This window comes from Notamacropus eugenii, chromosome 3 (assembly GCF_028372415.1).
Source record: "Notamacropus eugenii isolate mMacEug1 chromosome 3, mMacEug1.pri_v2, whole genome shotgun sequence".
Classification (NCBI taxonomy): domain Eukaryota; kingdom Metazoa; phylum Chordata; class Mammalia; order Diprotodontia; family Macropodidae; genus Notamacropus; species Notamacropus eugenii.
In genome coordinates this window covers 69,729,220-69,873,398 of record NC_092874.1, presented here as the reverse complement: position 1 = coordinate 69,873,398, position 144,179 = coordinate 69,729,220, and the positions used below count along the sequence as shown (strand labels likewise).

The 144,179-nt window shown below is 40.1% G+C and overlaps 1 long non-coding RNA gene across 1 annotated transcript; it reads right to left on the bottom strand.

Moving 5' to 3' along the window:
• Window positions 1-23,798: 23,798 nt before the first annotated feature.
• On the bottom strand, window positions 23,799-139,044 carry LOC140531155 (uncharacterized). The gene is made up of 3 exons (XR_011976289.1): window positions 138,819-139,044; window positions 47,518-47,594; window positions 23,799-25,564 (listed from the first exon to the last, which is right to left on the bottom strand). It is a non-coding gene; the product is annotated as an uncharacterized lncRNA (long non-coding RNA).
• Between the last annotated feature and the right edge of the window lie 5,135 nt (window positions 139,045-144,179).

The following is a 144,179-nucleotide window of genomic DNA, read 5'->3' as shown; positions in this document are numbered from 1 at the left end:
ATGGTTTGCCATTTCCTTCTCCTTTTTTTACAGATGAGGAAACTGAGACTAACAGTATTAAGTGACTTGCCCAAGGTCATACAACTAGGAAGTGTCCGAGGCCAAATTTGAACTTGGGAAAATGAATCTTCCTGTCTTTGAGCTTGGCACTCTATCCATTATACTACCTAGCTGTCCTAGCAACTCAATAAACAGCTTCCTTAATTCTGTATGCTCTGCATAGGAGCATATAGAGAACATTCTGTTGGGGAAAGTCACTGTGATGACTCTAAGAGGAAAGTAAAATAAATCTATGAGAAAAGATCAAAAGAACTTTTAGGAGAAAAGGTTGGAATGAGACTGGATTCAAGGTTTTGGGGGTACTCTTGCAACATGAGAATATTGCTCTGAACTCAGTGGAAGGTCAAGCTGAGGGTCAGGATAAATGACAACCCAAGGTCTATCCTTTAGACTCTGTCTCTTAGGCAAGTTTCTAGGCAACTTATCTGATTTCTCTAAGGGAAGACCAGTCTTCAGTTTCCTCACCTATAAAATATAATTTGAACCTAGGTCTTTGATCTGTTCACTATGTGAACATGGACTAGACCTTGGACTAGAGGAATTCTAAGCTCCTTCCCAGTTCCTACATTTTATGTTCTATGATTTTCCAATGTCAGTTATGGTTATTTTACAATTCAGAGCCATAACTAGCAATATTTGCACTAGGGGCAAGGATGATATAGGGTAGGGCTCATTTCAATGAGGCCCAGAGAGAAAGGGATGTTCTCTAGGGTTCAGTATCCTACACTGGAAAGACTGCTAACTCAGGTGTCAGACTTAGATCAAATCCCTCCTTTGATTTTTAATATTTGTGTGACCTTGGGCAAGTTGAGACCTTCCAGACCCTCAGTTTCCTCAACTGTAAAATAAGAGTTGGACTCTCTAATATCCCTTTCCTCTCTAGGTCTAGGGTCTATCAGTGGGCTATGGGAAGCTTTTGATGTTGCAAAGGGCATATATTGCACAATCAGGAGGAGTCCTATGCCTTAGAGGATAGGATCAGGCAGGACAGAGAAAATGTACCCCAAGGAGATATTTTAGGCATCCTTTACATTTCTCTCCCTGTGGCAAAGCCCATATGCCCCCTGCTTGGTTCTGGCACTGCCACAGTCCTAGGGATGGGTTTACTTCACCCATTCAAAATCCCAGTCCTACTTGACTAGCTCATCCACTTACCCAGAAACTACTGAGCTAGAGGGAAAAGAAGGTAGAAATATGGGGGTAAAAGTAAGAATTTGGAAGAGAGAAGAGGTGGAAATTGAAGCTTCCTTCTTCAAGAAAAAATATACAGAGATTTTGTGAAAGTTCTTCAAGAAAAAATAGAGTCCCAGTTCAAATAAGGCAGTGACTTCCTGATCTGTGTATTTTAAGGTTAAAAATGGAGACACCTTTGACACTCTCAGCAATGGCACTAATTTCAGCACCCCTTGTGCTATGTACATTCCCCTGAAGCTGTGTGATTTCTTATTTCTCCGCTCTGGAAATGTTTGGTTTTCCAGATGCTAACTTCAGAAAGGATTCTACGTCGATTGCCTGGAGGTATAATGTAGAGCATGAAAGTGAAGGGTCTAATAGTTGATATGTGATAAAATGCTAATTGGTTTATAAAATTATCCCCTCTGACCATGATTGTTTATTTTACCTGACCTGTGATTTTCATTAGCATAAGAAACTCCCAGGGAGGGGACTCAACTTCCTCTACCAATGTAGATCTGAACTGTTTGGGAATTTATAATTCTAGAGAGTGGCCTGGGGCACTGAGAGATGAGGTAAATTGTCCAAGATCACACAACCGTACATAAAGAGGCAGGATTTGAACCACGGTCTTCTTAAGACTGATCAGCTTTCAGCTTTGCACATAGCAATTGCTTAATACATCCTTTATCCTTTATTTGTTCGTTCCTTCCTTCCTTCCTTCCTTCCTTCCTTCCTTCCTTCCTTCATTCATTCATTCATTCATTCATTCATTCATTCATTCATTCATTCTATCTACTACATCAACCTGCTGTTCTACTTTCTGCTGCCACCACCAAAGACCACAATTCCTATTTTTTCAGGGTAGCAAATGTGGAAGATACAATTTTTAAGACTCATCACTGTACTTCCTAGCAAGCTTCTTCAAGCTTGCTAGGATTCTTCAAGCTCTGACTTGGCCTTCTTCTTGAATATTATGGGATAACCAAAGGCTCTTATAAGGGAGGGAGTAGGGAGACTATAAAACTGTCTTATCTACAAATCATGCCTTGGCGGCCTGGAAGATTCTTTTCAGCTGTGGAACAATATTTATCCTGCCACGCCACTGTCTGAGTTTAGCTGCCTTTGATCTATTTCTTTACTGGAGATCATTTTAAAATGGTTTAAATCCCTCCAACTAGGAGTGCAGCCATTGGACGGGGCAGCCAGAGCAATGCAGCTTTGTGGGGAATGAGAGTAATTAGGCAGATTAACCTGGTGCAGTTAAAGGACTCACAGACTCAGAATCTGAGTCTGAGAGAACCTCAACAACCTTGGAGTCTGACGTAGATGAGGGAGTCCTCGCTTCTTTTTCTCTTTGGAAATTCCCCAGGGCCTCCCCAAAGAAGGAAAGGAGGGAGGACAGAAAGGAGGGAGGGAGAGAAGGGGAAACGAAAGGAGGGAGGAAGGGAAGAAAGGAGAGAGAGAAGAATGGAAGAATGGATGGACAGATGGAAGGATGGATTTATTAAGTGCCTACTACGTGCCAGGGACTATGTGAAGCACTTTGCAAGTATTCTCATTTGATTCTCGCGACAACTCTGTGGAACAGATGCTATTATTTTCCCCATTTTACAGGTGAGGAAACTGAGGCAGATAGAGGTTAAGTGACTTGCCCAGGGTCACACAGCTAGTAAGTGTCTGAGGCTGAATTTGAACTCAGGTCTTCCTATCTCCGGAGCTAGCATTCTATCTACTACGCCACCTTTTACTAGTTATTTTATTACTATTGGGTGTCACAGTAGATAGTGTGTCAGGCCTGGGGTAAAGAAGACTCATCTTCCTGAGTTCAATTCTGGCCTCAGAAACTTATTAGCTGTGACCCTAGGCAAATGACAACCCTTTGACTCAGTTTCCTTGTCTATAAAATGAGCTGGAGAGAAAAATGACAAAGCACTCTAGTATCTTTGCCGAGAAAACCCCAAATGGGGTCAGAGTTGGAACAATCTGCTAATACTTACGAAACATGCATTGGACGCAAAGCTTTTGTAGGGATGGTGTGCTAAGCAGCTGCCCGGCAAATTGGCATCTTCTTCCTTTGACAATATAAGGTGTGACCTGACCAAGTCCAGGTCATGATGAGGTCTTTTTTTGTACCCCTCCATCTGAAATATTTCCTATCTAAGGAATGAGGGGAAGAAAATTTCTCAATGTGTTTCCAGACATTTCAGACATGGAAAAGCGGTATAGATAGGACTTAAGATAAACACGATTGTTCACCCAGTAATACTATACAGCTGGAAGAGCTTGATTCACTTTTCTTAACAGCCAGCATGCCCTGAGGACTTGAAATGAGCGCAAGGAATTCCCTTTCTAAGCTCACCAGGCAGGATCTCTTTAATGACAGAGCCTTAGAAAGAGGATTGCAGATTCCTCCTAGGACTTTGGGCAAAAGAGAAAGTAGACATTCAGGTATGCCCCGAAGATCATTAACATCCTTTGTAAGCAACTAGTTAGGGTCAAGCCCGGTCAGAGACATACTTTATCTGAACTCAAACAGGCTTAACTTTCAAAACTTATTGAACTCAGTGTAAGTTCTGCAAGACTAGTCCCTCAAGAAACAATCCCCAGAGGAGTTTTCATTTTTGAATGACACCTCCAGTAGCTAACCTGACTGTTTTTCACATGGCTTGACTCAGATTTCCTAGTGTTGGGAGGATAAGCTGTTTAGCCAGAAACTCTCCGTGGATAAACTAGCCTCTACAATTGGGTACTTTTCAAGGAGTTGCATTAAGGATTCCAGGCACCAGCTAATAAGTTTTTGCTGTATAGAAAGTGATTGAATGAGTTCCCAGAACCTGATATATCAAGGAAGGCATCACTTCTCACCTTTCTCCTTTTCTACCTTATCCTCTGCCATCATTCTTGGAGCCTCAAATCTTCTCGCTAATGACCCCTCAGCTGATCTCTCAATTCCTCTTTTTTTTTTTTAAATTTATTAAAATCTTTTTTCACTCACATCGCTATTATTTTCCAGTGTTTCCTCTCTCACACAAAAAAGTATAGTTAAGGGGGAATAAAATCCCATTGGCTAAACTTGACAATGCAATCATTTCTATGTCTATATTTGCCTACCCCTCTCCCCAAAAGAGGGAGGTATGTATCATGGTGGGTCCTATGAAGTGGAGACTATTACAAGAGGTAGTTGGGTACTAGATGGGGGGGGGGGGGGGAGGGGTTTGAAACATTGGTCTGGCACCCAGAGAATCTGGGTTCAAATATTGCTTCTGCTACTATCTCTCTAGCTTTGGATAATTCACTTAACTTTTAGAGCCTTAGTTTCCAGCTGTAGAAGGGGCAGGTTGGTCTAGACGCCCCGCTACCATCCATTTCAGCTCTAAGTCTACGCTACTGAGGTTGATGTCTGTACTCCTCAGGGTGCTGATGTCTTTCTGTATCATTTTCTTCTCTATCATTTTGTAAATTGTTCTCCTATCTCTGCTTACTGAACTCTATATCAGTTCAGATTCATCTTCCCAAGTGTCTATTTCTTCATTTTCTTGACATATTATAGTGCATTATACTCCACTGTATTCCTTTTTTCACTTTTCTTAGGAAGGCTATATGATAGAGTGAAAAGAGTACTGATTAGAGTCAGAGAAGCCAAATTCAAATACCTTTAGGGATGCTTACACCCTGTGTTGTCTTGCCCAACTTACTTAACCTCTCTGGGCCTCAGTTTCTGTATCTGTAAAAAGAAGAGGTTGAACAAAATGGGCCCTGACAGCCCTAGACTTATGATCCTATCTATCACAATTTGTTCAGCCATTCTCCAATTGCCAGCTATATACCTTATTTCCAGCTTTTTGCTACCACAAAAAGTGCTGCTCTACATAGTTTTATATATATGGAAATTTCCTGTCTTTGACTTCTTTGGGACCTATGTTCAATAGCATTATTTCTGGACCAAAAGATATGGTACCATTTAGTGACTTTCTAGCATAGTTCTAAATTTTTTCAGCACGGATGAACTGATTGATGCTTCAGTCAATAGCAGAATAATGTGCCTACCTTCCTGAAATGACTTTAACAATTATCACTTCCATTTTTTGGTCTGATCTCTCAGTTCCCCAATGTCTACAATTCCATTGATGCCTTCTTCACTTAAACCAAACAGAGAAAGTCATGTTCTGGAATTATCTCCAAAAGCCAACATTTTGGTGAATGTCAAGTCTCTGACCAGAGCAGCCTACCCTTCTACTTCTTCCACTTTCACTCATAAATACTAACCCAAATCTTCATCCATATTATGGTTCTTAGATCCGTATGTCATTCCTCTTCTCTGAGTTAGGCTCCTACACTCTGGCACTGCTTGATACCACCACCATTCTTGAGTCAAGTCTGCCATTTTAATTTCTCTCTAGCTACTCTCCTAGTATCCTCTGTCCTTTTGATCTGCATCCCTTTCTCCCCTTCTTTATGTAACTTCAATAGTTCCCTCACTACCAACACCTCCCTATTTGCCTACAAAGACACTGACGTCCTTTATTCTATAAAGGTTTGCTTAAACTTGTTGTGTCCATCTAATTACTATCCCATCTCTTTCCTCTTCTTTTTTGCTAAATTTGTCTGTTACACTCAAAGCTTTCACTTCCTTGATATCTATTTTCTTTTCAACCCCTTGAGGTCACTCTTTTGTCTCCACTATTTGGCTGAAACTTCTCTTCCTAACGTCATCAATGACCTGACCAATTCATTGGTCCCCTTTGCAGTCCCTTTCCTTCTTCACCTCTCTGCACGTTTTGGCTCTGTTGACTAATCCTTCCTATTGGATAGTCTCTCTTGTCTCACCTTCAGAAGCACCACACTTTCCTGCTTCTATTTCTTTACTTGCTTGTCATTTTTTTTTCTTTCACTGGCTCTACATACCTTTCCTGACATCTTCATCTCCCTTCAAGGACCTGTCCTTGGCCCTTTCCTCTTCTTTGGCAATTTGACTGTTCCCATGACTTCAGCTCCAAACTCCTAACTCTATGCAGTTGATTCCCAAATCTACATCTCTATTTCTGAAGACTTCAAGGATGTTGGTTCAAATGCTGTCTCTGATGCTTACCCCCTGTGTGACCTTGGGCAAGCTACTTAACCTCCCTGGACCTCAGTTTCCTCACATGTAAAATTAAAGGATTAGATTAGATTGTCTCTGCAACAGCCTAGTCTCTGTGACTGAACTAGATTTATTATATACATATGTGTGTATATACATGCATTTAGAGAGAGAGACAACATGAATCTGTGTACGTGTGTTTATATCACAGTTTGTTCAACCACTCCCCAAAGGAGGACTGCATCCCGTTATCTAGTTGTTGGTTCAGTTTTTTCTATCATTCCACAAAAAGTGCTGCTATTGGTGTTTTTGTGTATATGGAATCTTTCTATCCTTGAACTCCTTGGGATATAGAACCAATAATGTTATTTCTGGGTCAAAGAGATATACAGGTTAGTGACTTTTCTCATATGGTGGGAATTGGTCCAATTCTTCTGAAAAGCAACGCTGACCTTGGGGAGAGATCGTCTAGTCTAACCTTTTCATTTTACAGTTAAGGAAATTAAAAACCCAGAGGGTTTGTAACTTGCCCAAAGTCACATGGGGAATAAGTGACAGAGAAGGATTTGAACCCAGGTTCTCTGACTCCAAGCATTCTTTATTCTATCATATGGGCTTTAAATGAAAGGAGATATACTGAGGGCTCTTATGTGTCAAAGGCATAGGGACCTAAGAAGCTAATGTAGTCCAACTCTTTGATTTGGAGTAGCTAGGTGGTGCAGTAGATAGAGCTTCAGGCCTATAGTCAGGAAGACTCATCATCCTGAGTTCAAATCTGGTCTCAGACACTTATTAGCTGTGTGACCATGGGCAAATCACTTAAGTTCTACTTGTCTCAGCTTCCTCATCTGTAAAATGAGCTGGAGAAGAACTGGCAAACCACTCTAGTGTCTTTGCCAAGAAAATCCCAAATTGGGCTGGATATAACTGAAACTGACCGAACAACTTTAGATTTTGCAAACAAAGTGATAGGTTCAGGGAGATGAAATTACTTGACCAAGGTCATATAGAGAGATAGTGTCAGAGGTCATATTCAAAACCATATCCTCTGACTTAAGAGACAACGCATTTTAAACACCACCATACTTCTTCTCAGGACCAGGGCTTGCCTATGTTACAGATTGAGTGTACAGTCTCCTAAGGAATTGGAGCTATTTTTTTTAATGAATTAGGGTATTGTACCTCTGTACTCAAACATAACATTTTCAAGAATCTGCACAAAATTACTACAATCCACACTGCATTATATGTAATGTGGTTTCCCAAGTTGCTGTATAAAAGTTGAACTGGTAGGAAAAAAAAGTCCAAAGCTGTATTTGGGGGAATTTGAACAATTAAAATGAATCACAAATGGAGAATTCATTATTTGAACAGTCATTCATTTGTTAAAAGAACAGCAGAAAGAAGTTTCTTCCTAGAACACTGGGAAAAATCCATTTTTAGAACTTGTTTGTGAAAATGGTTGCAGTTGTTTATGATGACAATGATAATGATGATGATCTCTGACATCTGGGGAAAGCTTTTAGCTTTTCAAAGCCCCTTCCCATAGGTGTCACAAATAATACCGACTGACAGGCCACTTGGGTGGCTCCGTACTTGGAGATAAGAAGAAATGCTATTTACGTGAGGAGGGAGACAAGGCTTCCTTTTAGGGATAAAGCTGCTGCTCGCCTTTGTGACTCCTTCAAAAAATTAAGTGTACGTTTGAATGGGACAAGGTATCATCTTGGCTCTCTGGGAGGCCAGATAAGGGTTTTGCCAAGCGACTGAAGGGCTTGTTATAACGTGGCTAATTATTACATGGATTCAGATACACCACTGGTTAAATCATATTCCCTGAACTATAATAACTATACAGTTAATGCTTGATAAACTAGAGTTAGCCTATAACATGGGTATTAGTTCTGTCATCCCACACCGACTGTAGATTGCAGAGATGGTGCCAATCTGCTCGATAGACAGCATTTCCTCATCTGGGAGTTCCCTAGGACAATGCCATCACAAGTCTTTCACTTTCTCTGTCTCTTTCTCTTTCCTTTTCTCCTTTTCTCTCTACTTACATTTACATACATACATTATATATAATCTACCTAGATATTTATGTGTTGTCTTCTTCATTTAAATTTAATTTCTTTTAGGACAGGGTTCATTTTTTTCCTTTCTCCTGCATCCCCAGTGCCTAGAACAGTGCTTGGTAGTAGTAGATGTTTAATACATGCATGCTGATTGATCCTATGACCCTACTACACGTATGACTTTAAGTAAAATCACTTAGCCTCTCTGGTATTAGTTTCCTCATTTGTAAAATGATGGCATTGGTCACTAGACGACCTCCAAGTTGCCTTCTGGCTCTAAATCTTCGTTATTGGTGTTGAATTCTTTCAGTTGTGTCTGATTCTTCATGACCCCATTTGGAGTTTTCTTGGCGGAGACGTTGGAGTCGTTTGACATTTTCTTCTCCAGCTCGTTTTACAGATGAGGAAACTAAGGTAAACAAGGGTTAAGTGACCTACCCAGGGTCACACAGCAAGTGAGTGTCTGAGGCCAGATATGAACTCGGGAAGATGAGTGTGCCTAACTTCAGACTCAGCACTCTATCCACTGCGCCCCTTCACTGCCCTCTAAATCTATGAGAACTAGGTGAAAACTGTATATCATCTTATGGTGCCAGTGCCCTAGACTCTTCCCTTTCTGTTTTTGCAATTATGAACTTGAGAATCATACACAAATGTGAATGTTTTCATATACATAGAGCAAAAGAAAAAAATTTAAACAAATGCATGAACTTCTTTTGTAAATAAAGGACTACATAGTGTGTTTTTGAAATGCATATTAAATTTTAACGCTACAGTAATAAAATTGCCCCTTTCATTCATGTTACCTTCTGAACTTTTTTCTTACGTGTTTAAAAAATTTAATCCATGCTTTCCTTTTTTTTCCCCTCTCTCCCTACTCATAAATTCACTTGCTCTCTCTTCATACTTTCACACTTACACCTCTTGCTTCATCCCAGTCGTCTCTATTTTCCCCCTCGCACTTTCACCACCTTCTGACATGGGAAATTTGGGGAGTTTACCTGCCTCAGTGGAATTTCTCTATGCTTCCCTTGACTTCACCGTGCAGTCCCCACCCCTCTTCATCCCATGGATTCTCCTCTCTCATGTTACCCCCCCTCCATTTTTCACTGTAGCAGAGGGATAGGAAAGTGTATATTTTGCTTATGTCTGATATGTTAAGTATAATTTTACATAGGATATTGGGATTAGAAATTAAATATTAAAATGCCACAGGTTTCTGAGAATCAGAGTTGTGGGTTACCCCCAATACAACACAAGATCCTTGAGGAGAGAGCCTTTTTTATCTGTAGTTTTTTAACCCCAGTGCCTAGAATAATTACCATCTCATGGTATATTAAACAAAATAATATTTGTGAAGTGTTTAGCACTGTCAGTGTCTTGAACATAGTAGGCATTAAATAAATGCCATCCTCTCTTGTCTTTCATAGGGGTACTTAATGAATTCTTGTCCATTAACTGATGAATCCCTTAGAGAAGGTAAAGGAGAGATGAACAGTGAGTATAAAGATGTACCAGCAGATTGCTGATGATAAACTACATGCTAGCATAGGTATGAAAGTTATCAGAATTATATATTACTGAAAAAAGAGAGGGTCTAGTGAAGTGTTAAGATTGAGGGTGTTTTGATAAACACCTACATGCTGCATTGATACTTATGTAATGTCAAGAGAAACAGTAAAGGTCTTGTTTCTTTCAATATTTTGATAACTTTTTTCAATATAATTGATTTTCTTTGTAATCCTATGTATTTTATTGTATGCATTTAAAAATATTTTGAGGTGTCCAAAGGTTTTACCAGATTGCCACTGGGGGAGGGGTCTATGACACACAAAAAGTTAAGAACCCCGTGCCTACAGGAAGGTCACCAAGGTCCCCCCTGAGAAAGGTATATGGATATACATGGGCAAGAGGCCTGCATAATGGAAAGGATTAATTCTGTACCACTGGAAGGAAAGAGGACCAATGTTGATTAGAACACTGATTCATTGAAGTATCTGACTGGAAGGGAAGGTTGAAAGGAATGTTTTGAAAGCCTTCCTTCCATTCCTTTACTTTTATACAGGGTTGGGCCTAACTCTCCCAGGAAAGTAGTTGCCTTACTCAGTTTGTAAAAAATCTGCAAGAAAAAAGGCAGAGTGGGGAGGAGAGGGATTCCACAACCTCTAGTGGTAACGCATTCCAATGTCTCATATTCCTTAGAGAATTTTCATCATTATGTCGGTCTTCACAATGCTGAAAAATTATATTATAGTAACTTCAAAAAAAAAAAAAGGAGGGGAGGGATTAATTTTTTTTTTCTTCACTGCCTCAAGAGTCCTCCCGTACTTCTAATTGGACACGCTATTCTTTCCTGCCTAAAGGCCCATCAGTAAAACACTGAGAAGTTTTGATGTGCCCAGTTAAATAACTATTGTGTTTCTCCCTAGACCAAGATGTTTTAGAGGCAAGTGTTTTCATCCTTCATAATGCAGAGAAAAGTATAAGTATATGTAAAAAGACACAGAAATGGGTTTTGGGTGTGTGTCAATTTGAGAAAGACCACTTGGCCAAGCTTAGAAAGTTCTTCAGAACCTTCTAACAATAGAAAGCATTTTTTTATACCATTTTCCATTATCGTAGCAGTATCTCTGTGAAAAGCTTGTCAGGAACACTGGGGTCATTTCTAGTGGCCACCCTTCTGTCATTCTGGGATTTCTTCCCTGAGTTTTCAGTTTAAATATTAAAAAAATGCCGACATTAGCTGAGTGTTTCAGCACTGCTTTAAACATTTTGCCACCATATTATCCCATCCAAGGCCAGCTGCTATATTCAGACTTGGTATAAAAAAATACCATTAGCTAAGGAATTAGGAAAGACAGTCTGCTGCTACCAGTAAAAGAAAGAGCCCTGGCTCCTTTTCTGTTTTTCCATACTGTCTAAAAACCGTCTATCTTCTTGGAAACCTGTGATTCAAAGTTCAGACACACATCTGCAACCTCGATCTCTTATCTCTATGATAACAAGCAGAATGCCCTTCACTTTTGGCAAACATGCCTGACTGGAGAATGTTCCTTTTCTATCAAACAAATTTAAACACATTACTCAAGAAGTCTTTCTCTTAAACGCACCCGTAACCCAGGGCGATGGGAAAAATCAACTAAGTTAAAACATAGGCCCTTGGTGGAGTTATGAAGCTGTTTAGAGCTTGCAAAGTGAAAATTTTACAGTCATTATATTGGGTCTAACCTGTTGGGACTACATGTCTACCTTTGGAAGAACAACTTAGCTAGTCACTATGTTAACTAAAGGAGAATACACCTTTCTTTTACAACAGGCCTTAAAGATATCTCCCGGAGGGGTTGTGATGTGCTTGGTAGGGAGGGAGGGATTGCCCACACCAGATAAGTCACAGATCTTTGAAAAATTTGAATAAGCAGCTCTAGCATCATAGTACTCTGCACTTGGCTCTCGAGACTTTTTTTTTTTTTTTGGTTCAGGGAATCAGTCTTTCTGATTCCACTTCTAACTTGGCAAAGCTTAGTATGATAGCACTGGGATTCTACATGGCCAAATCTACCTAAAGCCAAACACTGATGTAAAATTGTCACTGAATGGGGGGATACACAAAGTTTCATGCTGGCAGACTACTCCAGTGACATTTCTTTCCAAGAGATTCAATTATTCATGTGCCAGACATTTCAAGCAGCATAGTATTTCAATATGACATGGATTATTACCTTGATTCAACATGAATTAAATCCCTCTACCAAACCAGGTGGGATCTGATCAGCTTGCAATTCTGTCTCCTGGGGGTAATTGCTTGTACTTTTCAGCTTTACATCTTCAGGACTTGTGATCCCAATGGGTCTGTCTTAAAAGTTTCACCAAGTTTTCTAATGAGAGTTTTCTTTTGTCTTTACTTTTGTGGCTTCTTAGCAGGGAAACACATTTCTAGTGGTCCTTTTGGGTGGTCACTTTTACTGTTTTCCCCTTATCTTTTGGCCTAGTTACTATTCCACTAATCTGTGTGGGAATAGAAAAGTTTCTGATGGGAATTTAGTGATTTAATCTTAGATGCAGACTAGCAAGGCTATGCATCTGATGATTAAAGTTTGGATTGGGGACCAGATTGTTAATTTTGAAGACATGAAATTAGAACCAAAATGACTCATTATTAGATTAAACTGAACCTAATTAGATCAACCATCAGTTGACACAAAGGAGAAAAATTCATTTTCTTTCAAATGTGGCAATTTCTAGGAAACTGGCCTCATAATCCTAAATTAAAAGCAGGTTTCCACAAGTTGGATCCTTGCCTGCCTTCAGCCTCCAGTATTGTGTTTGGTCTGTTTAGTTAGTTAAATAATGGTAACAAAAGAAGACAGGATGGATGATGTTAAATAAAGAGAAATTTAAGAGAGTAATTATGGTATTAGTCTGGGCCAGAAGGTGAGGGGTTGTAAGTAACCAGATACCTACTTTTTAAACAAAATGCAATGTCACCATTAAGTATGACCCTTCCTGGATAAACTGTATATTTTATCCCATCCACATTAGCAAGAGAAAGTGAACAATGTGGATAGATATTGGGGGAGACATTTATAGTTTCTGAAAAGTCTTGTAAGAAATTGTTCAAGTCCTTGCTTTAAATAAAGGTGTTAAAAATTCCAGTGAAATAGAATATTGTAATAAGTGGCCTAGATGGCGAAGGGGGCGGGGGGAACTGTTAATAGCTAGAGGTCCAATTTCAATAAGACAAGTACATGGAAGCTTACCTGACTCTCTGCCAGACACTTTGGATAGAAGTACCCTCTGAAAAAGTCCAGGGCAAAATGAGCAACCGAAGCTATTTATTTCATTTGAAAGACATTAATAAAGGAGCTCCATTGATGATGCTTGATGGGGTTGTTCCAAAGAGGAAGAATGAGCCAAATCCCCTCTTGGAGAGTGAATGGTTCCCCCCTGGGAGGTCCATTAACTCTTTTCAAGGTCCCAGGCTCATCGTTAGCAAATGACCTTTTCACAGTGTTAATAGTTTAAAGGGGGAGGTGGATAGCTTTGAGGCATCTACCCCTCAAAATATACCAGTTGGGTGTTTACTTGCAACACCATCTTCAAATGGAATGGTTCTTTGTCAGTCTCCCCAGATTCCCCCCCCCCCCCCCCCCTTCCAGCACCTCAAATATAGCAATTGGGTAGGAGAACTTGAACAATTGAATCCTGGGCTCTTCCAAGGCATTCCATACAGCTTTAATGCCTTGCATTATACCTTGACTCTAGTAACTAGTTCATTTTCCCTAAGATGCTGTATCAATCTGTTGATTTGATTAGTCTAACCTTGCAGAATTCTTTCAAGCCATCTCAATTTTTGCCATTCATAGGTTGGTGAGAAGGAACCTGAGGCACAGAGATGTTGGGTAATTTTTCAGAAATCACTTAGCCTGGTCAATGGTACTGCTGGTGTTGGAAAGCATACTTCATAAACTTCCTAAGTTTGTTCACTGGTTTATCCTTCGGAGCCATTCTTTCAAAGTTGAAACTTGAAGTCATTTTTCATACAGTTGAAAACTGTAAAAAAAAAAAATGCAGTGTAGAAAAGTGTGTTGAACTGAATCACTTACAAAGCAGGCCTCTTTTTATCTATAATATAAGATTCTGCATGTTTAAAATTCTGTGATTACCCTCATCATCTATAGCTCAATAAATATCTCATACAAGAAGTAAAATTCATTAAGTTAAAAGGAAGGTGGGTGACAATTTCTACACTACCCCCCAAATCGATCTTGTTTTAATTAATTAATTAATTAATTAATATAAATTAATCTTGTTTTACCATCAGCTCCACATACTCTGGAACTTCCCCTTCTTCCTTTACATAAAAACTGATCTATCTCTTGTCCTGTCTTGTCAGGAGCTTGCTCTCTGTTACATGATCATGGGTGATTGTGAAGAGCTAGTCAGATTAAGCCAGTCTTTGTTAATATGGTATCCAGCTATGGTATTATGACTCCACGTTACACAGTTTATATAGTTTAAAATTTACACGATTAAAATTTGTATATGTCTTTTATGGCAGAGTGGGAAGAGACTTGGACTAAGAAAGAGATTTAGACTAAGGGGTCTATTGGGACTTTGGTTATTTCCCCTCTCTCAGTTTCCTTATCTGTAAAAATGAAGATGTTGAACCAGATGCTCTTAAAATCTTTTCCAATTCTAAATCTATGATCCTATAATCTTAATATAAAAAAGGATCTCTAATGGTGACTAACTCATAGAGAAAATATTTTTGATTAACCAAGGCTTTTATCTTTCATATACTTACTACATCTCCAATCAGCTCCATTCTTATCTCTAACCTTCAGAAATATCAGCGTTTACTCAACACTATGGGCTTAAATAATATTGGAAGTATTCATTTCCTTTTCCTTCTTTAAAGGGGGCAAAGAGAAAAAATTTGAAAGTATTTAAATGAAGAATCTCCTTTTCCTACCAAAAAACATGGAATGGTTTTGGTTTTGGCCCTAAATGGCAAAATATAAACCACCCCCAGAGATCAGTACTTCCATTTCTTGCTGAAGCAGGAAATGTTCAATCCAACAGAGTTGGCTGGTCTCAGGACTGGGAAGTCAGTGCCAGCCAAAGCAATACACCTCAGATGAACCTCAAGAAACATGGCTGGCTTGAAGTGGCCACTCAGTACCACACCGGGCATAAAACTTGTCTGCCAGGGAAGGCCATGCATTCACTGTTGGCAGGAGTCTTAGGGGTTTACAAGGGAGTGATTGCTTGATAGAGATGGGATTTGAGGAAGGGAACAAGTAAAGCTAGAGGGAAAGAGACTCCTCCAAGAATTTTAGGTGAAAGCCAACATCCTAACCACCATGGTCATGCAAGGTCCAACAGCACTTTCCACAGAAGTTGGGATTTTGAACTTGGATTCTGGCTATAGTTCAGGTCTAGTGGTGACGTTCTGCTAGGCGGTATTTCCCCAGCAGGAGTAGCCGCTGCTTAGTTTCCTTCTGCACTTTTTGGTCAGTGTTCCAGTATAATACAGCCTTGCTATCTGAGGTAATCAGTTATTCCAGCAGATTTCCAGCCTAAAATATGCTGTCTTGATGTTGGTGATTTTTCTTCTCTCTGCAATAATCAGCAGTGCCCAGCCAGGAGAATCTCTACAAAGAGTTAGTAAATGACAGGAGTTTGAAAAAGAAAAGTAGAAAGATCCACAAAAAGAACTTCATCTCCAAGGAATTTTAAATGTATTCTTCCAGATTTCAATGATCTAGTCATTTAGATAAGGAAGAGAAGAAGGATGTCTTCCTTTGGCCCTACTTGTCCATTCCTGACACATCAGCCACTTAGAGCACATATATCTTTATTTTGAAGGTCAGGATACAGCTCATCAGGCTAAATGGCTTTTGCCTGATTTCTCTGATTGCATTTCTCATCATGACAATCAATTGCACATCTAACCTTGCCATCATTCTTTTTGAAATTGCTACCTTGAACTTTTTCAATGAGTATTTTGCCAGATGGCTGAGCAAGGTCAGAACCCACGCATCATGCTTTCTTGTTTTATTGGGAGTATGTTTTAGTTTTGGGTATTTTACAACTCAGAATTCTATAGCTGCTGAAGCACAGGTAGGATCCCATTTTTAAAGTTTGGCAAAACACCAGGATTGCTCTGTTGAATCTAGTCTGGTTCTAATGGCAACCAGTAGTTAGGATTCTTCAACTAAAACAAATATGTGGAGGTACGTGAGATTTGCTCACATCTGCTAAATACGAACAATATTTCCAAAACAACACTTCCTGAAAGGATAAATACCAGGCGGTGGTTGCTACATCTCTGTTTATACCTTCTATCATGTTTTGGAATTCTTGCACAATGACAAAAGTTAATGATAGAAAGCTAGAAGTCATTTGAAGGTTGGGTTTTTAATTTCTTTGTTTTTCTGCTTATTCGTTTATTGTACATGGTGTTTCCTTGGGAATCTAGAAGTCATCTAGCTGGTTGTGATCTACTCATCACTTAAAAAGACGGAGGCAAAAGGGACTGCCCTTTCCTCTTGTCCAGTCTCTCTCCCATTCTAACTGAAAATGGTATGAGTTTTTCCTTCTCTTTTGTCTGCCTCTTTTTCTGTTTTTCTGACCGTAGTCTCCAGAAACAAAGAGACCCATTATTGGTGAACTAATGATAATGAGGTTAGGAGGCAACATGATGTAATGGGGGGGGGGGGGAGAATGTGACCTACCTCCCTACCGAGGTGATGGACTAAACATGCAGAATGAGACATTTTTTGGATGTGGCCAATATGGAAATTTGTTTTGTTTGACTATGCAAATTGGTTACAAGGATTTTGATTATTTTTTTTTTCCTTTCCAGTAGGGTTTAGAGAATTGGAAGGAAGAGAAAATAAATGCTTATTAACTAAAAAAATTAGTCATAAAAGACATACACAAGAATCTTGATTAGTATCAGATGCCTTCAGGGTAGAAGAATGTGATATGTAGGAGAAGAGGAGAAAACTGGATACTTGGAACTAAGTAACAAGCAGGAGAATCTACCCAAAAAGAAGCAACTTAGACCTTAGAAAATGGCTGAAGGTCCACCATGTCCTTGTGGATCCACAAGTGCTATGAAATAAGAGACCAGCCAGTCAAAAGAGTCAAAAGAAAAAAAGAACTACTAGTGGTTGGTGATTTCCTGTGAGACCAAGAATAGGTATTTGCCAGAATGTCCCAAGGAATTGGGGGGGAGTCTAAATTTACCTAAAATTACCTAAATTTTAGCAAAACCTTTGACAAATGCAGAATCAAACCTAGTATCCTCCCCATCTTCCCTCCCCCCACCATTTACATTTATTTTGTTTATAGGTATTCCTGTATATCTGTTCCCCAATAGAATTTAATTTTCTTGAGGACAAGGGGTAGTTTGATTTCTATCTTAGTGTTATTACCCCCTCCTCCCATAGTGCATGACACATTTGTTGCTGTTTTCAGTCATGTCTGACTCTTCGTGACCCCTTTTGGGGTTTTCTTGGCAAAGATACTGGACTGATTTGTCATTTCCTTCTCCTCTTCATTTTACAGACAAATTAACCGAGGCAAATAGGGTTAAATGACTTGCCCAGGGTCATGCAGCTAATAAGTGTCTGAGGCCAGATCTGAACTCAGGAAGATGAGTCTTCTTGACTCCAGTCTGGTACTCTGTCCACTGCACCATCTAGCTACCCATTCATGACACATGGTAGATGTTCAATAAATATTGGTTGATTGGCTGCAAAAGTCTTCCATGCTATTCTGGTTGAACAGAGGAGAAAGTATGGTCTAGATATTATACATTTAAATGGATTTGGAAACGATGGAATGGTTGGAATTATTGGTTCCATTTTTGTCCCAAGGATCTGTGTTTGATTTTGTGCTATTGAACATTTTCATCAATGCTTTATATAAAGACATACATGACACACTTATCAAATTTGTAAATGTCATAAAACTAGAAGAGATAACTGCTACCGTGGATGAAAATAGCCCAAAATGATTTTGACAAACTTCAACACTGCGGGTGGAGTGGAAGTCTAATGAGATAAAATGTAATAGGGATAAATCTTTTACTCAGGTTCACAAATGTAAGATAGGATGTCATCAATAGACTCTAAGCTGTGTTGTTGTTTTTTTGATGGGAGATTTTAGTGGATTGTAAACTCAGTTTGAGTCAGCATTGTGAGATAAAAGCCCCCCAAAGCTAATGCTTGGGCTAAACTTGGGCTAAATTAAGAGAGTCATAATATTCAAGGCTGTTATACTATGCCTTATTTAAATAGCATCTGAAATCTTGTGTTTAGGCCTTGGTGACTGACACATGGAAGACACTTAATTGCTTATTGACTTATTCATACTTTTTGGAGACGTGTAAAACTGAAAAACGTCTAGGGCAAAAGTTATTAATATTGTAAACACAAACCATTAAGGAATCTGTGGATGGATTTCAGGGAGTCCTTGAACCTGGATGGGAAAAAAAATTACACCTCAGTTTTTTACTAACTTTTCATTAACATTTCTCATTTCCTTCCATTATTTAAGTTAATTCTTCTGAGAAGGGGTTGGTAAGACTCTCCAGACTGCCAAAGAGGTCCATGGTACAAAAAAGGGCAAGAACCCTTAAGTTAGACCAAGTTAATGAAGGGCCTTGAGTTAATTCAACATGAAGATCAAAGGAACTGAGAATTTTAGCCTGGAGAAGAAAAGACAGAGGGGGAACATGAGATCTGTTTTCAAATATTTGAAGACCTGTGGTGTGGAAACAGGATTAGACTTTTTTTTCTACTCAACTTTATTTTATTTCTGGTTCTAGATTCTCTTGCTCCCACCCACTGAGAAAACAAGAAATATAAAATAAGATTAGACCTAACCAAAAGTACTGGGGAGAAGTTGTAAGCAAGTATGTTTAAACTTGTTGTTAGGAGAATCTTACTTGTGTTTGGGACTATCCAAAGCTTCAGTCAAGTTATCAGCCAGCAAGCCCTGTTGGTTCTCACTGAAGGTCTCCAAAAAAAGATAGGAATGATGATTGTCTAAGTCTGTCACAGAAGGGATTTTTGTTCAGGACGGTTTGGACTGAAGGGCTGCTGGGGTTGCTTGTGACCTGAGATTCTGCAATTCTGGTACTTTATAGAATTTTCATTATATGTGTGTGTGTGTGTGTGTGTGTGTATAAATTTATATTTATCTATATAATTTATACATTTACATTTGTGTTATAGAATTTCTAGAATCTTGGGGTTTTCATGGAGATATACTAATGAACAGTTAATGTATAAACAATAGTAATATATGTTTAAATTAAGAGAGATGGTCAGGAAGAAGCCCCAAATCACAAAATTTATTTATAAAACTAAGGATCTTCATAGGGAGCCCCAGGTGGCATAAATAGTGTCAGATGTTCAATATCCAAGAATCTGGACATTTTCCAAAGTATTTCTCATAATAGAAGCTTCAAGTGGCCTGAGTTGCAAGCCCTGAACAGGTAAATGAACCTGGAATGATTGACTGTGAGGGCCTATTGACAGGTCCTTGACTGTCTATGGGCAGTTAGGTGGTACAGTGGAGGGAGCACTGGGCCTGAAATCAGGAAGACTTATCTTTAAAGATTCAAATACAAGTTTAGACACTTACTAACTATATGATCCTGGGCAAGTCTCTTAATCCTGTTTGCCTCAATTTCCTCATCTGTATAATGAGCTAGAGAAGGAAATGACAATCCACTTCAGTATCTCTGCCAAGAAAATCCCAATGGCATCATGAAGAGTTGGACACAAGTGAAAATGAGTGGACAAAGACTGTCTAAGCAGAAGTTCCCTGGGCCTGAGGCTCTCAGCATCTCCTCTTTTATTAGGAAGGGGGAAATATCATATGCAAGCTCAAGAGCTTTGTAGGCTCTGAGTCTAAAACCAGACATGGACTTGGTAAGACTGTGGTCATTCTTTTCTCAAAGGAAAGAGAAAGAAAAAGGATTTGGAGAGTGGGTTATGAAGCTTCTTGGGCAACCAGTTGCTCTTACCGAAGAGGGTGATGAGGTAAGTGTAAACAAAACAAAAACATATGGATAAAATTTCCTCGGAAATATCCAGGGAGTTAAAAAAAATGAAAGGAAAATACTCTTGGAAAAATCAGCCTTGAGGTTTTTGGGTAAAAAAAACACACATAATTTAGGAAGTTCAACATCCCTTAAAAGCGTCTGGAGTTGCTTTTCTCTACCCCAGAGAAACACATCATTAGATTATCTATTAGGAACAATGAATAAATCAAATTCAGAAGTCATTTATTGCATGTCTACTATGTGCAAATACTGCACTAGGAGCTATAAACATACCCCAAGTTAGATAACAGTCCTTGGCCTCATGGATCCTACAGTCTGATAAGGAAATACATAAACATATAATCAGGAGGTGAAACAATAATTGTGAACTAAAGAGCTACAAAATAAAAATTTATGCAGGATCAACAGAGGGAAAGTTATTACCAACCAAAAAGAATCAGGGAAGACTCCATGAAGGATGTAATATCTCATTTAAGTTGTAAAGGATGGAATTTGGATTTGAAGGATAATGTGATAGAATCATAAAATTTCCCAGTGGGAAAAACTCCAGACACATTTTTTGCTATTAAACATTATTGCATCTCAAGAGATCCTGTATGGAGGATTCATGGAAGGACGTGGGCAAAAATCTTAGATCAACAAACAGAACCAAAACTGTGGTTGGCTGTATATCATAAACAGCATACAAAATGAACGATGTCTTCAGGAAAGAGTAAATCAGCCAGGGAGGCATAATATAAAAGTAATGGTGGGGGAGAGGGGTTCTACCTAACCAGACATCATTCAGCCCATCAACAAGCACTGGTTAACTATCTTTTTTGTACAAAGAGTTCTGTTAGCCACTAAGCTTATGCACAAAAACAAACAAGTCACTACCCTTAATAAACTTATGCTCTATCAAGAGAAACAACACACACGCATGTAAGTAAATACAAAATATTTAGAGTAATGGGAGAATGGCACTAGTTGTTGGGAGGATCAGGAAAGAGGACCCTGTGTAAGATAAGGTGGATTAGCAGAGCAGAAGAAGAAAAGCAATCTAGACTTTAGGGACAAATCATAAAAAAGAAGTGGAAGATGGAATGCCATGTAGGACAGATAGCAAATATGCCATTTTGACCAAAATGTAGAGTGTACAAAGGGAGAAGGATAATGAGACTGGGACAGAAAAATTTGTATTTTATTCTGAAGGTAATAAGGAGCCATGAGAGATTTTTGAATAGTGGAATGATGTAGTCTGAACTATATTTTAGGAACATTTCTTTATAGTCACATGGAGGATGGATTAGAGAAGGACCTAAGTCAGGGAGGTCAATGGGGGTGGGGGGCTATTGCAATAGTCCAGGAGAAAAGTGACAAAGACTTGAAATATGGCAATGATTATGTGAGTGAAAACAAGGAGATTTATGTGCAACATAATGGTAGTGAAGGAGAATGAAGAGACAAGGATGACTCAGTTTAAAACCTGGGTACCTACAAGGATAGTGCTTTGCTTATCAGCAAATAGCAGAGTTATGAAGAGAAGTAATTTTGTTTGTTTCAGGAAGGGGGCAAGTAATGAGTTCTGAATCTGATCTTTTGGGTCTGAGATGCCTATGGGACATCCAGTTAGAAATATTCAATAGAAATATTCAGTATTAATGTGAATATGAATATTAATATGATTCAAATAATTCGATATATTGGTGATGTGGGAACAGAATTTGGGAGAGAGACTAGAGCTGGATATAGAGATATGAGAGTCATTCTCATAGAGACGACAATGTGAAAATATAAGAACTAATGAGGTGACTAAGAGGGAGGGTGTTTGGAAAGAAGAGGAAAAGAGAAAGAAGATGTCTTTCAGATATCTTTCTGCTCTAAAAGTAGAGTATCTATTAAATGCTTGAGTAGCTTTAATGAAAATTTCCTTCTTCAAAAGATAGAAGAGATAAGAAGGCAAGACATTCAACTTTTACTTTGCTTTCCTTTGCTCCATACTGAGATCCTACCAAATTCCTTAATAGAAGCAACCACAGGGAGAAGTATATTTAAGAACCACCTGAATATTAACAGCAAATTAGATCAAACCAAGATGTCTGTTGTTCACCAGGAAAAATACATTACTTGTCATGGAAGATGTGCTTCACAGAGTCCAAAATGAAGAGAGAAGTCATCCAATATATGTTGAGCTCCTCCAGCTTTCAAGTATATGGTTGATATTATACTGATTGCCTCAAGCCCCTGAACATTATAGGACCTCCTCAGTCATATCCATGACTAGTCAAGAGAATCAGGACTAAGAATCCATATTGGATAAAGCCAAGGAATGAAGAATGGGTACAGTTCAGATCATGAAGTGCAGTGGGTCCTATAGTGCCCTAGGTAAGTCCATAGTATGTGTCTTGCTGAACACAAAAGGATATTGGTTAGGGGGCTGATGTCAACCTGGATAAGATCTTTGAAGAAACAAAATTTGGGTGCGGCCCAAAGGACAATTGAAAGAGCTAGAAGGAAGGAAGGAAAAAAGCATTTATTAAGTGCTTACTAAATGACAGACAGTGTGCTAAGTACTTTACAAATGTTAGCTCATTTGAGCTTCACAACAATCCCAGAGGTAGGCACTATGATAATCCTGTTACAATAACATAGTTGAGGAAAATGAGACAGATAGAGGTTAAGTGATGTGCCCTGGATCACACAACTAGTAAATTTCTGAAGCTAGGTTTAAATTCAAGTCTTTCCAACTCCAAGCTGAGAATTGGCTGCCTAGCCAACAGTTGAATTGACTAGATTGGTTTAATCCATAGTAAATAATATTTGGATCAATAGCTCTCTCTGGAAGCAAAAGGCCATAAAGTGGAGAATGGAAGAGAAAGAAAAGGGACAAGAGAGTATAATTCACTTTTCAGAGCACAGGGCCATTTTCTGAAAGACTAGGATCAATGGATATTCCAGTGAAGGCTTCTACTTAATGGTATCTGGCTGCACACTTTAGAGAGTACCTAACTATTCATCTACTTGATCACATGCTATAAAATCTAGGTGGAAAGCTAGGTGTCCTTGGGGAGATTTTTCATTGTTCTCCTGGTGTGGGGCATAGATTGAAGGTCTTGGGAAGTGGATGGAAGATGTCTGGGGGACACAGAACACATTTGATCTGTAACAAATGCCTTTCTCCAAACACACACCAAAGACAGAGCTAGACCATTGTGGGGTGGTCAATCTTGTCACCGAATTGTGGGTGGTAGTGGGATCCTCTTTCTTCTCTGTAGCTGAGCAGAGCAACAGCCCACGCATATGGCAGACATAGCACTAGAGTTAGATGGCCAAGTTCACAACCATGATTCTGGAAAGGCTTAACAGCCTTACAAAATCTAGACTAAAGAAGAAAAACAACCATGAAGGCTATGAAGTGTGAATTTTCCAAGTTGTCAGAAGGGCCCCTGTATGGGAGTTAGCAATTGAATCTTCCATCAGAATTATCCAGCTTTAGCCAATTGATAAGCTGCTCTTTGGAAAAGTGCTCTCTGGGCTAGATGACAAACTGCTCTTACAGACACAAGTTGGAGCCAAACTCTAGTGAGGAACCCAAGCCAATGAGAAATCTGGGACATAGTGTAAGAAGGGGGGTAACGTTCAATGGCTCAAGGCTCAGTGTCTGCCTAACTCAATAGTTCCTTTTTTTTTCTCTGATAGACCCCTTTGGCAATTGAGTGAAGCCTGCACACCCCTTCTAGAATTACATTTTTTAACGCATAAAATAAAATATATTGGGTTGCAAGGGAAATCAGTTTTATATTTTACACTAAAAGTTTTAGTTTTTATTTTATTTTTTCCAATGACATGTAAAGATAGTTTTCAACATTCACTTTTAAGAAATTTTGAGTTCTATTTTTTCTCCCTTCCACACTCCCCTCCCCAAGACAGCAAGCAATCTGATATAGAGTATACATGTACAATCATACTAAACATACTTCCATATTAGTCATGTTGTGGAATAAGAATCAGAAAAGGGGAAAACCACAGGCAAGAAAAAAACAACAACAAAGTGAAAATAGTATACTTCTATATGCATTCCGACTCCATAGTTCTTTCTCTGGGTGTGATAGCATGTTCCATCATGAGTCTTCTGGAATTGTCTTAGATCTTTGCGTTACTGAGAAGAGCTAAGCCTATGATAGTTGGTCATTGAACAGTGTTGCTGTTACTGTGTACAGTGCGCTCCTGGTTTTTCTCACTTCACTCAGCATCAGTTCATGTAAGTCTTTCCAGGCTTTTCTGAAGTCCACCTGCTCATCATTTCTAAAAGAACAATAGTATTCCACTATATTCACATAGCACAACTTGTTCAGCTGTTTTCCAATTGATGGGCATCCTCTCAATTTCCAATTATTTGCCACCACAAAAAGAACTGCTATAAATATTGTTACATGTGGGTCCTTTTCCTTTTTTTATAATCTCTTTGGGATACAGATCTAGTAGTGCTGTTGCTGGATCAATGGGTATGCATAGTTTTATAGCCCTTTGGGCATGGACCCAAATAGCTCTCCAGAATGGTTGGATCAGTTCACAACTCCACCAACAATGCATTCGTATTGCAATTTCCCCACATCTTCTCCAACATTTGTCGTTTTCTTTTTCTGTCATATGTCATATGTCATATGCCAATGCGATAGGTGTGAGGTGTTTTAATTTGCATTTCTCTGATCAATAGTTATTTAGAACATTTTTCATATGACTATACGACTATCACAATTATCCATTTTGTGTTACATAATGTTCTCTGTCTCTCATTTGGTCATACATTCTTCCCTTCCCCATAGATCTGACAGGGAAACTACTCCTTGCTCTCCTAATTTGCTTATGATATCATCCTTTATGTATAAATCATGTACCCATTTTGAGGGAAATCAATTTTATTGAAATATAATTATCAAATTATTATTTTTTTTAAAACCACCAGTTCACACAGCCCAGGTGCAGAACCCCTAGCTAACTTGTTACTCAAACCAGGTCTTGTAAGGGGCCATCATAGAATGTCAGTTTTTGAAATGTGTTTGCTAAGATGCTCTTTGAGGTTGTGTCATGATTGAAAACCTGTGACATCCTTGGAAATAAATCTGTCCATTTCAAGGAGTGACAGTCTTGTTTGATATGGAATCCATGGCCAATTGTGAATTTCTTCTCAAAAGATGTTTTTTAAAAAAGATATCTTATTTATTTTATATCACTTTTATTTCCAAATGTATCCCTCTACCACTCCTATCCCCAATCCAGTGAGTGAGTCAAGACATGGAATTCTAAAAGTTTGTACTGTCAGGCAGGGAGTGAGGAGGAGGTACATACGCAATTTTTCCAAGTCTTGTGTTATTGAATAGGAGGATTTAGCTATACCTGAGGCTGTTGCCAGGTCTGTGGGGTTCTTGTTAGAAGGAACCCGAGCCTGGCTTCCTTTCCCTTCATTTAATCTGGGGGGCGGGAACAGTAGGGGAGAGGGAAGTGCTCTTTTGGCAAGGGAGCACCTGGGCTCATGTTTCTTCCAGGGACTTTTACGTTGTTGTCTGATCCTCCATCACATCTCCTTGTGTGGCTGCCGAGAGCCCACACCTGGAAAAGAATCAAAGAAATAAAGTTTTCAGTACAATTGCAGGTCCCCAAGTTTAGCAGTTATGTAACTGACCAAACACATCAACAAGTGTCATGTACTGTATCCTGAGAATGGTTGTTCCAAATCTGGGAGCTAAACCTTTTGTGTTTCTTAAATTTAACTTAAACTCAATAGCTGGCAATTATTTGCAAATTGGACCACTCTGGCATTAGAAATCAGAAAGACAGCAAGTCAGAACCCCAGTGTCCTCATTAGCCTTATGGTGCATTTAGATTTTAATATCATTGATCATAGGGTATATATGTAAGGTTGTTGTTTGTGGTGGTCTTTCATTTTCAGAGAGGACCAGTGACATCACAGGAGATGTCTTGACTTGCATATGAATTGGACTTAATAGAGACAGGGTTGCACAAAGTTGTCAGTCTCACCCTCTTTCTTGCATAGTCATCAAAGGCTAGTGACAAGACAAAAATCAAGACAACTGATAACGGCTTTGGATGCAGTGGATGACCTGGGCATTGTTGATGTCTGACCGGTCTCTAAGTACTCCATAGTGTCTTCTTGAGCCCCACTTATGGCCATTGGAACAAAGTGTACTCATTCACCCAATCAGCCAGGGGATATTTTCTCATGCTTAGGGTAGACATCCCCTAACTTCCTGACAGATTTGAAGCCTGTCAGTTACCCTTAACCTGGTTTAAACCATCTGCTGAGATGGTTTTACCAAGATGTAGTCATGGCATATGCTACAGCTTCTTGAAGACACAGAAGACATAGAAAAGGACATTTGTATAAGACTTGCTGGAAGAAAGAAGAGTTTACTTCTTTTAGAATGATTGTTTGAGGGGCAGAGTTGGTAAGAGCTTAGAAGAAAAGAGAACTAGTCTTCTCTCTTCAGGAAAGGCTTTCTTTAGAGAGAGAGATCTCTGGTGGGAGAAAAAAGACCCTGGGAAGAAACTGACATGTATAATATTTGTGGAAAAAATATACAAGCATTTTGTCATTTCAGACGCATGAAGATCTGTAGCATAAGCTGTATGCCATTGGTCCAATGAATTCTGGACTCTTAGATGTCTTCATATTGTGGACACTTCTACCTTGATAAATTGCTTTTACCCCAACCAGTTTAAAAAATGGTGACTATTGAAGTGAACTCAGGTCTAGGTATTCAGGTGCTTATCATATTAACAGAGTTGTTCATAAAATACAAGGAAAAAACTCAGCCACAATAAGTTTAATTCAAAATTAAAGCTATGGCAAAACTTATGGGCTTGGATGGGGAAGATATGGGTCAGCTGCCTGGCCATACTCCTACTTGGGTCATAAGGTTAAAGAATTCAATGAGGAACCTAGTCTCTATCAAGCCGAAGGGAAAATGTCAAAATCCCCAAACAGAGTCCAGAGTTATTCTGGGAGAGGATACTTCTCTGGTGTGTGTCCCTTAAAGGAGAACCCTGTAAGGAGGAAGGTAAAAAGCTTAGATCCCATTTTGGCTGGGATTTTTCTCAACCCTGTCTTTCCTTACTTCCAATCCCCCTAGAACGAAGATTAAAACTTTTGAAAATTTAAGTAAGTGAGTTTTCAGTGGAATTGTCCTGTTTCCACAAGCCTCCAAATGTTATCAATCTAATGAAGTCAAAGGTGGTCACCATTATATGGAGACAACTATATCCTCCAAGACGGTGCTTCCAGCCATGAAGGAAACCGTCCTTCTAGAGCTCCTTAAGGATGTTTTTTTTTGCAGTTGCTCTGGGAGGAGCCAAGATGGTGGAGTAGAAAGATACACATATACTAGCTCCTAACTCACAGCCCATAAAATACCTACAAAGAAGAACTCCCAACAAATTCTGGAGCAGCAGAAGCCACAGAACAATGGAGTGGAGGAGATTTCTGTTCCAGAGAGACCTGAAAAATTGACACGAAAGGTCCATTGCGCACTGGACTCAGAGTAGAGCCCAGCCCTGTCTTGGCCACCTGGCACTGAGAGGAGCAGATCCAAGCAGGCTTCAGGGACAGAATCTCCAGCAGCAGCACAGGTCCCTCCACCCACAGGCACCAAAGGTCAGTAAGAGAGTCTTTTTGGCTAGCTGAGAGGGGAGTGCGGTGTCGCCATATCTCAGGCCCCCTCAGGAGGCAGCAGCGGAGGCAGCAGCAGACAAGGGCTCCCAAAGCAGGCAGGAGCTCAGATCCATTGTTGAAGGTCTCCACGTAAACCCCCTGAGGGAACTGAGCCCTGCCCCCACCTGAGCACCTGAACTTAATCTCACACTGAATAGCAGCCCTGCCCCCACCCAAAGCCCTGAGGCTGGGAAGCAGCATCTAAATCTCAGACCCCAAACCCTGGCTGGGCGGATCTGGAGGCAAGGTGGGTGTGGAGAGGAAACTCAGAAGTCAAGTAACTGGCTGGGAAAATGCCCAGAAAAGGGAAAAAAAAAAGACCATAGAAGGTTACTTTCTTGGTGAACAGATATCTCCTCCCATCCTTTCAGATGAGGAAGAACAATGCTTACCATCAGGGAAAGACATAGAAGTCAAGGCTTCTGTATCCCAAACATCCAAAATAAATATTCAATGGGCTCAGGCCATGGAAAAGCTCAAAAAGGATTTTGAAAATCAAGTTAGAGAGGTGGAGGAAAAACTGGGAAGAGAAATGAGAGAGATGCAAGAAAAGCATGAAAAGTAGGTCAACACCTTGCTAAAGGAGACCCAAAAAAATGCCGAAGAAAATAACACCTTGAAAAATAGGCTAACTCAGTTGGCAAAAGAGGTTCAAAAAGCCAATGAGGAGAAGAATGCTTTCAAAAGTAGAATTAGCCAAATGGAAAAGGAGGTTCAAAAGCTCACTGAAGAAAATAGTTCTTTCAAAATTAGAATGCAACAAATGGAGGCTAATGACTTTCTGAGAAACCAAGAAATCACAAAACAAAACCAAAAGAATGAAAAAATGGAAGATAATGTGAAATATCTCATTGGAAAAACAACTGACCTGGAAAATAGATTCAGGAGAGACAATTAAAAATTATGGGACTACCTGAAAGCCATGATCAAAAAAAGAGCCTAGACATCATCTTTCATGAAATTATCAAGGAAAATTGTCCTGATATTCTAGAACCAGAGGGCAAAATAAGTATTCAAGGAATCCACAGATCACCTCTTGAAAGAGATCCAAAAAGAGAAACTCCTAGGAACATTGTGGCCAAATTCCAGAGTTCCCAGGTCAAGGAGAAAATATTGCAAGCAGCTAGAAAGAAACAATTCAAGTATTGTGGAAATACAATCAGGATAACACAAGATCTAGCAGCTTCTACATTAAGGGATCAAAGGGCTTGGAATATTATATTTCAGAAGTCAAAGGAACTAGGACTAAAACCAAGAATCACCTACCCAGCAAAACTGAGTATAATACTTCAGGGGAAAAAAATGGTCTTTCAATGAAATCAAGGACTTTCAAGCATTCTTGATGAAAAGACCAGAGCTGAAAAGAAAATTTGACTTTCAAACACAAGAATGAAGAGAAGCATGAAAAGGTAAACAGTAAAGAGAAGTCATAAGGGACTTACGAAAGTTGAACTGTTTACATTCCTACAGGGAAAGACAATATTTGTAACTCTTGAAACTTTTCAGTATCTGGGTAGTTGGTGGGATTACACACACACACACACACACACACACACACACACACACACACACACACACACACACACACATACATGCACACACAGAGACAAAGAGCACAGAGTTAGTTGATTAGGATGGGATCATATCTTAAAAAAATGAAATTAAGCGGTGAGAGGGAAATACATTGGGAGGAGAAAGGGAGAAATGGAATGGGGCAAATTATCTCTCATAAAAGAGGCAAGCAAAAGACTTTTTAGTGGAGGGAAAAAGAGGGGAGGTGAGAGAAAAACATGAAGTTTACTCTCATCACATTTCACTAAAGGAAGGAATAAAATGCACACTCATTCTGGTATGAAAACCTATCTTACAATATAAGAAAGTGGGGGAGAAGGGGAAAAGCAGGGTGGGGGGGATGATGGAAGGAAGGGCAGTGGGAGGAGGGAGCAATTAGAAGTCAACACTCTTGGGGACAGGATCAAAAGAGAATAGAAGCAATGGGGGCTAGGATAGGATGGAGGGAAATATAGTTAGTCGTCCATAACATGACTATTATGGAAGTCATTTGCAAAACTACACAGATATGGCCTATATTGAATTGCTTACCTTCCCAAAGGGAATGGGTGGGGAGGGAGGGATGAAGAAAAGTTGGAGCTCAATGATTTAGGAACAACTGTCGAGTACTGTTCTTGCTACTAGGAAATAAGAAATACAAATAATGAGGTATCGAAAGTTATCTGACCCTACAGGACAAAAGAGAAGATGGGGACAAGGGAAGGGAGGGATGATAGAAGAGAGGGCAGATCAGTGATAGTGGCAATTAGAATGCTTGGCGTTTTGGGGTGGGGGGAGGGGAGAAATGGGGAGAAAATTTGGAACCCAAAATTTTGTGAAAATGAATGTTAATTAAATAAGTAAATTAATGAATTAATTTAAAAAAGGATTTTTTTTTTTTAACCTTCTCTGCCATCATGGACCCCATTAGCAGGATGGTAAAGCCTATGAACCCTTTATAAAGATAATGCTTTTAAATACATGAAATTAAATAAATAGGATTCCAAGGAAGACTAATTATGTTGAAATATAGTTATCAAAATATAAAAAAACAACAACAAGAAGAAATTCATTGACTCCAAGTTAGGCATCTCTGATAAGGAAAATTGGAAAGTGAAATTAGTATTTTATACCTGGACACAAAAGCAGATGCTTACAAGATTTGAAATAATTTTAATTGTGTCTTAGACTATTTGGGAAGCTCAAACCTTCCACACTGGAACCTTATGCCTGATTGAGCCCACGTCTCTTTGACCCTTAAATAATATTATCCTGTAGGACACAAAAAAGGTTTCTGACTCCCAATCTACCAGTTCTTCTGGCTCTTCTGCATAGTAATCCTGATAACAATCATTGACCTAGTACAATCCCAACAGTGATTCTGGCACTCCCTAAGTGAGGACATTCAGGCTGTAGCCTTTCCCGGTTCCTAGGATCTAGAAATCTCACCCTGGGCCAGGGCTTGGAAGAAGCCTTACAAAAGAAAAACTAGTCAGGCATCCCCAAAACGGTGCTTTGGGAATGAAAGCTTAATTGAGATGTCTCTTGAAATGCAGAATTAAAGCAACTATTTCATTCCAAAATGCCCAAACATTTTAAAATTAAAGTAAATGAGAAAGTATTGCAATAAAGCCCAGTTGGCCTAATTAGAAATTTTTCCTCTGCCACAGTTGATCATGGAGCTGTGTTTTCTGCATGATGCTAATTATCAAGAACACAGGATTTGAAATAGGAAGACCTAAGTTTAAAATTTGAATTTGATACTTGTTACTTTTTCCTTCAGGGCAACTAGGTGGCGCCATAGTGCATAGAGAGCCTGGCCTGGAGTCAGGAAGACTCATCTCCCTGAGTTCAAATCTGGCCTGAGACACTTACCAGCTGTGTGACTCTGGCAAGTCCTTCAACCTTGTTTGCCTCAGTTTCCTTATCTGTAAAATGAGCTGGCGAAGGAAATGGAAAACTTTTCCAGTGCCTTTGCCAAGAAAACCCCAAATCGAGTCACAGAGTCAGACATGCTTTAAAAAATGACTGAACAGCACCTCCCCGGGGACTCAGTTTGCTCATCTGTCAAATGGAGTGATCCTATATAACTCATAGAATTTGAGCTGAAAGGGAACTGAGAAGTCATTTAGTCTGCCTAATTGACACTAAGAACTTATTTGGAATTAAAAGTTAGCATTGTGTGTAAAGGAAGAATATTATAGAAATTTCTACTATGAACAGGAATAAATAATAGCTAAAATTTATCTAGTGCTCACTATGTGCCAGGCACTGTGCTAAGGACTTTATAATTATTATCTCATGTGATTTTCACAACAACAGTGGGAGGAAACTGCTATTATGGTACCCATTTTTCAGAAGAGGAAACTAAGGCAGACAGAGGTTAAGTGACTTGCCCAGGGTCACACAGCTTGTAAATATCTGAGCTTGGATCTGAACCCAGGTCTTTCTAACTTGGTTCTGGTTCTCTCTCCAGTGTGCTATCTAGCTGCCTTAATAAGAATATTAATCAATATAATATTGACTATCTGTTCTCACCATTGCTATGTGACATTTAATGTTGGCAGTAAGGAAAGAAAAGGAAGTTAGAATAAGGATGAGCAAAAATACAAAAGAGACTAAAATCTTTCTTAAAATATCTTATCTGGAAGATGATAAGGTGATCTATGTAGAAAATCCAAGAAAACAGAGCCACCCCCCCCATCAAGATGACAGATAACTTCCATAAAATAGAAGGTTCACAGAATCATAGAATCAGAGCTGAAATCCTCCCCCTCTCTCATGTCACAGATGAGAATACAGAGGCCCAAAGAGATGGAGTGATTTGCCTATAATTACAAAAATCATTAGCCGCAGGAGCAGAATTTCAACAGAGCTCCATCGACTCCAAATTCTGGCCCCTTCCTTTTTTTCTTTTTACTACACTGTGGGGAACTCTTAGCTTAATGATAAACATACTACTCCATTAAAATAATTCCTACATAATGAAAATAGAATACTTAGCAATATCCCTAAGCATTTTCCTATGCAAAGGATTACAGAGATGAGTGGGTAAGGAGGGTCTCCTGGACAATTTGATGAGTTCTTCAATTGATCTGATGACACGGTCTTCTCAATTCTTTACAAAAAAGAAAAAGAAAAGAAAAAGAAAAAGAAAAAGAAATAAAAACAATCCAGAAAAGGGAAGGGAGGAAATCTTTTTGGCAGACAGCAGGCAGTGAAAAGCAAACCTCCCCCTGAAGCCTTCTGGTCGACCTCAGTTATGCACTCACAATATGGCTTATGAGAAGGAAAATCTCAGGATAGGAGTTATAGACTCTGTCTCTAGGTGGTACTGTGGGCAGAATACTGGGCCTAAAGTCAGATCTAAATTGCAGTACTTTTATTTTGATTTTTGGGAGGTTGAAAGCAGCCCGAGAGTTTGTTGTGATAAATTCCTCTGACCATCATTTGTCTCAGACATTCTGCAACGGTATGACCCTGAGAAACCACTTCAGATTTCTCATCTGTAAAATGGGAGCATCCACTCCTCAGAGGTGTTCTAAGGCTAAAGTTAGGTAATAATTGTCAAGTATTTTTAAAGCGTTATATAAATGCTAGTTATAATCATAGTTATTATAATATCCCAACTCCGCCTGCACAGTGCCTCGCTGATCTAGAAGTGACGTCAGCGCAGAAGTAGTCATTTTGGCAAAAAGGAAGTCTTACCTCTCCTCAAAACAAGAAGTGATTCTTTTCAACCTAGTTTGAGTGACTCTTCAAAAACATGATTTTGAATCAAAATGGTGGCACTCCATTGGACAATGGAAAACTGCCCACTTAATCCCACAATCTATTGAGGGAATATTGCTGTGATGATGAAGACATGGGAGACAGGTTTTTCTACCCTCTTTCTACCCCTTTCCACAGTCAGAAGGTATCAGCTATTAACTTTGATACTATGAAGGATAACCAATTTGGGGTCACAGTTCAAAGGTGCCTGTTACTAACTGTGATATTACCATGTATAAGTGTGAGTGTCTTTGTGTATGTATATGTGTGTAAGCATGTATATACATATATATGTAATACATTCTATACATACATGCCTCCTCAGTTAGAATATAAGCTCCTTGAGATTAATAATGGTTTTTGCCCCTTTTTTTGTACCTCTAGTGCTGAGCACAGTTTCTGACATGTAGTATATATTTAATAAATGCCTATTGGTTGATTGATTAATACAGAAGACTTTTTAGATGCTACAAAGGATTGAATGGCCGGTTGCCCAGCGGAAGAGTTGTATTTGGAAGGTCATAGATAATGCTGGCAGAAATGTCAAGGTTCCCAGCAATGTCTACAAACATTCTATTAAAAATAGTTCACGCAAGCAGTTAACTGAGGGGGAAAGTACTGAACGTAGAAGAAACATTTGTGGGATAATGCTAAAAATCAGCCAGAATTTGTCAAAAAAAAAAAAAAAGGCTCAGGAACTGATATCTAAATACAAAGGAGAGTGCAGCTAATTGATTCATAGGAAGAAGTAGAGAAAATATAATACTCATACCATTTGTCTTCACCAAAGAGATAGGGGAAGATTTATAATCTTTACCGATAATCACCAAAAGGGTACGAATATCCAAGAAGGAAAAATGGGAGGAGTCATAATGCATAATGTTTATAATGTCTACAATGAAAGTTAGGGAAAGGAAGGCTTAATAGGAGGGGCCATTATCCCAAGGCTAAGATCTATCAGATCAAGGGATATAAGAGTGATGGATGTGCTTTTGCTAGGATTGTTTAAGATCAGTGTTGTGTTATGTCCAGACACATGAAACACACACACACACACACACACACACACACACACTTAATCCCTATAAGATTGTTGTTCTGGCTTCTTTGCTTATACCATGAGTTCTTAATCCTGAACTTAAAAAAAAATATTTTGATAGCTGTGGTGTTATCATTCAGTTCTTTTTGGTTGCATCTGACTCTTAGTGACCCCATGTGGGGTTTTCTTAGCAAAGATACTGGAGTAGTTTTTCATTTCCTTCTTCAGTTCATTTAACAGATGAGGAAACTGAAGCAAACAAGGTTAAGTGACCTGCCCAGGGTCACATAGCTAGTGAATGTCTGAGGCCACATTTGAACTCAGGAAGATAAGTCTTCCTGACTACTGGCCTGGCACTCTCTCCACTGAGCCACCTAACTGCCCTTTGATAACTGTGTTTTAATATAATTTTATGCATTTTGAAACATGGTTGTGAGAAGAGATCCATAGATTTTACTAGACTGCAAAGGGGATTGATGGCACAAAAAAGGTTAAGAATCTGTGGGTTAGGCAGACACAGAGTCCCAAACTAACAGGATATCATCATCCCTCTTTATATTAAGGTCTGGGTTTCTTTCTGGGAAAGAGTCTATATTTAATATAGACTGAATCCAAACTTTACAGAACAAATCCCCTTAATAAAAGAATTTGTTCTACAAAACTTGGACTCAGTCAGAAGGCCGCACCCAAGGACCTCAAGGCTGCAGATTGTCTGATTAAGTTTCATCAGCCAACCTTGGAGTCCATGACACAGGAAAAAGTTCAGAATTGCCAGCTTAGAGGCAAAGAAGGATAGGTCTTTCAAGAAGACCCAGAGAGAGAATTTTGTTTCAGTGCAAACATGGAAATGGTTTCTACCTACTTAATATCTGCCACCTAGATTCTAGAACATACAAATATCACTTGATAAGCCAAAAAATAGGACAATAAAAATATATGCCCACATAGTACATATCACATGCCTTTTGTACCAATACATGGTGGAAAAGAAATCTAACGAATGGAAATTTCCCCTAAAATTCTGGCAAGAGGCCACCCCACAGCTCTGAGTTAGGAAAGATAACTTTAAACAGTGGGGCCCTGTCTAGTATCATGTTACAGATTATTTGCAGATAGCTAGCTTTGATTACAGTTTACTTTTCAGATTTTGTTTTTATCACAGAAATTCATTTCAAAGGGCCTCTGCATACAAATGATGGTCAGAGAGCTTATCACAATAAACTCTTAGGTTGCTTTAAACCCATACAAAAATCAAAATAAAAACATTGGAAAATGAGGAGGAAACAACCCTGACCCCTTTGATGCCCCACCTCCCCCAAGACCCCTATAGTGGTTGGTAAGTTAGTCATTTTATGAGATTTCATGTACTCTTTGCATCTTGGGATAAAAGAGCTCCCAGAGATGAATCTTGGCTTGTAGCATGAGGAAGACAAAGTTAGAAGAGGCAGACTTGGGTTCTGTTCTCTCCTATGTTAGGGGGTGGCCAAAGTCAGCTCTGTGACAACAATAGCCAAACCTTCATTGTGTTCTAATTTATAGCTTCTAACCTTATTTTATTCTATTTAGTTAGTTCTTTTTTTTATAGCCATAATTAGTATGAAGTCAAATGGTACTTTGTCCCAGCATGGCAGTGAAGAGAATAAGGAGTATTTCGATGCCAGGGGGTGTCCTTCATCCAGGGTTTTGTCATCCTGGGACCTCTGTCCTGGGCCCTCCTTTCCCACCAGCCTCCAAAGATGAAAGAAAGTTGGGACTCTGAGAGATAGAAGGGATCCTATACATCACAGACTTCAACCTTCTCATTTGTCATATATGGAAAATGTAGTCTAAAGAAATGCAATGACTTGGTCAAAGTTACAGAGTTAGGACTGCAACTCAGGACCTGTGACTTGAAACTCAGGGTTCACCTGACTTACCCCAGGCTACTTCGTTATCATGGAGTGATGTAATCTTAAATCTAGAAAGGACTTCAGGGATCCCCTACCTCATGCAGGAGTCTTTGCATCCTTGATCTATCAAATAGCAGGAATGTTGTTTTACTTCAAAGGCAAGACTGAATTGAAAAGCAAAGATGCTTAACTGGAAAACTTAACCACTTCTATTTCTTCTATGTTCTTGAGTATAAGGTTTTCCCCTGCCATACAGTCTTTGTGTTCTCCAGTCTAAGTTGAGGGTCCTATCTCCTAGTGTCAATTTCTTTTTGAAATGATGGTACTTAGGGCAGCTAGGTGGCAAAACGTATAGAGTACTGGGCCTGTAGTCAGAAAAGACTGACCTCAAACCCTGACCACCTGGGTGACCCTGATTTCCTCAAAATAAAACAAACAAAAAAAACCCAAATGATGGTACTCCAGTGAGCCAGGGAGAAACAGATCTACAGATCAGAGACTTTAATTTTGAACTAAGGGGGCTCAGTAATATCAAAGAACAAGAGAGGTGCCAAGGACCTGGAGATGGGCAACAGTAAGAAAAAGTCCTAGAACAGATTTTTATATTGGATAGATCATGGGAACTTAGAGAAGAGACAGGTTGCTAATAGCCAGAAGAGGGGCCTTTTCTTTGTAATCTCAGCAATTAATGTAGGGCTTGGCACACAGTGAGTGTGTAGGTAGGTCCTTTTCCTTTTTCTCTGCTCTCCTTAGGATATAGACCTGGTGTTTTTTTCTTTTTAAAGAATCAGCAATGATTTGTACTTAGCAAATCTCGTCAGTCAAGCAATAAGCATTTATTAAGCATTTACAGAAGCATTTTCCCATCTCCTTTCTTATTGTGAGACAGCTAGGTAGCACAGTGTATAAAGCATGGAGCCTGGAGTCAGAAAGACTTGAGTTCAAATCCAGCTTCAGACACTTATTAGCTGTGTGACCCTGAGCAAGTCATCTGCCTCAGTTTCCTTCACTCTAAAGTGAGAGACACAATCGCGCCTATCTCCTGGAGCTGTTGTGAGTTTGTAAAGTGCTTTGCAAACCTTGAAGCACTATAGAAATGCTATTATTATGATGATCATTAACCATTTTAGTAATGTAGTTGTAGTAGTAACTAGTAATACTACTCACTAGTGTTAGTACTACTAGTTATAGTAGTACTAGTAGCTGCGGTAGTGCTAGTACTAGTTATGGTAGCACTAGTAGTTGCAGTAGTGCTAGTACTAGTTATGGTAGTAGTAGTGATACTAGTTATAGTAGTAATACTTGTTATGGTAGAATTACTAGGAGTTACAGTAGTACTAGGAGGAAGAGGAAGAGGGGGTGAAAAGAGAGGTTATCTTTGGAAATGAAGGCTGTATCTATAAGTTTTTTAATATTAAAGTGAGAATCATCATGGCTATATATTCACACATATATGTATATACATGCTTATAAACATATCATTATTTCTGACAACTATAACTGTTCAAAAGATGGAATAAACTCCCTTGGGAGGTAATGATCTTCTCATCACATGAAATGTTTGGTCCAGCTAACCAAGGGTTTTTGAAACATTTGCCACTCTTTGCACTCAAGCAGAGACTGGACGGTGACTTGTCAGAGATGCAGAAAGGGTTTGTGCTTGAGGAGGAGAATTGGAGCTGATTGCTTCTAAATCCCTGTCCATTTCTGAGGTATAAAAGGTATAAAAGATTCTATTACTTCCTCTAGCTATTTTCTCACCAGCATATTAGAGTAGTGCCTATATAGACAACGTTGCATCTATATGTGATTCCCCTTGGGGAAACCAAGAAGAAATGATGCGGGATGATAGAGGAAATTTTTCCTACCCAAAGACAGCAGACCCACAGTCTTTGTCTAAGCCACTCTTATATACAGCAAAGGAATGTGTGACAAGTGCTGCAGACACCTTATGCAAGTCCTTGCCCATCAAATGATTTGGTCAATGTGTATGTCTCTACATGCAGGCCTTATATGTAATAACCATTTGGCTACCTATGTATTATTCTGAGTGCTTTACAAGCATCCATCATTTCTCATGGCAGCTTTATTCGATTGCTCCTTCCCAGATGAGGAGATAGAGGGGGCAGGCCTGGATTTAATGTCTTAGACACAGACAACTCCAGGTGAAATTATTGGTCCAAGCAGAGACAGAGACTATAGGACTAGGACCTAGTTCAACTTTGGATTGTTTGGGGTGCTCCAGTACTGTGCCCCACCCAGGGCTACTCCCTCGGGCACTTCCTCTTCCTCTAAATCTTCCCTGTAGCCCTCCCCAGTTTTGTATCCAAACAGACCTGACTATAAACCAGTCCCTTGGTGCTCCTTTCCCTGCTGATCTGATAAGCACATTCCTGCTCAGGGGGCAGATCAGAGCTTAATGCACTTGGAAGCGATCTGCATTTTCACAGAGACATTGCAAATCAGCCTGAAGGAGTAACCCAGCTGGGTTTTTCAGCCATTTAACAGGCTGCTGGGGGAGTCCTCTTCTACTGTTGCTAGCATTTAGCTATTATGCTAGCATTCCTATAATGTTTTAGGTTATGCAAAGCATTAGCCAAGTATCTCATTTGATCTTCAGTACAACCCTGTGAGGGAGGTGCTAGTATTTATCCCCATTTTACAGATGAGGAAACTGAGATTGGTAGAGCTTGTGACTTGCCCAGTCAGAGGTTAGTACTAGCCATCTAAGACTGGATTTGAACTCAAGTCTTTCTGATTCCAGGTCCCACACTCTCGCTACCCCTTGTCACCAATCAGATACCATTTTACAGGTCAATCCCTATCCCACCTAAATATGAGGCTATTCCTGGTGTTTTCACTGCGGCCTAGGGGTCAGGTGCCAGCAGCAGCATCAGAACTCCACTATCCCTGCCTCTTCTGCCATGGCCTCCAGCTTTGAGAATCCTTACAGAGTGCTGTGTAATCTTGCAAAGGCTCCCCTTTGAAGCTGTGAGGACAGGTTTTCATCACCCCCGCTAATAATATGTGGGGAGAATCCTAATATTCCAGTTGTAGAGAAGACCCTCTTGCCAGCTTTCTCACGATTCCCATTTCGTCCTCCCAGGCTATCATACTATCTCTGATCGGTAGCCAACAAACAGGAGAGAAAAAAAGGAAAAAGCCTGTTTTCTGCTAGCCCAGATCAGGTGACGCTGGTTAGAGGCTCTGTCTTTCATGCCTGCTTTGAAATGAATCTTCCCACTATGATCACCCTTTGTCCCATATCAGGGCAGTTCTGGACTTTTTTTCCTGCTCTCATGTGGTACAATCAGAGGGGTGAGCAGACTGTCCATTGTGGGCATAGAAGAATGAGTGGGGGAGCCAGGAGGAGTAAACCATCCCTTCGTTGTGAAGCATTCTCTTTTTCTTTTTTGGCTTAGTAGGTGAAAAGATGTCCCGAAAGGACAAGCAGAAGCTCTGTGGGTGTAGTCAGACGTAAAATGTGTGCACAGAATTCTTTCATAATGACAGAAAACTGCTCTTTCATTCATTTATGTCATTATTTATTTGCTAGGTTTCCAATTATACAATGGACTGATGGACAGTCAACCTGGTCATTTCCCTGGGTCATCAAATATGCTTCTCCAAGGCAGGATCTCAACAGCATAGCAAATGTAGGAAAGGTGCAGAGATGTAATGTGATTTAATGTCTCTTGGCGGTAACAGGGCCAAGAGAGCGCTGGACTGAGTCTGGAGATCTGGGTTTGAGCTCTGACCGCTAATAGCTAGCAGTATGTCCTTCAGCAAGTCACTTCAACTTTGTCTGGGGTGTACTGCTTGCCCATTTGTAGGATGAGGATCTTGAATCAGTTGATCTCTGGGGTCTCTTCTGAGTCTAACATTTAACAATTCTAAAATAAAACTTTGTTTCCTGGGATCTCAAGTGGCATCTGCCACATTCTCAATCTCTTAGCCCTCAGTAGAGCATTTTCAAGAAACCCACATTTCCACCGAGAGGTAAAATTCTGAGGTGTCCTTTGCAAAGACTAACCTGAGCTCTTTTGTTTTTCTTGTCAAGTAGGATGAGTGGTTTATAAAGAAAAATAACATTAAGTGATTCAACTCTTCTGCTTTAATTAGAAATTCTAGGTTCTTGAGTAGATTTCTAAATTTGGGCGAGCATTTCCCACCATAACAATCTCTCACTTGTTCATAAAAGGTCCTTAGTCAGGTGTGCCTGCCCACATACAGGAGACTTTTCCCCATTGCTCATGCTGCTAGCCATTCTGGATTCCTACCTGAATTTACTTTGTGTTCTCTTTGTGTAGCTCTGTGTTTACTTCTGTGTGTCTGTAAGACCCTCTCCCCACCTCCTACTTCCACTCAATTGGAAGGTCGCTGAAGGTAGGGGTGGTTTTTATGTTCCTCTTAGTGCTGGTGCCTTCCTTCCGAGATTATTGCTAATTTATCCAGTATGTGTCTTGTTGGCACATAATTTGTATGTTCTCTCCTACATTACACTGTGAGCTCCTCAAAGGCAGAGGCAGGTTCTTTCTTTCTTAGTTTATCCATGCTTAGGACATAGTGTAGCATATAGTAGATACTTAATAAATGCTTATTGACTTGTCTTTGTAGCCATAGCGTCTAGCCCTGGCACAGCTCTAGTACATAATAGGTGCTCTGGATGATGCAATAGGTTACCCAGATATCGCCCATGTTTGGCTATGGAATTTAATCAGTGACAAAGAATGACATAGATTAAAATTTATTCCTTTAGCATCCCTGTTCATTGAAACAGCCTGTCGTTCGTCTACTCGGATTATGAAGAGACAACAAAGAGCGAACATCAGGTTTGATTGAGTAACCTGCAGAATGGCTGGTCTGATCAGATATTCACTTGGCAAACTGGTGGTTTATAACGGAGACCTTAGCAGCCTATGCCACACGCAGCCGAGGACTATGGCGCCAGGACTGACTAGGCAATCTGAAGGTCTTTTTTGTGGGACAGATGGTTTTTTTTGTATCCATAGTACTTAGAATATTCCTAGAACACAGAAAGTACCTAATAAATGTTTGTTGATTGATTGGTGGATTGATGCTGCAGAACTAGGAAGCTGGACTCTGGAGGTCATGTACGTTGGAAAAGCATCAGTAGTCATTGCCTGAAGACAATCCCTACCACAACATTCCTGACAACTGATCGTCCAGATTTCTGGTGAAGACCTCCCAAGAGAGGAAATCCTATACTTCCCCAGGCAGCCTATTCCATTTTTGACCAACTCTAATTTCTAGTAAGTTTCTCCTCATATCCAGTATAAATTACCTCCTTATAACCTCTTTTGTCTACACTGCCATCCAGCTTTACCAGCCTCCTTTTTTTCTTCACACATGATGCCCCATCTCCCCCCTCCATGTCTTTGCACTGGCAGTCTCTCCTGACTGGAATGCTTTCCCTCCTCATTTCTACCTCCTGGTTTCCCTGGATTCTTTCAAAACTCACTGAAATTGCCTACCCTTTAAACTTACTTTGTATCTATTCATGTGTATTTTGTTCATGCCTAGTTATGGACTTGTCTCCACCATTAGAATGTGAGTTCTATGCAGGTGAGATCTGTGTTTTTGACTTCTCTTTGTATTCTCACTGCTTAGAATATAGTAGGCGCTTAATGAACGCTCATTGGCTGACTGTGAACAGGAGGCCAATGCCAAGTGAATGATCAGAATGAAAGTTTCGTTTAAAAAAAAAAGCCAGAAGTTCATTGCCATATCAACAACCATACCTCTAGAAATATTGATTAAGAAATGAATATAAACTTTGAAGGAGAATATAGTACCATGTGGCAGGTCTGTGATTTTGCTGCTCTTTGTATCCCAAGTGCTTAATAAACATTTGTTGGCTGACTAATTGAGAACAGTAGGCCAATGCCAAGTGAGTGACATGAGTGAAAGTTTTGTGAAGAAGTCAGAGGTTCACTGTCCTATCTTGTTGACTGTTTTTATCAATGACTTGAATGAAAGAATAAAGGGCATGTTTATCCAGTTACCAAATGATGCAAAAATGAAGGAAAGTTAATTCAATGGAGTGCAGATTTAGGGTTTAAATAGATCTGGATAAACTGGAACAATTAAGCAATCAGCCAACCAAGAATCATTTATTAAGCACACATCAGGCATCATGCTTGGTACTGTGATGAAAAGACATGGGAGGCAAGTCCCTGGCCTCAAGGAGTTTATATTCTCATGAGCTGTAAGAGGTTGGTCTATGTGACCTCTGAAATTCCTTCCAGTGACAACATTCTATGTGTCCTGGTGGCTTTCGAGGAGGCAGTAACTCCATGTTAGGCAGTACACTCATTAAAAACCATACTGGCCTAATAAGTCACTTGAAAGGAAGTTATGGCTAATCTATTTATGGGACTCAAACACTTTAGATTTAAGAAACTCCTACTACATTACGCCAGATGCCTCAGACCCTGGATTTCTAAACTCATTTGTGCTTCAGGGGACATCTAATCCATATGTTTCCCATTAATTTACCCTTCATTCATCAAATGTTGTTTTGTAAGAATGTTTTGATGTCTAAGAAGCCTGATCAGTCTCTTAAACCTCTTTTTCTTTGTACCGTGAAATTGTGTGTTCCCACCACTTTATGGTGCTAGGAGCCAGAAAGGGTAAAGACTGTGACTGGAACCTCAGAACATTGAAAATGGCCTCAGGGGAAAAAAAAGCCTTATTTCAGAGTCGAATGCTGAGTTTCAAGAGGCATCATCAAGTCCAACCTTCTTGCTTTCCAACATTTTGAGAGTCTTTATCACTTTGCATGGTGTCTGATGCCAACACTAAGAAGGCAATAAATTCCTGTATATTAGACCTTTGATTTTCAGTCTGCCTAGCATCTTTTGATAGAGGATAAAACACAAACTAGTGGATTTTGCACAGGACCTGTGATCAAGAAGACCTGAGTTCTAATCCTGCCTTATATACAGTTATCTGACTTTGGGCAAGTCACTTAACCTCTCCTAACCTCAGTTTTCTCATCTGTAAGACAGATATAATTTTTAAGGCTAGGTCATTCCATTTCACCCAGACTGGAAGCGTAGGGGGCTACTATTGAGCCTGGTCTCATCTCTGTTGAACACAAGAATACTGACCTGCTCTGGTTTTGACCTGCACTGTTTCATCCATCTTTAGATAACTTGGTGGACCCCTATTCCCAGGGGCTCACTATATTAATGCCAAACTTAATCCAGAAACTTGCGTATCACACTCAGAGCTCTCCTGAGAGAGAGCTCCTGGCTATTTTTTTTCTTTCAACAGATTTTCCTGTGTTATGTTCTCTGGTCCCCTCACCATCCCAATCACCACTCTTTGTACATTCTCTAACTTACCAGTATCTTTCCTAAAATTTGACACCTGGAATTGAACACCATACTCCTGATCTGGTCTTAGCAGGATAAAGATACAGACAAACTGTCACATCCCTAATTCTAGAGCCTAATCTTCTCAATACCGAATGGTATATTTGCTTTTTCAGTGAGCATATCACAATGTTAGCTTATATTAAGTCAATAGTCCATTAACATACTTCCCTCCCACCCAAAACTTAAAAAAAAATGTTTTTCTTGTTTTATTTCCCAGACATTTTCCAATATATCACCTCTTCACACTCATATATAGAGCTCTTCTTTGTGCAATGGGGACTGGCTTTGCACATGCCCAGATCACCTGTTTCTCTGCTTTCCCTTACCTCCCTTATGGGAGTAATCTTGGATGTACTGCATAGTGGGAACAGGCTACGTCTTTCAAATGGGCAGGTTGGGGCAGTTTCACTTCTTTTTCTGCTGCCACCAGGAGATCATAGTTCTCCCACAGTGCAGATATCACAGTCTGAACCAGTGAGGGGACACGCAGAAACAGGTGTGTGACTTGTTCTATTTTATGTGTCTTTCTCAGTTTCTAAGTGCAAGTGGTAATCCCCACCATGCCAGGGAGTTCCATCCATAGCGACCTTGTAGCTAGGATTGCAGATGGGATGGTACAGCCAGCTAGTCTGGCAGAGAAACCTTGAAAATTGACAGACTTGAGCCAAAGAGAGACCTGGAACTTGGGACAGTGTTTTATAGGAACTGAGTTAAGCTGTTTGTATATTTGTTATTATGCCTCTGAAGTAAATATTAATAAAAGTCAATCTGACTGTCAAGCGCTTAAATAAAACTGGGGTGCAAGGGAATGAGCACTATAAGTAGAAGCTGGAGTCATTGGCAGGGAGCCTAGACACTCTCCAACCCTCCTGAAGGGGGTTGAGGTGACATGTAGCAGACCTGACTTCAAGCAACGTGGCCAAGATAGTCAATGTTACCCTTGTAACAAGAACAAATAACAGTGACTGTGTCTGTTCGTATACACCCAATTGGCTTCTATACCAAGAGAAGGGGGATGTGCTTTGTTGACTGTCCCCTCTAGATAATTATTAGATAGATTTCTATCAAACAATAACAGTAATTGCTAGCATTGATATAGTCCTTTAAGCTTTACAAAGCACTTTGATCTCCACAACAACCCTTGGAGGTAAGTTCTATTATGATCATCCCCTTTTTACAGATGAGAAAACTGAGTAAGGAGGAGATTAAGTGATGTGTCCAAGATCACATAGCTAGTAAGTATCTGAGGGAAGATTTGAACTCAGGTCTTCCTTATTCTGGGTGCAGCACTCTATCTACTGTACCTCCTAGCTGGATAATCAGCTACAACTTCCCCATCTGGAGCTTGTAAAGTTGATTTTTTTTTTTGAATCTTTAATAGTCTTACTTTTGGTACTCACATATCTAAGTGAATTTGTAATCTCATCTACAAAGATGTCCCCTCTAGTGATCAAGACAGCACCAGCTCCCTGTCTGCCTATCCCTGTCTGACTCTTGTTCTGTTTCCTCCATACGTTACCACAGGGGTCTATTTAGTGTGTTAGAGACTTTTTTTTTTACCATCACCTCCCTCAATCTGCCCTCCCTTCTATCAGCCCCCTCCCTTTTATTTCCCTTTTCTCCTCCTACTGCCTATAGGGCAAGTTTGTCTTCTGTACCTGAGCATGTTATCCCCTTCTTGAGCCAAATCCTAGGAGAGCAAGGTGCAAACAATATTCATCTCTTCTCTACTGCAATACGTCCTTGTACCTCATGTTTTAAAGGTATTTGAAGGACTTTGGTTTGGGGGAGAGCTCAAGTGAATCCCTGTCTTTACTCCCTCATCTTGGCTCCGCCCTCAGTGTCAGGGACTTTCTTTGTGTCTTATTGACATCTCAGAAATGCTAATGGAGCACCTGGGCTGTCCACCAGCTATCTTCACTCCAGTCATCTGACCAAAACATCTTTTTTGATTCTTTATTTCTTTGATGACATCTTTCCCTCCAATTCTCCTTCAAAACTCCTTTAAAATTTATTAGTCTGTTTTGCAGGATGTATATGCCCACCACACATCTTTTCATTTTCCTCTTAATGAATTTCAATTTTCATTCTTCAAGGACTTTGGGCAAGGAACAAAGGTGAACCTTTCTTTCCTTCTTTCTTTCTTTCTTTGTCTTTTTCTCTCTCTTTCTTTCTCTCTCTTTTTCTCTTTCTTGATTTTCATACTGATATTCTACCTGGAGTTGTTTTATTGCTGTGATTCACAATTTTTTACTTTTATCCTTATTATATTATATCTTGTTTGATTCCACACAATGCTTACACCAGCCAAATCCTTCTGAATCTTGGGTCTGGCATTCCACACCTTAGCTATGCTGCATGTAGTTCTGGGTCATCTGCAAATTAGAATGTGTGTCATCTATGATTTCTTCCAAGTCCTTGAAAAAATGACAACTAGTCTGAGGGCAAGCATAGTTCCCTGGGATACTCCACTAAAGACCTCCCTTCAAGTAAACATTAGCTAAGAATGAGTACTCTAGGTCTACCCATCAATGACTTCTGAATCTACCTAACTATATCGTCTTTGGGCCCATATCTTTCCATTGTGCACACAACATAGATGAGAGACTTTGTTAAATGCTTTGCTGAAATTTAGGTAAATTCTTTGACAGGATTACTAAAAGTAGATCAGGATAATGCCAAAGATAGAATAAAGAATATAGGGGTTAAGAGCACAGCTTGTTTAAAGCCCAACAGATTACAAATCACACTCCCTGCAATCCATTCTTTATGCATCCCACTCAGTCCTGCTGTTTTCCACCTGCTGCTTGGAATTTTGATATGTGAGAGGGTCAGAACAGTGCACCCCAGTCAGTGTCTCCCACAAAACTCTAAAATTTTAAGATTGAAAATGAGATCTCCTGAGCAGGCCTAGAGAAATGAACCCTTCTATTTCCATTGGATAGGCTAGATCATTGGGTTTTTCTTTGACATATGGAGAAAGGCAAACCAGACTTAAAAAAATCCTCCTTCCCCTCTGCACACAGGACTGTACCAAATTGCTATGTTAACTATCTGTTATTGAAAGACACAAGAATGCCTTTTTCCTATGCACCAATGTATTCTTTGTGGTTGGAATCCAAATGACTTACAGGCAGGGCAAGGTTTTTTTGTACAACTAAGTTCAAGCCAATGGAATATTTTTAAGTTTGGCTGTGATCTTAGTGAAATTCTTTATGTCTCTGAGTTAATTCAATCTACAAAAGAGGTAAGGAAACATTTTTGCATAAAGAGAGAAAAATAAAAATCAGAAAGAGAATGTTAGGGGAGAGACTTTTAAAAATAGCAAAGTTTCCATGATCTCTTTGGGACAACCAGAAGAAAAGGTTGGAGTATGGGTTATGGAAGAATATGATGTACTTTGTAGTTGTAGACTATGTATGTACCGTGCAACAGTGATGTCAAATTCCAATAGAAACAGGGGGTCACATAAAGATCTCTATAGATTACTTATTGACTTAGAAAACCACATATTAACATTATCTATGTCTTATTGTATTGCTATTCATTTGTTAAATATTACCCCATCATGTTATAAGCTGATTCTGGCTTTACTGAGGAGTGCCATGGGTCACAGTGAAGTCTATGGGTTTGACCTCTCTCCCATACAATGTAGCTCAAAGATATAAAATGAAGGGAATGGAAGTGGGATTTCTTTGGTACAAGGAGCTCCCAGATGAACAAACTATCTGGGAACAAATGCAGGTTGGACCCTTCTCTGCAAGGTAACGTCTTAAAGAGTTCTAGAGCAGAGGTATCAAAAACTCAAGTAAAAATGGCAACCACCAAGGGAAGGGAAGGGAATAGGACAGGATGTGACAGAATAGATAGGTTACTGTACAATGAATAGAAGGCCACCTTGAAGTCAGAAAGTTCTGTTTTCAAAGGCTATTTCTGACACATATCAGCTAGATCATCATGGACAAATCTCTTAACTTCCCAACACCCCAGGTAATTAAGGACATAGTTACCCAGGTAATTAAGAAAATAAGTTGCAGATAAAAATGTATGCTTCATTGAATGAGCTACCAGTCTTCATCAGCAGAGAGAATTTATGAGATGTCAGTCTCTCCCTACCCCCAAAATGGTTTGGATAAATAAAAATGAATATGATATGATACACACATACATGAACACATTACCATAATGACTTGTTATTTCATCACGGTGGATATTCCCTTGGTCCAATGTTCCTTGTATCTCACCACACAGCTGAAATCTAGGATTGAGTTAATGTCAATTAATGATCAGCAAGTTAATAAATGTGTCTATATCATTCTTTCTTGGGGCAGCTAGGTGCTGGGAGTTAGGAAGACCTGAATTCAAATCTAGCCTCAGACATTGACTAGCTGTGTGACCTTGGCAAATCGTTTAACTCTGTTTGCCTCAGTTTCCTGATCTATGAAATGAGCTGGAGAAGGAAATGGCAAACCACTCGAGTATCTCTGCCAAGAAAACCCCAAATAGGGTCATGAAGAGTCTGATATGTCTGAAAAAAATAACTGAATACATATATCATTCTTTCTAAAAGTAATCGTTTGGATCCTGAACATTATAATTAGGAAGAACAAATTTGTCCATGAAGAACAAGTGAAAAAATGTCTTCTCTCCATCCTTTGTAGAAGTGGTATAGACTATGGGCGCAAAGTCTTCTATATACTCTGACATGATTACTATGTTGGTTGGTTTTGCTGGCCTACTTCTTTCCTTTAAGATATATACTATAAGGGATGGCTTACTGGGTGGGGAACAGGAGAAAGACTTTGGGAAGTAAAAGTGATTGATATACATACATACATACATACATATATACATACACAAACACATATATACATATATATATTGAGATTTTTAAAGTTATGGTTTAACTAATGGCAGAAGGTTTGATTGGGGCTATTAGATCAGAGTGTTTTTTTTAAATCATCAATTGTATTTACTCTTATTTGGGGGAAAGGCAATTAATGTTTTGAAACAAACTTTTTTTTCCTCACTCTAAGAAATTTCACAAAGGACACATTCATAAACCAACCATTCACATGAGAATAGCAGTGTTAACAAGGCACGTTCTATAAATTCCCCATTGGTGCTGGACATTAACTGGGGCACATACAGCCGAGTGAAACTTTATCATCTAGAAATCTTGTCATTTCACAATGGAGCAGTCTTTCTTGTTCTTTCCTGCCTTGACAAGCTTGTAATGTGTATTTGTGCATTTTGGTGCAGTTATTCATAATGCTGGATTATAACAATTACTGTTTTTATGAGACATCTTGAGCATGCCTTTCCTGCTACTCATTAGAAGTGATTTTCCTCCATGGTCAATTGTGCAGCAAAGCCCAGAGCAGCACGTACCAGCTCACTCTATTACACAAAGAGGGCTGCTCTTTGATCAATGTCCAGGTCAACCAAGATCTTCAAATTCATTTTCTTTTCTTCCCTGTTGGTATTGCTACCAGTTTATCAGACTGTAGCTCCACATCCCAGAGTTTAGCAAAGTACTTAGTACATGGTACCGTGCTGGAGGCAGCTGCCAGAACTTTCAGTTCAGGTTTAACATTGGCAGAAAATATCATTTGACGGTGAACAAAAAGAAGTTGACTTGGCCCTGACACAGCAAGGAAAGGCATTGAGGATACAGTGGCATTTAGCTGTTCATCTCCATATGGAAATATGAAGACAGGATATGATGAAGGACATGGTGACTTGCAAGGTCTTCAGAAATCTGTCAGGACTGAGAAACTTTAATTACCTGGAGCTGCTGGGGCAGTCAGATTCTAGGGACAATTTTGTCTGCTTTTGGGAAAAGCTATTTCCTTTGGAAGGAGGGGCCTGGGTCTACCCCCCCATGCTATGGATGAGGAGAAAGAAGTTGTCACAGGGAAATCCTGGTAAATATTAGTCCTATCACCAGTTTGGGGGGTTCATTTTGTTTTGTTTTGTTTTTTAGAAGACCTGTATTCGTTGGTATAAGGAACTCTCCAGAGAACTAACTCCTCTGAAGACCTGGATTCACTCTTGTTCTGCAGCTTACAGTCTTTTTAAAGTATTGCCTGGAACACTAAGGAGGTTAAGAGACTAAATGAAAAGAAGGTCATGGAGTCAGTTTGTGTCAGAGGCAAGATCTGAACACAAGAAGCTAAGGAGCCACAGAGCACTGGTCCTGGAGTCAGGAAGATCCACGTTCAAATCTACCCTCAGACACTAGCTGTGTGACTCTGGACAAGTCACTTAACCTGCCTCAGTTTCCCCAACTATAAAATGGGGATAATAACAGTACCTACCTACCTGGTTTGTTGAGAGGATCAAATGAGATAATATTAGCACAGTGCTTGGCACACAGGAGGTGCTTAATAAATGCTTCTTTCCTTCCTTCCTTTTGGACTCTACGGCCAGCTCTCTATCCACCACGCTGAGTTACTTTTCATAAGTTCATAATAAATATTTGTTGATCTGGTTAGATACTACCAGCGGAAAGCTTCCCAGAGCCCTAGGGTTTGAGCAGAGTTGATTTTGAACTTGAACAGTCTGGTGACCCAGCAGGGAGGAGGGGCTTAGCAGCTATGCCCAGGGCTTTAGCTGAGCTACCGACCTATACATCAAATGGACTAATGGCACCTGTGAGTGGGTTAGAAAAGGCAAGACTGAACCCATTTTTTTGAAGGCGTGAAGTTTTTTTTCTACTATATTTCTCCCCTCCTTTCCCCCACAGCATGAACCATAGGGTTACATTAACATCACTCAGCCACTGTTGACCAGAGAGAAGAATTTCAGATAAGCTGAGTCCACTCCTGGACTTTCTATCTAAGGAGGGCTGATGGCTGAGCTTGTAAAAAGACCCCTTTAAAAGGAACATCACTAGGTTCCGAGGTACAAGGACAGCATCATAACAGGTCTCTTACGTCCCTTGGGAGAGACTCCTTCCATGGAGGAGAGCTTTTTATATAGACAAATACAAATGGTTTTGTGATCTGGTCATCTTTCCTGCTTTCGCACACATGCACACATGTGCATACCCCCACCCCCACCCCTCTCTCTCTGTCTTCCTTTCTGTGTTCTTGGCAAGCAATACAATCCATTCAGTTTGGCCTGCTGAAGGGACAGCTGAGATTCTGCATCTCCAGGTACCAGGGTCACCTCAGGACCAATACAACCTTAGGTCAAATCATTTCTTAACTGCTTAAATCTAAGTGCCCATCTTCTCAGAGACAGAAAAAGAAAGCCCAGCAAGAACCCTCTCACTTGGATGGGAATGACACTGAGGGAGTGGGGAGGTGGGGAGGATGCAATTCATAGACAAATGTACCAATGCTGAGGGTACAAAGAAGTTAGACATGAAGTAGGGCTAGGGAGTTTAGTTCTCTCTTGGGAAAGAACATCTCTGACCTCGCTCCTCTGCCCTCCATTGCCAAACTCCAATCCATTGCATTTATTTGCGGCTACAGGACAGTCAGTCAACAAGCATTTACTGGGCAATTACCATGTGCCAGGCACCATGGGAAGTGCTGGGCATATCAAGACAAAAGCAGGTTCCCTGCCTTCAAAGAGCTTCCATTCTAATGTGGGAGAAAATATGCAAGGACTAGACAGTGGAAGTAGGAAGAAACCTGACATTTAGGAGATTTGGATTCTGGTCTCAGGATCTTTCTGGAGGAAAACTTCTATGATTCCAGAGTAACATCAGCTAATCACTCTGTTATGCAAGCAACAATAATTTCTAGAGGGTTCACATCTCATCATATAACAAATGCTTAGATTCTTCTTCTTTTCCCTAACAAGGGAGAATGTTCTCTCATCCTTATGCTCATTTCCCCCTCATTCTTTAAAGGCGCTGATAAGACTATTGAGGATAGATAAAATAATAATAGTAGTATTTATATTGCATTTCAAGGTTTGCAAAACACTGTACATATATCTCACTTAATCCTCACAACAACCCTGTGAGGGAAGTACAATTATCATACCCATTTAACAGATGAGGAAACTGAGCCTAAGAGATTGACTTGACCAGGGTTGCCTGAGGCAGGATTTGAACTTCATTCTTCTTCAGTCCAAGTTTAGGATTCTATTCCTATGCCACCTGTAGGGAAAACTGCTCCCCACGGGTGCTTATATTGCATTTATAAAAGATCACAGGATCAGGGGTTTAGAATTGGAAAGGACTGAGAAGCCATTAGGGCATTTTATCATTGAAGAAACTGCCCAAAGTCCCCTGGATGTTAAGCAGCAGAATAGAGATTTAAAACCAGGGTGAATTCTCTTTCTAGGATATTACATTGCCTTTGATGACACAGTCAATCAATTAGCATTTATTAAATGTCAACTAAGTGCCAGAGTGTGTTAAGTATTGGGCACTATGCTAACATACAATTCTGTCCTTAAAAACAAGATTTATACAGGCGTACTCTCAATAGAAAATGATTTATGGATTCCTTGAAGATATAGCCATAGATGAAATAAATTTCAAGGGGTAGTCAGTGTTACAGAAAAAAACATTCTTATAGATAGATGATCAGCCAAATGATAGTGCCACGGGGAATTTGTCACTTTATCATAGAGTTTAGTTATAATATCTTCATGATATTCTTCTGAAACAACATTCAACAGTGCATTCTTCTAGGAGAAATAGTAATCTCACTTATAGGAGAGAGAACATGGGAGAGACAATTGTCTGAAGGTGCAACATCCCTTTGACACTCAGGAGTGTGTTATAAGTCAGTGCACAACGTCTGAAATGGTCTACAGGTGTAAGCGGTTGGGACAGAGATTGGGTGAGTTAGAATGGATTTTCATTCCTTCCCAGACCCTGAGGGAAATGCCAGGAACATTTATTAGCAGTAACCACAAGGGCCTCAGGCACAGGTCAGCCAACAGTCAAGAGAATTAGGTGAGAGGGCACAGGTAAGGAACCAAGTGAAACGTTGGACATGAGCACTAATTAGAAACACTTCTTTGTTTTTTCCCCCAACAGAGCCAGCTTGTGTAAGCGGGGCTTGAGTTCACTTCGTAAAGATGTTTTATATGGTATTTCTGGCAACTGCCTAGAGCTTTAAAAGAAAAAAAAAATGAAGAGAACTTTAATGGTAGCCTTGGAAAGAAGAAAAAATGTCCACTTCCCTAATAGTCAGCTGTCCAACTACCCCTTCTGCTCCCTCCAAACCTTGAGGGTGGAGACAAGCTAAAGTAATGTGGCTACAGCAGCCTGGAGTTCTGAGATGCTGCATTTCCAAGGGGTAGAGTGTCTTCAGAACTCTACCCAGCACTAGACTTTGTCCATTCTTGGCTTTCTGGTTTAGAGTTTTTGCTTTTCCCTCCTTTTTGAGATGGAAATAAGCAATAACCAACCAACAAACAAGGAATTTCTCAGATGCATAAAGGGTTTTTGTTTGCTTGTTGTTGGTGGGGTTTTTTGTGGGTTTTTTCTCAATAAAATATGAGCTCAAAGGCATTCAGTTCAACAAAATGACTATTCATATGTGGCACAGTAAAAAGAACATTGAAATTGGAGTTAGAAGTCTTGGATTCAAATTCTGTGTATGTCACTACCTATTCTTGATGCTACCTATCATCTGGGCAAGTCATTTAACCTCTCTGGGCCTTGGTTTCCACAACTATAAAATGAAATGTTAGACTTGATGGACTCCAAGGTCCTTTCTAGTTATGATATCATGACTCTAGACTCTCAGCTCCCTTTCCAGCTCTAAATCTATGATCCCTTCCTAATTTGAACAAAGGGCTATGCTAGACACTCAAGTATCAGGTTCTGGAACCTGGAGGAGACAAAGTGAATAGCAGTATCTGCCACTATTGAGTTCTGCCTTTAAGGGAAAAAGGGAGAGAACCAAGGAAAAGAAAATTCATTTTCTTGCTAACCTTGGACATACCCAGAGAGTGAGGAGGTAGAAATTTTCAGGCTGTTCACAGTGGGTAAGGGAAACAGTTGGATCTCAGTTTGCATTTCACAGCTCAAAGGGATGGGGGAAAGGATGAAATTGAGGCTCCTTACTGCAATGTGGGTGGGCTCTGAGAGGACTGGTTCCCATCCAATCCATCAGCAATCAAGAATGAGGGCCTGGGATAAAGTTTTCCTAAGACTAGGGAGCAAAAAGGGTCTCTTCGGCACCCTTCTCCCCAGGTTCCTCAAGGTCACTTCTGTTTGTGCTGAGTGGTGGCCAGCCACCCTTGCCTCTGTGATGTGGATACCATGGTAATTACAACTGATTTCACATAAACAGAATGCAGCACTGTTTATAAGCACCATGGAAGGGTTGGGACTGAGATACTAGGGGGAAAAACACAAAGGAATATTGTACATCCCAGACTCTGCAAGTGGTCCTCCTCTGTTGGGCTGTTTCTTTTGGGCTTTGCTGAATCAGCTCAATGGCGAAACCCAAAATGAACTGCTGAAAGCATTCATGGTAATCTCTGCTTCCCACAGTGGCCATGAACAGATGTTATTATCCCTTCTCCTACAAGCCAGATATTCTTGGAGTCAGGTTTGTGTTGGACACAGGGCCTACTCTCCAAAATGGTAAAGAGAGAAGGGGGTCTGTGGTAGGAAGCAAAGTTTCTGTTTTTTGGATCTAACGATGGAAAGAAACCACCTCAATAATTTAGGAGAATTAAAGGGATAAACAAGCAGGTAGGCATCTTTAACAAAACTCTGCAAAGGTTTGAAAGAAAAAAAATAAAATGCTTCATATAAAGAAAAAATATTTTTGTGCTGGCACAGTAGCAGCTGAGATCCCAAACAGCAGCAGAAAGCAGTAGCACATAGGAATCGAAAGGAAATTAGGCAATCTGTATTTCCATTACACTCTTTTAAAGAAAATGTTATTTGTTTATTTTAATACTATTTTTTTAAATTTTGAGTTTCAAATTCTCTCCCTCCCTCTAGCTCCTCCCCCACCCATTGAGAAAGGCAAGCAATAGGAAATCAATTATACAAGTGAAATTATGCAAAACATATTTCCTTACTAACCATGTTGCTTTTTTTAAAAGAAAGAAAAATAAAGAAAGTGAGAAAATAATACTTCAACTTGCATTTAGAGTTCATTAGTTCTCTTTCTGGAGATAGATTTTTTCATAATGAAGTCTTTGGAATTGTCTTGGATAATTTTATTGATCAGAGTAGCTAAGTCTTTCACAAGTTGGTCATTGTTATATCCCTCTTTCTGGGCAAAAACAAGAAAATATGCCTGAGAGCTGTGATGGTAAAAGAAAGATATCTTTGACATCTAGAGCAGTCAAAGAGGGGAGAAGTTGCAAAAAGATGGTGAGTTGGTCAGATTCTCCAAAGGTGACCATTCTACATTGGTTGATAAAAGTCCCCTGCATTTTGAGCCATTTGGGCAACAATGGAAAACCTGAAGCATGGACATCTTTAACAACAATACCCTGGTGAGAGTGTGGTACTGCTCTTCTGATCACATTATCCTGATGACCAGTAGATGGCAGGGACGGGCCAACTCAATTCAAAAGAGTCTGTGCAGTTAGTTTTGGAGCTGGTTGCATGGCCAGACCCAAAGAATCATCCCAAAGAGGTAGGTTTCATTTCAAAGAGTGGTCTCTTATGGAATCATCTTTTACCCTGTGCTGTTCAACAATTTAATTAATGACATATGATAGTGTTGATGGTGTACTCATTGAATTTGCAATTGGCGCAAAGCTGGAAGGATAGCCAACAAACTGGATGACAGTCAAGAGTCAACAAGCCTTCAAAAGCTTAGAACCTTGGGCAAAATCCATTAAGATAAAATTCCAAGGCAGGACAGTCCAGTAGAAAGAATCTTGACCTTGAAGCACCAACCTTGGAGGGCTGAGTTTGAATTCTAGTTCTGAATTGACAGGTTCTCATTGGATGGTGCCATTTGCAATGTACTTGGTCATAGACTGGGCAGAGGTATTGAAATGGAGATGAGACATAGGAAGGCTCAAGCTAGGAAAGTAGGCACCAGGAGAAGGAGAGAAGAATAAAGAGACAGAGAGAGAGAAGGAGAAACACAAGTGCCAAGCCAAGGGCTCTATCTCTCTTCCTCCCTCCCTCCCTCCCTTCCTTCCTTCCTTCCTTCCTTCCTTCCTTCCTTCCTTCCTTCCTTTCTTCCTTCCTTCCTTCCTTGTTAGTTGTTCCTCATTCATGTGACACTGATGTTTTCAGATACTGAAGTGGCAGAACCTTTTGCCCATTGAAACTTTACCACTTTCATAAGGGAATGACAGGCTACAAAACTCTAAGATTTCTCTATGTCTTCTCAGACATTGAGACTTTAAGCTTTAAATTCATTCATTCATTCTTACATTCATTTCTTCACACTTTTCCCAGACATTGAGAGTCGTATTTGTCTGATGGAACAGTCATTATATACACCTTTTCTATTCACTGGTTTGTAGCACTGTAAGGCGTAACATAGTACTGGGAACAAAATTGAGTGAACCCTCCTGAAACTGGGAGGAGTTAACAGATGAGGAAATGTTATTTTTTTCTATTATGTTATTTTTTTAAACCTTTTACTCTATTTTAAGTAAATGTGTTTTGGCATTATTGTGATGTTACATGTTTTCTTTCTGCTGGTCAAGGGTAGATTCAATGGAAAATGGGGGCTTTTGAGCAATGATTTTGGAGAAATGGTAGGCAACAGTGTGGTCCCATGGGAAGAACACTGGATGTGAAGTCAAACCACAAGCACAAATCCTGGTTATGTCATTCACTATGTATGTGATCCTAGGTAAGTCACTTAACATTCTGAGCTTATTTCCCTCACCTGTAAAATAAAGGGGGTGCTATGTGGTCTCTAAGCTCTCTTAAAGCTTTTAATCTGAGATACTATGATTTTATCCTATGACAAGATCCAGTGAGCCAATGACTGGAGCAGTTTCTGGGATTCTAAATGGCAGGAGGGGCCACCATCAGCAATGATGATCCTGTTCTTTGGTTGACAAATATATCATTAAAATGAACTAAATTGAAGAATTAAAATGAAGAGTAGTAGTGACGTAGTTTTCACTTTAAGCTGATTGGAGAACCAAACTGTTTGGAGTATGTAATTCTGATACCTCTGAACCCTTCATTGGAAGAAGCCCAGTGGGGACTTTAGAACAGAAATGGGGTTCTGGAATCCCAACCCTGGTTCCTACTCCATGATGAGTCAGAGTGGAAAGGGAACTTTATTAGCACTGTGGTCTATCTGGAAAGATAGGGAACAGGGTAGGTGCAAATGTCTCTGAAGAATAAAGCTGGGAAATCAGCTTTACCTTGTAAATCAATTTAGGAATATCCAAAACATCCGATGATGTAACCTTTTAGAAGCTGGCATGAAGGAGAACTGAGCCTGAGATCCTATCATTTGAGATTTTTAGACTGATAGAAAACCTCTCTTTCTGGCTTCTTGAATTTTCTTACTGGTGTAAAACAGATTCTTTCCCTTCCATCTCTAAATTCTTTAATTTAGCCCTTTAATGAAGATTGTATGTCAAAACCCTGAGCATATTCATTAAAGCCACTTGATGCGTATTGGAGACTTTCTCACCTTTTTTTCTTTGGTACTTATGAACTTTTAAGATGTCTGCATATAGATAAGGAAAAATCATGAAAGAATGAATGACAAAGTATTTATCACAGAATCATAGAATTCAGATCTTGAAAAGACCAGTTAGTCCAATCTTCTTGTTTTAAAGATGAAACCTGAGGTCCAGAGTAACTTGCCCCAGGTCACGTGGGTAATTAGAGCTGAGGTTGGAACTTAGGTCTTCTAACTCCACATCCAGGGGCTTGAGTGCCAGCTATAAGGAGGATCAGCACCACAGCTCCCACACCTCTGGCCACAACTTCCACTTGAGGTCATTAGTAGGAAAAAGCTGCTGTTTTTGCTTCTCTCATGAAACAAGTTTAATTTTCCTCAGCTTGGTCTTCATGACCACTCCAGGTGCTCCAGAAATGGTCTCAATGCAAGGACATAGCTTTTACTAATCAGTAGTATGGGCCACTTAACCAGATTCCAAGTGGTCTCATGGAAAGAAACATGCCATCCTTTCTGGTGCTCCTTCAAATGGAAGCCATGTCTAATCTTACCTCCCTCCAAATTATTTGACATTTACCAGTTGGAGGATCTCTGTTACCTTTGTGGTGATGTCTTCTGGACTCATGACTCAGACATCTGGTTAAGATTCTAGTTCTTCCCCACTATACACAATGTTTGTTGCATAATAGGTTCACAGGTTCCCTCTTTCTATCCCATGTTCTGGTTAAGATTAGGATTCATGCTATGAACAAACAGCCCATTTCCTCTGTGTCCCTATTACAACTAAATTCCAAGCCCCATAAGGGCAGGGACCTTCCTTTCTACATCTCTATGTTCCTCCATAGAGCCTAGAACCAAGTAGGAGCTCAGTGAATACCTGCTGATAGTATATATGAACTTTCATCCCACAGGCACCAAGGACATGAGAATCTTAGAGATGTTGCCAAACAGGTTGCACAGAGCCGTATGAATACTGACTCAGGTGAGATTCTGACCTGGCTGGTAGGTGAGAAGGGGAAGAACAACTGTCTACACTTGCTTGACTCCCACAATCACATGACATCAGCACAATATAGTATCCTAAACTATTTCCATTTCCTATCAGTGGTCTATTCTCATTTGATCTTCACAACTATGTGAGACAAGTAGGGTGGTTATGATATTCCCATCTAGCAAATGAGTAAACTGAGCCATGGAGAAATTAGGTGTTTTATCTAAGGTTACTCAGCTTAAGAGGGACAGATCAGGGATTAAAAACTGGGTCTACACATGACCAGTTCTGTTGTCTGTCCATCATATTACAATTTCTCCCTTCTGATCCCATGTATTTCTTGGCACTATTTCTTGACACTCTGATATGATGTCATATCACACCTTTAAAATCATCTAGTCTAATCCCCTCATTTTACAGATGAATAAGCAGAGTCCCAGAGAGGCAGACCTGACTTGCTCAGGGTCATTTAGGTAGTACGGAATGATGTAATGGAATAATGTCATCTTTGTGCTACTGTGATAGGATAGAAGAAGAATCCTGAACACTATTTCCATAGAATGAGAATCCTGCAGTCCTTTTTGATTATGAAAAAGTTATAGGCCAAATGAAACAGACGGGAAAGGGATGCATTAGTCACAGAATTAATGAGTACTGATGATTCCTCTTCCTGGATAGAGAATCCATGTGATAGAAACATCATGAGTACAGTTTAGCTCCCATATGAACCTGGGAGGCATCTGATGGGAAGGAGAAAATTTGATGGAGAATGAACCAAGTTGACCAATCTTCTCATCTTATTTTTGGTGAGGAGGTATGGGGTCAATGCTTTCACTGCTGGGGATGCCCAGACTAGCTGAGAGGGCAGTCTGTGTAGGAGGGACTGGAAGCTATCCCTTGGACCAAAGACTGGGGATGGCCAGAGGGAAGTTTGTTTGGATAAAGGTTTTATTTTTAAGCAATGCTGGGAAGGGATATTTGTAAGTCACTAGCTTGTACTAATCTCTAATTACAGCTTGTTAAGACACTCATTTATCATTTCATTGCTTCTTGCAAAATAAGGTTGATCATCATTTATACCAGATGAGAGTTAAAAATATGCTGAGAATTCCTTTGGGAACTCTGCCTGCCAAAGAGGGACCATTCTCTCCAAAGGATGAGAAGGGGTGAATGCCTTGTTCCCATCCTTTGAGGGTAATAGTAATGAGAAATGGGCTGAGTTCCTAGTTTGTGAAGTCTGTCTTTGATATACTTCATTTTTCCCTTTCAGTGTCCGTCTCCCAACTCTTAGCGTACCCATGACTCAGTGGTGTTCTTATTCCCAGTTGACATAAGGTCTTGCTGTCTTGGAAATGACTAATTTCAATTTAGTAGTAGCTAATTGTTTGTTTGCAAGAATTTATTTTAAGGCACATTTGATGCCAACTTTATATGCTCCCAGGGAGTTGTAGGAAGCATTTCTTAGACCAGGGTCCTAGGCTAGGACCCTTTGACTGAATTCAAATTTCACAGAGCAAATCCCCCTAATAAAAAGGTACTCTTTGGGCCTTTCAGGGGATACTGCTGAAGACTTAAAAGGCTTAAAGACCCAAAGAAAAGACCTCTATTAGTGGAATTTCAATCTCTGACACAAAGCCATAACTGGTATGGGAAAACTAGACTTTTGCCCCAGAGTTAGAACATGAATGGTGTCAAGTCTAGTATATTGCCCCCTGGGTATACTTCCTCCCCTGACCAATGGCAATAGCGTCAGCCTGGGATGTAGTTTCTACTCTTTCTGCATCCTGGGATGGGGTGGGAATTCTCCCAGTTAGTGGCTACATCCCAGGTGAACCTCATACCCCACACGCCCATCCCATCCAGCTACTAAGGTACAAAGGGACAAAAATTGTTGTCATGTGCGAGGAATATTTGGGTTGATGGAACAAGTTTCTGCCAGGGTCCCTCAAAATCTCCACACACGTTCTATGTACTCATAATGAGTTCGCATAGAAAACCCCAGACTCAGGTGTCTTGCAATAAGCAGGCACCAAGTTGCAGTAGCCAAGACTGGTAGGCCTTGGTCAAGTGGGACACCAGAGATCCTAGAATTTAAGAGAGAAGGTCACTCTCATCCTCTAAGCCCAAACTCTAAGCCCAGGAGAAAGTGAAATAGAAGCCAAAAATTGCACAAATATTTCTAGCAAATATTCTTCATTCCAGATCCAAGAAAAAGTTTCTGATTAAAAATGACAACAAAAATGATTAAATTCTATTCAATTCAATTAGTATTTTCTTTTTTTTTTAAGCCTACTAGAGGCCAGTCCCATGCTAGGGATACAAAGAGAAAAATGAAAACAGCCTCTGCCTTCAAGGAATTTATAATTATTCCTTCCACATAAGTACTTTACCCATCATGGGGAATTTAGAGGGAGTCTTGCGAAGCTGTAGATGATACACGAAGTTCAGGAAATGACATAGAGCCTATGACCAAGTACTTAATCCAAATTTTACAATAAGTTTTTATAAACACCCATAAAAGAGAAAGAAGAAAATTTAGACTTCTTCTTTGGCACAAAGAGAGGGTCAGAAAATTGTGCGTGGATTTTCTAGATCGCAGGGTTGCTATCCCTCTAACCTGTGATATGTGGAAGGGATAACTGTGCATTCTACTTTGGATAAACTAGGAGAAAATGAAACATCTTGGATAAGTCAAAAGTGGCTAGTTGGGCTTGAACAAGGACACATGTGGGCTGGAGAAATGGGAATGTCTTGGACCGACAGCAATAAAGGACAGGATTATACATTGCAGGAAGCAAAAATTAGAAGTGATTGAAGGTGTAAAAAAGAGAAGTAAGGTCTAGAGGAACAAACATGTAGTGGGCTAACAGGTGATAAGGCCAAATGGATTTTACAGAGATGCAAAAAAAGATGGTGTAAGGCAGGAATAAGCCAATAGAAGGAAAACACAAGAGGTTGATGATCCTTCTTTTCCTCTTCCATTGCCTTTGTCTTTTTCCAAAGTGAGATGGGACTGATGACTTTCTGAAAGGTCCTTATCTATGATAACCATTCTTTCTTTTAGGCTGTCCTGGTTTACCACCTCCTACATCTACAGTTATCCCTTTTCCGTCATGACTTTCCCTCTTGCCGTTTCAATATATTGTGGGTTTGTATAAGAAATTAAATGGGAATTTTTTTGGAAGTCTTGGGGAAGCTGCAGATGACACGCAAAGGCCAGCAGATGACAAGATAAAAGTTTAGAAACTCAGAAAGGCATAAAATATATGTATAATATTACATGATATCAGCATTTTATTTTTTATATTATTTTAAAATATTTTATCTTTTAATATCATAATAATTCAGACTTCTTCCCTGGTACAAAAGGAGAGCCAAAAACATTTAAGCAGATTTTTCAGATTGTGGGGTCACTGTGTCCTTAACCCCTGTAATGTGGAAGGAATAACTGTCACAAATAGGGCAGGACACACTCTGTCCAGTAAGTTGGGCCAATAGACATACAGGCAGTGTGCCCAGGACCTAAAACCACTATCACTTATACTCATCACCTGAGAAGCTCACAGTCCTCTGGGGGAGGCTGATCTGGCTAATATCTCCCTGGTAAAGGATCCTTCCCCGGTTGTTTTCCCTTCTTTTAAGGGGACTTTCCACCCTAAGATTCAGTTTAAATCCTTAATTAGTGTTTTGTGCACAGGTCCCAGAAGACCTAGAGTGACAGACATATTTTAAGTAAATAAAATAAAATTCTGCACTGGCTGGCCCCAGGAAGCCTTCTCTGGGGTTTAGACAAGCTGAGTAATAATTATCTTTATTGTTACATGATCATTTTCCTGTACAACACAACATTAGTCCTTTTTGTCTTTTACAGAAATATTACATTGTTATTATCTATTTAATTTATCTCTACATCAAGTCCAAGATTTTTTAAGGCTCAAAATTTCATTCCGTGAAATCTCAGAAGTCTGTGTATATTATGTGCAAATATTTCATTCTTTCTTTTTTACTTCAACTAGTTTTTTTGGATGAACTCAAGTTCATATTCATTACCTCAGTTTTTCTACAGCTCCATAGTCAGGTGTTGATAGTTTTTAAAAGTTTAGGACCTTCCATTCCAACTCAAATTTTCTTGTCACAAATGGTCATTCAGAAACCTGGGGGAAACTGGGGTGGGGAGAAGCAAGGGAATGTAGGTCTGGGTTTACTAACCCAACTGATTTGCGATTCAGGCACAAGTGAGGTGGTTTAACCTTCCAGGGCTGAATATTTCCAATATCTGCCACTACCCAGATACCCACACACACATGTTAGGGTCCCAGAGGGTTATAAGCTGATAGAGTCAGAAGGTACCTCAGAGGTCATTTAGTCTAACATCCTCATTTTACAAATGATGAACAAGTAAGTACAGAAAGGTGATTGACATAATGTCTTAAGGATAGACCCAATGAATCAATAAGCTGTATGCCAGTCACCATACAAGTTGGTTGGGGGGAAGGGCACTAGCAGAGAGGGATTTTTTGACCTGGAGAAGGGAATGGAAAAGGGGGAATCAGGCATGGGGGGAAGGATTGACATAGAAATCAAAGATGGGATGCCCTTGAAGGCAATGAAAAGGATAAGATCATAGAGCTAACACTGGAAGGAGTTTTTCCTTCCTTTCCCACCAAGTTGTGTCTACTGGACTTCTCTACCCTGCCCCAGCAAACTTTTCACCCTAAAAGATCATTTCCACCCTGGAATCCACACCTCAGAAGCACTCACCCCCCCGGGATCCACCTACTTCTGATTGGACAGCTCCTCCATTTAAGTGGGTGGGGGACTCACACCCAGGCCAACCATTTCTTCATTTTCCACTAGGCTTTCACTGTTCTGCACTTTTCCCTCATGTTCTCTCCCTCTAGCTGGGTACCTTCTCTCCTACCCCTCCTCACCTACCATCCCTACCCTTTAATGCTTTTTTATGTGTTGCTACGTGCTGCTGTTGTTCAATCTTGTCCAGTTCTTCACAACCCTATTTGGGGTTTTCTTGGCAAATTTCCTGGAGTGGTTTGCCATTTCGCTCTCCAGCTCATTTTACAGATGAGGAAACTGAGGCAAACAGGGCTAATGAACTTGCACCAGCTAGTACGTGTCTGAGGATGGATTTGAACTCAAGAAGATGAGTCTTCCTGACTTTAGGAACTCCAGGACTCTATCCATTGTATCACCTAGCTTTGTACACACACACACACATACACACACACATTAAAATATAAACTCCCTGAAGGCAGAGCTGTCTTTCTTTGTTGCTTGCTTGTATTCCTGGTGCTTTGCCCCATGCCTGCCATACAGTAAGTGGGTAATAAAAGTCAGTTGATTGACTAACTGGACAGAAACTCAGAGGCTATTTAATCCAATGCCTTCATTTTGCTGATGACATCTGAAGAAGAAAGGTAATTCAAGGTCACCCTAGCAATAGATGTCAATGCTAGGATTTGAACCCAGAGTCTCAGACTCCAGAATCACTCTTCTTTCCACTGCATCCCTATCTGTAGTAAGTAGCATATACCCGATTTGACACCAACTCCTTTGATGTTAAATTAGTCATGTTTTTCACTGACCCACACTGCCTCTGAGGACCCGTAAAGGAACAGGAAGTGCTGGTGACTCAATATCCAAAGGAGACCTGCTTTTACTGGGAAGTCTGTCTCTGCTTGCAAGACAATGGCGGATCTCTTTCCATTGGAGATGCATGGACCCAAGTTTGGCACTGCTGGCCTTTCCATGACCCTCTCCCCCACCTTTGTTCAGAAAGCAGAACCTATAGAGAACCTGAAAAATTGGTTTTGACCCTCCCCATTTGGGAGGAGGGAGGGAAGGGAAAAAGGAGGGGATTCATAGATCTCTGCATTCTCTCCATCTGTTCACATTCCTCTGTTTATGTGCTACAATAAGGACATGTTTTCTGAAGAAAGTAATACTTGACTAAATTGTTCTCCTGACGTAAACCTGCAATTTAAAAATTATATAGATTTAGAGAACAAGTCAAAACAGGAAACGCATTCCCCAAGTGGATAAAGATATTTATGAGTTAAAATATCTGCTGCCACCAAATTGTCTTGAAATTTCTATTCCCTTCTCTTGGCTTTACAAAGACACTCTTTAATACACACACACACACACACACACACACACACGCACACATTAAAAAAAAATAACAGCCTGAATTTACTGCTCATGATAGGACTCAGTTTAACTTCAGAGAGGACAGATACCATGTGGCCCAGAATGAGGATCTTTTAAGAGCTATGGTCAAATCTTAGCATATTGTCACTACTCAGTCCTGTCTGACTCTTTAAGATCCAATTTGGAGTTTTCTTGGCAAAGATACTGAAGAGGTTTTCAATTTCCATCTCCAGCTCATTTTATAGATGAGGAAACTGAGGCAAACAGAGTTAAGTGACTTGCCCAGGGTCACATAGCTAGTGCCTGAGGCCAGGTCTTCTTACTCTAGTCTGGTATTCCATCCACTGCATAGATTTTGGAGCTAAAAGGAATCTCAGAAGTCACCAATTCCTGTCCCTCCCCCTTTTAGATAAGGAGAATAGTAGTCCTGGGGTCAGGAAGACTTGAGTTCAAATCCAGCTTCAGACACTTCCAAGATGTATAACTCTGAGCAAGTCACTTAATTTCCATTTGTCTCAGTTTCTTTTACTGTAAAGCAGGGATAACAATAACACTTGCCTCCTGGGTTTGTTGTGAAAATCAAATAAGATAATATTAATTATAAAAGCAAAGTGCTTAGCACAGTACATGGCACATAGTAGGTAACATATAAATACTAATTATCATTATTAGCAAGTGACTGAGGCAGGATTTGAGTTCAGGCCATCTTGACTATAAGTCCAGTGTTTATATTCACTATATCTCTGTGAACCTCCATTTCTATTTTCTCCAAAGTGGGAATAAATTAGCACCTGTAGCATCTACCCCATAAGGCTATTACAGGAATATGAGATAATTGATATGTGCAAAGAAGGTACTTGGAAAGCTTAAATTGCTAGATATACACACAATGTTGGCTATTGTCATATTTTTCCCACATAGAGGAAATCAGGGATGCTTGAAGTATATTTATAGCTAGGCCCAGTGAATATGCTTCTGGGGGCAGTAATCCTAGTGGGCTGATGTTAAACTTCATCCAGTAATCCTGGAGTTTTGTAGCCAATGAAAGAGGAAGGAATAGTCAGTTTTCAAAAGTGTTCTAAGAGCCTTTAATCACATCGACTCGGACTGGTCCCCTTTCCAGACTAAACTGTCCGCATCTTGGCAGTCTTCCCTCTTGGGAGCAGGAACGGGAAGCACCAACATGAAAAACACAAACCCTCCCTTTAGGATTTATGTGGAAAAGTGGTGGCTCCCACCGGAGCCCACCCTGCCCAAGACAAGCAACCAAGACACAAACGTTGTTCAAAGGCACCGCTGGCTAAATGAAAACAACATTTCTTAAAATTACACTGATTATTTTTCCAGATAAGCAGACAATTCTTGGAGGTAATTTGGAGAGAATTCAGCCGTGTTTATTACGGGTTCATTTTAGAGAGCCAAACTCTTTGCTCTGAAAGCAGTTTCAGAGCAAAATTCTAAACAGTATTTTAGGACCAGAAGGAAATTACATGCATGATTTTACCTCCCAGGGCTGTTTGGAGGATTAATGATAGCGAACAGTGAAGCTTTGGGAGAAGAAAATTGCCTGAGGAATACAGGAGGTATGAGAAATACATACCTAATATGACTGCATAGTCCCTGAGCAGAAAGCTAGACTTCTTATTCCCACTTTATTTACAAAATAATCTCACCATCCATCCGTAAGGATACACATCTGTGGGCAATGTCAGAAAAAATGTCATTTTTCTAGAACAGCAAGCAATAACAAAAAAAACCACCCTGATTTTTAAAAAATTCTTTTGCCACTGAATTCACCTTGGTTTTTTTGGGGGGGAAGGTTGGCAATAGGGGGAGACAGAGATAACCAGTCAATAAGCATTTATTAAGAACCTACTATGTTCCAGGCACAACTTAAGCACTGGGGATATAAAGAAAGATAAAAGATAGTTCCTGTGCTCAAGAAGCTCATAGTCCAAGGGGAGAGACAATATGAAAACAATAATAGAGACAGAAGGAGAGACAGAGGCAGGCACAACATGACACACTGGATAAAGGTCTTGGTTCAAGTCCCACCTTCTGATGTATACTGGTTATATGACTTTGAGTAAGTCATTTAACCCTGCAGTGCTCCCAAGGAATTGAGGCTTTAAGGTGCAGAGTAGGTGCTAGTCGGTATTAGCAGAATTCATCAGGCATGCAGAATGTCTAGAGCCTAGACCAATGAAATTAGAGGTTCATGCTGTATGTATGTGCATACATGTATACATATTTAACATACATAAATATAGGCATGTGTGTGTATAGATGTACACAGATGTATTATATATGTGCATTTATTCACGCACTCTGAAGTAACTTAACTTTTTTACTGAAGATGAAAGATCAGCTAGAGTTTGAGATTTCTTTTAATATAGAAGCTATATTAATTTTAACACTTTTAAATGTTCACTGTATGATTATATAGTAACCTGGTGACATGGACTAATAACGTATTCTTAGAAATAGAGTTCTGCGGGAAGAATGGAATTCCTTGGGATGTCAGGCCTCATGATTATAGAAGGATTTTTTTTCTTTAAAAGAGAGTCCACTCTTCTTTTGTCCTAAAGGAGGAAGAGGAGAGTTGGAAATCTTGCCAGGAGTGCCAGAAGTGTGGATGGAGAGCTGGGGCTAAGCTAAGATGCTGAGTGGCCACAATTTAGAATCAGGTGAGACAGAAAGGGTAGAAGGGAAACTGAAGAAACAGACTAGATGAGGGGGAAACCCTACCCCATGACTGTTATCAAAGAACAACTGAGCTTTCCCATGGATACTAGCCTTAGGCAACCATGGCCAGAAAGGACAATCTGAGGCCTAAGAGAAGCCTATCTGATCTCTGTGAAACTTTTTTTTTTTAATTTATTTTATTTTTAATTTGTGGAATAAAACAACCAATTCCATAACATAGTATAATAATAAAGGTAATTGTGCATGAAACTGCAAAACTAGTATGCATAATTTGCTGTTCCTTTCAAATACACAACAAAATTATGATGTGAATTTCTTTTTATCCCCCTTTTCTTTCTTCCTTACCCTCTACCCTCAAGAGGGCTACCATTAGACACAAATAGTTATATATGTGTAAAATTATTATGTACAAACTTCTATTTATCAGTTCTTTCTCTGGAGGCGGTTAGCATCTTTCTTCCCATGCCCTTTAGAGTTAATGTGGGTATTTATAATAGTCAAAATAACTTGGTCACTGAAAGTCATTCTTACCAAAAAATTATCTTGCTGAATTAGGAAAAAATAATAACAAAATTCATTTGAAAGAAGAAAAAGTCAAGAATATCAAAGGGGGAAAAAAGGAAGGAAGTTTAGTAGTAGCAGATCTTTTTTTTTAATGTTTATTTATTTTTAGTTTTCAACATTCATATCTACAAAATTTTGAGTTCCAAATTTTCTCCCCACTCTCCCCTCCCCCCACCTCAAAACACCAAGCATTCTGATTACCCATTCCCCCAATCTTCCCTCCTTTCTAACACCCCTCCCTTCCTTTATGCCCATCTTTTCTCTTGTCTTGTAGGGCAAGATAAATTTCTATACCCCATTACCCATATTTCTTATTTCCCAGTTGTATGCAAAAACAATTCCCAACATCTGTTCCTAAAACTTTGAGTTCCAACTTTTTTTCCTTTCTCCCTCCCCACCCATCCCCACTGAGAAGGCAAGCAATTCAATATAGGATATATATGTGTAATTTTGCAAGTGACTTCCATAATTGTCATTTTCTGTAAGACTAACTATATTTCCCTCCACCCCATCCTGCCCTCCATTTCTTCTATTCTCTTTTTTGACCCGGTGTCCCTCCCCAAAAGTGTTTACTTCTAATTGCTCCCTCCTCCCATTTGCCCTCCCTTCCATCATCCCCTCCCACCCTGCTTATTTCCTTCTCCCCTACTTTCCTGTAGTGTAAGATATGTTTTCATACCAAACTGAGTGTGCATGTTATTCCTTCCTTGAACCAAATGTGATGAGGGTAAGCTTCACTTTTTCCCTCTCACTTCCCCCCTTTTCCCCTCCATTGAAAAAGCTTTTTCTTGCCTGTTTTATCAGAGATAATTTGCCCCATTCCATTTCTCCCTTTCTCCTCCCAATACATTCTTCTCTCACCCCTTAATTATATTTTTTTTAGATATTATACCCTTCCTATTCAACTCACCTGGTGTTGTGTGTGTGTGTGTGTGTGTGTGTGTGTGTGTAATCCCTCCAGCTACCCAAATACTGAAAAAAGTCTCAATAGTTACAAATATTATCTTTCCATGTAGGAATGTAAACAGTTCAGCTTTAGTAAGTCCCTTATGATTTCTCTTTCCTGTTTACCTTTTCATGCCTCTTTTGATTCTTGTGTTTGAAAGTCAAATTTTTCTATTCAGTTCTGGTTTTTTCATCAAGAATGCTTGAAAGTCCTCTATCTCATTGAATGATAATTTTTTCCCCTGAAGTATTATACTCAGTTTTTCTGGGTAGGTGATTCTTAGTTTTAATCCCAGTTTCTTTGACTTCTGGAATATCCTATTCTAAGCTCTTTGATCCCTTAATGTAGAAGCTGCCAGATCCTATGTTATCCTGATTGTATTTCCACAATACTCAAATTGTTTCTTTCTAGCTGCTTGCAATATTTTCTCCTTGACCTGGGAACTCTGAAATTTGGCTACAATATTCCTAGGCCTCTTTCAGGAGGTGATTGGTGTATTCTTTCAATATTTATTTTGCCCTCTGCTTCTAGAATATCAGGGCAGTTTTCCTTGATAATTTCATGAAAGATGATGTCTGTGCTCTTCTTTAGATCATGGCTTTCAGGTAGTCCCATAATTTTTAAATTTTCCCATAAATTTTAAATTTAAATAGATCTCCTGGATCTATTTTCCAGGTCAGCTGTTTTTCCAGTGAGATATTTCTATTTTTTTGTTCTTTAGGTTTTGTTTTGTAATTTCTTGGTTTCTCATAAAGTCATTAGCTTCTATCTGTTCCATTCTAATTTTTAAAGAGCTATTTTCTTTAGTGAGCTTTTGAACCTCCTTTTCCATTTGGCTAATTCTGCTTTTCAAAGCATTCTTCTCCTCATTGGCTTTTTGGACCTCTTTTGCCAGTTAAGTTAGCCTATTTTTAAAGGTGTTATTTTCTTCAGCATTTTTTTGGGTCTCCTTTAGCAAGCTGTTGACTCACTTTTCATGATTTTCTTGCATTGCTCTCATTTCTCTTCCCAATTTTTCCTCCACCTCTCTTATTTGATTTTCAAAATTCTTTTTGAGCTCTTCCATGGCCTGAGACCATTGCATATTTATTTCAGAGACCTCTAATTGTAAGCATTGTTCTTCCTCATCCAAAAGGATGGAAGGAAATACCTGTTCACCAAGAAAGTAACTTTCTATAGTCTTCTTTTTTCCCATTTTTGGGACATTTTCCCAGCCAGTTATTTGACTTTTGAGTCCTTTGTCAAGAGGAAGATATACTCTGGGGACCTGTAAGTTCTCAGTTCCTCCAAGGTGGCACAATCAAGGGAGAGGAGTTTATTCCTCTCCTGGTCTACACACTGGTCTGGGAGCAACCAAAAACTTTTCTACCCAGAATCTGCAAGTTGTAGAATTCCCTCTCCACAACTGCCTCCTGCTCTGTCATGCCCAGGACCATGTTCAGGGCCGAGATTCAGATCAGCTACTCAATTCCCCCAGGGCCTTTAGGCAGAGGGCTCCGCAAATGGATGCTGTAGCTGCCACCACCACTGCTGCTGCCTCCACTGCCTGGCTCTGAGGTTAGGGGAAGACCCTGCTCCCTTCTTGCCCTTTGAAAAAGCCCTCTCACTGACCTGTAAAACTGCCTATGGCATTTATGGGTTGAGGGATCTGAGAACCATGGCTGCTGCTGCCCCCAAGACCTGCTCCTCCCAGTGCCATGTGACCAAGATTGAGCTGTGCTCTGTGGACTGTGTTCCGCTCCATGCCCCATGCAATAGACCTTTCCTGTCAGCCTTCCAGGTTACCTTGGGCTGGAAATCTCTTTCACTCTGTCGTTCTGTGGCTTCTGCTGCTCTAGTCTTTGTTGAGAGTCATTTTTTACAGGTATTTTATGGGCTGTGGGGGAAGATCTAGTATATGTGTGTCTCTACTCAGCCATCTTGGCTCTGCTTTTTTCCAGATCTTAAACTATATTATAAAATAGAACTTTCCCTAATAGACAAATCTTGCAGACTGTGAAGGGCCTAACATGTTAAAACCAGAGTGTTCCTGTTTCTTAAAGTTAATTACACTTTCCAATTTAATTAGCATCTTTCCTTGTTTAGATAAAAATGTGATTGATCAGAACTGTTTCTGATTTCCATGTTTCGTTGATGTGAAGGGAAAGGCAGAAAATGTGAAGCTGTGATAGCAAGGTATACAAAGGAAAATGAGTTAGTCAGAGGTTTGGGCCTTCCATCTGAATCAGTGGGATCCTATGTGGAATGGGGGTTCAGGTGCTCTTAGAGAGAGAATCTTGTTTTTGTTTTTCAGTCATTTCAGTCATGTCCAACATTTTGTAACCCTATTTGTGGTTTTCTTGGAAAAGCTACTAGAGGAAATTGTGTCTTCCTTCTCCACCTCATTTTACATGTGAGGAACTGATGCAAACCAGATTAAGTGACCAAGCTAGTATGTATCTGAGGATATGTTTGAATTCAAGTCTTCCTAACTCCTAGTCCTGTGCTCTATCCATTTAATATTTTTAGAGCTGCTCCAAGAACAGTAAGAAACCACAGAAACCTCATTATTTCTCCTTAGGTACAACCCAGGTTTTAAAAAATGACTCAGAGGAAAGAGGTTTGGTAAACAGGAGACTATCTTAGGCCCTTTTACTCCTCATTATTCTCTAGACAGTTGGATTCCTCCTGAACAAGGAGTGGACTGGGAGTGCTGAATAACAAAGTCCCAGCTGAAGGGAGGAGTTGGGAAAGGATAGCTCCACCTACATGAAGGTGGGAGTTATCTAAGGGGAGAAAGCTAGTTTTCTGCTAACCTAAGTGATTCTAACCTCACAGTCTTGTTAGACTTGGTTAAAATTGTTCAGGTATATAAACATTCAAGGGAATGCTGGAAGGGTGAATAATGGGGTGGGTCTATTGTGTGGGGTAACTTTGGGGAAAATGCTCAGGGAGATGACTCTACTGTTTTCTTCTTATTCTTAATTATTCCTAGGATTCTATCCCCACACCCCCAAAACCACCAGAAAGCAAACCTCTTGCTTTTTATCTGCATATCTACAGTCTCCAGCATCCAATCCCAGGCAATACATCTCTAGTTCACACTGGTAATTCTAATTCCAACAACCTCTGTCACCCTCCCCTGACTTGCCAGCTTGCTAGGAGCTAATAAAATAACCACATGCTCTTCATACCAATTGTAAAAACAGAGCAAAATCATACCTCTTTTAAAAAGATGGCAGGAGTGGGAGGTGGGGAATGGGACTTCAGGCATAGTGCTCAGGCTTGCCTCTCCAATTCTAGGACATAGGCACTGGCTGTTACCCACTGCACCCAAAGCCTACTTTGCTAAGCTCTGTATTAAAGCCATCTTTAATTCCCACTCCCATACCCCTTTATGATGAGAAAATGACTCTGGCTTCTTGAAGACTACACCAGAGGAGTACATTCTTCAGACAATACTAGCAAGTTAGAAAGCCTTCTCATGTTGCTGTGGTAGTAGAACATAATCCAGAGACCAGCCTCATTAATTTTGGAGATGCTGATCAAAAGTTTAACCTCCAAGTGCTGGATTTTTTTTTTTATCTAGAGCAACTTACAAAACTATCCCCTAAGCCATGCTCACATCATGATCTATGCTGTAGATGGAATATCCATATCCACGGAATCTCAGATCTACTTAGGTATTAAAGGATGGCTGCCTATCATTTATGTTCATCTTCCTTGTGTGTCAAGTTACACAAAGACTCTCAGAATATTATTTAATGCTCTGTGGTCATAATAGGACACTTCTCACTGTCAAATGGATTTTGGTATAAAGCATCTTAGTCTTGTACACCAATTAAATAAGTTTATTTCTTAATGTACCCAAAGGGTATAGCTCACCTTTGAGGGGATCTAAGGAGACTCCCCCTGCAAAGAAAACAGTATATCAAACTCTGAGTGTAGAGTAAGATACTAATAATATTCTGAAACAAGAGCACAAAAGACAGACCAAATCTTTACCTTCTGGGAGTTTGGAATGTTGGAAGGTAAGGTAAAATAGCCCAGTTGCAGGGAGTAGTATGGGAAAAGGAAAATAATTCTTCATTTAGGTTTCTGCCATTCATTAGGTTTATCCATCCATTAATAAATCCATCATCACTAAATCCAGTGAGAGATACATTGAATACCAGAACTGATGACCTTGTGTTCTTTATTTCCATTTCAAATAATCAGCAAATAATTTTTAAAGGCCTTTTACATGCCAGGCCCTCTGCTAGGCACCAGCAACACAAATGTAAAGAATAAAATATTCCCTCCTTTCAAATACTTCACCCTTTCATACCGCTAGCTAATCTTACTGAATTTGGGGCCTCCCAAAACCCTTTTACTCCCATGAGACCTAATCACTCATCAGGGTGGTCCATTACCCTGGCTATGGTTCTTCCTCAGAATCTCTTAGCACAGCATGATAAATTACAGTATTCTCTAGAATTCAATTTTATCTTAGTTTCAATTCTAAACTCTTTCCCTCCTAGCTCCAATCTCCCACCTACTGAGAAAGCACAAAAAACAAAGTTCCTTATAAATATGTATAGTCAAGCAAAAGAATTCTCTCCTTAGCTGTGTGTGTGTGTGTGTGTGAGTGCGCACATGCGTGTATGTGTGCATGCCCTCTCTCTTTCTGGAGGAGGATAGCATGTTTCATCATGAGTCCTCTGGTTCCTTTGTGTTGATGAGAGTTAATGTTATTTTTTTTTAAGTTGGCAGCACTAACAAGAAACCCACTGATGTGCCACAGAACAGTCACATCCAAATGCTCTGATTGATCATTTCACTAGTCAGTCACAGCAATGTCTTTTCTTTGTGGCCAGAGGGACACCTCTGGAGGCTGTTAATTGCAGGTCATTTCTGACAGAAGGCAGGTAACAAGGAGCAGAGCTTAGATTCAAACTGATTCTAAATCTTGCCTTGTTGTCACTGCCCAATATCTGCCTCCAGGACTGATCCTATTTACTGCTCAGAATGATATAATGAGGTTGGATAGCTTCTTCTCCCCTTATAGTTTGCCAAGATCCTCCCCTGCGTCTGTTCTTAGCCCTCTCAAATCACAAATGTAGTCCTCGACAGGGGTGGGGCTTGAATCCAGGTCCTCTGATTTCAGACTCCATCCTTTTATCACTGGACCATGTTGTCACCAACTGAGAACAACAGTAGCCTCCAGGGACGAAGCTGGGACCTTCCTACTGAGTTAACAGGAATCGGGTGCTATCTAGGACAGAGTTTGGGAGCATTCCTTGTGACGAAAAGAAATGCAGAAGACCCAAATCAGGTTGACAAATAAGAGAAAAACACAAGAGGTTAGATGTGAAAAGGTAAGGGAAGTAACCCAGGGATGCTTTCCCAGCCAACCTCCACCAAACAGGTAAAATCCAGCGAAAGTGGACATCAAGGGAAGACATTAAAAAAAAGTGGGACAAAAGATGTTCCAAAAGAGCAATATGGGACTGGCAGGGCTTCTAACGCCAGTCACCTGACCCCCACCTCCAGCCTGTCTGTTATAGACTGGTTATATGTACATGATCCATGTATCTAATCCTCTGATATTTTTATTAGTACCAAGTTTTACAGTCTTTCTTTCTGTTCTCCCCTGCAACAGAAACATCCATTCCCTGTAGTAGTTAGATGTCATATAAAATAATCTTGGACTAGTTACTCAACCTCTGAGCCTCAATTTCGTCATTTGTCAAATGAGGGGAGGGGTTGACTGGACCAACGATTCCCCAAAGTTGGTACATTTGTGTGCTACAAGTTTAAGCACGCCATGTGACATTTCAGAAGTTATGTTACTGTAGATTAAAAAAACAAATAATTTTGCTTAATGTAAGTTGTACTTTACCCAGTATGGTAAACATAGTATTCACAAAATAAACAAAGCTTTCTTGCTCCACACATTGGTTAGTATACACTAACCTCAAAAATGGCAACAATTATTGAAGTTCAACAGTGTATGAGTGTGCACCACCCCACTCTCCAGGAGCATTGCCATTGGAAGATTCAGGGGGCCACAGTTCTTTATGGCAAATACTAGGATGTGAGCAAAAAAAAGAAAAAAAAGGATGAGAACTTTTGGACTAGATGCGTTTTAACATCATGTAAAGCTCTGAGATTCTGTGGTTTTCCTTCTCGTTGGCATCTGGTCCTCTAGGTGACCAAGCTTCAAGGACAGGAAATTTCTGTTCCCTTGTTCTTCTAACCTAGACACTTAGTTAACCCTTGCCTTGCTGCTAAATAGGGTAGTGACATTAAAATAATTTATTTTAATTTATTTATGCATTTTAGCATTCCCAGAAGATTACTTACTCCCAGCAGTGGTTTCAAAGTTGTTTCTTCTTTGATTTTCTTTAGAAAGCTAAGTCTGTCTCCTGCTGAACATTTTAAGTATTTTGTGAACACAGCCAGACAAGCTTTATGCTGTATTTTCCTTGTGGCATTGTCTCAGCCCCTGTAGTCTGAGGCTGCTCTAGAAAGGATTGTAGGTCGTGGCAACTAATCTCTTTAAGTCTGTGTTGCCAAGATATTACGAACCATTGGCAGAGCCTTGTGGACCCTTAAGGGTTAATCTGCAAGCAGTGGCATCCTTGGGGAAAGGAAAATAATCAGAGGGCTGTTGAACAGAATTCTCTCTGGGGTTGTCTGTCTCAAAGAATCTTGTTCAACCTTAACATGTTTGTGGGAGAAAACTTGTTGGCAAGAGCCAAATGCCTGTGCTTTACCAAGATAAATGCCTTTTTTTGGGGGGGGGACTCGGCACATTGAAAAAATACATGTGTAGGTCCCCATCAGTGTGAACGATGAATCCCTTGAAATGGTCATTTATGTATTAATTCACAGTATTTGAAGTGATAATTATATACGATGTGGTCATTGGTTCAAGACTAATGGGAATATGTAGTATGAATTCAAATAATGCCATCATTTAAGGGGATTAATTGTTCACACTAACAGGGACCTACTTGTATTCTCATCTGATTTCAGTCAATTGTGTAACTGGGAAGTTTACTCAAAGGTAGCAGTGGGGATGGCAGAGTGGATAGAGTACTAGGCCCGGAATCATGATGACTTGAATTCAAACCCAGTCTAAGAAGCCCATTGGCTGTGACCCTGAGCACATCATTTTAGTCTCTGTTTGCCTTAATCTGTTGGAGAAGGAAATGCCACTCCACTATCTTTACCAAGAAAATCCCATTTGGGATCCTAAAGAATCAGATACAAGTAAACAAAAACAAAAAGCATGGTGCCTTGGAAGAAAGCACTGGCCTCAGAGTCAGAGGACTTGGTTCCAGTATCCCTGAGACTCGGTTCCCTCATCTGTGAAATTAGGGGCTTGGATTAGATGACCTCTAAGTACAAAATCTATGCTCCTAAGTGGTCTGCTGTGGGAAATGACCTGTCAAAGTCTGCTTGTTCTCTCCTTGGACTTCCATCAAAGACAGACTCACTATGTGGCCCATTCTCATAAGCATTTTATAGAGGTGAGAGAGGAGATTTACAGGCCAGTAGCTGTCCTTATCCCCAGGGTGGGTTTTGGGGGTTTTTTTGCTTCCATTCATCGTGAGTGCATGAAGTTGGCATGAACTAAGGATCCTAAGAAATAATAATAGTAAAAATAATGATGATGATGGTAAAGATGATAATGATAGCTAGAATTTATTCAACAATTTGAGGTTTGCAAAAACATTGTACATACATTATCTCATTTGGTTTTTATAGCAGCCCTGTGAGTTAGATGCTAGAATTTTTCCCATTTTATCGATGAGGAAACTGAGGCCAGTAAGATTAATGACTTGCCTAAGGAAGTTTGCGAGTCAGAATTTGAATTCACAGCTAACAGTGAATCAATAAATGAGGGATTTCCATCCTTGTAGGTTAAGTTGTAAATGGCAGAGCCAATGATATTTCTGCTTGCATTTGCCACAATCTGCTTTCTGTAGTCTAACAGAATTCCCAAGAGCCCAAGCTCTCCAAGTGCATCCTGGGTCATCTCCAGTCATCCTGATAAATATCTGGTCATTGGATCCAGATGGCTCTGGAGGAGAGGTGAGGCTGGTGACCTGCACAGCCCTCCCTCACTCAAAACAAAGTAAAGTGTAAGTCATGTCATCATTTCTCTAATGGTATGGTCTTCAGCAACGAAGGATGAACACAATAGAATTCCCAATGGGAAGATGAACACAGTTGCTAGCTTACCTATCAGTTAATCAACAAACATGTTTATTAAGTGCCTACTATGTTCCAGGCACTATATTAGATGTTAGAGATACAAATCTAATCAATAATGCAATCTCTGTTCACAAGAAGCTTTCTTATACATATCTTGATCCTACTCAACTCTTCTCTACAGGATCTTTACTCTTCATACTACCATCCCAAAGAATCAGAGGAACTGCAAAGTACCTAACTCCTCCCCACAAAAGTTGCCCTCCTCCTCAAAATAAATGAAATTCAAAGTGGACTGGTTTGGTTTATTCAGCCCTAACCTGATCCCATCTCTTCTTGAAACTAGAACATTAGAAGGGTCACTACAGTTAGTTGGGGAATCTCCTAGGACTGACTGTTAGAAGTGTGAATATAGGCATGTGCATCTAGCTACAAAAAAAATGCAAAACCAGAAAAAAAACCACCCCCTAGTTTCCTGGGAGCTCATCTTCCTCACATGACCTAGGCTGTGAAATATTCCATAATCTTTGGAAACATTCTATAATCTTTGTTTGCATTTTTCTTGAGTTGAATATGCTTTGGGATTTGGAGGCAGGAAGTCAAGTAGGAGCAGTTGCTGTTTGGTCTGAAGTCATGTGACCACCTCAGATCTGAACTCGGGCTTGGCTGCCTGGCCTACATGACCAACTGAGATGTTTGGAGTTTCTTTTTGAATGCTTAGAGCAATGGTTTCACTTACTGTCTAGCCCCAAGGCACTAAAAGGCTGGAAGAACCAATGCTTCTGGAAACCAATAAGCACCTTCACAGTAATAACTTTTAATCACCTAGAAAACAGGACCCATAAACCCAGAATCACTTGTCATCTCGTTGGCCAAGTGAAAATGTGGCATGGTTGGTATAGTTACTCAAGATTATCTTGGTGGTTGCCTCAGAGCTGCAGTGGGTACTAATAGCAAACATGTGATTTCACCCTTTTACAAGGCACAAATTAGCACATCCTGGAACTTCTTTGCGTCATTAATTCCATGATAAGGGTGTGTTATTGGCTCTATTACATGATTACATAGCAATGGAGGCTTCCCAAGGAGCTCAGCACAGTTCCATGGGTTCTGTAATTTGCCTAAGGATTATGCTTGAAACTGACCATGGTTTCTGAGTATCCTGTGAAGAAAATGAAAAAATAATAGTAGAAATGCAAGAAGAAGACAAAAAGAAAGAGAGAGGGGTGGAATGAGGAGGAAGAGGAAGTAGAAGAGGAGGAGAAGTAGGCAATAAGCATTTTATATGCAAATTTACTGCATGCCGGGCATCAGGCTAAACACTGGAGGTACAAAGAGTGGCAAAAACACTGGCCCTGTCCTCAAGGAGCTCACATTCTCATAGAGGAAACAAAAGTGATCAGCTAAATATCTATAGATATAGATGTAGGGTAGATGAAAGGGGAAAGCATTAGTAGCTGAGAGAATCAGGAAAGACCTCCTGTAGAAGGTGGGATTACACAGAGGTTTCTATGATTTGTTCTTTGACCCATTCATTCTTTAGAATTAGATTGTGTTTCTAATTAATTTTTAATTTTCCATCTAATATTTCTGCTTTTCTGCACTTGATTGTGGAGTTTGTATGCCCTAATACATGGTTAATTTTTGTGAAGGTACCATCTACAGTTGAGAAAAAGGGTATACTCCTTTCTATTCCGATTTATTTTTCTCCAGAAGCTTTTTGTATCTAGTTTTTCTAAAATTCTATTGATCTCCTTACCTTCTTTCTTATTTATTTTATGTTTAGATTTTTCTAGCTCTGAGAAGGAAATATTGAGGTCCCCTACTGGTACAGTTTTACTAGTTTCTCTTGTAACTCTTTTAATTTTTCCTGTAAGAATTTAGATGCTATGTCATTTGGGGCATATATGTTTAATATTTTTAAAAATTTAATTAATTTATTTGTTTTCCATTTACAACAATCACTTCCATAAGTCTTAAATTTTCTCCCCCTCTCTCTCTCCTCCCTCACTGAGACAGCTTTCAATCTTATATAGGTTCTACACATACATTCTCATTAAACACATTTTCACATTAATCATGCTGCATAGAAGAATTAAAATGAATGGGAAAAACCATGGCAAAAACCAAAACAAAACATAAGAAAAGAGAAAATAGTCTGCTTCATTCTGCATTCCAATTCCATTCTTCTTTCTCTGGATGTGGATGGCATTGTGTCTCAAGAGTCCTTTGGGAATGTTTTAGGTTCTTGCGTAGCTGTGAAGGCTAAATCTATCAGAAACAGTCCTCACACACTGTAGCTGTTAATGTATATAATGTTCTCCTGGTTCTGCTCATTTCACTCAGCATCAGTTCATATAAGTCTTTCCAGATTTTTCTGAAGTCTGACTTTCATCATTTCTTATAACCCAATAGTATTCCATTACATTCATATACCGCAACTTGTTCAGCCATTCCCCAATAGACGAGTATTTCCTCGATTTCCAGTTCTTGGCCACCACAAAAAAAAAGCTGCCATAAATACTTTTGTACATGTGGGACCTTTTCCCATTTTTATGATCTCTTTGGGATACAGTCCTAGAAGCAATATTGCTGGGCCAAAGGGTATGCACGTTTTTGAAGCTCTTTGGACATGGTTCCAAATTGTTCTCCAGAATGGTTGGATCAGCTCACAGCTCTACCAACAATGAATTAGTGTTCCAACTCTTCCACATCTTTTCCAACATTTATCATCTTTCTGTTTTGTTATATTAGCCAATCTGATAGGTGTGATGTGGTACCTCAGGGTTGTTTTGATTTGCATCTCTCTAATCAATAGCTATTTAGAACATATGACTATATGTTCATATGACTATAGATAGCTTTAATTTCTACCTCTGAAAACTGCCTGTTCATATTCTTTGATCATTTATCAATTGGGGAATGACTTGTATTTTTGTAAATTTGACTCCGTTTTCTATATATTTTAGAAATGAGGCCTTTATCACAGACACTAGTTTTAAAAATTCTTTTCCAGTTTTCTGCTTCCCTCCTAATCTTGGTTGCATTGGTTTTGTTTGTGCAAAGACTTTTCAATTTAATGTAATCAAAATTATCCATTTTGCATTTTATAATGTTCTCTATCTCTTGTTTTGTCATGTATGTTTAGTATTGATATTACTTCATTTTCTATATTATCTCTTAGCAAAATGTAGTTTCCCATGCTTATCCCTTTTAATAAGGTCTAGTTTTGATTTTGCTTTGTCTGAGTTCATGATTGCCAATCCCGCCTTTTTTACTTCAACTGAAGCATAATACATTCTGCTCCAGTCCCTTATTTTAACTCTGTATGGGTCTTTCTGTTTAAAGTATGTTTCTTATAAACAACATATTGTTGGATTCTGATTTCTAATCTATTCTGCTATCCATTTCTGTTTTATGAATGAGTTTATCCCATTCACATTGATAATGACTAATTACACAGCTACTTCTATCCTGTTTTCTTCTGTTTATCCTTCTCTCTTTTTATCCTGTACCTTCTCTAAAGTCTGTTTTGCTCCTGATGGCTGCTTTCCTTTATTGACCATCCCTTTTATCATTTCCTCTTGTTTTTATCCTCTTCCCCTCTGCCCCCACTTCCCTGTTGGATGAGATGGATTTCTTTTTTTTCATATTAATTCTATTGTTTTTTTCAGTGTTCTACAATCACTACCATATAACTTAGATTATTTTTTCTCCTCTCCTTCCCTCCCCGAGAAAGCATACAATTTTATATAGGTTTTATATATATATATATATATATATATATATATATATTCCTATTAAATACATTTTCACTATAGTCATGTTGTAGAGAAGAATTAAAATGAATGGGAGAAATCCTCTAACAAACCAAAACATAAAACAAAAGAAAATTATCTGCTACATTTTGTGATTGAATTCCAAAGTTCTTTCTCTGCGTATGGAAGGTATTTTGCCTTAAAAGACCATTGGGAATTTTTTTAAGTCCTAGCATTTCAGTGAAGATCCAAGTCTACCAGAAAAAACTCTCACACACTATGGTCGTTGCTGTGCACAAAGCTCTCTTGATTCTGCTCCTTTCACTTAGTATTAGATCAGATAAGTCTTTCCAGGTCTCTCTGAAGTCTTCCTGTTCATCATTTCTTATAGCACAATAGTATTCTATTACATTCATATACCATAATTTATTCAGCCATTCCCCAAATGATGGGCATCCCTTTAATTTCCAGTTTTTGGCCACCACAAAGAGTGCTGCTATAAATATTTTTGTATTTGGGACCCTTTTCCGTTTTTATGATCTCTTGGGGATATAGTCCTAGGAGCAGTATTGCTGGGTCAAAGGGTATGCACATTTTTGTGGCCCTTTGGGCATAGTTCCAAATTGCTCTCCAGAATAATTGGATTAGCTCACAGCTCCACTAACAATGAATTAGTGTTCCAACTCTCCCACATCTTCTCCAACATTTATCATCTTCCTGTTTTGTCATGCTAGCCAGTCTGACAGGTGTGATATGGTAACTCAGAGTTGTTTTGATTTACATCTCTCTAATCAATAGTGATTTAGAGTGTTTTTTTATATGATTATAGATATCTCTAATTTCTTACTCTGAAAACTGCCTGTTCATGTCCTTTGACCATTTATCAGTTGGGGAATGAGTTGTATTCTTGTACATTTGACTCAGTTCTCTATATATTTCAGAAATGAGGCCTTTAATGAGATGGATTTCTAATGCCAATTCTGTGTGTGTGTATGTGTATGTGTGTGTTTGTATTCCCTCTTTGAACCAATTTACATGGAAAATAGTTTCAAAATTAGAGTTTTTTTGCCCCTCTTCCAAAAGAGAAAACAAGAAAGACCATAAGAAAACTCACTGGAAGGGAAAAGAAGATTTGATCCCTATGTATTCCTGGCTTTCTTACTCATAGAACTTCACCACATCTCCTCTCTCCTCCCCATCCCCAGGGAGAACTGGAAGAACATTAACTACCATCACTAGATGGGATTGTGATTTTCATGAAAATACATACCTCTCAAGGTCTGTGTGGTGAAATGGAAAGAATTTTGGATTCAGACCAAGAGGGCTTGGTTTCCAGTTTCAAGTGCTACTTTTATTAGTTGTACAACCTCTTTGAGCCTCAGTTTTCTCATCTGTAAAGGGGGGGCAGGGCTCTAAGGTCTCTTTCAGTGCCATCAATCAATAGATAAGCAGTTATTCAACACCACACCACTGGAGATACTAAGACAAAAATGAAAGGGGGCCTGCCCTCAGGGAAGTTGTATTCTATGTCCATTTGTCCACAGCACAGAGGAGAAGTTCCATCCACAAACTAGAACAAGCTCCAGAAACATAGCAATTTTCCTGAAAATGGCTCTTCTGGCCAGGGAGGTCAGTCAGCATCATGAGCAACAGCATTAAAGATGTGCCTCCTCCCACAGTTCCTTTCTTCCACACTTGGAACTAGGTAATTTTTACACACCATCATTACCACATGGGCAGGTAGTCATTCTCAGGCCCTGTCTGATGAAAAAAACCTGAGGAAATACAGGACAAAAATCACTTCAAAATGGGCACTGGATAATTCTAGTAAAACTCCATGGTTTTTTAGAACATATAAAGCATCCAATTACACTTTAACCCTTTGACTCTGGCTTAAGCTAATGGGTTTCTGACTGCAGGCGTGTTTTAAAAAAAAAAAAATGGTTTCCACTAAAGTATGGAGCCCAACCTTGTCTGAGCCCTACCCTGTCATAGCATCTCTTACCATGCTGTCCCCTGGGGTCTGGGATCTTGCATGGAAATATTGAAACAGTGGGAAAGGAAAGACTTCCTTTTTTTTTTTAAACCAACTACTGAACCATTATCAATGATCCTTATCTGTTCCTCTCAATTGCTTGGAGCTTAGTTACCAGGGAAAAGATTAACAGATCCTACCATCTTGCAGTTTTTTTGCAATAAAGTCGAAAGCCCAAGGCCAAGGTCAGGCATATAGGTGGCTGCTTTCATTAATGTGGAGCAAGTCTCCAGTCAAAGCCATCAAACAGGGAGTCTGCTGGTCTCCAGCAAGTCATTATGTACTTAGGATTATCATTAATTTTCTTTCCCTAAAGTGCTTCTGATGAATGTAAGCGCTGTGGACTAAAGCCTTGTATGCATTCTCTAATAAAAGGTTCTATGTTATGTTTTCTAAAGGCATCCTTACAGCGTCCTCACCCCCACTCCCACTTCCTGCCCACTCTTGGGAAGAAACTGAGTTAGTGCCGCCTTTCAAAGAGAGGGGGACTTGAGTGCTATTATTGTCAAGGGCTTCAGAATTTTGGACAGAGATTCAATGGGGATAACTTTGGAGACTTGGAACACCATGTGAGGCATTTCCCACTTTGCAAGCCCTATGGGATGGGTTGGGCAGATTTAGCCTTTCCTCCTTCTCTGTTGCCAAACACTTTGATTGCCTCTAAGCAAAATGAGTCCCTGCAGCCTGCCTTTGCTCAGTCTTGCCTGGTGCCTTCATTCACTGCAAGTCTCCCAATTCTCAGATGCCTCCTTCCCTGATGAACCCCAGTGAAGTAGCCCCCAAACAATAGAGGCATAGAGCTGGATCCTAAAGGTCAGCTAGTTCAACCCCCTCATTTTACAGATGAGGAAACTACAGCCCAGAGAGACAAAATGACTTTCTTAAGGCTGCTGAAAAAGCAAATCGCAACATGGAAAACTAAACCCAAGTCTTTGGGTTTAATTTGGACCCAAGTCCAAATCCAGTGCCAGCCTCCTCAGAGCTCAACAGATTTAAGTTATCAAATACCTAACTAGTTTCAAATCACTGTGGGAGGATAAAAAAGATGGCTCCTGATCTCATGGAGCTTGGAATCTAGTAGAGGAAATGAGGCATAGAGAAATGAATATAAAACTAAATAAGAAGAGCTAGCATCTCTGTGGTGCCTGCTCTGCACCTGGTGTTTGCAAAATGCTACTCCTAATATTATCTCACTTGATCTTCACAACAACCCTGGAAGGGAGGTGCTATAATTATCCCCATTTTACAGCTGAGGAAACTGAGGAAGGGGTTTTTTAAAACTTGCCTAAAGAGGAAAGCTAACAAATAACTAAATAAATAAGGTCACACAGCTAGTGTCTGAGGTGGAATTGCATGTCATGCACATGGAAGTGCATATGACAGAAGCAAGACCAAAGAGTTTTGGGATTTCAGAGGAGGAAGAGACCATTTCCAGTCCAGCCATCTGAGAAGGCATCATTAGGTTAGGAGACAAGAGGTGACATGGGTCTAGAAGGACGGGTAGGATTTTGGAAAAGGGGAAAAAACAACTATGACCCATATAATGGAATATTATTGTCTGGTGAGAAATAACAAATGTGAGACACTCTAGAAAACATGGAAAGATTTGCATGAAATGATTTGGAGCGAAAAAAGCCAAACCAAAAGAACAGTACAGATGACTCTAATAATGTAAATGAATAGATCAATTTAAAAAGGGCTCCATTCTAAGTAACTGAAAAACCAGGGAAGGCTTTAGAGAACAGACTATAAAATTTACCTACCTGCTTCCTGCTGAGGCAGAGGAATAAAGAGATAGAAAGGGGCAGAGAGAAGTAGCAAGAGACAGGAGGGAAGCTGACTGAGGGAGAAAGGCAGGAGATTCTTAAATAGTTTATTGTGTGCCTTCTCAGGTAGGGTCACCAAATCAAATGCTTTTGCCTGTTTTTTAAAAATCAAAATGCTGAATTGTTTTTAATTAATTTTACTTATTTTTCTTTGTTCAATGATAGAGGCAGATCTTTTCTCACAGAAATGAATGATACAATAAATAAATGAAAGATATCAATAAAAATTTTTTTTTAAAGAAAAGACCTCTCCAACATCCTAATTTAATAGATGAGAAAACTGAGGCTCCAAGAGGTACTCTGCTTTTGCAGCATGTCTCTGGGAACATTATGGGGCTCCATGAGAGTCCCCATTAGACCTTTTAACTTTGGGGGGGACTATCACTGACTAACAGTCACTGACTCCTTAGAGAAAATACCTTCTGGCATTCTGAAAATCATCTTTCATGTTAAAACTGCCATCCACAAATCCAGGTCAACTGTTACTATTCAAAAATCAAGAGCAAAGTCCACACCACCCCAAGGGAGAAGGGTAGTACAGTCTCCCATGTAGACCTTTGCCGCTCCACCCTCTATGGAAGCTATGCAGAAAGAGACATGGGGATGTTGGTTGTCTACCTCGAAGAATTTAATTTGTTATTCTCATGAATCTAGTACTAAGCTTGGAGATATGCTCAGTGTGCTGAAATACCATCCTTTATATACAGGACCTCTCCTAGAGGAATAGTTTATGTTTTTAAACACAGTTTCCTGTAACAGACTGTGTTTCTCAAACAGTCCCCTTGGCGAGGAAGGTTCTCTCCATCCTTCCTCACCATTCCTGGCTGGCTGCCAGCAGGGGATTGTTCTAAGGTTTCAGCCATCCCTATTAACATTTGCAATAAATATTATGCATTTCCTCTTAATAGCCCCAAAGAACAGCCATCCTATACTGTAACCATTGTCCAGTGCCTACATAAATTGGCATGCTTATGACAGCAGATAATAATTCAGCTTGCCAAAGCATTCATGCTGAACATCTATGGCTCAACAGAGCAGCCTCACTCTCCACAGGCCGTAATCTAATTCAACTTTTTCTATCAGATAACAGAACTCCAGGGATAGGTAATGGACCACTTCTGTTTTTTTTTCCCCAAACTAATGAATAATTCTGTTGTGGAGGCTGATTGGGCCAATTGGACTACTGTCCAATAGTTCAGTGGTGGCCATTTATTACATGACAGCCCTGTGTTAATCCCTTCCTTATTCACCCAAGCAATAGGGCAGCTAGGTGATGAGATGGGTAGAGTACTGGGATTGAAGTCAGGAAGACTCATCTTCATGAGTTCAAATCTGGCCTTACTAGCTGTGTGATCCTGGACAAGTCACTTCGCCCTGCTTGCCTCAGTTTCCTTATCTGTAAAATGAGCTAGAGAAGGAAATGGCAAACCACTCCAGTATCTTTGCCAAGAAAACCCTTAAGATGGGGTCACAAAGAGTTGGACATGACTGAAATGACTGAACAATACTTTCCTGACTAGTGCTCTATCCACTGTACTACCTAGATGTTAGAGCTGAGTAATTGCTAGACTAGAGACAATCCACTGCAACAGAAAAAGCCCTAGAATGGTCTCAGGTCTGAGTCTTGGATCTGTCACTAAGTAAGTCATTTAACATCTCTGGGCCTCCATTACCATCTGTAAAATGGATATTACCAGGGGTGTATTAGTAAATGTTTAACAACCAGCTCTTTAAAAAAAATTGCTGCAGGTCTTACTTTTAAGTTTAATCTGTATTAACACTTTATCCATCACAAGCATACAAACGATTGACTGGTTTCTGAGGGTGTAAATGTACACGTGGAAAATTTAACAATCTGTTCTCCTTGACCAGTAAGAGCTAGCTCTAGCACACAATGATAGTTTTGTAGTTGTCCAGGTTGATTGGGAAGAGCTTTCAGTCATAAAAATGCTCTAGATTTAAGCTATTAGTGATATCCGGGGCTAGAGCAGGAGTGAGACTTCCTTGCTCCCCAGAGCAGTCTGAAGTCACTGATTAGAACTGAATCCATTTAGGAAAGATGGAAATGTAATTGACCAAGTCAGAGCTAGAAACCCAAGTCCTTTTCAGAGAAACACACCCACCCCAATCTTAAACTTGTTGATTTTTTTTTCAATCAAGTATAAACCTCATGTTAATCCCTATTAAATTTCATCATGTTAGATTGGGTCACATGCTCTAGAGCATAGGGGATCAAACACACAGCCCTCAGGTAAGCCTGCTTGAGGCCCACAACTCTCCTGAATGTAGCCTGAATCCAGATTAAAATGTAATTGGGAAATATTTAATGAAATAAATTGTTGTTCAGTTACGTCTGACTCTTCATGACTCCATGGACTAGACTGTCCATGGAGTGTTCTTGGCTAAGACAATGCGTGGTTCACCATTTCTTTCTCTAGTGGATTAAGGCAAACAGAGGTTAAGTGACTGGCCCAGGGTTACACAGTTTGTAACTGTCTGAGGCCAGATTTGAGCTCAGATCTTCCTGACTCCAGGCTCATATCCATTGAGTCACCTGGCTCCCTTAAAAAAAATTACATTAAAAAAATACAAATACCATAAAACATAGATAATATTAGATTTTAAAATTCAATCACTATGCCACTCACAGGGATCCTCATGTACAGTGTTTACATTACTGCTTTAGAGTGTGAAAAATTGAGGGTGGGGTGGTGACTGTCCTGTTAGTTCTTCCAAATCAGTCAGTTAAAGAAGCTAGGCACTGTGGTAAGACTTGGAACACAAAGGAAGGTATAACACATGGGTGGGGAACCTGCAGCCTCGAGGCCACATTGGCCCTCTAGGTCCTCAGGTCAAAGGATTCAGGCAAGGGGCTGCACTTGAGAACCTAGAGGGCCACATCCCACCTTGAGGCTGCAGATTCCCCACCTCTGGTATAACACAGTCTCCATTCTCAAGGAGCTCTGTCTAATTGGGGAGACAACGTGCAAACAGCCATGTATGAACAATCTATCCATAGGATAAATTGGGGATAATACAGGGAAGGTATCAAGATGAAGGAAGACTTGGAAAGGCTTCTTGAGGAGGTCACACTTTGACTGAGATTTGAAGGAAGCCAGGAAGTGGAAATGAGGAAGGAGAGTGTTCCAGGCATAAGGGAGAGCCAATGAAAATACCATTGGAAAAGGGAGGGTCTTGTGAGAGTAACTACAAGGAGGTGAAGGGTCACTGGATCTTAGAGTTCATGAAGAGGAGTCAAGACTGGAAAGATAGGAAGGTACCAGGATATAAGGGCTTTGAAATTCAAAGAGTTTTGTGTTATCTGAAATTTGATAAATGAGTTATCATTGATGAAAATATTAAACTTTGCAGAGCCAAGAACTGATCCCTAGGACACTTCCACTGGATACTCCCCTGAGTAGTTCCTTCCAAATTGACAATGAATCATTAATGATTACTTTTGGGGTCCAGTCATTCAATCAATTCTGAATGTACCTGATTTTACTGCCCATATCTGGGCAGGTAAGGGTAATAGAATGCCAGGCCTGGAGCCAAGCAGACTTGATTCCAAATCTGACCTCAGACCTTAGCTGTGTGACTCTGGGTAAGTCATTTAACTCTGTTTGCCTCAGTTTCTTCATCTGTAACATGAGCTGGAAATGACAAACCATTCCAGTATCTTTGCCAAGAAAACCTCCAATTGGGTCACGAAAAGTCAGACATAACTGAAAAACAGTAGAACAACAAGAAAAAGCCCACATCTCTCCATCCTTTTCAAAAAAATAGGATGATAAACTTTGTCAAATGCTTTTCTAATATAGTCCTTGGACCACTGTATCAGAGCAAGGTGCCCCAGTTCAGTGCACTCTATAGGTCAGCACACATTCAAAAGCCATATCTCACAAGTCCCCAAAAGGGACTTTTATCATTATTTGTATGACTTTGTGCAAGTCATAACCTCCCTGGTCTCAGTTTCCCCATCTGTAAAATTAGGAATTTGAACTAAATGTTTTCTGAAATCACTTCCAGACTGAGATCTAGGGATTCAAATGATAGCTCTACCACTGATTACCTGCATGACCTTTAGCAAATCACTTTATGATCTACAAAATGGGGGAATTAAACTAGAGCAGGGGAGCAGCATTTTTTTTGTATTTTTACTGTTTAGCAGAGTGCCCAGCGTATTTATATTTAATAAATGTTTGCTGACCATTGTTGACTGTTGAAAACTGGATGTGCTTAGCCATCAGGTAGACTAACCAACAGATCAAGCATACCTATTCTGTGAAACAGTCTTATCATATTAGATAAGTTGGAGTCAATAGTAACTGCCCAGGCCATAAATGGTTCCCATGCTTGGGACCAACCTACTCCTCTCTTAGCATTGTGCCCCAGTGTTAAAGGAAACCTCTGAAGAGGATAAGCCCTCCACGTGAGTTTCATGCCCAGAGGTGGCTACTGGTCTAGTGCCATTTGGATGATGGCAAACAAAGGCAGCAGCCCTTCTGTGCCCTGAGTTACAGAGACAGCAGCTTAAATCCCTTTTTAAAAATGACCAAAGAGTTCTCATCCATTAAAGCAACAACTTCTTTCCATGATTTTCTCCTTTGTGGGGAGGGGCTGAGCTTACTTTAGCCACTTGGCATTGTTCCTCACAGCCTGCCATGTCAAATTCAACCCAGGGTCATGTTCTGATGAAGCTAGCAATTCGACCTCCCTCAGGAGCTGGGGGTGTGTGAGATCCCCAGGGCTTCCTCTGGAATCTGGTGCTGGGCTGCAAATTCAGAGTCATTCTTGACTATGGATTGTTAGGGGGCGTCTTAATGCCACGTAGACGGAAAATGCAACGACGCCAGAGGAAGACAACTGTGTAGACAGAGGTTAAGTGGTGGAGGGCAGTCAGCCTTGAGCAGTCTTACACAACACAGGGTCAGGAGCCTGTACGTTATAATCTTTTCAAAATCCATGCAGATAAAAGGCTGTTTCTTTTTTTGGCATTGCTATTTTCTTCTTCTCACTCATGCCAAGTTGTTTCTCTGCTGGCAATGACTTCGGCCAGTGACCTCATTAACCTCTCAAAGGCTGGGTTTTGTTTTGTTTTGCTTGTCCTGCTGGAAAACACCACACCCACTGTGGATGCCATGTCACCTTTAAGACTGTAAGCCCCCAAAGCAAGGAAATTCAGAGATGCTCTCTCTGTGCTATTCTTAGCTTAACCAGATTGGATGGTCCTTAACATCATAATGGCAATATTATTAACTCCCCTACCCCAGGAGAGATGGTACACCATTGAATGAGTCAAACACAAAGGCAAAAGAACACAACCATTTTCTCTTTCATGAAGACTCTGACCATGCAGTAATAGCAAAGTCATCTTACAGTGATGATGGGAAATTAATTCTTTGATCTCTAGACTCCTATGAATATGAAAGAGAAACATGAAGCAAGAACTGAGACATCCTTCTTATCTGCAAAACAAATAGCACATGTGGAGCTAAAGTCTTCATTCACTCAGAAACAATATGTGCCAAATCATGGTAGAGTGGACTGATGCTTTCCCAGTCAGGACAATCCTGAGAGGATAAAGACTTGAGAATCAGGCAAAGGGCCAAGAAAGAAGGAGAGACAAATGTAGATGGTGCTCTTGAAAAGAACTGACAGATAAGACAATCAATATGGTGAATCTTTCTTACTATTCATCCAACCTATATACGTAGAAATATATACATATATGTATTATGTATGTGTATATATTTATATAATATATAGTGAAATATCTATTTGTATTGTGTGTGTATATATAGTATATATACATACGTGTGTATACATGTGTGTGTATATGTGTGTGTGTACATACATACACACACACATACACATTGGAATTCATGGGATCTTGGTTCAAATCCTGCTTCTGACATTTAATTAGCTATAGTGAAACATAGTATATTCTGCTCTAGCCTTTTACCTTTATTTTATGGATATCTCTCTGCTTCAAATGTGTCTCTTGTGAAGAACATATTGTAGGATTCTGTTTTTTAATCCACTCTATTGGCTTTCATTTTATGGGTGAATTCTCCCCAGTCACATTCACAGTTATGATTACTGTAGATTTCTCTCCATCCTATTTTCCCCCTGTTTATGCTTCTCTTTTTCTCTTTTCTCACCCTATTCATCACCACCAATGCTTTGTTTCTGACCATCACTTCCCTCAATCTTCCATTCCTTCTGTCATTGCCCCTCTCCTTTTTTTTTTGCCCCCTCTCCTCCTGCTTCCCTAAATGGAGCCAAATCTGATGAGAATAAAGTTCAAGTGATGCTCAACCCCCTTTCTTTTTTCCCTACATTGTAATAGGTCTTTTAAACCTCTTCATGTGAGATAACTTACCCCATTCTACCCCTCTCTTCCATCTTCTCCCAGTGCAATCCTCTTTCTCACCCTTAATTTTTTAATATTATCTCATTAAACTCATCTTATACCCACACCCTTTAAGTATACTCCTTATAACTTATCTAATAGTAAAATAGTTCTTAAGAGTTCCAAGTATCATCTTTCTGTGTAGTGATGTAAACAGTATCACCTTATTGGATAACTTAGATTTTCTCTTTGCTGTTTACCATTTTTATGCTTCTACAGTATATTTGAAAATTGAATTTTCTGTTTAGCTGCAGTTTTTTTATCAGGAATTTTTGAAACTCCTCTACTTCATTGAATAACTGGTTTTTTTTACCATGTAGGATTATGCTCAGTTTTGCTGGGTAGGTGATAACTTGATTTTAATCCAAGCTCATTTGCCTTCTGGAATGTCATATGCCAACCTCTCTGATTCTTTAATATAGAAGTTGCTAAGTCCTACGTAATCCTGACTGTGTCTCCATGTTTGAATTGTTTCTTTTTGGCTGCTTGCAATATTTTTCCCCTTGATCTGAATTTGCCTATAATATTCCTGGGAATTTTCATTTGTGCATCTCTTTCAGGAAGTGATTCTTTCAATTACTATTTTACCCTCTGGTTCTAGAATATCATGGCAGTTTTCCTTGATAATTTCTTGAAAGATGCTATGCAGGCTCTTTTTTTTTATTATGGCTTTCAGGGAGTCCCATAATTTTTAAAAGATCTGGCTCTATTTTTAGATCAGTTGTTTTTCAGTGAGATAGTTCACATTTTCTTCTATTTTTCCATTCTTTTGATTTTGTTTGATGATTTTTGATGTCTCATGGAGTCATTAGCTTCTACTTGCCCATTTCTAATTGTTAAGGAATTATGTTCTTTAGTTATCTTTTGTACCTCCCATTCCATTCAGCCAATTCTATTTTTTAAGGAGTTTCTTCTTTCAGTGGATTTTTGTACATCTTTTTTCCATTTTTTGGTGCTTCCTTTAGGAATCTGTTGACTTTTTTCATGATGCTCCTACATAACTCTCATTTCTTTTCCCAATTTTTCTTCCACCACCATTATTTTTAAAATCCTTTTTGAGCTCTTCCAGGAGTTCTGTTTGGACCTGAGACCAATTCATATTTCTCTTTGAGACTTTGTATTGTAGGTGTTTTGACATTGTTGTCCTCTTCTGAGTTTGTGCTTTGATTTTCCTTCACCATAGAAGCTTTCTATGGTCAGGGTTTTTTTGTTTGTTTGTTTTGGGCTTTTTTGCTCATTTTCCAGCCCATTTCATGAGGTTTAAAGTTGACCTCTGCTTCTGGGGTACAGGGGATGCTGTTCTAAGCTTCTTAGGCAGGAGCCTAGGAGCAAAGTCTCTGGCATGTTGCACTGGGGTCTCTTGACCAAGACTTCCAGGCCTGAATGCTCACCTGCTATACTGGGGTCTGGAGGCCTCAAAACTGACACACTGAGCTGCTGGTTTGGTTGCTGGGGCTAGGAACCTCCCACTGGCTTGCCTGGACAGTACCTACATCAGGTTGTACTCTCCTTTTACCCAAGTGAGACAGACCTTTCCTGTAGACCTTCTAAGTTGTCTGGGGCTGGAAAATTGGTTCATCATGTCTTTTTGTAGGTTCTGCTGCTCCAGAATTCATTTTGAAGTGTTATTAAAAATTGTTTGGAGGGAAATTTGGGAGAGGTCAAGCAAGTTCCTGTCTTTTCTCTGCCATCTTGGCTCTTCTTTCAAAATACTATTTGTCTCCAATTTTTACTTCTAGGCTCTCCCTTTTTCTCCTTTTATTCAGTAACCTATGCTCTTTTGAAGTCTAAATAAAACCTAATCAAAATTTCCACCTAATCAAACTTATGGTAACTACACTGACCCTCCCCCCCCCCCCAATCATTTTTCTTTATTAAAGTTCAGACCCTGGATCACACTACCCCTCGCCTTCCCAGCTCTTGACCTTATTTTAGGGGACTTTAACATGCTCATGCTCCCTCAAACTCCTTAACCTCTCATTTCCTCAACCTCCTTAGGTCCCAAGACCTTCACTGTACTTAAGCCACACATAGGAATGATATCATGCTAGCTAAATCTCTACATTACTCATAAGCATTCGACTTCCCTAATTAGAAACTCAGGCATTCCTCTATCTGATCATGATTTTCTACCATTCTACCTCTCCTCTCCTAAATCTGTTCTTCACTTTCATTGAGACCTCCAATCACATCATTTTTCATTACTTTCACAGGTCTCTGCCTCTACTCTAATTTGCTTCTCTTTCTCTCCAACATCCTAAAAAAAAGTTACGATGCCAACTTCATATTTTCCACTGGTCTTGAATCTCTTGTCTCTGTGTCTTGCCATAACTCTTCTCTTTCTAAATCTCAGTCCTAGACTACCACCATCTTTAACTTCCTGCATTCCCATGAACCATCTGCCCAATGAAACTAGAGGAAATATCACAATTGTACTAAGACCATTAAAAATCCCTGCTATCCAATCCTTTCTGCATCAAGAAAGTCCTCTTTTTCCTCCCTAAGTCATTTCTAATTTCAGTCCCTATAGATCTTTTTCTTCCTCAATTCTTTCACATCTCCTCCTCCCCCTCTCTCAACTAAGGACTTTACCTATTACTCTCCTGGAAAAAAACTGAAGCAATTTGAGTTAAGCTCCCTATATTTTTTCTCCTCTATGCAAAACCTTTTGATAGCATCCCTCACTCTCTCTTCCCTTCTTCCAGTCTCTGACAAAGAGGTGCTTGCCAAGGCCAACCATTTTACCTGTGAACTTAATAACATTCTCTTACATCTTTGCGGGAGTTACATCTCTAATAATACCCTCCCCCAAATTTTCAATCTCTCCCTTCCAACTGGTTTCTTTCCCCACAGCCTTCAAACCTTCCTAATTTCCCCCATCCTGAAAAGCCTTCACTAGACCCTACCATCCCTTCAAACTATGTTTCTATGTTTCTCTCCTCTTTCTCAGAGGAGTTCCTTTAAAAAGTTGTACTTATTTTCTGTCTCCACTTTTTTTCTTCTCATTCACTGATCAACACTTTGCAATTTGTCTTCTGACATCATCACCCAATTGAAAATACTCCATCCAAAGTTATCAGTGATTACAGGTCTTTTCTCAATCCCAATTCTTCTTTACCTATCTACTACATTTGACACCTCCTGACTGTCTGACCTCTCTTCAGTCTCCTTTGCAGACTCATCATTCACATCACACACAATTATTATGAGTGTTCCCCAAGTTTTTGCATTGGGCTTGGGCTCTCTTTTTTCCTCTCTCTTTCCGTTTCCTTTTCCCTCTCTCTTTCCTCATCCCTCTTTCCCTCCCTCTCTCCTTCTTTCTCTGTCTCCCCTCCCCTCTCTCTCTCTCCCTGTTCTCTTCCTGGCTCAAGTTTCTCACCACTCTAGTAGATTCTACTGCTGTCAAAATAATTTTCCTTAAGCAAATATCTGATCATATGGCTCTCCTATTCAATCAATTCTAATGGCCTCATATTGCTTCTAAGATAAAATACAAACTCTTCTACTGAACTTTCAAAGCAGTATACAGATGTTGGCCCTAACCTCTCTTTCTAGCCTCATGGGACATTTCTCTCCCTCTGTTTTCCAGGATTTAACCAAACTGACCTTCACTCTATTTCTCACACAAGGCACTACAACATCTACCTTTTACACTGACCATTCCCATTTCTGAAATGAACTCATTCCTTACTTCTGCTTCATAGAGTCTCCTTCTTCCTTTAATGCACAGCTAAGTCGCCATATTCTGAATGAAGCCTTCCCCTACTTGCTAGTGCCCTGACTCCCTTCTAAAGGTTGTTTCATCTCAATCACATTAGACTCTTTGTGATTGCAATTGGAATTTTCTTGGCAAATATACTGGGGTGGTTTGTCATTTCCTTCTCCAGCTCATTTTACAGATGAGGAAACTGAGGCAAATAGGGTGAAGTGACTTGTCCAGGGTCACACAGCTAGTCGGTATCTGAGGCTGGATTTGAACTCAGGAAGCTGAGTCTTCTTGATTCCAGGTTCATTGCTTCATCCATTGAGCCACCTAGCTGAGACTCCCTTATAAATACCTTGTATTTAATTGCTTTGTAAGTAGTTGTATTTATTCACCGTGTGTGTGTGTGTGTGTGTGTGTGTGTGTGTGTGTGTGTGTGTGTGTGTGTGTGTGAGACCCTGGCCCTTTCAGACTAAGGTCTTATTTTTTAGAGGCATTTCCCTCTCCCCACCATCTCAGAATGTAAATTCGTTGCAAGTAGGAATTGTTTCATTGAACATGTATCCACAATGCCTAGTATAGTTCTGGGTAAAGAAAAAGTACTTAATAAAAATTTGTTGGTTGACTAATTGATTCTTCCACACTCAAGGTGGACTGTTGGCTACCTACCCTATTCACCTTGCAGACCAAGCCAGGGACTTACCCAAAAGCCATCCAAGCCTCCAAGTCAAGGTGACATCCTAAGATCTTCTCACTCCCCAAGTGAAATACTCCCTGGCCCAACCTACCCTGCTCCTTTGCCCCAGTACCTGGCATCTTCACTCATGGGAAACAGTCCTGGAGTCTTGGTATCCTTGCCATGGAGCTGTATCCTGGGATCTTGATGCCCCATGGCGCTTTGTGTCCCAAGGGTCTGAGATCTCCCCTTTAACCCTTGACAATTTGTCTCCAGAGTCAGAATTCCTAGTTACGGCACTAGAAATGACTACCAGTTAAGGTATCTTCTTCTATTTTGAGTTGGCTGCAATTATTAGGGAGTTTTTCCTTTAACTCAAGCCTAAATGTCCCTTTTACAATTTTCCTCTGCAAGACAGAGGTCCTGCCTCTGGGGACAAACTGAATAAGTCTAATCTGCATTTTACATGAATAATAGTCTTTGACTTCAGAGAGTTGAAGGCAGATTTTAGGTCCTCCCTAGTTTTTCTGTTCTTTGGCTAAATATCACAAGTTCCTTCAATCCATCATTAGATGATTTCATTTCAAGGTCCCTTACCACCTTTGCCTTTGTAAGCACTTAGACTGGGGACTGGTAGAGACTTTAGTAGAAGAAGGGGCTTTAGAAGTCCCTTTATTTTAGAGATGGGGAAAGTGCAAATCAGAAGTCACATGATTTGACCATGGTCACACAGCTATCAAGTGACAAGTCTGGGATTTGCCCTTGGGTCCTTTGACTTGGAATCTTGTATTTTTTTCACTGTACTCTATTGAATCCAGTTTATCACTGTCTTTCCTAAAATGTGGTACCCAGAATTGAACACACACTCCAAATATCACCAAAGCAGGAAAAAACATAGAGGGAATATGACCTCCCTATACCGAACACTCAGCCTAAAACTGCACTAAGTTTAGGGGTGTTTTTGGGTTTTGGCTGCTATATCACACTATTCATGGATTCATATTGATATCAAGTTGACTAAAGCCCGTAGACCTCTTTAGACAAACTACTGTGTGGCTACATCTTTCCCATCTTGTACTTGTGAGGTTAACTGGGTAGGGGGAAGGAGGGGAAAGGAGAACAAGAATACACTTTTATATTTATCCCGAGTAAATTGGATTTTCTTGTATCCCACCCAGTGTTCTTGACTGACGGTTTCTTTTTCTCTCTTAACTCTGCCAGCCAGGGTGCTAGCCTTCCTAGCTTTGTTTCACCTACAAATATTGTTTTAAAAAATCAAAGGACTGATCCCCCTGGAGAGAGATGTGGTGGTGGCAGTGGTGGCAGTGACGGAGGTGACTAACCCAAATAGAACTTTGAAGTGTTTATAAATATTATCTCATTTGATCCTAACAGTGACCCTGAAAGGTGGGTGCTATTATTATGCCCATTTTACAGATGAGAAAACTGAGGCATACAGTAAGGTAAAGTAATGTGCCCAGGATCAAACGAGATGTTTGTAAAGTACTAACCACAGCCTGGCACATAATAGGTGAGTTATTCTCTCTCTCTGTCACACACACACACACACACACACACACACACACACTCACACACACGCACACACACAAAGAGTAAGTGGCTGAAACAGCATGTGAACTCAAGTCATCATCCTTCTAAATCCAGCACCCTTTCCACTGAACCATGTATCTAACTAAGCTTTTTCACTTCCATACCAACGTACTTACTGGGCAAGGCATCAGCCATATGAATTCACCCAGTACTTTGAGAAGTGATGGAACTGATAGGAAAGAGGCCATTTCCCCCTTGACCTCATGGGCTGGTAACATAAAATTGCCCTGGTTATGGACATGTAACGATCAGGTGATCTCTCTTTGGTCCTCCATACTTCATTCAGATATTTAAAAATTCCTTTGCCCCATATTCCCAGCACCATAATGAATGTATTGTGGGTGGCCACAGGTTACTTAGGAACCTGGGAAACAGCATAAGTGACCTTGCAAGGTTAGAACAGCAGTCGGTCAGCTAAGCAAGCAGAAATCACAAATAGCACAAGACAGAGAAAAGGCAAGATGTCCAAAGTCCATATAAATAGTCAGCAAATGGTAAATCTGCAGAAGCTGAAAGGTCAGTGCAAGATTAAGAGGTGTGGGGGGGGGGGCGGGAGTATGCAAGACCTGACAAAGTCTGATCTGGGATGCACAGAGACTGGGAGATTAGGTTCCAGACAGGCAGGTGAATAAGTCCTAGGATGGGAAGAGAAAGCAGAGTATTCTGTTGCTGAGTCAGCTTCTTGCAGCTTCAGCTACCTGCTGAGGACCAATTCCAAGAGAACTTGGCTTAAAAGCCTACATGTGATAGTAAGTAAACAGAACTAGTTGGTTCTGATTGCAGAAGGAGAGAGGGGCAGGCTCGGTTCCCTGGTTGAGGCATTTCCCTGAGTCTCATATTGGAAGTGGTTCAGACAAACTACAGAATCTCTATCTTTCTGGGTCAATCATAGATGGACAGAGACATTGTCTAATTCTAATATAAAAAAGAGAAAAACCCAACTCAGCCAAAAACTATGCAGCTCCCTCTGTCTTGTCTGGCTGCCTCCCATTTGCCCTGCTCATGTTTCTGAAGCCCTTCCAAAGCTAGATAGAAATGGTCCTTTGAGGCTGGGCCCATCACCTGTTGTACCAATGTAAATAGACTCCATCCTGAGATTCCCCCTAGGTCTGGCCTGGGTCCAAACAGGAGCCTTGGCAGCTACTAACAGCTATTGGTGTCATGCCCCGGGCAGGTGAATCAGCTACAAGTAGGGTAAGTAAATGGGAGATAAAGTAGAGATAAAGTTGAAGAAATGTGGGGAAGGTGGAAAGGTCAAGGAAAGGAAAGAGAGCCTCATTAAAGAAAGCATTTGACGTGTTAAAGAAGAAGCAATATCCTATAGAAAAGATGTATCAGTGGGTCTACAAGAGAGGTTGGCCAACATTTCCCCATGGTCAAATAGACACAGTACTATAATTGAGTAAAGCAAAGTTCAGTTCATTGTGGTCTTTATCTTGGTGCTAAGAGAAAAATATAATATTGTGTGAGCTAAGGAATCAATGACCAAACAATCCTCAGTCCTCTCTTGTACTTTGCTAGTGGAAGACAGCCTCAGGAACAAGGTTAATAATAGTAATAGCTAGCATTTATATGGCACCACAAGGTTTGCCAAGGATTCTGCATATATTATCTCATTTGATCCTCACAATAACCCATAATGTAGTTGCTACTATTGTCTTTACAGATGGGGAAACTGAGGCTGCAAGAGGTTAAGGGATTTGCACAGGCTGGCACTGAGGCCAGATTGAACCCAGGTCTGTCCTGACTGCCAGCCTGATACTCTAGCCATCTAACTTCCTCATTAGGTGTCAAGAGGTACAAGAGAGAGAATGAGAATCATCTCACTTATACACAATGATTAAGAGTTCACAAGATACCTAGGTCTAGGTGATAAAGTGGATAGAGTACTGAGTCTGGAGTCAGGAAAACCTAAGTTCGGATCTGGTCTCAGACCACTTACTAAGCTATGTGACCCTGGTCAAGTCACTCACTGTTTCCTCAGCTGTAAAAAGGTGAAATGGAAAGTAGAAATACCTTTGTCCTCCCCAACAGTTGATTCACCACTACTGCCATTCTTTGACCACAGAGTGTCTGTCTGTCGACTCTTTGACTTTATTCTCTGCTTCTGAAATCAGATCTTGACCTGTTTGTAGAAAAACTTCAAGTTCTCAACTGCAGATCTACTATGGGTTAAATATTTTTGCTCTATGGATCTAATATTGAGTACTTTCAGTTGAGTTTGAGAGAACATTGTATTCGTCTTCAGTTTTTTTGACCAATATCTGATCTTCTTTTCCCTGATACATGTTGGACCTGTTCTGGGAGGAAAGGTTATTTGGAATAGAGCTAGTATGAGGAATATCTTGAATAAACATACGTGTGGATGAAGCTTTTCTAGATGTGGTATTTGGAAATCCAAGAGGCTGATGACCCTGACTGGGAGGTGGAGATGAAGGTGTTGTAAGGGCAGCTGGCATTGTCTTTGGGCCAGCGTGACTGGCCTTGCAGTCAGTTGGAGAAGGAGCTTCTGTTTTAGGAGAGATGCTTTCAGGAAGGAGGTCCAGCCAGGGTAGTCATGATAAGTCTAAGAGCAGAAACCTTGAGTGTCTGTCAATATTAGGGTTTCTAAAACAGAAGGATAATTTGATACTTTCTTATTCCTTTCTAATCATAACATTCCCTGTGCACCAAAACTGTGCTTTAAACCCACTTAAATGCCAGCTTAGAGGCCCTTCAAATTCCTATCATGCTTTCATTTCCTCTATGTATAGAAAAGGCTAGATTTGACCAGAATTAAAATAACTAGAACCTTCAATTAACTAGAAGAGGGTTTTTGTTTTTTACTGCATTTCATTTTCATCAAGGAGAGGTAAAAGACCTAAAACCAGCTTATTCAAGGCTCTATTCTAGAGTTAGTACAGATTCAGCCCAAATCCTATATTTTCTGTAATGGGAGTCCTGGATGACCCACTATTCATGCTGATGACCTTGCAGCCTTGCAAGATCCTGCTGCATGAAACAAAAAATAACTTATTTTCTTCAGTAAATTATCCCTACTAAGGCAAGAAAAAGTACTTATGTAAATTAAAACAATTTCCAGCAAGGCTAGAAACAACAACAAAAAGGAGGAGGGGGTAATTTTCCAGCTAACCCACAAGCCAGACATTCTAATAAACCCAAACTGCCAAACCATCCCCAAACACTCCAGTTAAGCTAGTATCTCCACAGTCTCTCTAAATATCCTCATATAAAATCTACCCACTGTTTCCATGGTTTTCTGAGGCTCCCTATTCCATTAGAACATGGCATAAATGAAGTTCAGATTTTTAAAAGATTTTGTATGCTATTGAAAAGATAGTATTAGATCGCTCTTGGTGACTTACTTCATCTTTTTCAATAATTATTTATTAAACAACGACTATTCAAATCATGATAAAGCATTCTGTGATGACAGGAAGGGCATATACAAAGGACCAAGACAGGTTCTATCCTCAAGAAACGTGCAGTTATAAGCTAGAGAAGCTTATAACCAAAGTGACTCAGAGCTTGTTAATTTCATTCCTTTCATTAAATGAATGAAAATGAAATTTAAATGAATAAATAATAAACAAATGAAATTTAATTAATTTTATTCCATTCATTAAAGTCAGGGACTATTTTTACCTTTCTTTGTATCCTCAGTGTCTAGTACAGTGCCGGCATACAGTAAACTTTTAATAAATAGTGTTGATTTATTGTTTGACTTCTTTTTAATTTTTTTTCTCCTAGTCAACCCCTTCCCACAGAATTAACCTAAGACTAAGGAGAAAGGGAGAGGACAGGGAGGTTCCTTTAGGAAAGGGAGTCCCCAAGGAAGAAAGAAAAAGCCTGATTGAAAATGATGTGACCCCTTAACCTCTAAGGTTACTGCCAGTCCAAAAGTGCTACGATTCTATGATTCTCTACCTTCTTTTGAACATCCCTCCTCATTTTGACTCAAGGGGAGAACCAGATACCCTACAGTTGTGTGATAGAGAAGGCTGCTGGGCCCCCTTCTTTGCATCCTTTTTCAGGTTCTGACACCAACAACCTATTTCATCCCTTGTCATTTTAGAGTATTTATAAATCATTCCCTCAAACAACTGGTTAATTTTTATGCCATTCCCAGGATGTGGGGAGGAGATAGGTATGTTTTTCTTCCCACCCAAAGGAGTTAATTCATGTAGTTAGTGGCAGGCCCAGCGCTTCTGACTCCCCCATTCAGGGCTCTGCCCTCTGGATTGGGTTACCTCTAATTTTTCTCCTAGCTGAACTGAGAAAAGGGATTTTTTTTCTCCCAGAAGAATTTTCTAGATTGTTTTATTCCATTAGAAAAGAAAGAAAGGCCTCTTTTCAAAGGCTAGATGTGATGAAACCCAAATTTCCAAATCTATTTTGAATCCCCAACCAAGCCCTTCTGTTTGTCAATGCTAAGGTGGCAGAAACAGTTTTCTCTGCCTGCTCCCAAGAGATATTTCTGAGAAAGCACTGAAAGCATTCATGTTCTTTACCTTCCTTCCCTAATTTTCCTGGTTTGGAAAGTTTCCCTAAGTGATACAACAAAGACAGTGTGGATAGAATCAGTGAAGACGGGAAGTAAGACCTGTGTGCTTAGAGAGAAAATAAGTATATTGGCACTAAGGCTACAAGTCATGTTTTCTTTAGAGAAGTGTTTCCTCAGGGCGCCATGGGGGGCCTAGGTGACCTCTTTTTTTCCCTCTCTGACTGACTACATTCTCAGTTCCAATATCCTACCTCAAAGGTACTCACAAGGAAACTGAAAAACATCATGAACCTTTAGTCAGGAGATTCATTCAAGTCAAGCTGTGTTCTTTTTTTATTTTTAACATTTTTTTTAAGCTGAGTTCTGAATTCTCTCCTTCTCACCCATCCCTTCCCCACCCATTGTGAAGGTAGGAAATGTGATGGCAATCATATATGTGAAATCATGCAAAACATATTTCCATATTAGTCATATTGCAAAAAAAGCAAGAAAAATAAAGTGAAAAACAGTAGGCTTCAATCTTCATTCAGATTCCCTAAGTTCTTTTTTTTCTGGAGGTAGATAGCATTTTTCATTATAAATCTTTTAGAACTGTCTTAGATCACTGCCTTGATCAGAAGAGTTAAGCCATTCATAGTTGGATCATCATACAATATTGCTATTACTATGTACAACGTTCTTTTCCACTCACTTCACTTTGCATCAGTTCGTATTAAGCCTTCCCAGGTTTTTCTGAAACAATCCTGCTCATCATTTCTTATGGCATAATAGTATTCTATCACAATCACATATTGTAACTTGTTCAGACATAATCCAATTGATGGGCATCCCCAAAATATCCAATTATTTACCATCACAAAAAGAGCTACTATAAATGTTTTCGTAAATTTAGGCCCTTTTTCTTTTTTCTTTGATCTCTTTGGGACACGGACCTAGTAGGGGTATTGCTGCATCAGAAAGTATGCTCAGTTTTTATAGCCTTTTGAGTACGGTTCCACACTGGTCTCCAGAATGGTTGGATCAATTCACAATTCCAACAAAAGCGATTGGTGCCCAATTTTCCCATATCTCTTTCAACATTTGTCATTTTCCTTTTCTGTCATATTAGACAATTTGATAGGTGTGAGATGGTACCTCAGAGTTGTTTTAATTTTCATTTCTCTATCAATAGTGATTTAGAGTATTTTTAATATGACTATGGATAGCTTTGATTTCTTTTTTCTGAAAACTGCCTGTTCATATCCTTTGACCATTTATCAACTGGGGAATGACTTGTATTCTTATAAATTTGACTCAGTTCTCTATATTTTTGAGATACTTTATTAGAGATACTTGCTGTAAAAATTATTTCCCAGATTTCTGCTTTCCTTCTAATTTTGGCTGCATTGGTTTTGTTTGCACAAACTCTTTTTTAATTTACTGTAATCAAAATTATCCATTTTACATCCTATGGTCCTCTCTGCTGCTTGTTTGGTCACAAATTCTTTCTTTATCCATAGTTCTGGTAAGCAAAAATATCCATATTCTCCTAATTTGTTTATCATATCATGTACAAATGTATATTTATGTATAAATCATGTACTCATTTTGACTTCATGTTGGTATACAGTGTGAGATGCTGATCTATACCTAGCTTCTGCCAAAGTTTTCCAGTTTTCCTAGTAATTTGTCGTATAGTGAGTTCTTGCCCCTAAAGCTTAGATCTTTGGGTTTATCAGACATAAATTACTACGTAGTTTACCACTGTGTATTGTGTGCCTGATATATTCTACTAGTCCATCACTGTATTTCTTCTTAGCCACTACACAGATTATTTTGATGATTGCTGCTTTATAATAGTTTGAGATCTTATACAGTTAGGCTGCCTTCCTTCACATTTGTCCCCTTAATTCCCTTAATATCCTTCACCTTTTATTCTTCTACATGAATTGTTATTATTTTTCAAGCTCTATGAAATAATTTTTTGATAGTTTGATTGATATGATGCTGAATAAGTGCTAGTTCTCCTGTGTTGGAACTGAGACCAGTTCCCTTGTGAGTAATCACAAGTACTCTTGTCAGCCTCAGAACTGTGACCCAGGCCCCTGCTCCCCTAGGGCCGTAAACACTGGTGCCCTTCCTCTCTCCCAGAACTTCTAAAGCTTCTGATGCTTCCAAGACCTGCTGTTCAGTGTTATCAAGCCACTGCTCTCTGAGCTGACCAGTGGAGCTGTTCACAAAGATGGTGCTTCAAGAGCCTAAGGAGACAGAGGCTGGGCCTGTGAATCTCATTCCTGTGTAAGAACTGAGGCTGTGGAAAATCATGAAGTGTGCTGACCAAGGACCACTAAGGGAGGGATTGGTGTACCCTAGATATCAACACCCTGGGAAAAGCTCTGTCTACCTTGCCATGGTAATAGTTCTGCCTGTACTCTACTTGGGACCTCAATGCCAGCTGCTATCATCTCTTAGAGTAAGAGTAGCATTACTTATATTTCTTGTCACCTTAGCAGACTGGTTTCTCTTCCTATTTCAAGGCCTACAATACCTATCAGATATTCTACTGAGTTTCTGACCCAATTATTTACTCCATACTTATTGATTGGATGTCTTCCATGTAAAAGTTACATACAAGGTGTTCAAAGTGTATCTGAGGAGCTGAGATGATTGCCACATCTTGAGCTGAATGGACAATCACTTTTCCTTGATACCAATGACCATCTGGGCCACTTATACAAGTTAACTTCCATGACTCATTAGTTAGATATCTCCATCCTTTGTATTTCATAAATATTTATTGAATTTTTCCAATATATTCTCGTCATTTTGACCTTGGTTTTAGCCTCAATGTTGAAACCTACAATGTCCAGGCAGTTGTATAGCCTGTAACACATTTGGCAGACCAGTTAAATTGCTTGCACCTAGCTGGGGAAAATGTTATTAATAGTTGCTATTATTAGTACTTTAAGATTTGTGAAGTGCTATGTGTATGTCAATTCATTAAACAATATGTGCCTCCTATGTGCCAGTCACTATATTATCTCATTTGATAACTCTGTAAGGTCATTATATTTACTATCCTCACTCTACAGATGAGGAAACTGAGGCCAAGAGGGTTAAGTAACTTACCTTGGGTCATAAAATCAAGTAGGTTCTTTCTGCAGGATTCAAACCCAGATCCTTCTGACTCTTAAGTCCATTTCTACCCAATATAGAAGGCTGCCTCTAAATCAACAAACTTTGATTCAATCAGTCAGCACACATTAAATACCTCGGTGTGACAGGCACTGTATTAGGAGTTAGGAGTAAATGAGTAGCTATCTTCAAGGTTCTTATAGTCGCTGGTTAGAAAAAAAAAGATTCTAGAGTAGAATATGAATTAGTGGGGAAACCACTATAGAATTGCTTGAAATTATCAAATATATGTTGAAATATTCAAAGAAAAAAGTCATGATCCTTAAAGAAAGAAGTCAGTCGTGTCAGAGTCCAGGGCCAAGTCTTACAGACTGATAGATCTTTTTTCCATAAAAGGCTTCTTTATTTATTATTTCCATAATTTTTGTTAATCTTATTTTATTGATGTTATTTTTAAAATTGTGCTTACTATTCATTTCATTTTTTATCTAAACTGAGAATTAGATATGGAAAGTAGGACTGTTACTTGCAATAAGTGATATCCAAGAGCAGGCACCTGTGAAATATTTTTTCTTATTGGAAGGAGGTGTAAAACATACAGCCTACAGGCTGCCACAACACTCCTGCCTGGTCAGAATCTAATTAAAATGTAATTAGGCAGTATTTAACAAATTAAATAAGACTAAATGAGTTATAGGCGATATTAACATTGTAAAACTAAGTCAATATGAAGCCTGAAGGGATTCCTATGTAGGGAGAAATGGCCCTGTTTGTATTTGAGTTTGACAATACTGATGTACTGATGGTCATAGAAGAAAATCTGAATTAAAATGCTGATTCTGATACTTTCCAACTGTTTGACAATCTCAGTCTCAATTTCCTCCCCTATAAAATGGGCAAAACAATATTTGCTCCAACTACATTGCAAAATTGCTTTAAAAAAATTCCCCTTTATCGGTAAAACTTCAAGACATTATATAAATATGAGTTATTACAACTAGCAATGAATTTAGTTTCATGCCTGCTCTTTTTTTTTTTCTTTCTCTTTTCCTTCAGGAGAAGAGCCATGGAAATAAATAAAATGGCATTTTAAAAATGCAGTGTAATAAAGAAAAAAGCGCTAGTGTATTCGGAGTCTAATTTCCCTTCGGAGGGACTGGATTGGCAGTTAAAACCTTCCAGAACTAATTAGGAGTTAAGAGTGTGCTTAACACCTTCTCTCTGTAAAACTGTAAGTAGAAAGTTGGAGGCAGGAAAGCCACTGGTCCCAGATGCTTCCAATCTTAAAAGTCCAGAGCTGGGAATAGACCATGTGTCAGTGAGGGCTTCTGAGATTAAAAAGAGGTTCCTGATTAATTTGTTAGACCATTCAGCCTCTGAAGTCAAACCAGGGTTAATATGTTAAGCAATAATTAATGATACGCAAATTTAGTGAGAAAGACATTGGAGTCTACCTAGCTGTTTGTATTTCTTTCAGTTGTACTCCTTCCCTATTGTGGATTTACTTCTATGCATTGGTATTTACTTTTTAAATTTAAAAGTTAATTAGATGAAGTTATATTTTTGTAGATCCTTGATCATGAGGTGAAAGAACCATATTATTAATCAATTCATCATAAGGTACTAATTAGGCACCTATTATATCCACCTACCATGCTGTCAGGGATACAAATACAATGACTATAATCCCTATGCACAACTAATTTGCCCTCTGATGGAGGAGACAAGAAATAAGTATATAAGAGTATACAGAGTAAATACAAATCAATCAATCAGTCATATCCAACTCTTTATGACCCCATTTGGGGATTTCTTGGCAAAGATGCTGGAGTAATTTGCCATTTCCTTCTTCAACTCACTTTACAGATGAGGAAACTGAGGCAAACAGGGTTAAGTGACTTGCCCAGGGTCACACAGCTAGGAAGTGTCTGAGGTCAGATTTGAACTCAGGTCTTCCTGAGTCCAGGCCCAGCTCTCTATCCACTGCACTACCTAGCTGTTCTGTACAAACCAATACAAAGTAGTTAACTAAAGGGTAATTTGAAAGGGGGCGGGCAGTAACAATTGAGAAGATCAAAGAGGTGATAACTGAACTGCATCCTGGAAGAAGAGAGAGATTCCATGAAGTAAAGGTGAGAAAGAAGGACATTCATTCCAGACCTGGTAATGGCCAAGACAAAACCTCAGGGAAGGAAGCTATGATGCAGAAGAACAAAGACCAAATCAGTTTGGTTGTATTACAACATGGTTTAGGGAGGAAGGGGGCGATGTCCCATGCGTCTGGAAAGAGAGGTTGAAACAAGATTATGAAAGACTTTCTCTCTAAAGAGAGAGTTTCTATTTGATCTGGGGGGCAATGGGGAGCCCCTGGAGTTACCAGATGTGGTAGCCCTAAAGGCTTGCTCTCTAAGGTTAGCCCTGTTACCAGAATAATAGTAGAAAGGACAGGGTTAATGATAAAGCCAAGAGAATCTGGCAGCTGATCCCTGAAGGGGGGCTGCATTGTGATACCACCACTGCAACAGTTTACAAGGGTTGGTATTACCAGGGAGTAGGAAGGACTATTGTTATAAATAACTGGCAGATGTAAGTAGGCTAGCTATACCTTCCATGACTTAGCAGTTAGAATGGTTGACCGAATGAGAGGAAAAACCAGGTGATCCTCTTAGATGATAGAAGACTAGAAGGACGGGTAGTGTGGGTTTCTCAAGGACAAATTTTCCCGATGTGAGCATGTTTCTTGTGTCTCCTCAGGGTGCTAAATACTAGGGGGAGTCTGGGCATCTACATGTCCCTTTCCCATGTTTGGTGCCTTGTGGCAATGCCTGATGTGGTGATATCCTTGTGGGAAGGGGTCAAAATTGTAGAAAGAATGGATTTTTGTGAAGAAATGGCCTTTTTTAGAGGCAGTTTTGTCTAGATGTCAGACCCCAAACTTATGAGAATTCAGACAATCAAAGCATGTTTTGAGAGTCCAAACATAATGTCTATGTAGGGGTCCAGCAGTCTAATGTAGCATGAGGACAGAGGCCATTGTTACCTTTATAAGGTGATGAGGGAGAATGACTGAAAATGCCCAATTTGTGTGTTATCAAAGAAGGTACAGACATGGTGGGCAACACATCACATGAAATAAAAAGGTTTTTTTTTAACAATTTTTTTTCCAATTTGTCATTTCTCATCCTCTCACACCTCCTTCCTCCAAAGAAAAACAAAACCTTTGAACAAATCCCCACATGTCCAAAGCTATATGTCTAATTTTTCAACTTGATTCTATCACGTTTCTGTCAGAAGATGGGCACTATACTCTATTATATGCTTTCTAAAATCACTGATGATCATTGCTTGATTAAAGTCCTTAAATCTTTCAAAGGGTTCTTTTCTTTATGATGTTATTGTTTTGGTATAAAATGTTTTCCTAATTAACTTTTTGAGAGTCTTTTCTTCTCACCCCACTCCCAGTTTGCCTACCTATTATAGGTTGTTTTTGTTTGTCCTTCATTTTCGAAGATCAATAACATAATGGGTGATGTCTTGACTTGTTCATGAATTAGGTTTAAGCGAGGCAAAACTGCACAAAGGCAGCCTCACTCTCTCTTCCAGATTCATTGGAGTCCAGTGACAAAACAAAAGTCAAGATGGCTGGGAAATGGTCCAGGATCCAGTAGTTGACTTTGGAACAAATTGTTCTCAACCACCTACTTCACCAGGGGAAGTCTTCACATGCTTGAGATAGGCATCACTTGAACTTTTCGATGAGTTTAAGGCCTGTCAGTTACTTGAACCACTGCGGCTGCACATGGGACAGCTTATTGGAGCCACAGGTGAGAGTTGAGGGCCAGGTGGACACCAAAGGTGGATGAGTAGCTTTGAAAAGGGTCCAGTAAGCCCTTACACCAGAGATGCTGGTCCTCCCTTACCACCCCATACACCCCCACTATAGGCACAAAACTGGCAAATTCTTCTATACAATATGGCACTGGTAGTATGTATGGAGAGAGAAATACAAGGTGTTCCCAAAGTCTTAGAGCACAGTTAAGCTTGTGGACATGCTATATTTGCTACAGTGGCAATGCAATGAGAAGAATGTCTTCATCCCTTGTGTGTTTCTTAGTAAGATCTGCCATTTAACACTTTTTCTTTAGGTTTACTTGATAATACATTCCCCAAACCATACTCAATACTGGATGTTTCCTCTACAGTTCCATCTCTGATTGGCTACTAATACCACAAATTCCTATGAGGCCTTTCTCTTCATTTTTTACCTTCCCTTTTATTCCAAAAATGATTCCTTGTTTGAGGGTGGGTTTTTTTGGTCTTTTTTTTGAGGGAAAAATTCAGAGTTAGATTCTAATCTCACTTCACTGAGGTCTTTTAAAAAATGCTGCTACTTACCACACAATTGCTAGGCCTTCTAGACACCCACCAGTGCTCAGTGCTTACCTAAGCATACAATTTGGGGTGGGCAAACTGGTTTACATTAAATAATCCCACAACCTCTTCCCCTTTTCTGTGAGCCTGCACCCACACTGAAACAAGATCACTGGTTTTTTTTTTATTTATTTTTTAGGTTGCATAAAAGTTTGGTTAGCTTTCTCCCTCCCTCTTCTACTTCAGCTCTTTTGAGTTTTTTGGTCCTTTGAAATCCACACCGCTAGAAACACTTTTGCTAAATGGTCCAAATGGAAAGGCTGGCTCCCGAGGAATATCCTGGGCAACTAAAGGCAGGAAGTCACCAGCATCTCCTGGTAAAATTCTCTTGAAATAAGCTTCCAACTCAGTTGTTCACACCCATGACCACATGCACAAAGGTGGGGAAGCCAGTGGTTCCGTAGGATGTTAACTTGGAGTGTTCTGTTGGAAAGTAGTTAAAAAAAAAAGATATGGGGGCAGGGCAAGCTAAGAACAGGCCTTCAGCAAGACATTTTTTGATCCAAACCCATAACATTACTCTTCCATTAGCAAGCAGGATCTTTTAACCAGCAAGAAGCTATGTTTTTGTGAAGCTTTGTTATCCCAGTGGGTTTAGAAATACTGGGTGATTCTACTTCAGCAGTTGCAGTGACCAGGGAAAATTTATTGCTTTCTTGACTTTGTGGTTCTGTGGGTCCTTAGGAGATGTGGCTGAAAAATATGGCATTTAAGGAGATGTTTCTAATGGCTCTCCTGCTGCCATGTCGCCTTTGGAAGAACTCCTTTCTTGACTGACATGATAAGGCCACAGTGACCCAACTACATTCTTGGCCTTGCATGACACAGACCCTTCTCACCTCAGTTATGGCAAGAGTGACCAATTTTAGTCTAGTTCCGTAGTGCCTAGTAAAGTCAAACCCACAGTGATAAAAATGAGCAAAGAGTAGATATAGCCAGAGGAGAATCAAGAATGTGTTCCTGTTTGTCTTGTAAGCTCTTCTCAGCTAAGTAGGAATGAAAACAGTCAAGGCGAGTCTTGAGTCATTACCCCAGCAGTAACCCAGCAGAACTGACTCCTGTTATTGAACATGAAGTAACACATTGAGTACTAGCCAGCAAGGCCTGGCAAGTTTTCTTGGCCAATCTCCTCCAACAATTCGCCTTGGAACATTCTTAATAGTCTGTACCAGCCTTTCATCCTGCCCATTTGCTTGAGGGTGATGAGGTATAATAACTCAGATTAGACTCCTGTCCACAAACACCTTAAACTGGGAAGGTAAAATGCAGACCATTGTCAGAAACAATAGCCCCTGATGTTTTGTGTGTTGCAGATCCAGCAGCATCCCAAAGTATCTTGCCATTGACTTTCTGAACATACACGCAATAACTGGGCTTTACTGTTGCCTGGATAATCAAGACCACCTGGTTCCAGGTGAAATTTTTTTTTTCACTGACAGTTCTTGGCACATTTAGATTCAGTAGGATGAATTTTTTCTCTTAAGGTGACCTTTTCTTTTGCAGAATCTCAATTCTGTAATCTCAGATATTCAAACAGAATATTATTATAAACTTCCATAGTCTAAGAAAGGGTTGATAAGTTTGGGCTGATCTGAAGACATTACAAAAATAGGCATTTCTTACATTTTTCTGACAATTCTGGCAATAACTCTGCTGGTAATTTTTAGAAAGCAGAGATATTGTATTAGAAGTTGCTTCGAAAGGACATCTCGGTGATACAGTCTCACTGGGATTATTAAAAGAATTTCCATTTGGGTTCAGCCAAAGGAGTGTTCTTAAGGAATTTCATATAGAAGGCAATCCCACCCGAGATTATTTAAAGAATGCTGCACCCCCACCAAATAGTTGTCAAGACAGTATAATATAACAATAATATTAAGAAAAGATTCTGTTGGTTCCATTTATGAAATTTACATCTATGAATAGTGAGTGATAATTCTGGCTGGTGAGAAGTGCCTTTTTGATAATCTCATATATTTATCACATGTCTTAATCTGATGAGAAATAGAAGAGGTCTAACAAAACCCAAACCCTTGTTATGGTTGGTGTTAGGGGCCAACAGACCCCCTGAACTAGGTATCTTCCCTTCCCCCACCCCCTTTTCAGCTTTGTTTTGTGTGTCCTCTCCCCCTGATAGAGAACAAGATTGGCTTATTGTTTTTTCCTACTTGTATCCCTTGCATTTAGCACAGCGCTTGACACGTAGTAGGCATGGTAGATATTTGTCGACTTGACTCTCAACTATATTTACTTCAAGATAGAATGAAATTCTTCTAATAGGAAGATCTTAGGATGCTGAATATTTCTAATCTCTTTAACATGCCCCCAAAGAAACCATTTCTTCACACAGGGTCTGCTTATATTCTAAGAGGATAGTCCTTTCAGTTGTGAGTAGATGTATATACATGGCTTAGTACACAGAATGCTAGACCCAGAATCCAGAAGACCTCAGCATGAATCCTTTCACAGACTAACCTGTTTTCCTAATCACCTAAATCACCTAAACCCTCTGAGCCTTAGTTTAGCCATCTGAATGTATCATGTCCCCCAAGCTTCTAGAGACAAATGAGATAGTTCACTTTGGGGGTGACGGTGGTGAAGGAACAAGATTTTGACAGTCAGTAAATCCTCTCCCCAACTCCCTGGGCAAGATCCCCTATACCATCATGTCAAGAAACTTTCTCATTAATCTCTGGAAGCTTGTGGGAGAGGCCACATGTAAAATGAAAATAATAGTATAGACCTCATAGGTTTGTAGTGAGTATCAAATATGCATAGTGTGTGCAAACCTTAAATTGTAAATAAATATAAGCTATTCTCATTCTTAATTATTTTAATTTTAATTTTTTGTTACTGTTGTCCATTTTTTTCCCATTATTGGATCCCGTCATGACTGGCAGAAAAGATTCTGTTAGGTTACAGTAAGTCACAAACAAGAAGTGAACAGACTTACAGCAAGGGAGTCTTCTCTTCCTACAACACTAGGCCTATTTAACCCACCTTAAGTATCTGTGATATACAAATATAGGAATTCTGATGGATGCAAATCTGCTAACACTGAACCACAGTGCCATCTGCCATGCAAATCAGTGTCTTTGGACTCTTTCCCTGGATCAGATAGAGCAAATACTGAGGGGGGGACCCAGGAGTTTGCCTCTAGTAAGTAGCCAGGGAACTAATATTTCATTCCCTGGCCCTGAGGGAAGATTTGTCACTAGTCTCTGTAGCACATTTTGACTAAACCAGATGCAAAATTATCTTCCTACTGCTTCTTACCTTCCCCGTTGTTTTCTCTACACATTTACATACTCCACATCCATGAAGGATCAGGGAAAAATTTACAGACATCTTTCTTCACACTAGCAAAGTGAATGGAGGACCATGGAATACCACTGGTCCAGGGAAAGAAGCCACAAATTGCAGTGTCATGAGATATTTTTCCACTTGAAACCAGCGTGGATAAAACCCATCTTGGATTCATACGTCTAGAGATTTTTTTTTTTTAAGAGAAGGTGGAGAGGAGTAGTCCAGACCTGTGATGACATCAGTGTGGGGAATTTCTGTTGAAGAAACTCCCACCACTCATGCCTATTGACAATGACAACCATTTGTCACTTATGGTTTTTGAGAGTTAACCTGGGATGCTAAGAAGTTTTAGTAACTTGTCCATGATCCCATAGCTGGTTATATGTCAGGGGCAGAATGTGAATGGTGTTGCAGCAGAAATAAACTTGGAATTAGGACCTTGAGACACAGTGTAAATTCAGCTTGGTTACTTATGATCTGCGTACCATGGATAACTCACTTAAATGTCTCCAAGCCTCAGTTCATTCACCTATAAAATGAGGGGATTGGACAAGATGGCCTCGTAGGTTCCTTCTAGGTCTAAATAATCTTGTGATCCAAGTTCAAATTCTAGTTCTGCCAACGGGGACCTATGTGACTTTAGGTGTTACTTAGCCTTTCCAAGCCTCAGTTACTGAATACGTAAAATGAAATGATCCGAGTATACGACATTGCAGCACTTAATCTATCACCCTGGTCTTCCTAAGACCACAGTTGGCCATTGAGGGATGGTAGATTCAGAACTGGAAGAGAGTGCTAAAAGGGTATTGAGTCTAACCTCATTGTCTTGATGAGGAAACTGAGGCACCAATAGATTTTTTTTTTTACTTGCCCAGAATCACAGAGTGAATAAATATCTGAGGTTGGAGTTAACTCCAAGTCTTCCAGACTGTTCTTTCAGTGCCCTATTGAGTATACCACAGTGCTGCGGTTAGACATAGACATGGACCCACAAATGTGTATGTTCATTTATATATAAATGAGCAGGAAAGGCCAATATTTGGTAAGGAGGGTGGAGCTAACCTAGGTGTCAAGAAGGTCAGGGTTCAAATCTCACCTTTGATTTTTACTACCTGAGTATGTCATTGAGTTTCCAAAGAATTCTAAATTACATAAACGACACCATTTCTATTTTTCTTTTAAAAAACAAAACCAACCAACATGTAAATTTTGGGAAAGGGAGAATTGTGGAGGAGTCTTTCTTGGGAAATCCAGACTCAATTCTGTCTGGTAAAATATATAGTGTCCCAAAAGTCTCAGGGCAGTTTGATATTTTTTTTGTACTTTGATATTTGCTCCCCACATGACCTTTGCCAAGTTATTTAATTTCCATGTTTGCCATCTATAAAATGGGGGTTGGAGCTAATAGCATCTGAGATTTCTTACAGCTCGATATCTAGGATCCTGTGGTCCCACTTAGTCTCTCGGTGTGTCTCAGGTGATGCTCTAAGATCATAGGTTGCTAAATATTTTCTGATCCAGCTTAGCAAAAGGAGTTTCATCACTAAGAATTTGCCACAACAATGAAATAAAATGGTACAAATTACACATACATGAATGTATATACACATGTATACACAGATATAATTATATTATGTAATTGTACAACATTATTATAATATATAATGGAATGTATAGTATATATCATTTCTGCCATCTTATTTTATATATATGCACTACATGTGTAATTTATATATTATAATAATATATGTATATATTTGTGTGTAATATATATACATACATTCATATACAAAGAATCTCAGAAGCCTTAGTGAAGTTTTAAGAAGCTTAAAAACCTACCCTGAGACTTTTGGGACACCTTCTATATTTTGCCAGACAGAATATAGTCTGGATTTCCTAAGAAAGACTTTTCCACAACTCTCCCTTTCCCAAAATTTACATGGTGGTTGGTTTTGTTTTTGAAAAGAAAAACAGAAATAGTGCAGTTTACCTTTGGAGTTTGTATAATTTAGAATGCTTTGGAGACTCAGTGACATACACATTAGTTGACAATGTCATAGCATGAGCCACCATTATCCAGAGCAGGCTGATCTGAATATGGAAGCAGGCTTTTTTTTTTTTGTTGTTGGATTATTATAGCCTTTGGCTAGATCTATTTCTGTCTAGTCTCCTTTCCTCCTAGAAGGGAAATAATGAGAATCATTCTCCTGGAGAAGACTGAGAATTTGTTGACACAGAAAAGGGAAATGCTAAATATACAAGTGGTTAAGGGACTTCAGTGATGTCAGCACCAATGGGTGTCATAGACAAACCAATGCAGACGATGGTTCAGGAAGAGGGACTCACCAAGTGTAGGGATTGAAGTGATTCTCTGTGGGCTTAAACTACTATAAGCCCAGGGTGGGGGAATAAAAAAACTGTTGGGTCATCCAAATTAAACTTAATTGGCATTGTGGGAAAGCTTCCTTTCCACAAATCAGCCCACACTGTATACCTTTGTATAAACCAAGTGAGGGATGTCATGGAGGGAGCTAAAGATGTGGGGCAGCTGTGGGTCAAATTTTCCATTACTGACTATCAGTGTACAACAAAGTCACGAGGCAAAGCCTAAGACAGCAATGTGAGTCTTAGTGTTATGGGGTTTGGGGGAAGGGGAAAGGGGGAGAGAATAAAATATTTGTTGCAATTTAATACTAATTCAATAATCCCTATGGTTTCCTGACTGAGTTCTGTCTTCTTTCAGAGCATGCTTTTTAATTTTTTTGTTTTGTTTATAGGTCTAGGACATTTTGTTTTCTACTTTTATAATCATTATCAATAACAATAACCACATTTTTAGGGTGCTTCATGGCTTAGAGAATATATTGGGCACAATCAATTCTTCATGCATTAGTATGAACCTCCCAGATGAGTAGAGTCATTTCAATAATGAACATCTTATCTCTTCTTCCTAATCTTTATCAATGAACATTTAAAAAAATGATTGATTCCTATAGAATTCAATGACCTCTTTTCGATTCATTCTCTGAACACTGATCATCTTTGGTTTCCTTCAACTATGATTAAAATGCTTTGAGTATTATGCCCAGCAGATCTCATCTACACTGAGTAAGTCATTCCCTGAAGAAGATAGGAAATTTGATCATGAATGTATTTTGACAAACAAATGGTACAATTCTTACCTCATTGTCACCCACTTTTTTGTCTCATTGACAATGATTTAGAGAGTGTCCACTATGTGAAAAGAACTTTCAGAGCTTTAAAAATGTTATTATTTGTTCTGAAATTATAACCTCCAAAGGGATAGGTACCTTTGGTAGAATAAGCCATGTGGGTGTGACCATGACCACACCTTTTCCAAGACAAGCAGCATCCTCTGAAGGCTTGCCAACGACTGTGCTGAACGCATTGCCATTTTCCACTAACTCTTTACTTAGTATTTTTATTCCCTTATCTTAGTATCACTCTCTCTGTTTCCATTTGCTTCAGAAAAATTCTTGATAAGGGAAAGTTCAGGGACTTCTCTACATGTATTTAACCTAGCAGCTACTTTCCCCCTACTTCTGAAAAAATCCAACGAAACCAAACTGCAGAGTTTGTAGGCTCCCTGAAAACCCTGTTGAAGCCAAAACAACAGCTTGTTACTGGGACCTTTGAGCACAGCTTTGGAAACCTGCTCTTTGTCACAAACAGGAAGATGAAGCATCCTTTGAACTGTACACAACTGTAGCAGGGGATTTACTGCTGTTCTTTCTACACATTCTATGTGCATTGAGGTGCAATAGAGGGTCTGACTAAGTCTCATAGAAATTCTGATTTCTCAAGCTAGTTCAGAGACTTGGAAAGGGAGGGAATGAGGGCCAGTGGCCTCATAAAAAGCTATATTGGGCCAATGTTACTAGCAGAACAATGCCCGCTCCTCTCACTTCTCCCATCAAAAAAAAAAAATGCCCACTATACAACTGCTCTAAGCAACTATCTAGGAATTTCCTAGTTTATTGGACAATGGGATTAGTTCAGAATCAGAACCATCACTGGTTAAGTAAGTTTGAATATGGGTAGGCACAGCAGAGAAAAATATATTTCCCGTTAGATTATGTTTTTTTAAATTAAATGGTTTTTTTTTTTTAGTTAATAAGAATCTGTTTTCACTGCCTCCCTCTTCCCTGCTCTCTAGTATAAAAACAAAAACTTCAAAACGGTTATGCTATCAAAATAAATTCCTGCATCAGTCGTATAAAAAGATAGAGGTTTCATTCGGCACCACAGGTCCACCACCACTTTGTCAGGGGTCAAGGAGTTTATTTCAACATCATGAGTCCTCTGGAATTAGGAATGCTCATTGATTACACTGATCAAAGTTTCTAAGTAGAAAAGATTTTAAAAGACAAACAATGAACTTAGCATAGTCTAGTTGTATTCATCAGCTATATTTTTCTTCATCAGAGGTTAAGCTAGAATCTTTGAGGTACTTTCCCAGGCCATATTCTGAATCCTATTAGACCTTAACCATCTGACTCCAGCTCATATTCCTGAAATGAGGTCTTTTCCCACTTAGGAAGGGCCGTTGGGGGGACAGAGAATCAAGATTTGATAGACATGGTCCAGACAATCTAGGTTAGAGCTTTCATCTGTTGACAAGGGATGATTTTCAAAATCCTTACCTTTAGGAATATGTCAGAAGGAATCTGGTACCTGTAAGATAAATACCCTAAACCCACACAAAGAAGGTGGAGAAGTGGAGTATAGAGAAGGGTGAGTGTCAGCTTTCATGATGATTTTGAAAAGAGCAGCAAAGTTTGGAAACAGGGCCTACTGCTCAAAAAAACTGGACTGATAGATTTGGACTGTGTTCTCATATCTGCCAACTCTCCTACTTGACAAGGGAAACACATTGTCTCTATTTAGCAATTCAAAAAAAAGGGGTTCAGGCTCCTGACAGTCCAGACAAGCTGGGAAAGAAAAGTATCTCCACCTTCTGAGAAGTTGAGCAATATCTCTTTTAGGTTAATTCCTCTTTACTTTTTTTCTAATGCTGACCAGACACAGATGTCAAATGACAGAAGTAACCATTTCAGTCCAAGCCTATCTTCCAAATACCTTCATACATCTCATGCCTTCATGGAACTTAAATCTGAATGAGGGAGACAATACGAAATAACTAGGTCTATGCAAGATGTATACAGAGTAGTTAAAAGGTCATCTGGGAAGCGAAGGCATCTGGGAACTAAGAAAGAGAGAATCAAACTGGACAGCGTACACTAGACCCTACATCAAACCTCTGTCAGACCAGCCCAATACCTGTGAATACTTGTTTGTGAAAAGAAAAATGGTTTACCACGGACATCAAATGCCTTTTGCTTAAAACAATAATGGGATGAATTATGTGTATATGAGTCAGAAACATCCAGATTACATTTCCATGGAATTGCCCAGGGATTCAAAAAGTAAAGGAAAAAGGGCTTGGCAACAAGTATTCTGGACTTTGTGGAACATAGCCTTGGTGGTTTTGCCCAACCCATTCCATCCCTTGTCTTGCCTTATCAATGAGACAGTAGATTGAAGGAAGTCACCTGGTCAACTTAGGACAGGGCACATCATCAGATTCACAGTCAGCTTATCATATTCTATTGGTCATCTCTAGGGGACTCCAAAGATGTGGACTGGGGCCACATCTCTCTTTTTCCTGCTATGAGGAACAGCCCAGAGAACCCTGTTGGGCCTGGGTGCAAATGCACATTTAGCTGAAAGAGTTGTTTGTGGATCTTGTTGTTTTAAGGAAAATGATCTTGGAACAAACCATCTTGCTATTTTTAGGTGCTTTTGTTGATTGTGAAATTGGAATTTGAAGCCCTCATTTGGTAAACAGGACAGAGGCTGTCTCAGGAGACAGAAAGAGTTGATGTTCCATGCCATGAGTAGCCACAAAGACCAGGGAGGGGTTACATAGAATACTGGATTGGGTTTCAACTCAAGGATAGTGTAGACACTTAGGCCTGCATGCCACCTACAATCCACCATCATTCCTTGCGAGTTGAGTGGGGTTCTAGCCTCAGAGAAATAAAAATTGTTGGGAGATTGAGGCCAGGGGACAGGTGAACACATGAGACAGAGCGCCATCTTCTAGTCACTGATGAAGGAGGCCTACAGGGATGAAGAGAATTGTAGATACGGTTCTGACCTAATGGGCCTCATCATTCTTTGTTCACTACCCTGTCCCCAAGTCTCTTCTCCATCATTCCTCCAGAAGGGAATACCAAGCTTAATGGAAGGAATGACAGAGCAAATCAGGGATAGCCGGGACCCAGAAAGTGATCTGTTAGGGTGGGATAAGTGAATAAAAAATGTCTTAACTGTGGATGTGATAAGGAAATATGGACAATTTGATGAAGTATCAGGCTAACATGGTGGTGGCCAATAGACTGGTATGCAGTTGGCGTTAGGGGAGTTCTTTCAGTGAGTAGCAGGGACTAAGCCAGAGAGCCAGTGGTCAAGAGACATGGCCTTAGTTCCTAGGAGAACAAATGTGCAAGAAGGCAGGCTTTAATTCCAGGGGAACTGGAGCAATAAGGTATGGAGATGTTGACAGTAGGGAATAAGCAGAAATCAAGACAAAGATTTAGGCACAGAGGAGAAGCAAAGTGATCCAGTTATTTAGGACCAGGGCACAAGCAGGGGACTGGGTCACAATGGACAAGTCAAACGCCCAATTGTTACAACCAGGGCACAGAGACAGAGCCCCAGAATGCTCAAAACTGACTGTATACTGAGCCCTCTGAGCCATGGCTGGAGAAGGCCTCCTAACTTCCCTGACTTTGAGGGTTGGATGGGTTCAGGTCCAGAATCAATGGACCACCAAGCATCTATTAAGCACCAGTTATGAACCAGACACTGAGATGTTAGGGAGACAGAGACAAAAGTGAAAATGGTCCCTGGAAGCAGGGCTAAGACTGTAGGGGAGTGTTAAATGGTTTGAGCTGAGAGGTTTCAGAAGCAGAGTCAAGGCACCTGGTAGGCTACGGCCTAGGCTGCCCTCAATCACCCTGGTCCCAAGCTAAGAAGGGGAATAGGAGAAAGCACCAGAAAGAGAGAAGTATGTACCAGAAAATAAAAGGGGGATAGAAAAAAGTAGAGTGAAGCCTGGCCCACCCTCCAACTTAGTTTTCTGTTGGGAGATTTCCTTTCATCTTCAGTTTCATTTTTCCCAGGGTTCTGCCTGTTTATTTTCATGACTTAAGGGAAACAGCAAGGAGTTTATTTGCAATTCAAATACGAGCCTCCTCACTCTCCATGCTTCTGAGAGGTTGCAATTCTCTTCTGGGGCTGTTTTGAGCTCTGATAGGAAATCCAGAAATTCTAGGTCACTTTATTTCCAACTCAGTCCCCCAAGGCTTGAAGGGCCTTCCAGAACTCATGTCCTGAACCTCCATCCCGAAGCTCTGTTGTCTGGATTCCCATGCTCCAAAATTAAGATCCATTAAAGGACACCAACAGAACCAGTTAGGACATAACCCCCCACCCCACCCCACTCCTGACTCCATAAAATGTATACCAGAAGACAAAGAAGAGTTCTTGCCTGCTCATGGTATTCCCATCCTTGCATGGGATACCCTCCCTTTTAATTCTTTTTTTTTTTGACAAGGACCAAATCATCTGATTGTCTAAACAGCAGTAACAGGGCTGTCCACAAGATGACAATTACATCATTGAGGCAAACCAGGACCCTCCAAAGAACATTCCAAGATTCCTCGGTATTACTGGTACTGTTCCCACAATAATTTTCTCTTTTGAAATGAAAGAACTAAGCTTTAAAGCAAAGCTACGAGTTCAAGCATGATTGAAGCTTTGAATAAAACCTGGGGATGACAACCCTAATTATTAGGAGGATGCGTCACTTTTATAGTATATTCATCAGTGCTTAAATCCAATTACAACAGGCCAGCCTCTCAGCCCAACTTTAAAGTTCCTTCCTTGAGTTACCCAGGCCAAGCCACCTTACGATCTATCACTCTTCAAAAGAGAGACATTGGCTGCAGGCAGACAAGGAAACTGGCTCTTTCTGTGCTGTTGTCTGCTAAGATATAGCCCCACAGTCCTGACGTGGCACATGTCTTTTCATGGCTGAGTCCAACTATTCCCCCCTCATGTTAAGCAGTGGTTAAAAAGGGGGCTGAGAATGGATGCCTTGTGAAATCTGCTTAATTACCTCCAATAACATGATGGTGCCTGGAGGTATTTGGCTAGGTCACAACACCACTTACTAAATGAATCTAGTCAGGGAGGGAGGTAGAAAATCTCTTTTCAAGCAGCTGAGACAATCCTCCAGAACCCCAGACAAGGATGTGAGCTCCCCAGTAGAATGTAAGTTCCTCAAAGGACCAGTCAAGGCAAGCTAACAGTATCAACAAGCAGCATGAGAAGAAAGAGCTGACACTTGTGAATGGAAGGGCTTCTAATGACCTTCCTCTTGGCCTATGTGTATATCTGAAAGGTTGCTGGCCTAATTTAGATCACTGTGATGAAATCACAAGTTCAAGCAAGTGATAATGATAAGCTCACATGAAAATGGCATTTCACTATTAACCAAGGTCCCTTCTTTACCGTAAGAGTTAAGTAATAGATATGTTATTATCCTCATTTTATAGATGAGGTAAACTGAGGCTCCAAGGCAAAATGTCCTAGAGCTAGTATGTAGAAGAGTAAGGAATAAAATCTCTGTCTTCTCTCTCTATTTTCAGTGGTCTTTCCACTATACCCGAGTATCTCTGTCTTTTATCATGAAGTAAATAAATTACAGCACCCTAAAAGAGAAGAAAAGCAAATGTTATTTCAGCCTTGCTGAACATTTGCACTTTCTCTTGAGTTGGCTGCTAGCAGGTGACTGGCAGAAATAAATGGACCAGAACTAGCTTTCTATATGTTCCCAATGACACAGCTGCTTGCATTATCCACAGTTGGAAGATTTCTGTTGAATAAGTTTTCTGAGTTTAGCTACATTACTTCAAGGATTCTGTAATCTCATCACCTTGGGTGTATAAAGTGCTTTGCAAACCTCAAAGCGCTATATGAAAATGATTTATCACCATCATCATCAATACTCCCATCAATGATGCAGATTATGATCCATCATGCCTGCTCATCCTATCTGACTGTCCATATCACAGGGGAGCCACCAATGTACAAAACTATCTTGGTGATAGGATATCGGATGGGATGAGCTCAAGTCTATCCCACAATTTGGCTCAATGGTAGTAAACATTTTTGCCCACTAGGGGACTGTTTAAATACACTTAGCATTTAACACTGCCTCTAGTGTTCTGACAGTATTAGTGCAACTCCTCCAGAGCATGCCCATCACAGGTCTCCCACACTCAATAGGGGCCCAGGAAGTGGCTAGGTAGGATAATGGAACTGCATTATAACTAAGGACTCACCTGAAACAATCACACTGAAGTGACTCAGTTGTACCACTAGGAGGAGACGTTGCTCAAAGTCAATCAATAGCTAATAAATTCTCCACTACATTTTGTTTGTTGTTTAAAATGTCAAATGGGTTGTTATAATAATATATAATAAATAACATATATAATATATAATAATATAATGACTAATATATAATAATAATGTATAATACAATAAAAAGAGCAAAAAAAGAGGAAAAACTGCCCTGTTATCTCAGAAAACTTTTTTTCTTGGCAATAACCTTGCCAGACAATCTGTAACTGGTTGGGTCAGCGCCACTGGCCTTGCCTCCAAAATTGGATTCATAATGGTAATAATATTTACACCAGTCCTAAATGAATGTTACCAAGGTCCACAATGTCACTCCAAACTCTATGGTGTGACTGTGATCCAGGAAGAATTTTGTAATAAACTCTCCCTTTCAACCCAGAGATTCTTTTTCAGTTGGCCAGTTTTTCAGTAATCCTTGAATTATGTCTTGGCTGAAACAGAGTTTAAGGGGGGAAACTGAACCCTCTTTCTGCCCTCCAAATACCAGGATGGGATTTTTGATTGAGACAGATGGAGGTGGCACAAGTTTATAGGATTTTGACCCAGTTTCAAATCACACCAATAGTTTTCAGCTGAAATAAATTGAACAAAACCAAAACCTAGGTGGGCAAGGCTGGAGAAAGTGAAATCATGGCCCTGAGAAGACTTTATGAACCCAGATTCTTGGGTTTCCCACAGTTTTGTTATGGTCCATGAGGAGCAGCTAACCTTTAATTTTGACCCATACTTACTTAGCATGGAGTGCTTCCATGCTTTGGACTCTGGGAAAACCCATACCTTGGGTTGGAAACAACTGACAGCCTAGCCTTAGAGGCATACTGTCACACACAACTATTACTGAACCTATTTAAAGATAAAATGACTCATTCCATCATCTTAGGTGAATGTTGAAGATACTTTTTCAGAGATTGCTTATTTCTGTGATTTATCTCAATATTATGGAGAGTAAGCTTATTACAAGGTCTCTATGGATTGTTTCTTATTCCATTGACTACTAGATGAACTTTGTCCCATCTTTTCTCTCATCAACCCTTCTTTTTCTCTGTTTGCTACTACCCCTTTTTCATCATATAACAGAAGTTAGAACATCACATTTCAGATCATCTCTTCTATCAAGCAGCAGGGTGTACATGGTTAAGAATCAATTGTAGACAGCACTATTTCCTGTGAAGGTCTATGAAAGGGATCATAGTTCAGTGGAAAAAACACTGGTTTGGGAATCAGAGGACCTGGGATCAAATTCTGCCTGTCACTCCATGACCCTGAGTGAGTTTCTAAAGTTCTCTGGGTCTAAGTTTCCTCATCTGTAAAATGAGGTGGTTGGATTAGATGGTCTCTAAGATCCCTTAGGGAGCTTTGATCTTTGAAGACAGAATATTCTTTCCTTCATTCCTTTCAATGCCTTCAGAAAGATTCATTGAGGCTAATATCTGAGAGTCAGAAACTTTGGGACGTGATGGAAAGAATATTTGATTCACAGTAAAAACAAACAAAAAAACAACCTGGGTTGGAATTCCGGATCAGTTATGAATTTCTTGTGTGATTTTTAGGTCACTTACTTCCCTTGCTCAGTCCTTAATTTTTTTTATTTTAATCCATTAATTGAAAACATTGGACTAAATGATTTTCAAAGTCCCATGGAAGACCTAACTTTGTCCATTACATCCTATGTGACTTTCAGGAAGTCTCTTGTCTCTGGGCCCCAGTTTCTTCATTTATCAAATGAAGAGACTGAACTAGGTGGTCCACATAGTTCTATACAAATCTAAAATTCAGTGCTCTATGACTATGCCAGTGTGTCCCAAATGAGTAATAAGTAATGATTTACACTGAAAAAATGAGATAGAATTTTTACTTATTCTCTTCTGGAGAGGGAGGGTAAGTTACTTGCCCAGAATCATGAAGTTAATAAGTAAGGTGAATTTGAACTTGAATCTTCCTGACTTCAGGCCCAACACTGTATCCACCACAACACATAGCTGCCCCATTGCTTATATGCTACTTGACAGAAGAACAAGGCTGGTAAAATAGGTCCAGATAATTTGCAGGGCTGGACTATTTAGTGTCTAGAAAAGTACAGCCAACATTTTTAACTGGAAAGTTACCGTTTTGCTGGAAGAATAAAGACATTATGCATGCCCCTCCCTGAGTCCACCGGAAAGGAAGACAAAAACAATTAGCTCCTCTCCCACCCTCTGGCAAAAGGGATTCCTACAAGAGATGCCTCCCAGAAGGGATGGGTTGTTTAGCCAAAGAAAAGGCAAACTCATCTCTCGGGTTTCCCCAGTGACATTCACTGGCTCCATCCTGTCTCCACCATACCTTTCCCTGGCTCCATTCCTTGCCTCCAGGGTGAGTACCAAGGCATGTCCCTAGTTGGGGTCAATTGTCAAGAGACAAATCCTGTGTAATATTTAGTTATGAAGGGAGCTGGCATGAATCAGAGAGGAGTGGGAGCTGCTCCAAGAGATGAAGAAAAACAACAAAAACAAACAATTCCCAAGTTAGCTTTGGGTGGTTCCTATGGAGACAGAGAAAGAGAGAGAGAGGGAGAGGGAGAGAGACAGAGTGAGTGAGTGAGAGACAGAGACAGAGACAGAGACAGAGACAGAGACAGAGACAGAGACAGAGAGACAGAGAAAGAGAGACAGAGACAGAGACAGAGACAGAGAGAAAGAGAGAGAGGAGATTAACCTAATGAAGATTAGGGAGAAAGAGACCTTCCTCTCCCCAATGTTTAACATATTAAAGCCCTTAAACTGACCCACAGGCCTGCATATTCAGGGATAGGCAGATTTCCATGGCAGTCCAAGCACATACTCAGAATCCTGTACAATGAATTTCTTTGGAGAGCAGGCAAGCTTGGAAGTGGCTAAATGTATTTTACAGCCTTCCCTTAAAAAGGTGTAAAACAAATAGACCATGAAGTAAGGAAAGGAAATGAGCATGAGGGAAGTCATGGAATGAAAACAACCTTTGCCACAAGTTTGCTTCCTTTTCTTTTTTAACTGCAAGAGGGAAAGAATAAAGTTAATATCATTTTCTCCTCACCCGATATGCTGACTTACTATGAGAGATAAGATGAGGATCTACTTCAGTAGCAGACTGGGAACCTTGAGCTGATTTTCTTTCCTGAACAATGAGGGGCAGGCAGTGAAAAGAAAGATCAGAATTTGGGTGCAGAATTACTTGCATTCTAACTTACCTTGGATGAGTTATTTCAGATCTCTACCTAATCTCTACCTGGTCTTCTACTGCTCCTTCTGTCTCTTCATTTATGACCTAAAGACATGTCAAGAGCACTCATCCAAAGCACAGGACTGATCGCTTCTCTACCATGTTTTTGACCGATTCGTATTGACTATTGAGGTGACTCCAACCCATTGCACTAATACCACTGATCAAGACTGAGGAAAGTGAGCTAAGCGGTGAAATATGACCCAATGTAGCTGTGACTAAAAAGAAGTCATCTTTTCAAATATAAGATAACCAAAGTACACTTATACCCAGATCTTCCCAGAAAAGATACTTTAACAACCTTTAAAATTTCAGAACTGGTTTCCTACTAAATTTATCTCATGTCTAATCATATTACAACCTGTTAATCTCATTAGACTCCCAAAGGGAACCAAGGCTATGTTAGTAGTAGGATAGTGAGTTTCAGACCTGGTCGCAAACAAAGGGAAAAGTATATCATCCAGGTTGACCCTGCTCATTATGAGAGGACATACATAGATCTTAGGACAAATCATGCTACCATCATCTGATCTCCACTTGACACTGAATTAGACTTGACTGTCTAATATTAGGATGAGGGAAAGTCGCCGTAAAAGGATAAGTTTTGGACAGGAGGCTGAAACAGGTGGAAAAGGGCTTCGTTGCCCAGAAGTCATCCCCAGTTCTGCTTCTGAGAGCTCCAGTATTCTTGCCACACATCTTCCATCTCCTCTGACCTCCTGCCTCACCAAGTCCCCACTAAGCTCTACTATCCTGACTTCTATAGAACCTCCAAAGTGTGGAGTAGTTTCCCACCCCAATTTTCTATGCCCTGAGAAGAGTGCTGGGGTCAAGAAAAAGAGAGGGCTTCCAGATACCTCCAGTTTCAAATATTTCTGGGAACTGTGAATTCAAAGTCATACACTAGCTGGAGATCTTTCATTGTCTTACTCACACTTTGCAGATGTAAATATGGTAAGACTTAAAATAAGGGTAAACTTGATGTTAACAGGTAAAGTATGGAGTCATGGCAGGCTCATGGATCTCAGAGACCTCCTCATTTTACTGATATGGAAATTAAGGAATAGGAAAATCAAATATCTTGTCCAAAGTCACACATCCCCCACTTTTCAAAAAGCATTATTTTTTGGCTGTTAGGTTATCTAACACAGATTATCTTCAGACTTCTTTTTAAAAGCCACCCGGAGAGAATGGGGGTGGATACTGTAAGATCCTAAGGAAAACTGGCTATCAATCATTCATTGACTCAAACCCACCAGAGGCTACAACAGGTTCTGACATCTGTCTGGGAGTCTGTCTGTGTGCATCAAAAATATCCCTCAGCTAGGGATATGTAGAATCTTTCCTTCTTTCCCCTTTCTGGCTTGCGCTTCATCAAAGATCATCATTTAAGAAAATTCTTATTCAGAGGGGTAATATAAGGAAATCTAAGAATATAAATAGGAAAGCACCTACCACATCCTTCATTCATTCCATGCTGCACCCCCAAAACAGCATGGAAGGCAAGAACCTAGAAGTTCAGCTCTATGCTGTTCGGGCTAGGAGATGGCCAGTCATTCCAAATAGTCCATCAAGGGATATTGATAAATGCAGGCAAAACAGGGTACCTAGGTGTTTCCTTTCCACAGCTACCTAAGCAAGCGTCAATAAATAGGCAGCTGACATTAATGTAGGCCCATCGGAGTTTTGTGCTCTCTCTGTAGATCACCTTCCACAAAAGAGACCAGTTTTATGCATCTATCTATATACCAGTGCTGGGGAAGCTGTGACCTCAAGGCCACATGTGGCCTTCTAGGTCCTTCGGCGTGGCCTTTTGTTGGAGTCCAAGTTTTATAGAACAAATTCTTTTAGGAGGGGAATTTGTTCTGTGAAGTTTGTATTCAGTCAAAGGGCCACACTTGAGGACCTAGAGGGCAACATGGGGCCTGGAGGCCCCAGCTTCCCCCCCCCACCGCCCCCACCCCTGATCTATATTTCCTCCTCAATAAGTATTTTGTTAATCATGGACTACAAGCCAGGCACTGTGATGGGAAAACAGAGAAGGGCAAATACAGTTCCTGCCCCCATGAAACAACACATAAATAGCTAGGTGCCACCAAAACACACACAGAATAGGTGGGAGGTAATCTCAGAGGAGGTGGTGTTGGCAGCTGAGGGCACCTACTGTAGAGGGTGGACTCTGAGCTGAGTCTTGAAGGAAGTCAAAAAGGCTAGGAGTCAGAGCGGAAGAGGGAGAACACTCCAGGCATCAAGGAGGCCAGTGTAGCCAGATCATAAAAGTTCCTGGAGGAGAATAACCTTTAAGAAGGCTGGAAAGGTAAGAAAGAGACAGGTTATAAAGAGTTTTAAATGCCTCACAGAGGAGTATATACCTTATCCTGGAAGGTGGAGGAAACTACAGGAGTTCATTAAGTAGAGGTGAGTAGAGGAGGGTTACATGGTTTGACCTATTAGTTTAGAAAAAAATCACCTCACTGGAGGATAGACTGAGAGAGGAGACCTGAGGCAGAGAATATTGCATTGGTCCAGTCAAAGGGAATGAGGAGCTGAACTAGGGTTGTGGCTGTATGGGTGGAGAAACGGGGACATAGACCAGAGATTTTGTGAAGGTCCTGGAATAATCTGTTAGGTTTGCTGAAAGGAAAGGAGTAGTACTACTTGGCTCCCAAAGTCCCTCCAAAGGAGGGTGGGGCTGGGGGCAAAGAGGTTGCCATTGTTCTCACACAGGATCCTCCAACCTTGAGCATGCTCACCACCAAACTCTCTATGGATAGGCCTATCAAACAATATTCTATTTCAATAGATATGGGTCTGTTTGAAGTTATAGGATGCATACATGTGACTTTACCCCTGTGATCTTTCATATGACTTGACTTTGCATCTCAGTAATGAAATGATCATCTATCATTGTATATTACTGTTACAACTGCTCACATTCATATGGCATTTTAAGGTTTACAAAGCACTTTACATGCATTCTTTCTAATGCCTTATCATTTGATCTTAACAACCATGGGAAGTGAGTGCCATTGTTGTCCTTGATTTACAGAGAAGGAAACTGAGGCTTAGAAAGATGAAATTCTCTAAATTTTCTGTCTCCTTTAATATCTAGTACAAAGTAAGAAGATGCTTTAAAAAATAATTGTTGGATAGCACAGAATTTTAGCCTTATCTTTACCCTTGGTTCATGAAGTACAAAAGTCCTTTACAGGTCTAGCTTCCAAAAGATGCATATCCTGGGCTTATAGCTGCCCTGTTCTCAATGAGCAGCTGCTCCTAGCACTCTCTTGGAAATTTTGATAATTTAAATCCCTGGAAATTATAATTTGGTCCACCTTGACAGATCTCTTCCTCTCTGCCCCAGTTAATTTCCCAGATTCTATTTCACTAGCTGTCAGTTAAGGCTAGTTCTAGCCCAGAGAGGGTCTACTTGTCTACTGGTTACCCTCAATTGACAGATAGACCCATACTTTCTCAGGGTCATGTGATCATTGGCCATGAGTCCTGAGACACCACGATTCCTCTTCCTTTCTGAGTCTGCCTTCTCTCTGACACTTTCAACAAGAGTTCCCCAACAAATGTCCTTTTTTCTTTGCAAAACCCACAGGAATTTTCTATCCTTTCTCTAAGTTCTAGTTTCTGGTTACCAAACACTTGGCATTTTGCATTTGTTCCTTGGTATTTCTTCCCTTGCTGTTCCCTTGCTCTCACTCTCCTGAACTGTTACATTCATAATTCACTGCCCTTTCCCACTTTCATTTTGTTTCCTATGAATTTATATACTCTACAAAGTATCATTGACCAATATCAGCGTTTAGGGTTACTCTATCCAAGATAGTGCCTGCCCCACAGCAAGAATGGGTATAACCAGTAATAAACAGAATGAATCAAAAGTCTTTCAGAGCCAAGTCTGGTGAAGCAGGGAGCCGATCCGGCCGGGCAATACTGGTTTGGTTTTGTCTTTGGCTAGTATTTTTTAAAGTATGATTATAAAAAGACCTATTTTCTTTTGTGGTTCCTAAGCTGCTCCTGAAGGCAATTAAAAAAAAAGTCCTCGGCAGGTTGGAGGAAGGGTAAAAATAAGTGTCTTGTTTTCCAAGGTGACTATTTTGAAAGGGAAAATACTCATTTGATTGCATAAGTATTGGTAAGCTTGTTAAAAATTGGTTATTTATTTTTGATTTCCTATTTCACTGCTTTAGAGATGTGGCACAGAACAATAGGTAAATTTCTGGAGTCAGAAAGAGCTGGGTTGGAGTTCTGGGTCAAGCTGTGAGATCTCAGGCAAGTTACTTCACCTTTCAATGTCCCAAGTAAAACTTTCATCAGCGGGAGAAATTTTCATACCAGGAGTTCTTCACACTTTGGGATCATAAGGAGGAAAGGAAAAGGTGCAAAAATGTCATTACTTTATAATTACATTTCATATTCTTTATACGGGTCTGGTTGTGATGGTTGGGGTGGATTCCTGACTGTGCTAAACTTAACATGGTATGGGGGAAGAATATTGGACTTGGAAGGGAATGAATATTTATATAGTACCTACTATATGCCAAGGGCTCTGCTAAATGCTTTACAAATATTATCATATTTGATGTTCACCACAATCCTGGGAGGTAGGTGCTATTATTATCCCCATTTTACAGTTGAGGAAACTGAGGCAAAAAGAGGTTAATTGCTTTGCCCAGAATCACACAGTTAGTAAATGTCTGAGACCAAATTTGAACTGAATCTTTTCCTGTCTCCAGGCCCAGCCCTCTATCCGTTGTGTCAAATAGTTGCTCTTATCCATTTTACAGTGGAGGAAAATGAGACAGACACAGGTTAAATGACTTGCCCAGGGTCACACAGCTGGTGTCTGAGGCTGGATTTGAATTCAGGTCTTTCTGACTCTCGGCCTGCCACTCTATCCACTGACCCATCCTTCAGGTAACTGAAGAGTTTAGGGGCAGAATATAGGGAGATTAGGCACTATGTGATTGACTTTGGACATCTGGGATACTGCTTTCTGTTGTGGATCCCACATTTTAGGAAAGACATCAGATGGTGGAAGGCATTCAAGGTTAGCAAGAGGACAGGTAACCATGCCATATGGAGATTGGCTTGAGAAACTCAGAATGCTGAGCCTAGAGACAAGGAAGAAGGCTTAGAGGCAACATGAAAGTTACTGTCAGGTATTTATTTGAAGGGTGGGAAGAAGGACTTGGTTGGTTCTGCTTTTTTCCACAGGGGAGAATGTGGAATGAGATGCAGGAGTTTCAAACAGACAGATCCTGACTCAATGTAAGGAAAAACTCCTTAACAATTACAAATGGAATGAGAAATTAGAATGGGCTGCCTCAGGACTGCATATTCCCCATAACTAGAGGTCTCTGAGGGAAGGCAAGATAACCACCTATCAGAGATATTGTAGAGAGTTTTCCAGTTTGAGTAAGGGTCAGACTATTTAACTTCTGAGGTCCCTGCCAAGTCTGAGAATCAGTGATCCTGTCTCCCTACTCTTGGGCCATGACAGATATATAAACCTAAAAACCCCAAGCTACTTCTAGAGGAATGATTTCCTCATGTATAGAATGAGAGGAATAGACTTAAGTGATTCCTACTGGTTCAATAATTGTATGGTTCAGACAAAGATGGAAGCCCAACTATACATGACAACTCCGTAGAATGCTCCTTGGGGGCAGAAACGGGGTTTTTGCTTTGGTTTGGGGTTTTTTTATTCTTTGTATCCTTGCTACACCTACCACCAAACTTTATGAACAGCAGGTATTTAATAAATATTTGTGGCATTGCGTTCTGTTGTGTTGAGTTGAGCTACATTCAACTGAATTGAGCAGAACTGAATTGAATTGGATTATGTAAGGTTAGATGCCAAGTCTCTTCACAATCATTTACTCCACAAAAAGAGCCTTTGTTCTTTATTGTAAAATTGATCTTTAGTTTCCCTGAAATGGGAATAGTTTTATCTATATAATATCTGTGTCTATGGAGAAAGAACAAGGAGAAAAAAGAGGAAAAAGAGGGAAAAGAAGAGAGAGTAGGAAAAGGAAAGGGAGAGAGAAAGAACAACTCCTACCTACACCCAGTGCCCTTAGGCATCCTTTTCAGATGTAGGAGAGCCAGAAGCATGCTAAATGAATATAGTTGGTAGCCAAGGCTAGATTGGATCTAACTATGGTCAGCATCATTATTTCTCCTTCCCCAGTGGTGACTGTAGAGTATGGGGTTTTGGGGCAGCCCAAACCATAAGCCAGGACCAATAAAGACACCTGTGAACATCCTCCCACACCACAATGATGACACAGGGAGGAGATTCCAAAGCAAACACTAGCGACCCTGCGGCTCCCATGGACCTCCCAGACTCTAACAGTCTCTCTCAGACCCAGGCTGTCTCATCACAGCGTCCACTGACTTTCCATGAGTTCTCTCTTATACCACTAAATTCTCTAAGATCCAACTTTAGTTTATTTTTCACAAGCCACATAATGCCCAGTCTTGTCAAATTCAGAACTGTAAGTGGCAATCCTGACACCTAAGGTAAGTAGCATAAAACATACCCAGGAAACTGAGAGTAGAAGGGACAGTGGACCTTTAGGACTGTGGTAAGGAGGGTCAAACCTTATTTGTAAACCCTAAAGCACACCGTACATCCAAGGGAAAGTAGACGGGCACCACCTCCTCCCACTGAGAGGACAGTAAAGGATCTTACCCTTGCACTGCCCACAACAGCGTTTGTACTCCTACATCAGTGTTCTGGGGACTGAGTGTTGCTCTCCTTTTCTGACATTTTGTCAATGCTTCCTAAATATTTATGATGGTGAATACACAAAAAACCTGAAGGATGTGTGATTTCCACAGTGTGGGGGATTTCTGTTGTGGGAGGTCATTCCACCTACTCAGATCACGACTCTTGATTTTTCTGTAAACCTTTGGGAGTTACCTGAGTCTCCAAGAAGTCAATATGACTTGCCCAAGATTCACAGAGCTAGTCAGTGTCAAAGGAAGATTCAAAACCATTTCTTCCTGACTCCAAAACCAATAATCTATCAAGTAAGCCATGTTGCCTCTGATGAGGAATATAGGAAGATAAAATGGAAAGAGCTGGGCTGGGTTTCATGTAAAGTTTTCTAATTTGTTCTCTGTAGAAAAATTTTGTCATTTTTCCTTTGTTTCTCCATGTTCCCAAGCTCCTTAATTTCTGACTTTTTCCTCATCTATGATATTCCCTAAAGCCATCCCTTCCCACTAAGTTGTACTGTAAGTCCTGGACCATGTCCTATTCATTGGAAACTTTCTTTTCCTGTGCATTTGAGAAGCAACATGGCAGAATGGAAAGAGCAGTGCATTAGGAGCTGGAGGTCTTCTATTGGGATCTTGACTCTGCCACTGGTAATTTGTGTTACTGTGAGCAAGTCACTTGATCTCCATTGACTTTATCTGTAAGATGATAACCACTAAAGTCCCTTAAATCCTGAAGTCCTTCTCTTGGGTTAATCCTATGAATAACAGACCCATCAAGCTTCCTTACTCTGGATCTGATTCTACCATATCCCAGTTAACAGATTTTCAGGTCTTTGTGATTCTATTCTGCTCCGCATCTCAACATTCCTCTTAGAGCCAGCTTTTCCTCTTGTTTTCTGCTCTTTCTTTCTCCTTCCCCATCCCATGTTCATCTTGAATAATTGCAGATCTTTTTCTTCTATTCTATATTCCTTCTATTAATTAAATATAAGTCCAGAACAAAAGGTAGGAAAAGCACCTCTAGTATATCTGTATGTATGCATGTATGTGTACAGTTATTGATGCATACATACACATATGTACGTATGAATGTATACACATATGCACATATAATATATCATGTACACACATATTATATTTACATGTATATTATATACTCTATGTTATATTTGGACCTCTAGTGCATGTATGTATGCATGTATACATGTTTATATCTGTGTATATCTAAGCATAATAAAACAAGTAAATACAGGTAAACTTTTGAAGCATAAATAAAGCACAGAGGCAGCTAGAGCACTAGGTCTTGAGTCAAGAAGACACTCTCCTGAGTTTAAATTTGACCTTAAACACTTACTGTCTGTGTGACCCTGGGCAAGAAACTTAACCCTCTTTGCCTCGGTATCCTCATCAGTAAAATGAACTGGAGCATTTTAGCAAATACTAAATAGCAAATAGTATCTCTGGTGAGAAAACCCCAAAGGGAGCCGCGAAGAGTGGAACATGACTGAAAACAACTGAATAAGGAAAAAGCATCGTTAAGTACAAAGAAAAGTGAGAGTGGAGCTGGTGCTCTCTAGCATCTATTCAATTCAGTAAACAATCATTAAGCACTTACTCTACGCAAGGTGTGATAGTTCCCACACTCTAGCAGATTTCATTCTCCCTGAGGAAGAGAAGGTGTCCAGTGACAAGGACTTATTTGTCTTTTGGGTATCCCCCAAGTTTCTAATCACACAAAACAGAAGGCGATTGGGGGAAGGGAGTCACTAACAGCATGCCAAATTATTGTTGAATGAATGAACTTTTGTCATTTTATAGAGGAGGAAACTGAGGCCTCAAGGAACGAAGTGCCTGAAAACTTAGAGCTAGTTAGTGGCAGAGCTGGGCTGAAGTCCAAAAACAGCAATGATTCCAAGGAGTAGGTGTTAATATCAATCGCCTGGGGAATTATCTCAGGCATTATTAGCCACCATCTTTCCAAAGGAAAGCATTCTCGTTCCTGTCTTCAAGGATTTTGTAATATATTAAATGAAAAGGTGAAACAGGGGTAACAATTTCTCCTCAGGGGATCTCAGCTGTCAGTTAAGTGAGATGGAGGTGCCAAAAAAAAATACGTAATGATATTTTAAAGAAGGAACAAAATTTTTTGAGCAGTTCTAGCCCTGCTCCATAATTTCTCAATCCTAAAGAACTGAAACAGGGAGATCCAAGACTTCCTGATGTTCTGGGGGGTGTGGAAGGGTGTATAAGGTTTGCAGCTTGTCTCTGTGCAGAGAGGACTAGCCTTGGTGAGGATCACAAGGATAGCTGGTGCATTGGCGTGGTCACATAATCATGAGTTGACCTTGTCAATCCTTCACTCTTGAGGAGGACCAATGACACATAAGGGTGATGACTTGCACGTGAATTGGACATGAGAGGGACATAGCTTAACAAGTCAAATTCCCTCCCTACCATTCCTGTATATGAGCTAAATCCCAATTAGTACACTCAGTTCCTTAGATATTTGCTTAATGTTTCTTTTTCTTTGGGTCTTTATGCTCTTGAATTATCTCCGGGTTGAGGATGTACAGAATTGCCCTTTCCATTCCCCCACCCCCACCCCTTTGCTACATGGTAATCACTAGATAATAGATTCAGAGCTAGATTATTTAGACCTTGCAGGTCACATATAGTCCCCTTTTTTATAGATGAGGAAACTGTGGCCCTATAGGATGTAACTGGTAGAGCCTAGATTTGAACTGAGGTCTTCTGTCTCCAAATCTAGTACTTTCTCCCCACTCCACCACCCTCATAATGGACCCCCGGCCTTGAAAGACCCTCCTCTTTGCTTCTGGCCCTTCTCCACTGCAACCCCTGGCTAGCATATCCCCTGGCCTCACATCTGGGTAGAGTCGTAATGGACAGTGCCTATGTACAGGTTTGGATCCTACAGGGACTCATTAAACATCCTGAATCATCTGAAACCATTCCCATAATGAGTGTGAATTTTGTGCCTTTTTTTGGACCTCATCAGAGAAGTATTTATCAGTAATCAAGAACCCTTGGAGCCAAGGGAAAAAAAAAAGACCTGTGTTGTCTCAGGACAAAGTGTTACAGGGAGCACCTCTCTGGTCTCTGAGCACCATCAGCATGGAGACTTGCAGCCAACAAACAGACAAAGGAAATGAAGGAAAATGCAGAAAACCCATAGGCCCCTCTACGGAGATTGTACAGTCAGAGAAAAATACATGTGGAGTCCATCTCCAGGAATCCAGATGTTTGCTACTGTTTGGAATCCTGCTTCTCCTCTTGCTGTTTCTAATTTTTCTTCCCTGAACGAGAGAGCTTTCACATTCAATTTCCACTGTTTTAGTATCAGATCCTGCCTTCTGCCCCAACTGTGGAGACACAGACCAGCTCTTCCTATAGCCAAGATGAGCTGCCAAGCATCTTCAGAGCCCAGATTTATGCACACACAAAGTAAGGGAACCATCTTTAATTCACTGCACTGGTTACTGGGGTTGATACAAAGATAAATAACTCATGGTGTCTACCCTCAAGTGACCTACAATCCATTAGAGGAGATGCGACCTATATACAGATAACAAGAATAATAATGCAGCTAGAAGGCACAGTACATAGAGTTCTACACCTGAAGTCAGGAAGACTCACCTTGCTGAGTTCAAATGTGGCCTCAGACACTAATTAGTCATGTGACCCCGGGCATATCACTTAATTTTGTTTGCCTCAGTTTCCACATCTGTACAATGAGCTGGAGAAGGAAATGGCAAACCACTCTAGTGTCTGCCAAGAAAACCCCAAATGGGGTCATCAAGAGTTGGACATAACTGAGAAATGACTGACCAGCAATCTCATTCATTTAGTACTTTAAGCGCTTTGCCAATGAAATCAGAGATGTATTTATTCATTCACCCATTTATCTATCCTTCTGTCTATTCAAATCTTAGAGGTGTTTTTCATTTCCTGCATAAATGAGATCATCAGTATCACTGGTACCACAAGAAACTCCCAAGTGAGAAAATTTTTTGTAGCAATGGATAGAGCCCTGGACCTGTGTGCTTTCCTTATAATAACATAAACAATACAAGGATTATCTCATTTTACAGATAAGGAAACTAAGGCACCGAACGGTGGATTAAATCACCCAGGCTCACACAGTTAGTAAGTATCAAATGCAGGACTTGAACTCAGGTTTTCTGACATAGATCACCTTTCTTAGGTACTTATCCACATGTTGGGTACATAAGATGCTGTGCCACTGGATGAGGGAGAAATTTTTTCCAGCTAGAGGAATAATCAAGGAGCTGGATTTGATCCTGGCTTTGAGGGATGAGTTGGATGTCAATAGGCTGGGCTGAGCTGAAGAGGTGGGGGAAGCAGGGGAGGCAGGAGAAACTGGGAGTGTTGATTTGAAAGAGCAAATAATGTGAGATAAGGCTGGAAAGTTACCATATAGTCCAATTGTAGAGAGCTTTAAATGCCAGACTGAGAAGTCTTCAGTTAGGGAGCTGTGGGAGCCATTAAAGACTTTTGAGTAGTTGAGTGATACATGATCACACTTGTTCACAGACAAAATTAATCCGGTTTCAGCATATAGCATGGACTGTAATTTGAGGCGAGGAGACCAGTTAGAAAAATTAATAAAAAATGTACAGATTGGGTCCATTACAAATTCATGTAATTCCTGCTCAACTAAGTCCTCACTCATGCTTGGCAATCTTTCTATTCATCTCTCCTTATAATTCCCCTTTGCATTCCCTTCAGCAACTATTTGGAACTATTTCCTGCTTCTCCAAACACCAGATGTACTGCCAGACACCACTTTCCCCTTTCTGAGCAAGAATCCTTGCCCTCTATTTACTGAAAAGAATAATGGAGGTTGACTTGAGCTCCATCAGACTGGCTTCCTTTGTACCTAAAGGCTTCTGTTTCTTTATCCCTTCTCCCTTCTTTGACTCCTATCTCAGAGGATGAGGTAAACCTCCTTCTTGTGAAGGTTAATCCTTCCATCTATGCCCTTGTTTCCCTCTTTCCCCTTCTTCCTCTTCTGGGCCCTTGCTCCATCAATCACCCTCTCATGTATTTTCAGTCTTTCCTCCTCTAAGGGTTCTTTCCCCACTACTTGCAAACTGATTCAATGTCTCCACCCTAACCAAACCCAAAAGTCTCTCCTTTACCCACACATACAAAACATTTCCCACAACACATATTTAGACCTAGAAAATACCCCAAAGGCCACTAAGTCCAACCCCCTCATTTTACAGATGAATAAATGGAGGCCCAGAGAGGTTAAGTAACTTACCCAAGGTCATATGGGTAATAACATCTGCAAAATGGGGTTAAAAATAGCACCTGCTTCCCAAGGTTGTTATGCGGATAAAATGAGATAACATCTGTAAAACACTTTGCAAGCTTTCAAGCATCATATATATGCTAGCTATTATAGTTCCAGCAATGCCTCTTCTTCCAGGAAGCCTTCCCTGACCGCCAAGCTAGAAGTCTTCTCTCCTTGCTCTGAACTTTTAGAATACATCATACTTCTTTTAGCATATCCTCCTTTTTATTGTTTCTTCACATCCTCATTTCCCATCTAGTCTAGATTGTAATCTTCCTGAGGACAATGATCGTATCTTATTCACTTTTGTGTCCCTCACAGCACCTAACTCAGTGCCTTTCACCTAGGAGACGCTCAAAAAACTGCTGAATGGGTTATCACCATCATCTTCATCACCAGATAGAGAACACCTACGTATATTTGTTCACTTGCCTCAGCCTGGCTTTGTGGCTACTGTTCCACAGGAATAACCCCGCAGGTTTGCCATGCTGAATGGGTGTCTCCATCATGGTTCCTCTTTGGAGGATGAAGCCTCTTCTTGAGGGCAAGGGTAATAACCATCCAACTTCCTTTGCACAGTTCCTACTACTCCATCACGTACATGGGTGGCCCTAATACAAGTCGAATCCTCTTACCACAGACCCTGCACTGACAATGATGTCTCTATACTATGACTTGTGGGAGACGGGCGATAATGTCCTGAAGAGAAGCCCAGAGAAAAGATAGTTGGGAGAGAAAAAATCATAAAAGGATTACCATAAAATCTGGTGGGGGAAGGGGAGAAGGGAATGATTGACAGACACAAAAGGAGCAAAGAGGTTGAAATATCGATATATTCCCTAGTGTTTTCCTAGCTCTCTTCACAAGAGGCCCTTTTTGATCCTCACCCCCTTGAATTTATGTTCTGTGTATTTTGGATTTACCATGTACATCAAAAAATGTAAGTTCCTTGACAGAAGAGTGTTTCATTTTTGGTTTTTTATACCCAATGCCTAGCACAGTGAGGGCCCATAGCAGGAGCCAATAAATATTTGTTGAATTGAATTAAACTAAATTTATGGTAGCAAAACCCCAGAAATTCAGTGTTCATGGACTGAGCATTGGTTGTAAAAACGGCAGCAGGTGGATGTCAATGGAAGACTATTGAACTGAAGACTATTGTACGGATAGAAGTGATTCAGAGAAACATGGAAAAACTTAGATGAACCCATCACAGGGTGAAGTAAGTAGAACCAGAACAATGTTCACAGTGGTTACAAAAACAAAATAACAGTGAAAAGCAGCTGCAATCAAGAGATGAATGGAATGAGAATTTTTGGTCCAGGAGGATAGATGAGCAGGCCTATTCCCCTCCTCTGTAGACAGGAGGGGTAATGGGGGCCCAGAATGCTGCATATGTTGTCAGACTTTATTGTTATAATGATAGGGTTGGCTTAACTGCTTCATTTGTTTTGGTGTTGTTATAAAGAAGGATTCAATGGGGAGGGTGGTATAGTAGGAAATGGCCATCCTGTGCAAAACCAAGAGAGAGCAATGACCCTTCAGAAAAGAAAGGAAGGAGAGGATGGAATGAGAGAGGGAGGAGAGAAAGGAAAGGAAAAGAGAGAAAGGGATGGAGAGAGGAAGGAAAGAGGGAGGGAGGAAAGAAGGAAGGAGAGGACAGGGTGAGAGAGGAAGAAGAGAAAGGAAAAAGAGAGGAAGGGAGAAAAGAAGGAAGGAAAGAAGGGATGTAGTGAGAGGAGAGCAGAAAAGAAGGAATAAGAAAGAAAAGGAAGAAAAGGAAGGAAGGTGGGAGAAAGACAAGGGAGAGGGAGGGGGAGAGAGAGAGAGGAAATGAGGTTCAAGAGAGAGGAAGGAAGGTAGAAAGAAAAAAGGGAAATAGAGAAAAGTAAGGCCATATTACCAACAGCAATTTGGTGATTCTTTTTGATGATAAGAAAACTCAAGGGTAAAATTATTCTGTCGAGGTCATATAGCCAGCAAATGACGGAGATGGGAATTGTACCTGGTCCTCTGACATCAGTTCCTGTGTTCTTTTCAGTAAACCATGTTCTCTTTAGAACAAAGAAAGGCTTAGCAGGTGAAGTTTATTTAATAGTGACAGGCTCAGAGGCCTGACTTCTGAGGGCAGGGCATTCTCTTCCCTTATTCTCTCTACCACCATCTACCTTGTCATTCTCCATGTCCTCCTGGTCCCCTTCGTCCTGGGTGTTGATCCACCTTCTCCTCTTCCTTCCAAAGCTCTTGACTCAGGCTAGAACTAGGAACTTCTCAGGGTTCTGGTTGGTGCCCAAGCTACAGTTTGGCCAGAAGGTAGCTTGAGAAAGCTGGGAGGGATCAGGATATATCCCAGGCCAGAAAGTCCTCAGGGGAGAATCCATTTGCCCAGATATCCTCCCAGTCAGACTCAGGTTTGAACAAAGACTTCTCAGAACTCAATTCCATACTTAAACACTAGTTCTGTTTACAGAGGAAGCTCACGCTTTGACAAAAGGCATCCTCTTGCTTGGGTGGATTTGCTGGCATGGGGGAATGCAGGTTGGCAGTGTACACACTCAGAGTGATAAACTTCCCAAAAATAAACAAATGAACAACAACACAAAATAAACCCTCTTTTTTTGTGAGGGATGGGCAAGATTGGCACCAAAGTCTGCTTGGCTTTGAATCCAGCTCCAGATCTTCTATGCCACATTGCCTCTTGCATTTCTAGCACATTCTATTTCCTGATAACAGCCCTCTCATGTTTCAGATGTCACCACATCCTTCATTTCATTGTTCTACTCAGCTGGAATAAGAACAGATTGAGTCTACTTATGACAAAGCCTTGAGCTTCAAATGCACAGGAGAACATCATAGTTTTACATATTCAAATATTTTCTTTCGTGCCCCAGGAGCCACACAGTCAAACCCTCAGACCTCTTGGCAAAAGAATTATCAGGAACCGGTTCCATCTTGCTGCTGCTGCCCTAGGCCCTGGTGCCAGGTGGCAGGTACATGACTGTGTCATCCCAGCAGATGGTTGTGATCAGTCTGCTCTGTGAGTACCAGGGGGCATTCCTCTGGCCCCAATGTTGATGGTCCACTGAGTAGTAGTGTAACTCATTGACGTTAGAAAGTCAGGTCAAGCTGCCAGGACTGCCATCAATATGGGCACCTCTGGTTTCACTGGGCTCCATTAAATGCCCTGAATGTCTCTTGCTATGTTTGACAAAGAGTTGAGGGCTATTTTTCTAAGCTCTTCACAGTGGAAACTGCAGATCGTTTCGATTCAATCATGGGCATCCAGCAACCAAGCTACACTCTAGGAAAGCCTATGCCAAATCAGAAAAACCTGCCTGTTGTTTCTGAGGCTCTGGGAGAGAGGAAGAAAGGACAAAAAGAATACGAAACTATTTTGCTCATTATCTCACTTTGCTCCTGTTTCTCCAGGCACCCTCTGGAGCAATCTTTGTTGAAATCTGGCTTTGGGGCTACTTAAGGCAGGATCTTATTTCCTGCCAATGACACATTCCTGACATCCTGGCCTCCCCTGGCAGAATAATACTGCAGAATGCTCCATCTTTCTTGCTTAGGCCAGTCCCTTCAGGGGTGACCACAGGCTAACTTAGAATTTGATTTTAGCATGTATGTTTCTCTGACTTCCATTCCCCCAGTTCTCCAAACCCTGGAAAACAAAATAGCCGAAAAGCTAAATGCTTCACTTCTACCTCCCTTCCCTTTCCCTTTCTCTTCCTTACATACCTTTTCCTCCAGATAGTCTTATAGGGCCAAGAGTTCACAGGAGAACAATCACTTGATGAGATTCAATTCAATTCAATTATGTAAGTCTTTACTATGTGGTAGGCACTTTGTAAAACATGAAAATAGTCCCAACCCTCAAGAAGCTTAATTTGAATAAGAGAAAGTAATCTATACAGAACAAATAAACACAAACTTATGCAAAGTAAACACAGGATAATTTGGGGTAGGTGGTAGCTTGATCAGTTAAGAAGATCAAGAAAAGCCTCTCCATTGGAAGAGGGGAACCAAAGCTTGACCATGTATGCCATCCTTTCATTATTCAGTTCTGTTACTGTAAATCTTGGTTCCCCAGGGGCTGGCTGACTGTGTGTGTGAAATATGTAGACCACCACTTCTCTTCCCTCTCCTTCCTTCCATTGATTTCACTGCTAACAAGCATGAGCCAGCAGTTAAAAACTTTAAAATAAGTGAGCTGCCAACCAGAACACTATGTTTCTTCTCGGTAACTGACAAAATGTTTGATGGGAGAAAGCTTAAAGCTACTGGCCAAAGTGAAAATGGAGGACAGCATGTGGACTCCAGTTGGGAAGTATGTCATTGCTTTCTGAATGAAGGAATGACAATGTATTTGTTAAGTGCTTAGTATGTGCACAAGGGATAAAAATACAAGCAAGCAAGATAGTCTCTATCTCAAAGAGCTTATATTTTAATTGGGCAAAACAACACATATGGGGAGCAAGAGTTAGAAGGCTATGGTGTCAGAGAACTGGTTCTAGGGAAAAGAAGGTGAAAACTCCCCTCTTGAAGTTCAGGGTTCTGGTAGAAGGACGAGGAAGATGAGGCTGGTCAGAGTGTCTGGCTTGGCACTGTCCAAGAGGTGGACAACAACAGGATGATTCTTCTTTTTTTAAAATTGTATTTATTTTCGGTGTTCTACAATCACTACCATATAACTTAGATTTTATTCCCCCTATCTCCTTCCTCCCCAAGACAGCATACAATTTTATATAGGTTCTACACACACATTCCTATTAAATACATTTTCACTATAGACATGCTGTGCAGAAGAATTAAAATGAATGAGAGAAATCATACAACAAATCAAAATATAGTACAAAAGAAAGTGATCTGCTACATTCTGTGACTGAATTCCATAGTTCTTTCTCCGAATGTGGAAGGCATTTTGCCTTAAAAGACCATTGGGAATTTTTTTAAGTCCTTGCATAGCAATGAAATTCCAAGTCTACCAGAAAAAACTCTCGCACACTGTGGTCATTGCTGTGCACAAAGTTCTTCTGATTCTGTTCCTTTCACTCAGCATCAGATCATATGAGTCTTTCCAGGCCTCTCTGAAGTCTTCCTGTTCATCATTTCTTATAGCACAATAGTATTCCATTACATTCATATACAATAATTTTTTCGGCTATTTCCCAATTGATGGGCATCCCCAAGATTTCCAGTTTTTGGCCACCACAAAGAGTGCTGCTACAAATATTTTTGTACATGTGCGACCCTTTCCCATTTTTATGATCTCTTGGGGATACAATCCTAGAAGCAATATTGCTGGGTCAAAGGGTATTGCACATTTTTGTAGCCCTTTGGGCATAGTTCCAAATTGCTCTCCAGAATGGTTGGATCAGTTCACAGCTCCACCAACAATGAATTAGTGTTCCAACTCTCCCACATCCTCTACAACATTTATCATCTTCCCAATAGGATGATTCTGATGAACTGTTGTTATGTCCAGTAAACAAAACAAGCTTTAGAGAAGGAATAGGCCCAGAACTGATAGCTGTCCCTATTGTTCAAGTCATGGCCAACTCTTCAGGGACCATAGAACACCAGTGCTCTTCATGGGGTTCTCTTGGAAAAGAGACTGGAGTAGTCTGTCATTTCTTTCTCTAGTGGGTTAAGTTGGCAAACAGAGTTAAGTGACTGCCAGGGTCACACAGCTAGTAAGTGTCTGAGGCCAGATTTAAACTCACTTTCCTGACTCTAGGCCTGGAGCCAATTCAAGGATAGCTCCAGCACTTCCGAACAAACCCTCACTCATTGTCACTTTCTCCATCTTCATGTGTGAGCTACCTTTAATGGAGAGAAAGAAAAGGGAAGAGAGGACTGCTTCTTGTTTTTGAGTACCTTAAGATCTAGGAAAGGAAACCTGCTAACTTCATTCAAAAAAAAAGAGATAAAACAACTTTTCCATTTCCTTTAAGCAGCAAATCAATGTCTTTTCCTACTTGCTAGTCCATGCTTATGTCCCAGGATTCTAAATCTGCCCTTGGTTAACCTCCCTCCCTAGAGGCAATAAAGTGATTAGGTTTATGTGTGAGAAGAAGTCATATGAGGTAAGACTTGAAATGCTGGGGGATGTATAGGGCCTTAAGTGCTTCACCACAGAGTTCAAACTTGATTTGTTGGAAACAGGGGTCACTGGAAATTTTTAAGCAGAGAAATGGCATGACCAGATTTACAAGTGTGGTCTGGGACACCTGAAGACCCTTTCAGGGGATTTACAAGGTCAAAACTATTTTCATAATTAACACTAATAATTTTCATTTCGAATATGGCACATATTGATAGATATTAACTATTTCAACAAAGGCTCTTTGGGGAGAGTAATTTTTAAGAACATAAAACAGTCCTGAGACCAAAGAATCTGAGAACCACTGCATTAGAGGATGAATTTCCTAGATTTATTATGTAGCTTCTTATGCAAAGGTTAGCCATCTTTCCAACCTCAAGAAAAAATGGAGAAATACAAGATAGCTGTAGGTGAGGAAAACAAGAATGAGGGAGGGAAATGGGCAGAGACAGAGAGGAAAATCATTTCTCTACTACACCAACACATTACTACCATAGAGCACTTCTCCCCAGCCTGGGAAAACCTCTGAAAAATGCAAGATAAAATCCAAACAGAGCTCTCTGCTTTCCCTCAAACAGGCTAAGAAAAGCTGTGTGAGGGCAAACCATTCAGAAGTGTCTCAAAGAGTGAGGGGGCTTGAAAGGTAGCATGGGAGAGGAACTGCTGAGATCTTTCCTACCCTAATGAAGTTCAAGTTGCCCCTTTATCAGAAGGCAAATGCTCAGCTGCTCTTAAGGGGACCCCAACCCCAGGTTCAAATCCAGAGCCTTTAGGGATCTTAATTCTGTCCCTGGATTATGAGGTGTCAAAAGGACACAACGAACATGATAAATGGCAAATTCATTTCGCCAACCATTTTTCCAGAGTGACCTATTTCCTAATTTGACGTATAGACTTTGCACTCAGATATTTTGATTCCATTAAATACTGAGTTGTTTCTTTTTTATTTATTTTGCTTAAGTGTTGAAGCCAGAGTTCAAAATATCGCCCATTCCACAAATAGTTTCTTCTTTAAAGGACAACCGTCTTTAGCCATTAAAGACTTGTTTAGACTGGGGGAGAGAGAAATGGAGGTAGGGAAAACTTGAAAGGGGGTTGGGAGAAAAAGAAGAGAGAGGGGACATGGAGGTGGGGGTGGGGAGAGAGAAGGAGAGGAGGCTTGTGGCTGAACAGGTAACCTGTGAACTTTGATAACTTAGCACTTCTGTGATGTGTGAATGAGACCCAACAGACTCATGACCAAATTCATCTCAGCTTTTGACCTCTGTCAGTAATGAGATGCCAGCAGCCCCCTACTTCAAAGCCTTGCCTGATACAGATAATCTTCTGAAAGGCCCTCACCATTTCAAGTGAGCTCTCAGACTAAAGGATGGAGGATTACCCAGACAACGGAGGCAGATGATGGAAGAGGGGCTGCTTGTTT